At 35.6% G+C, this 115,628-nt stretch overlaps 4 protein-coding genes across 6 annotated transcripts; all 4 read right to left on the bottom strand.

Annotated features, from left to right (window-relative positions):
* Nucleotides 1–967: 967 nt before the first annotated feature.
* On the bottom strand, nucleotides 968–37,430 carry LOC123564021 (transcription factor A, mitochondrial-like). Of its 3 annotated transcripts, none has more exons than XM_045357274.2 (7): nucleotides 36,820–37,430; nucleotides 21,842–21,966; nucleotides 19,080–19,150; nucleotides 18,498–18,647; nucleotides 13,193–13,318; nucleotides 5,256–5,309; nucleotides 968–3,422 (listed from the first exon to the last, which is right to left on the bottom strand). In XM_045357274.2, exons 2-7 carry the CDS (start codon nucleotides 21,888–21,890, stop codon nucleotides 3,063–3,065), a joined length of 810 nt encoding a protein of 269 aa, XP_045213209.2. In that variant the 5' UTR covers nucleotides 21,891–21,966; nucleotides 36,820–37,430; the 3' UTR covers nucleotides 968–3,062. The 3 variants fall into 3 exon arrangements, with proteins under 3 accessions (XP_045213209.2, XP_045213206.2, XP_053392660.1); XM_045357271.2 differs by lacking the exon at nucleotides 36,820–37,430 and adding an exon at nucleotides 36,435–36,539; XM_053536685.1 differs by lacking the exon at nucleotides 36,820–37,430 and adding an exon at nucleotides 24,587–26,132.
* A 7,943-nt stretch (nucleotides 37,431–45,373) lies between these two features.
* LOC123564019 (uncharacterized) lies at nucleotides 45,374–57,793 on the bottom strand. Its single transcript, XM_053536684.1, has 3 exons — nucleotides 57,656–57,793; nucleotides 51,904–53,431; nucleotides 45,374–45,878 (listed from the first exon to the last, which is right to left on the bottom strand). The coding sequence occupies exons 2-3, from the start codon at nucleotides 53,404–53,406 to the stop codon at nucleotides 45,621–45,623; spliced, it is 1,761 nt and encodes a 586-aa protein (XP_053392659.1). The 5' UTR covers nucleotides 53,407–53,431; nucleotides 57,656–57,793; the 3' UTR covers nucleotides 45,374–45,620.
* Nucleotides 57,794–63,696: 5,903 nt separating this feature from the next.
* LOC123564018 (dynein axonemal assembly factor 5-like) lies at nucleotides 63,697–76,638 on the bottom strand. Its single transcript, XM_045357267.2, has 10 exons — nucleotides 75,977–76,638; nucleotides 72,153–72,395; nucleotides 70,976–71,062; nucleotides 70,506–70,738; nucleotides 69,738–69,947; nucleotides 69,207–69,359; nucleotides 67,959–68,127; nucleotides 66,598–66,896; nucleotides 64,908–65,256; nucleotides 63,697–64,135 (listed from the first exon to the last, which is right to left on the bottom strand). The coding sequence occupies exons 1-10, from the start codon at nucleotides 76,605–76,607 to the stop codon at nucleotides 63,993–63,995; spliced, it is 2,517 nt and encodes an 838-aa protein (XP_045213202.2). The 5' UTR covers nucleotides 76,608–76,638; the 3' UTR covers nucleotides 63,697–63,992.
* Nucleotides 76,639–94,906: 18,268 nt separating this feature from the next.
* LOC128549394 (uncharacterized) lies at nucleotides 94,907–96,635 on the bottom strand. The gene is made up of 2 exons (XM_053526033.1): nucleotides 96,459–96,635; nucleotides 94,907–96,293 (listed from the first exon to the last, which is right to left on the bottom strand). The coding sequence occupies exons 1-2, from the start codon at nucleotides 96,633–96,635 to the stop codon at nucleotides 95,790–95,792; spliced, it is 681 nt and encodes a 226-aa protein (XP_053382008.1). The 3' UTR covers nucleotides 94,907–95,789.
* Nucleotides 96,636–115,628: the final 18,993 nt, after the last annotated feature.

The raw sequence follows: 115,628 nt of genomic DNA, 5'->3' as shown, positions 1-115,628 counted from the left end.
TATAGTTGTTGAAGATATTTTGGAAGTTTGTATCAAATAAAACCATAAATGAAGTCTCTATATGGCTGCAAAAGCCAAAACAGCCAATTTTGGACCTTAAAGGGGCCATAACTCTTGAACCCAAGATGGAATCTGGCCAGTTCTAGAAAGGAAGCAAGATCTTGTGGTGATACAAGTTGTGTGCAAGTTTGGTTAAAATCAAAGCATAAATGAAGCTGCTATTATACAGACAAGGTCAAAATAGCTAATTTCGGCCCATTCAGGGGCCATAACTCTGGACCCCATTATGGGATCTGGCCGGTTCAAGAAAGGAAGCAAGATCTTATGGTGACACAAGTTTTGTGCAAGTTTGATTAAATTCAAATCATAAATGAAGCTGCTATTGTGCAGACAAGGTCAAAATAGCTAATTCTGGCCCTTTCAGGGGCCATAACTCTGGAACCCATAAAGGAATCTTGCCAGTTCAAGAAAGGAACCAAGATCTTATAGTGATACAAGTTGTGTGCAAGTTTGGCTAAAATAAAATCATAAATGAAGCTGCTATTGTGCAGACAAGGTCAAAATAGCTAATTCTGGCCCTTTCAGGGGCCATAACTCTGAAACCCATAATGGGATCTGGCTAGTTCAAGAAAGGAACCAAGATCTTATGGTGACACAAGTTTTGTGCAAGTTTAGATAAAATCAAATCATAAATGAAGCTGCTATTGTGCAGACAATGTCAAAATAGCTATTTTTGGCCCTTTCAGGGGCCATAACTCTGGAACCCATAACGGGATCTGGCCAGTTCAAGAAAGGAACCAAAATCTTATGGTGATACAAGTTGTGTGCAAGTTTGGTTAAAATAAAATCAATAATGAAACCACTATCGTGCAGACAAGAAATTGTTGCCGGACGCACGGACAGACGACGGATGGAGGGTGATCACAAAAGCTCACCTTGTCACTATGTGACAGGTGAGCTAATAAAAATACTAATACTACTCAACAAAGCAGAGGGGAAACTTAAAAACATGCAACAAAACAACAGTGCATTATATTTCATACAATTGGGACAACTGAAAGCAAAATAAAGACCAGAAACATTAAACCAATAATGTCCTAGCCTTGAAGCTGATTACTGGATAATCGAGGTAGCATGCAGTATACAACAGTTACAAACAAAGACAATAAGGTCTTCATCAGCCATATCCATGTATAGAGGATATGATTTGGTCCAAACTTAAAGTACATGGATCATCCTAGGTCAAAATGTTAGGGAGAAGTGACTTCTCCCTCCACAGAATTTAGGGAGAAGTTGAGGAATTTAAGGAGAAGAATCGGCATAGCATTCAGTTTTCTGCCTATATATATCCATTTTCTGTGGGTCTAGCTGTAACTTATAAACAGTAATTATTTAAGGAAATTGATTCTTGCATTATCATTTTCATGAATTTCTAAATAAAGTATAAACTTAGCTATGAAAAAGTTGCCCTTAAATTTTTATCCGAAATTCACATGTCCGAAACTCGTAAATTTAACAGGGGCACGATCAAAACGCCGTGAAAATTTTCATTCATGTTTCAATTCTCGTGCTTTTATAATGCCCGATTTTTGCATCAACTTGTTCAGATTTATACATTTAATTTATTTATTTATTATTTTTTTCAAAAATAATATCAAACTCGTAGATAATGGCGATCTTTTTACAACATTTTGTACGGCAGTTCTGACGTCCACGAAATCATTTTTTATATATACCACTGTTGAAGTAATCTTTAATAAAATGAAAGAATAATATACAATTGTTGCATAAGATCATGCTCTCGTTAAGTTTATCGGCTTTTTACACGCCGATTGAAAATTTTCAAAATGGCAGCGGCTTACAATATTATTGACACTGTGGAATATTAACGCTACGATTGGCTGAAGTTTGACAGGCGAGTAGGCAGGGTTGACTATGGATTTATCGATAATTTAATCTACAATATGCATCAAGTTTTACAACTTTAAGTAAACAGATAATAACTCGCTGAAAAAAACTCGGCGATTTGGATTTCGCCCGGAGGCGATAATTAGGCGAAGTGGCCGACTTTAAAGCGACAATATCGCTCAAATCCCCTTGTAGGATGATCCCTGAAGCATCAAAATAAAAGCATTTGAACTTTGTTTCTACTTTTTATGAGTCATAGCTGTTATGTGAAAATATTGCATTTGTTGTTCAGACAGTAACATATACCGGTACTTCTAACTTACACTGAAACAAACCAATATCCTCTTTTATTTTACACTTACGATTTTGTTACTTTCTCCTGAACAAAAACAAAATAATAACAAGGTTTCTTAACAAAAGCACAGTTCAAAACTCTAAGTAACACATGATTATTAAGAGCATCACGTGTGTGAAATTATTTATAAATCTGGCCAACAGTTTTTTAACAATATATTTTTTTTTGTTTTACATAAAGGAGAAAATGACACAATGCCCTCTGGCAATATTTTCTTTGGACAAATTGTGTCTGAATCATCTTGGTAGAAAGTCACCAAAAAACTGGGCCACCTGTTCTGACAAAGTACTTTCTGGAAGTGACCATGCCCTTGCTGTAATACTTAGCTTGTTTGGATTTGAACAATCCTTGTAAAGGGCCATCTAGAAAAATTTACTGTGAAAATATTTTAAAATTGGTCCAATATTGTCTTCAGGAGACTTTTCTTCTTATAGTTATGACATTGTTACATTCAGCTAACAGTATATAATTTTGAAAAGAGACCTTACCTTGAATTGTCATGCAAAATTTCATCAGATTCAATTAGGTAGTCGCAGAGGAGAATCAAATAACTGAAGAAAAAGTCATTTGGGGTCAGCTGACAGACACTGAATTGAGAGTGATAACAATAATACAACCTCTACATACATAAATATTCAATACTGGATGATTACACACACACTTGGTCATTTACCAAGAGCTGTCTCTTGTCAGACAGCACACCTATTTACCAACTGTTTGATACATACTGGCAGTGAAAAGCTTCATCTTCACATTCGTACCGTGTCGTTACTTCAACACCATTAAGGTCTCCGATATTTCATTCAGAGTCAGAGGAATAAAAATCCTTCTTTCCAAGCGTGCCACTTTCTTCAAAATGCACGTGTTTCTTTGGAGTAGATTGTTTCCTTGGAGCAGACTGTTTCTTTGGAGCAGATTTCCCTGCTTTTGTTTCCAGAGCCTTTGTTGATTTTACCCCTGATTTCTTTGAAACAGTTTTATTTGAAGACGCTGTTGCCTTAGCAGCTTCCTTGTCTGCTTTACGTACCTCGGTCTGATGTTTTTTCAGTGTCTTTTTCCTGATAAGTTTCTCCTTGCCCTCCTCTATCATGTTCTGTTCCCACTGAAGCATCTCAGCTTCATGAAGTTCCTGCTCCTCTGCAGCCCGCTTGTTGTAAATCTGAAAACAGGTCAAGAATACAATCATTCTATGCTGTAGTTTATCCATTCAGTATAAATGACCACTTTATTATCTATAACAAACATGCATAAACTATCATAATATATGCATATCACAGCAAATTACTTCTGACTTTTACAATACTATACTTGTATAGCAGACCAGTTGTCAATTTTCTAAATTTTGATTAATTCCAGGGCAGTAAGTTCAGAACAACAACTATTTAGCTGGTTATCAAACCTGACCTAGATAGTTCGCCCATAAACATTCTGAATAAGTTTAGTGAACACTGGATAATATTTATACACTTATCAAATAAAGATCAGACACTGTCAATTTTGCACTTATTTTATAGCTGAAAGGTGAAAGGGATTATCTGACTGGTTATCAAAACTGTGACAAAGTTTTGTAAACTGCATAAAAACTGCTTGTTAGAGAGCAAACACTGTCAATTTTTGCAATTTAGAGTAATTCAAGGGCCATAACAAGAGACACTTGGCAGATCCAGCTGGTTATCGAATATGGGCAAAATATTATGCCCATAAACATTGTGACCAACTTTTTTTACGCTCCTGAAATATCATGTGTTATGGGATCACCTGCAGTGGCAGGCTGTGTCCACAAAAGCTGTCCACTCTCTCTCTCTTAGCAGTTCTTATCTAATGTACTTCAATGGTTCTTTAAGAAATAGAAATGTTTTTGGGGTTGTGTTTGGGGTGCTTTGTGCTTCCTGGAAATCTACCTTTAGTTAACCTTATATTCTTTACGAACATAACCATGATTTATACAAAGATGAAAACAATTTAGTTTATTATCCTCCAAGACCATGAAATGTGTTTGAAGAGTCAACATCTGCATTCACAGCCTCAGCAATCTCAACTCAGGGCATTCAATTGTAGACAAAATACATAAATTAGATTTTTATTTAAAGCTTTTCAGTGAATTATAAATAAAATTTATATTTACACTGTTTCAAAGTATTTACATTTTCACTTGTGGATACACTACCCATGAAAATATTGCATTTTACCTGTCTAGTCTTCAAACTGATGAAAGACCATTTAACAGCACACTGCCATAAACAAATACCCTCTATATGCTGTTTTCTCATATTCTCAATGGGTTGTTTTATTCCCATTAACAGACTAACCATTTCAGTATTTGGGTGTAATTTTGTAGATGATTCAGTTGCTTTTCACATGGGGCCATGGGATGTTGGCTCAATGAAATGTTACTGAAAATTATCCCATTTGTTTTGATACAGTATTTGACCACTCCCAATCTCAGAAACGGACCACATCTTTCTCATATTCATCGTGCTTTTAAGCACAAACAACTTGTAGAATTTAAAACATTTGAATTACCATGGTGCAATTAAGATATATATTCTATAGTAAATGCATCAAGAGATATGACAATTAATAGCACAATAAACAATTTCTGGCAATTTTGCTTACCCTGCCAGAAAAAAAAAGGATTTTTTTGAAAATTCAGTAAAATGCCAATATTTTCATCCAGTTTGTGTACAAATCACTTGAAATTTCAGTGTGTCAGTTTTGTCCCATATCTGTCTAGAAAATAACATAATATCATTAGACAACTTTAATGCAAAAATGAAAATATGAGAAACCATGAGAATATGGGAGGGGGGATGACAGAATGGCCAATTTTGACCTTTTAGCTCAATTTATGACCTTGACCTTCGACCTACAGAGCCGGTTCAAGCACTGCACATCGTCTCATTGCTCCAGACACATCTCATGATGGACAGACGTATGCACCATCAAATAATATGTCCCGTTTTTAGAAAACGGGCGTATAAAAAGGAGATACCTCTTTCTCTGCTTCTGGCATGGCCTTCCAGCGTTGAGAACACTCTGACATATTCTGAAGTAAAAAACAAAAAGAAACTAGAATGTGTCTGTAGGATACAGGGTGTGCCCCCCACTGGTACATTTGTCACAATTAAGTGGCAATAATTCAAATGTTTGCAGTCTTAATGGGGTATCATCCTCAACAAACATTTTATGAAAAGGATTCATTATTCTAGGTGCTATTCTTTTTGAGCTATGAGCATCACAAACAAAAAATCCACTATTTTGGCTATTTCAAGGGCCATAACTCTGTGATAAGAGCTAAGATTCTCAAGAAAATGCCAAGTGTGCAAGGTCACATAACGATAAAGACTCCAACAAAGTTTCCTGAATTACATCAAATACTTTTTGAGCCAGGTATAATAATTAGGTGAAAAAGTGCATTTTTTTACTATTCAGGGCCATAACTTTAAAAATAAAGGGGGAGCCAGCCAAAAAATTAGAGGTGTGCAAGTTTATATCATGATAAAGACTTATGCGAGTTTTCAACCATTTATATTAAATACTTTTTGAGCTAGTGTGTCACAAGATGAAAATGTACATTTTTGACTATTTCAGGGGCCATAACTCTAAAAATAGGGGGCGGACCCAAATGAAAAATAGAGGTGCACAAGTTCATATCATGATTAAGACTCATGCAAGGTTTCATGAATCTATATCAAATACTTTTTGACTAGGCATGTCAGAAGGTGAAAATGTGCATTTTTGACTACTTCAGGGCCATAACTCTGAAAATGGGGGCAGACCCCAAATGAAAAATAGGAGGTGCGCAAGTTCATATCATGATTAAGACTCATGCAAGTTTCATGAATCTATATCAAATACTTTTGAGCTAGGCGTGTCACAAGGTGAAAATGTGTATTTTTGACCATTTCAGGGGCTATAACTCTAAAAGTTGGGGTGGAGCAAGATGAAAAATAGGAGGTGCGCAAGTTCATATCATGATTAAGACTCATGCAAGGTTTCATGAATCTATATCAAATACTTTTTGAGCTAGGCATGTCACAAGGTTAAAATGTGCATTTTCGACTATTTCAGGGGCCATAACTCTGAAAATAGAGGGCGGAGCCAGACGAAAAATAGGAAGTGCGCAAGTTCATATCATGATTAAGACTCATGCAAGGTTTCATGAATCTATATCAAATACTTTTTGAGCTAGGCGTGTCACAAGGTCAAAATGTGCATTTTTGACTATTTCAGGGGCCATAACTCTGAAAATAGAGGGCGGAGCCAGACGAAAAATAGGAGGTGCGCAAGTTCATATCATGATAAAGACTCATGCAAGGTTTGATCAATTTATATCAAATACTTTTCGAGCTAGGCGCGTTACGAACTTCGGATGGACGGACGGACGGACGGACGGATGGATGGACGGACGGACGCACGGACGGACGGTCGGACGGACAAGACCAAATCTATATGCCCCCACCACTCATGGGGGGGGGGCACAACAAACACAATGTAGTAATTCCATATTTAGAACAAGAGCTCGTAGAACACGAAATGCCCCCCACCAAAAATTGTCATAAAATAAAGATCAGTAATGCACTGCATTCTTTGAAACCGTCATCAGTGTTGTTTTCTTTTCTTATCACTGTATAATCAAGAAATGTTTTATTTTTGGACGAGCGTAGCGATGGAGAAAATAACTTGAGTTACCTACTGGAAACCGTTTAACTGATCCGGGTCACTGTAACCTTGATGTATGACCTATTGAAATGCCCCCCCTGATGCATTCAGTAATTGTACAAGGAACAGAAATTATTTGGTCACAGTGCACTGGATATTCGACATACTGACCTCAAATCACTAATTATGGGTAATTTACCAATCATAAGTAAACTCTGTATCAAATGTGATCTTAGAATAAAGTATTCTCCAGTTATTTGGCAAAAATTTTTTTTACTGTTCTGGGTCAATGTGGTTTTGACCTTTGACCTACTGACCTCAAAATCAATAGGGGTCATCTGCTGGTCATGACCAACCTTCCTATCAACTTTCAAAATTCTAGGCCCAAGTGTTCTTGAGTTATCATCCAGAAACCATTTAACTGTTCTGGGTCACTGTCACCTTGACCTCTGAACTCAAAATCAATAGGAGTCATCTACTGGTCATGATCAACATCCCTATTAAGTTTAGTGATCCTAGGCCCAAGCATTCTCAAGATATAGTCCGGAAACTGTTTAATTGTTCCGGGTTACTGTGTCCTTGACCTTTGACCTACCGACCTAAAAATCAATAAAGGTCATCTGCTGGTCCTGATCATCCTCCCTATCAACTTTCCTGATCATAGACCCAAGTGTTTTTAATTTCTTTATGATACTTCATTATGGGTCTTTAAAAGGTTCTTCATTTTTTATTATCGGGCCTTTAAAACTAAAAGAAATTCATAAACACGAATAAAACGTGTGGCGCAAAATTAGCTAGGAATGTGTAGGTATTGTTGTTTTAAATCAGTCGACGGGCGTTACTGACAGAAGAAAGTCGTTGGTGCGCTGAATTTTCATAAAATTTTGTAAAATTGAGGCCGGATATAAATACTTACAAAATGATGTCATAAGTTTTCTGGTTTGCCAATACTTTTCCCTATTTAGAAGTTCATATTTTGTGAAAGATAACTTTTTACTAAATTCCATAAATGTGGTTATTCTTAGTATTTTACAATATCTATTTGATGACATTTCATACACATAGTTGTTTAATACTATATGTTTATTATATATTAATTAATATAATTGTATGAATTCGTACCAAAAATTGTCATAAAATAAAGATCAGTAACGCACCGCATTCTTTGAAACCGTCATCAGTGTTATATAGTCAAGAAATGTTTTCTTTTTACGGACGAGCGTAGCGAGGGAGAAAATAACTTGAGTTATCTACTGGAAACCGTTTAACTGATCTGGGTCACTGTAACCTTGATGTATGACCTATTGAAATGCCCCCCTTGATGCATTCAGTAATTGCACAAGGAACAGAAATTATTTGGTCACAGTGCACTGGATGTTCGACATACTGACCTCAAATCACTAATTATGGGTCATTTACACATCATAAGTAAACTCTGTATCAAACGTGATCTTAGACCAAAGTATTCTCCAGCTATTTGGCAAAAAATTTGGAAAAGCTGCGTTCAATAAACGCTTGATGCCCCCGGTGCCATCCTTGTCGATACAAAGCAACCTAAGTCCAAAACGAGGTCAAGTTCAAGGTCAAACTGAGGTCAGGTGATGTCTGAAGATGAGGAATGGTCACAGATTACATCTGCATTAGTATCAAGTCATTCTAGTAAGGGGTATTGATGCTAGACGAAACGGTCCCATTTGGTTAACCAAGAGATGGCCCATATAAAGCAACCTAAGTCCAAAATGAGGTCAAGGTCAAACTGAGGTCAGGTGATGTCTGAAGATGAGGAATGGTCACAGGTTACATCTGCATTAGTATCAAGTCATTCTAGTAAGGGGTATTGATGCTAGACGAAATGGTCCCATTTGGTTAACCTCGTACGGACGAACAAACGAACGGACACCCATACGATTCATGTATCAGGTGGTCATTCCCTTGTCTGAAAACAATAGAATGACCACTTAAGGAACAAAAGAATTAAGTGGTTACGGAATGAATACAAAGGATTTCTATTGCCCTAGGTCACACCTCCTACCACCTAAGGTACCAATCGTGTGCTCGGACGAACAAACGGATGGACAGGACAATCACTATATGCCTCCCGCATCAGTAGATGCCGGGTGCATAAAAAAGTTCCACTGTTCTGGATCAATGTGATCTTGACCTTTGACCTATTGACCTCAAAATCAACAGGGTTCATCTGCTGGTCCTGACCATCCTCCCTATCAACTTTCATGATCCTAGGCCCAAGCGTTCTCGAGTTATCATCCAGAAACCGTTTAATTGTTCCGAGTCACTGTGACCTTGACCTTTACGCAACTGACCTCAAAATCTATAGGGGTCTGTAAACATCTGTCAGGATTCCGAGAAAATAAATGAAGATTTCTTTCAAGTTTAAAAGTACTTTTACTATATAGTAATATTCTGATATATTAACAACAGTGTTCCTTCATACAGTTGGATTACAAATACTTACAAACAGGAGTTGGTTGAATTTTATCAAAGTGAAACTGAAAGTTGGCGGTTGTTGCACTTTTGATGTGACGCTTTTGAAGGTCAAGACCGAAGTGCTAGCCAGGATTTCTTACCAGCTTTTATTAACTTGTGGATCTGAAATCCACCAATCAAAACATTAAAATCCAGAAATCCACCAATCAAATGATAGAAGGATTTCCGAGGCTGAAATCCAGAATTTTAGCAGCCACCATATTGAAATGCAGCACGAAAAATAAACTAGAGAGGTCACAAGGTTTTTCTATTATTTGACCTAATGACCTAGTTTTTGAAGGCACCTGACCCAGTTTCGAACTTGACCTAGATATCATCAAGGTGAACATTCTCACAAATTTTCATGAAGATCTCATGAAAAGTATGGCCTCTAGAGAGGTCACAAGGTTTTTCTATTATCTGACCTACTGACCTAGTTTTTGATGGCATGTGACCCAGTTTCGAACTTGACCTAGATATCATCAAGGTGAACATTCTCACCAATTTTCATGAAGATCTCCTGAACAGTATGGCCTCTAGAGAGGTCACAAGGTTTCTATTTTTAGACCTACTGACCAAGTTTTTTGACCGCACGTGACCAACTTTCGAACTTGACCTAGATATCATCAAGGTGAACATTCAGACCAACTTTCATGAAGATCCATTGAAAAATACGGCCTCTAGAGAGGTCACAAGGTTTTTCTATTTTTAGACCTACTGACCTAGTTTTTGACCGCACGTGACCCAGTTTCGAACCTGACCTAGGTATCATCAAGGTGAACATTCTGACCAATTTTCATGAAGATCCATTGAAAAATATGGCCTCTAGGGAGGTCACAAGGATTTTCTATTTTTAGACCTACTGACCTAGTTTTGGACTGCACGTGACCCAGTTTGGAACTTGAACTAGATATCATCAAGATGAACATTCTGACCAATTTTCATGAAGATCCATTGAAAAATATGGCCTCTAGGGAGGTCACAAGGTTTTTCTATTTTTAGACCTAATGACCTAGTTTTTGACTGCATGTGACCCACTTTCAAACTTAACCTAGATATCATCAAGGTGAACATTCTGACCAATTTTCATGAAGATCCATTGAAAAATATGGCTTCTAGAGAGGTCACTAGGTTTTTCTATTTTTAGATCTAATAACCTAGTTTTTGATCGCACGTGACCCACTTTCAAACTTGATCTAGATATCATCAAGGTGAACATTCAGACCAACTTTCATGAAGATCCATTGAAAAATATGGTCTCTAGAGAGGTCACAAGGTTTTTCTATTTTTAGACCTAATGACCTAGTTTTTGACCGCATGTGACCCAGTTTCGAACTTGACCTAGATATCATCAAGGTGAACATTCTCACCAATTTTCATGAAGATCCATTGAAAAATGTGGCCTCTAGGGAGGTCACAAAGATTTTCTATTTTAGACCTACTGACCTAGTTTTGGATCGCACTTGACCCAGTTTCGAACTTGACCTAGATATTATCAAGATGAACATTCTGACCAATTTTCATGAAGATCCATTGAAAAATATGGCCCCTAGGGAGGTCACATGGTTTTTCTATTTTTAGACCTACTGACCTAGTTTTTGACCACACTTGACCCAGTTTCGAACTTGACCTAGATATCATCAAGATGAACATTCTGACCAATTTTTATGAAGATCCATTCACAAGTATGGCCTCTAGAGAGGTCACAAGGTTTTTCTATTTTAAGACCTACTGACCTAGTTTTTGACGCATTTGACCCAGTTTCCAACTTGACCTAGATATCATCAAGATGAACATTCTGACCAATTTTTATGAAGATCCATTCACAAGTATGGCCTCTAGAAAGGTCACAAGGTTTTTCTATTTTTAGACCTACTGACCTAGTTTTTGACAGCTTTACCATATATCATCAGAGATTCGGTTCCATACGTGTTTTTAGACTCACCCAATAAAACGCTCTTCAAAAGGAGGTTAAAAAAGCAGGGCTCAAAATGTAAACACGTGACAGTTGACAAAATTGTCTGATTTTTGCCGATATTTTCAGGTTTTCAAGCTGGGAAAAAATGTTTGAAGCTCTACCTTGGTGTATATTACGCACCCCTTTGAGAAAATGAAAAAATCGTGAATAAACTGCGTAATTTATTCGAGTTTTTACGGTAACAGACCCTTACAGGTCATCTGCTGGTCATGATCAACCTCCCTATCAACTTTCATGATCCTAGGCCCAAGCGTTCTTGAGTTATCATCCGGAAACCAACTGGTCTATGGACCGACCAACATACTGACTGACCGACACAGACTGACCGACATACCGACTGACTGACCAATATCTGCAAAACAATATACCCCACCTTCTTCGAAGGGAGGCATAAATATCTTTCTACATACAGCTTTGGGAAAAAAATTGACATGGTGAAAAGGTATCAAAACTGGACTAAATGTACTAACTAAGAAAATAAAGTCATTCAAATACATGTAGTATTTGTATAATAGAACAATTGCCATTTTGTACAATGATTCCTTTCCAACAACATTAACCTACTTTTTGTAATCACACCAAAACAAGACTTGTCCTCTACTGACCTAATCAGGTCAGCCGCAACAAACACGCAAACATACTTGCGTCAGGTTTGTTTTGTTTTGTTTCAGCTGGGTTTAACTTCGCACAGACACAATTATAGGTCATATGGCAACTTTCCAGCTTTGATGGTGGAGGAAGACCCAAGGTGCCCTTCCGTGCATTATTTCATCATGAGCTGGCATTTGGGTAGAACCAAAGACCTTCCATAAGCCAGATGGATGGCTTCCTACTTGCCTCTGGGTAGGGGACATGCTGTCTACAGAAAAGTGCCGCTGTGGGCCTGTGATCAGGTAAGCATTGCTGTTTCTAGTGGATGGCATATTAATCATCAAATCTGGCTATAAAATATATAGGCAAGCAATTCATGATGGGAATTAACTGTGCTCCACTGACTTCTGACTTTTTATACTGTTATGAATATGATTCCATGCTTAGTTTGTCCACTGAGACCCAGCTTGACATTACTTGAGCTTTAATGAAACTCAAGATACCAAAGTGATGATGTTTTAAATATGTAAGAACTATATTTTTCAGAAATAGCGAAACATATTTATCCGAAGGAATCAAAACTTAACAAAGCTAATGCTAGTACCTTAGATTCTGAAGTGTCCATTTTGAACCTACATTTGACAACTGTTAATGGTATCCTTGAGACAAAAATAGATTTCAACTTGTGTCAATTACCTCCCCCTCCCCCCCAACCCCCTCCCACCCTTGACTGAGCTATGTCTCTCAAACAACATCATACAGTGTCTACATACATACATACATACATATCACCAAAGAGCTTGCTCAAAAGAGGGTTAAAATTATTGATTTAGATGAAGAAAAAAACCAGTTGTTACAACAGCGTTATTGCTATCACAAACTACGCAAGGCTTTCACTAAATTTTTACTTGATCGAACTTTCAAAGAAATATAACACAAACCTTAAACACTTAAACTTGGTCAAACACCCGTTTACCATGGGGATGCTGTGTATATACTACAGAAAATTAAATACAATGATTATTTTGGTCAAATATCTGGAAGTTTTGAAAATGAAAGAGGATAAATAACAAAAATTGTAAACCCAGATCTACAGAAAACACAAATTATAAATGCACATTCTTTTAAAATTTCAAACTGGATGTATATGAATTCATTAACAGAACCCTGATGAACAGCAATTAGAAATGTCATTATTTTCTATGACTTCTTACCCTTCTAACAGCTTCCAGCCGTTCAGTTGGGGACATAAACTGTAAATTGATGGCTTTAAGCTGATCAGAAACATACATGCTAAATGATGTTCCTTGTCTCCTAGGCATCTCATTCTGTCTTTGTAGCTGTAATGAACACAATAGATATAACAACAGCTATTTGTAAAAGTTAAAAACACATTATGTCCATCTGGTAGCCTGTCATTAACTGGGGCAACTATTCTCTACATTAAAACTATTCTGCTACCTTATGTTCAACCCCATCTGAGGTCCATATCCCAACCAAACTAGAGTTGTCACAGGAGTGACAAATTATACCCCCACAATATGGCCTTGTCACAGAACTAAGCCAATGTCACAGACGAACTTGCTTGCTTGACCTAAAAATCAATAGGGGTCATCTGCTGGTCATGATCAACCTCCCTATGAAGTTTCATTATCCTCGGCCCAAGCGTTCTCAAGTTATTGTGCGGGAACGGTTTAAATGCAAGGGGTCACTCTGACCTTTGACCTTTTGAAATCAAATTCAACAGGTGTCACCTGCTGGTCATGACCAACCTCCCTATTAAGTTTCGTGATCCTAGGCCTAACGTTCTGAAGTTATTGTCTGAAAACTGTTTAAATGTTCTGTGCACTGTGACCTTGACCGGTGACCTACTGACCTCAAAATCATTAGGGGTCATCTACTGGCCATGACATACCTCCCTATCAATTTTCATAATCCTAGGCCCAAGCATTCTCAAGTTATCATCCGGAAACCATTTAACCGTTTTGTGTCATTGTGACCTTGACCTTTGATCTACTAACCTCGAAGTCAAAACTGACCTGTATTTTATCATGAAACACCTGTGTACAAAAATTTATGATCATAGGCCCAAGCGTTCTAAAGTTATCATCCGAAAACCATTTAACTGTTCCGGGTCACTGTGACCTTGACCTACTGACCTCAAAGTTGAACTGACCTGTATTTCATGATGTTACACCTATGTACCAAAATTTATGATCCTAGGCCCAAGCATTCTCAAGTTACCATCCGGAAAACATTCAACTGTTCAGGGTCACTGTGACCTTGACCTTTGACCTTCTGACCTCAAAGTCGAACTTGACCTGTATTTTCTGATGTTACACCTAAGTACCAAAAATTATTTAAATCTGTCAAGCCTTTCGTGAGTTATTGTCCAGAAACCATGAAAACCAACGGACCGACAGACCGACCATCCTACTGACAAGCTCACTCCTATATAAAGTATAATAAACAGTAATTCATCTACAAATGTTATTTGGCTTAAAAACATGACTTTTGTTCTATTTGTTCTGGCAATTAGTCAGTCAATGAATATAGCAAACAGAAATCCCTAAATTTCTGAGACCCTGTTAACCGTTGCAAACTTGACCTTTGAGTCGGGGGTCATGGCGGTTCCATGTGACACATCGTCTTGTTTTGGTATATGTTTGTACCAAGTTATCTGAATATCAATTTGTGCACTGCAAAGTTATTGACCAGACAAAAAAAAATCCCTAAAAAAAAATGACCTTTACATGTGACAGTGACTTTTGAGCTAGGGGTCTAGTTGTTGCACATGACATACTGTTTCATTATGTGGAACAGTTGTACCAAATAATAATTAAATCCCTCAATTAATGGCTTAGTTATTGAGCAAACATGGAACAGACTTAGCTATTGAGCAGAAATGAAACAGACTTAGTTATGGAGCAGACATGAAAACAGACTTAGTTATGGAGCAGACATGAAAACAGACTTAGTTATGGAGCAGACATGAAACAGACTTATTTATGGAGCAGACATGAAACAGACTTATTTATGGAGCAGACATGAAACAGACTTAGTTAATATGGGGCAGACATGAAACAGACTTAGTTATGGAACAGACATGAAACAGACTCAGTTATGGAGCAGACATGAAACAGACTTAGTTATGGAGCAGACATGAAAACAGACTTAGTTATGGAGCAGACATGAAACAGACTTATTTATGGAGCAGACATGAAACAGACTTAGTTAATATGGGGCAGACATGAAACAGACTTAGTTATGGAGCAGACATGAAACAGACTTAGTTAATATGGGGCAGACATGAAACAGCCTTAGTTATGGAGCAGACATGAAAACAGACTTAGTTATGGGGCAGACATGAAACAGACTTAGTTATGGAGCAGACATGAAAACACTTAGTTATGGAGCAGACAAGAAACAGGCTTATTTATGGAGCAGACATAAAACAGACTTAGTTATGGGGCAGGCATGAAACAGACTTAATTAATATGGGGCAGACATGAAACAGACTTAGTTACGAAGCAGACATGAAACAGACTTAGATAATATGGGGCAGACATGAAACAGACTTAGTTACGAAGCAGACATGAAACAGACTTAGTTATGGGGCAGACTGAAACAGACTTAGTTATGGAGCAGACACGAAACTTAGTTATGGAGCAGACATGAAAAAGACTTAGTTAATATGGGGCAGACATGAAACTATTTAGGGTTATCTCCTTGACATGGGCAAATTATCCTATAAGTTTCATGTCTGTAGGTTTCTGCATTCTGCACTTGAACAAGAGGGCCATAATGGCCCTGTATCGCTCACCTGACCTATTGACCTAAAGATCATCAAGATTAACATTCTGACTAAGTTTCATGAAGATACAGTCATAAATGTGGCCTCTATAGTGTTAACAAGCTTTTCCTTTGATTTGACCTAGTGACCTAGTTTTTGATCCCACCTGACCCAGATTCAAACTTGACCTATAAATCATCAAGATTAACATTCTGATCAGGTTTCATTTAGATATGGTCATAAATGTGGCCTCTACAGTGTTATCTAGCTTTTCCTTTGATCTGACCTGGTGACCTAGCTTTTGATCCTACATGACCCAGATTCAAACTGGACCTTGAGATCATCAAGATTAACATTCTGACAAAGTCTCATGAAGATAAAGTCATAAATGTGACCTCTAGAGTGTTAACAAGCTTTTTCTTTGATTTGACCTGGTGACCTAGTTTTTGACCCCAGATGACCCAATATCAAACTTGTACAAGATTTTATTAAGGGTAACATTATGACCAAGTTTCATTAAGACTGGGCCAAAATTGTGACCTCTAGAGTGTTCATAAGCTTTTCCTTTGATTTGACCTGGTGACCTAGTTTTTGATCCCAGATTACCCAATACTGAACTTGTCCAATATTTTATTGAGGGTAATATTCTGACCAAATTTCATCAAGATTAGGCCAAAATTGTGACCTCTGGAGTGTTAACAGTCAAATTGTTGACGATGACGGACAACTGACGACACACACAGACAGGGCGATCACAAAAGCTCACCTTGAGCACTTCGTGCTCAGGTGAGCTAAAAATGATTGAAAACTCTCCTCAGTTTAAATTCCAAGCTAGGTTTCCTCTGGGTCAATTTCACTTTGTACCAACAAATTCGCCAATCAGAAAAAGTTTGGGCCAGTGGCTCCAAAGTTGGAGCCAATAGTCTGTAAGAGGCGACATACCACTTTTGACATACCACATAGATAGTTATTAAATTTTTTTTTCAATCATTTAGATACCATTTAACTGTGTCGGCGACATTACGAGCAATATTTCTTTTCATTGTTTTAAATTTGCTACAGACAACATTAACCAACGCATGCGCTATTATCTAATCAGCTGGGTAATTAAACTCGCCAGTTATTCCAATTATACAATTAATTTGTCCCCCAAAATGTCACTAACTACTCAAAACACTCATCTCAAGTGTCATACAGGTGAAATAAATAACACATCATGTATAACCAATCATGCACAACCTTTACATTGGATCGATTTCCGGTGCACAGTGTAAGAAATTTACTTCCGTGAGAAAGATCAGATCATTGAATTTTTTCGTTTTATTTTTTGTTGGTGCCACTGAAATTCGCCAATTGAAGATTTTTAGCGCTAGAATTTATTTTTTGTCTAATTTGGCGCCATTGGCAGCCAACAGTGGAAACACTGCCAAGTTTTGTGACTCAAGCATCCAGATAAAGGGTTCTTCAGGATTCTAGTAAATTGTAGGTAAGTAAACAAGAGGGTCCTATATCGCTCACCTGTTAATGTGACCTCTAGAGTGTTAACAAGCTTTTCCTTTGATATGAGGGAGTGACCTAGTTTTTGCATCCACATCACCCAAATTCAAACTTGGCCTTGGAATCATTAAGATAAACATTCTGACCAAGTTTAGGGTCATAAATGTGGCCTCTACAGTATTAACAAGCTTTTCCCTTGATTTGAGTGGTGATCTAGTTTTTGACCCCAAATAACCCAGTTTCCACCTTGGCCTAGGAATCATCAAGATAAACGTTCTGTCCAAGTTTCATGAAAATAGGGTCATAAATGTGGCTTCAAGTGTGTTAACAAGCTTTTCCTTTGACATGACCGGGTGACCTAGTTTTTGACCCCATATGACCCAGTTTTGAAAATAGCATAGGAATCATCAAGATAAACATTCTGACCAAGTTTCATGAAGATAGGGTCATAAATGTGGCCTCTAGGGTGTTAACAAGCTGTTCCTTTTATTTGACCTGGTGACCTAGTTTTTGACCCCACATGACCCACTTTCAAACTTGCCCTAGAGATCATCAAGATAAACATTCTGTGTAAGTTTGTATCAAATCAAAGCATAAACAAAACATCTGTACGGCTGAAAGGGCCAAATTAGAAAATTTTGACCCTTTCATGGGCAGTAACTCTAGAACCCATGATGGAATCTAACCAGTTTTCCAAAAGAACCAAGATCTTACTGTGACTTAACTTGTGTATAAGTGTGGATAAAATCTAATGTAAAATGTCACTTCTATTGTGTTCATAAGTTAAACATTAACAAATTTTGGCTCTTTCAGGGGTCAATCAGGGGCCGTAACTTCAGAACCTATAACTGGATCTGACAGATTCACCATGGAATCCAAGACCTATTGTTGTTAAAGATATTTTGCAAGTCTGTATCAAATCAAAGCATAAATGTAGGCATTATATGGCTGCAATAGCCAAAATAGCAAATTTGGGCCTTTAAGGGGCCATAACTCTGGAACCCATAATGGGATCTGGACAGTTTTCCAAATGTACCGAGATATTATGCCAATACAAGTTGTGTGCAAGTTTGATTAAAATCAATTGCAAAATGTGGTCTCTATCGTGTTCACAATAAATTGTGGACAGACAACACACAAAAGCACACCTTGAGCTAAAAAGTTGCCTTCTTGTAACAGTGCAAACTAAATTCTATTTAAAAATCATGAAAGTAAAACATAATTATCACCTTTGCTATTTTTCTTTTTTCTTTCTTTTCCCTCTGTTCCCTATGTTCTGCCTTGAGAGCATCCTTTTCCTCCGATGAAAGTGAACTTCGCCATTTCTCCATCTTCTCTCTATACTCCTCAAGGAGTTTCTCACTCTGTGCATTTAATTTCTGTCAATGTAATAATAATTGAATTTAGTCCATAAAATTCAAAATTTCTCATAATCAAAGTGCAGAAAACTCTTTCTTCAAAAATTTCAGTTCTTAATTGAGTTATGACCTTTTACCAGACAGTATTAATGTCCTGTCAAAAATTCACCTTTACCCAGTACCTGGACAAAATTCACTCCAAAAACCCAGTTATTTTTTGCATCTATCTTACAAAGTATCAGTACAAAATTCACAACAAACCCCTGTTATTCTAACATCTACCTTACAAAATATCTGAACAAAATCTACCCCAAAACCCCAGTCATTTTACACCAACTTTACCCAGTATCTGGACAAATTCACCCCAAACCCCAAGTCATAATACACCCACTTTACGGACGGACAGTGCGATTTTAATATGCCCACCTTCTGTCGCATAAAAAAGATTCATACCTGCTTCTCTTCTGGTGATAAATCTTTGTACTTCATGCTTGCCAGTTTAACCTTCTCTGTGATCTTTATATCTACAATTATAAACAAGAGCTGACCAAGTATAAACAAGAGCTGACCAAGTTTCATAGAGCCATAAATGTGGCCTCTACAGTCTTAACAAGCTTTTCATTTGATTTGAGTGATGACCCAGTTTTTGACCCCACATGACCCAGTTTAGAACTTGGCCTAGGAATCATCAAGATAAACATTCTGACCAAAGTTCCATGAAAATAAGGGTCATAAATGTGGCCTTAAGCTTTTCCTTTGATATGACCGTGTGACCTAGTTTTTTACCCCATATGACCCAGTTTTTAAACTGGCCTTGGAATCATCAAGATAAACATTCTGACTAAGTTTCATAAAGACAGGGTCATAAATGTGGCCTCAGGAGTGTTAACAACCTTTTCCTTTGCTATGACCGGGTGACCTAGTTTTTTACCCCATATGACCCAGTTTTGATATTGGCCTTAGAATCATCAAAATAAACACCCTGGCAAAGTTTCATGAAGACAGGGTCATAAATGTTGCCTCTAGGGTGTTAACAAGCTTTTCCTTTGATGTGACATAGTGACCTAGTTTTTGACCCCACATGACCCAGATTCTAATCTGACCTAGAGGTCACCAAGACAAACATTCTGACTAATTCTCATGAATTTCAAACCTAAAAACTGTGGACTCCAGAGTGTTAACAAGATTTCCCTTTGATCTGCCCTACTGACCTAGTTTTTGATCCCAAATGACCCAGTTTCAAACTTGACCTAGAAACCATCAAGACAAACATTCTGACCAAGTTTCAGAAAGATTGTTCACAACTATGGCCTCTAGGGTATCAACAAGGCAAATGAGGACGAACGATGGATGCCTGAAAATGACCGGTCTCAATAGCTCGACTTCAGCAACTCTACCTCAGGTGAGCTAAAACAAGAGCTGTCAGTGGACAGCGCGCTCGACTTTTCTCAGTGCTTGATAGTATAATATAAGCTAAAAGTAAAACTTTAACATTACAATAAGCATATTCTAAGTCGAAAAGGGGCCATAATTCAGTCAAAATGCTTGATAGAATTGCCTCCTCCTCTTTACAGACTGGGATCATGACCGTAAACAAGTATGCAAAATATGAAAGCAATATCTCAATGGACTTTGAAATTATTTGGGGTGGTACGCAAACTTTAACATTTATTCTAAGTCGAAAAGGGGCCATAATTCAGTCAAAGTGCTTCATAGAGTTGCCTCCTCCTGTTTACAGACTGGGGTCATGATGGTAAACAAGTATGCAAAATATCAAAGCAATATCTCAATGGACTTTGAAAATATTTGGGGTTGTACGCAAACTTTAACATTTATTCTAAGTCGAAAAGGGGCCATTATTCAGTCAAAATGCTTGATAGAGTTGCCTCCTCCTGTTTGCAGACTGGGGTCATGATGGTTAACAAGTATGCAAAATATGAAAGCAATATCTCAATGGACTTTGAAAATATCTGGGGTGGTACGCAAACTTTAACATTTATTCTAAGTCGAAAAGGGGCCATAATTCAGTCAAAATGCTTGATAGAGTTGCCTTCTCCTTTTTACAGACTGGGGTCATGATGGTAAACAAGCAATATCTCAATGGACTTTGAAAATATTTGGGATGGTACGCAAACTTTAATATTTTTGTGACGCTCATGCTCTCGCTAACGCCGACGCTGGGGCGAGTAGGATAGCTCCCCTATTCTTTGAATAGTCGAGCTAAAAATGCATTCAGTCATAAGGTTGTTTACACATGGAATACGCACCCTAAAAGTATAAATGAAGCACCAACACTCAACAGCTTCAAATCTAGGCTGAATAAACAGTCAGGCCAGTCAAAATTTATAACAAGGTGCTATAGCCCCTACCAGTAAAATGCAGTATTTATGACCCTATAGATTGAAAAGCTGTGCTAGGGAATTGTGTTTCTTTTTAAAATTTGATATTTTTAAATGTGAGGCCAGTCAAAATTCACAGCAAAGGTGCTAAAGTCCCTACTAGCAAATTACAGAACATATATATGCAATTATAGAGTGTGAAGACTGTGTTAGGGAATTATGTTTTTAATTTTTTTTTACAAATTTGGTATTTTTAAATGTCAATAATGATAATATAAAAAATAATGTGTCAGAATGTACATACCAATATTATGACAAAATGGAATAGAATTACTGTAAGGATATTCCAAAAATCTTATAAAAACAATAACTGATTAATGCCAAATGGGGAAAACAAATTACAAATGGGCCAAAGAAGCGACAACGCTTAGCATCTAAGGATGTTCGGCTTCTATTCTACATGAACTACATGTAGCATTGTTGAGCTATGAGTATGAACTAAACTGGGTCATTTATGTGGGCTATAGGTGATCTGGTTCGTACACACAGACAGACGGACGGAATCATAATTTAGAACAAAAAGGGAAATCTGCAACTAAATAGGGATTTATAGGGCCTTAATAAAAGCCTTCCAGTTCTGCATAGTTAGGGGACGTACATAAAGAAATGTACAGTAATAATAATGGCTAAACAAGCATTTGCAAGCATTTGTTCTGTGTTATAACATCAGCAATATCCATCAGAAAACACTGGTCCCCCCACCCCCAACATCTTTTGGCAACAACCAACCTGTTGGGATTAAACTAATTTGTTATCCCTCCATATAAATAGTTAAGATTCTTCAGGCCTTGGTGCAACATTATGAGCAAAGTATACCTGGATTGTTTTTATCTAGACTGCTCTTTATATTCTTGTAGTACAACATAAAATGTGTTGCAGGTTTCTTAGGCTTTTCATCTTGTCTTCGTCCACCAAAAAATCTTGGGAAGCAATAGTTGACACTGAAATGTTAAATTTTTGTAACATTAGTATATTTATAATTACTGAATTATGAGGGGGTGTGGAAACTACATTTTGCAATAATCATACATCATAGATGAAGCAGTTAGCAACAAGGAATATGCAAAAAAACATTTTCCTTTCCCTTGTATTTCGCCCAAATTCTTTTATTATTTCTGCTGACAATCTTTGTGGCCTGACACAGAAAAGTGTCTAGGTCCTTGAAAAGGGTTTGAAAGTATCGGAAGACATGTAGGCTAGCAAGTTTTTCTTCATGTCACATCAAAAGGACAAGAGGACCATGATGGTCCTGAATCGCTCACCTGTCCCAACATGACCCAGTTTTGAACTGAGTATGATGTCGTTTTTTCTATTATTTGACATAGTGACCTAGTTTTTGAGCTCATGTGACCCAGTTTTGAACCTGACCTAGATATTTATAATCAAGATAAAAATTCTGACCAATTTTCATGAAGATACATTGAAAAATATGGCCTCTAGAGGTCACAAGGTTTTTTATTATATGACCTACTGACCTAGTTATTGACAGCACATGACCCAGTTTCGAACTTGATCAAGGTGAACATTCTGACCAATTTTCATGAAGATCCATTGAAAAGTATGGCCTCTAGAGAGGTTACAAAGTTTTTCTATTTTTAGACCTACTGACCTATTTTTAGACTGCAGTTGACCCAGATTTTAACTTGAACTAGATATCATCAAGATGAACATTCTGACCAACTTTCATACAGATCCCATTGAAAATATGGCCTCTAGAGAGGTCACAAGGTTTTTTTTATTATTTAACATACTGACCTAGTTATTGATGACACGTGACCCACTATCAAACTTGACCTAGATATCATCAAGGTGAACATTCTGACCAACTTCTATGAAGATCCATTCACAAGTATGGCCTCTAGAGAGGTCACAAGGTTTTTCTATTTTTAGACCTACTGAGCTAGTTTTTGACCGCACGTGACCCAGTTTCAAACTTGACCTAGGTATCATCAAGATGAACCAACTTTCATACAGATCCCATGAAAAATATGGCCTCTAGAGAGGTCACAACGTTTTTCTATTATTTGACCTACTGACCTAGTTTTTGAAGGCACGTGACCCAGTTTCGAACTTGACCTAGATATCATCAAGGTGAACATTCTGACCAATTTTCATGAAGATCCATTGAAAAGTATGGCCTCTAGAGAGGTCACAAGGTTTTTCTATTTTCAGACCTACTGACCTAGTTTTTGACCACAACTGACCCAGTTTCAAAATTACCTAGATATCATCAAGGTGAACATTCAGACCAACTTTCATACAGATCCCTTGAAAAATATGGCCTCTAGAGAGGTCACAAGGTTTTTTTATTATTTGACCTACTGACCCAGTTATTGAAGGCACGTGACCCAGTTTCGAACTTGATCTAGATATCATCAAGGTAAACATTCTGACCAATTTTAATGAAGACCCATTCAAAAGTATGGCCTCTAGAGAGGTCACAAGGTTTTTCTATTTTTAGACCTACTGACCTAGTTTTTGACCGCAGCTGACCCAGTTTCGAAAATGATCTAGATATCATCAAGATGAACATTCGGACCAACTTTCATACAGATCCCATGAAAAATATGGCCTCTAGAGAGGTCACAAGGTTTTTTTATTATTTAACCTACTGACTTAGTTATTGAAGACACGTGACCCGCTTTCAAACTTGACCTAGATATCATCAAGGTGAACAATCTGTCCAATTTTTATGAAGATCCATTCACAAGTATGGCCTCTAGAGAGGTCACAAGGTTTTTCTATTTTTAGACCTACTGAGCTAGTTTTTGACCGCACGTGACCCAGTTTCAAACCTGATCTAGATATCATCAAGATGAACATTCAGACCAATTTTCATAAAGATCTCATGAAAAATATGGCCTCTAGAGAGGTCAGAAGGTTTCTCTATTATTTGACCTACTGACCTAGTTTTTGACGGCACGTGACCCAGTTTTGAAACTGACCTAGATATCACCAAGGTGAACATTCTGACCAATTTTCATGAAGATTTTGTGAAAAATATGGCCTCTAGAAAGGTCACAAGGTTTTTCTATTTTTAGACCTACTGACCTAGTTTTTGACCGCACGTGACCAAGTTTCGAACTTGACCTAGATATCATCAAGGTGAACATTCCGACCAATTTTCATAAAGACCCCATGAAAAATCTCTAGAGTGGTCACAAGCAAAAGTTTACGCATGGACGCACGCACGGACGACGGACGCTGCGCGATCACAAAAGCTCACCTTGTCACTTTGTGACAGGTGAGCTAAAAACAGATTAAAAATATATCACTGCAAAAGGTGAATCTGTAGCAATTTAGTTTATGAAATGACAGTGTAAGATTTCTGGCACGATTCCTGTTTCAGCAAGTATATAAATAAGCTGGCCGCATCTCTCAATCAGGGAAAATTACCTCAGTTGGGATATATGCACTAATCAGAGTAAAAAAAGAATAAACACAAAGTACAAAATCTTTTATATTTCTTTTTTTTTCCCATTTGAAATCAAAGTACTATCATCAGTATTTTTACTACATCTTCATTATATTCATTACAAACATGTCTATGTAAAATTTTACCAGTTTTATGCCATTTAAAATGTGTCCTCAAATTCTCCACCATACTTTTCATTACTCTGTTTCCATGTGTTGCACGAAGACTGTTGTCATTCACGCAATTTGTACACTATTTGACATCTTTTCATTCTTTTTTATTTAAAATGCAATGTCATTTCTCTCTTTTGTAATTGTTCCTGACGTAGCTGACAAGCAACTCATTTTGCCGCCTTGCAGAGTTTTATTAGGGATTCGCCCGGACCATTGTTTACTGAGTATACAGCGCTGTTTAACCTACCCAGGAAATTTTGTGTAAATGTGACATTTTTCGGTAAGCTTCTTTTGATATATCTGTTTGTGCCCTCAACTTTTTGAGAGTTCGAGTTGAGGCGGGTTTTTTGAAGCATACACTATCTTCACCAAGCTGAAACTCAATCCAGTCTAACATGGTGTCATGATTAGCTAGGCTTGTCAAACTAATTCTGCAGCTTTTTTAAAGAAAAGGGCTCCTAATAAGCCAGTTGTTCTTGGTTGACACTTACAGACCAGAGAATGTAAGCGGGAACCACATAGTTTGATTGTGTTGACCCAGTACTTAATCTTTTCAGTTATTTTTAGATCAAGTGAGAATCTGTTGCATAGATAATTCCTGTACGCTGCGTTATGACCAGGCATCATGCTTAAATTCTCGGGCAGTTATGCATTTGCTTTCGGTGATTTTCAGCAAGATGCCTCGTGTCAAACCGATGAAACAGCTCTGTGCTGGTGATTTTCTCATTGTACAGATCCAGTGCAGCCTGGTAAGCACTAGTTCAGAAATTTATTTCCAAGTTCATTTTCCATCCTTGTGCAGGTCTTCAAAACAGTGCCTCTCGTTGTCTTAATTCTGGCGGTGGCGGAGCATGGTCTGGATTTTATATCACATTCTTCCTTTTGTGTGGAATCCATGTTTTGAACATAACTTATTAACTGCCTCAGCGACTACTACATGTATTTGCTTTTTTAGATATTACATTTTCAGCAACAGTATAAGAAACTCGAGTCGCATGCTGAAATGGTGTCCGCCCCACACCACTGTTCAAGTTGGTGTTATACATGCCATCAGCCTGGACATTTATCTTGCATTTTGACTCGTTTCTATATTTGTTCAACTCTTTCAGTTCTTCCCTTATTCTCATGTCTTTTTTGTTTTCTTCTGTAACAACGTTATTTATTATTTTACATTTTCCTGTAAGCAGCTCCTAGAATGTTTCCACCCAGACATCTCTTTCTGAGGCTGGTAGTAGCTATTAAGGTTTGAGTCAGTGCCACATAGATTCCCCCTATTCACTGTTGCTGATTTTGGTCCACACTTGTTGGTGTTAATCTCTGTGTACAGCTTAAATCGCTTGGATTTGTAAGTACACTGCTGACATTTCAAGCACTCGCACCACCAAAAACCCCACTGTTGTAATGAAGCCAGATCAAATGTAGGGTGGCCTTGGCAGTCCAGTTTGTGCTGCAAGTGCTCTCTTGTGAGATAATTTACCACCTCCCACAACTTAGATGTATGTATCAGCTTGTAACAGTCAGTATTTCCCCTAAAAAATAGCACAGAAATGCTGTAAACTTAAAATGAAATCATTCTGAATATTGAAATATTATAAAAGTCAAATTCTATCCTCTTAGAGCATAACTTGTATATTCAATTTCCTATTTCAGTTGTCTCCCTTGAAGAAATAGACTGAACATTATGAGAAGATTCTAGACTGTCAAAGAAGTTTGAAATCATTAAATTTGTTCATTTTGATGTATCGGCTCGCTCGGCTGAAATTATAAGGCATATATGTGCTGCCCTTGTCAAAGTTTAAAGCATTTCATCAAAAATTTAAGTTTTTCTAAATAAATTAAAGGAAAACTTTAAAACTGAAGGATTTTTTTTTTTTAAATCATGTTAATAAGCATGTGACTTTTTTCACTTTTTACACCTTTTTACATGCAAACAAGTCTTACCTATATTGCCGAGACTGTTCAGTGAAGGTCATCTTGCTGCTGGCTACGTAAAACACAATTCACTGGCGGCAAATCTCGGCTTTCCATCTGATCTTGCACGCAGCCACAGCTGGTACTGGGTCTGTGTCAACAAGTTGCCTCCTTTTTGGTTCCAGTCTGACATATTCAACTTTCTCTGTAGTAGAATATTGACATCCTGTCCCTGATGAGAAAGAATGGCCTCTCTTAAATTTTGTCTTCCACTTTTTTTGTCACCATTTTTCATCTTTAATTCCAGTTTATCACAAATTCTTTAATAATAGAATAATTACTGAACCATTTTTTTTAAATACTACATGTATAAGAAATATATTTTGTACTTTCTGATCATCTAAGTAAAGTTTTGGTTCTGGTATGAATCATAGATAGGGTGACATATGTATATAATTATATGAGTCTGATAAAAGACTTTTCAGCAAGAACCTGCAGTGCAGCTAATTAGTTGTTAAAGGGGTCACTCATTGAGAAGGGTCAGTTTTTACAGAAATCACCATGCATGTGCAATTGAACTTTTTCTACATCATTCATCTGAGACCCTTACTTAATTGTTGCATTAATTGCTGGAGAACAGTATCAAACAAGAAGACCATGATGGTCCTGAACCGCTCACCTGTCCCCATATGACCCAGTTTTGAACTGAGTATGACGTCATTTTTTCTATTATTTGATATAGTGACCTAGTTTTTGAGCTCATGTGACCCAGTTTTGAACCTGACCTTGATATCATCAAGATGAACATTCAGACCAACTTTCATACAGATCCCATGAAAAATATGGCCTCTAGAGAGGTCACAAGGTTTTTTTTTTTATTATTTGACCTACTGACCTAGTTATTGACAGCAGTTGACCCAGTTTCAAACTTGACCTAAATATCATCAAGATGAACATTCAAACCAACTTTCATAAAGATCCCTTGAAAAATATGGCCTCTAGAGAGGTCATAAGGTTTTTTATTATTTGACCTACTGACCTAGTTTTGACGGCACTTGACCCACTTTCGAACTAGATATCATCAAGGTGAACATTCTGACCAATTTTTATGAAGATCCATTCACAAGTATGGCCTCTAGAGAGGTCACAAGGTTTTTCTATTTTTAAACCTACTGACCTAGTTTTTGACTGCACGTGACCCAGTTTCGAAACTGACCTAGATATTATCAAGATAAACATTCAGACTAACTTTCATACAGATCCCGTGAAAAATATGGCCTCTAGAGAGGTCACAAGGTTTTTCTATTATTTGACCTACTGACCTAGTTTTTGAAGGCACGTGACCCAGTTTCGAACCTGACCTACATATCTTAAAGATGAACATTCTGACCAATTTTCATGAAGATCTTGCGAAAAATATGGCCTCTAGAGAGGTCACAAGGTTTTTCTATTTTTAGACCTACTGACCTAGTTTTTGATCGCACGTGACCCAGTTTCGAACCTGACCTAGATATTATCAAGATGAACATTCAGACCAACTTTCATACAGATCCCATGAAAAATATGGCCTCTAGAGAGGTCACAAGGTTTTTCTATTATTTGACCTACTGACCTAGTTTTTGACAGCACATGACCCAGTTTCAAACTTGACCTAGATATCATCAAGTTGAACATTCTCACCAATTTTCATGAAGATCTTGTGTTAAATATGGCCTCTAGAGAGGTCACAAGGTTTTTCTTTTTTTAGACCTACTGACCTAGTTTTTGATGGCATGTGACCCAGTTTCGAACTTGACCTAGATATCATTAAGGTGAACATTCTGACCAATTTTCATAAAGACCCCATGAAAAATGTGACCTCTAGAGTGGTCACAAGCAAAAGTTTACACATGCACGCACGGACGGACGGACGCATGGACGCTGCGCGATCACAAAAGCTCACCTTGTCACTATGTGACAGGTGAGCTAAAAATGGATTTGCCACATTTTTGCCCTTTATTGTGTTGGTGGGGTGCAAACTATACCCCTGGACCACCAGGAAAATGTTAGATTGATGTTAAGTGTTGTGCATATACTGGAAACTTAGAAGTTAGAGTGGTTGGACGAATGCTCGGCGTATACCAATGTTCAGTGTAAATTTATACTCATTTAATCTTTATCCAAGCTAAGTATTTAGCATGTAGCTATCAGGCTTGGTTGAGAGGACTGTTATTTACAGAGTTGTTTATGCAGTAATAATTTAATACAACCTATTAAAATTTGCCATCTTCAGTGTAACTGAACACTACAGGAGCAAACTACAAACTGTGCATAAATAAATTAAGCAAGTTCTAATACATGTCTTATAGCAGACAGGCCACTGGGGACTCAGATCTGGTTCAAAATTAAAGAAAACACGTATTTTTATTTACAGTAGTTTATATTCATTAAATATTGTGATACATTTTATCATCATGAAAACAAAATCAGCTGTCTTTAGATCAGATAATGATATTGAAAGGTGGCTTTGGATTGGCTGAATGTTAAAAGTGTAGGGAAACCAGTAAGATATGAATTTCAATGAGACATTAGGTGTAGGCATAGGAAAAGAGATCAATATAATTGCACCTTTACTAATCCTACCAGGTGTTCTGTATTACAAAAGTGCTTCTATTGTGACAGTTTGATACAAGCAAAACTGTATTATCTGCACTATAAAATACTTACTGGTATTTCATTTTATTATCGGCTTGTTAAAAGTTAATTTTTACCATAAGTAAGCTGACAAAATCATAGGAACCAGTGGTTCAGGGGTAAATCAAACACATATTAATAAATCCTAAACGATTTTGTTGTGCAAAAATGTATAATATTGTGTCTTAAACCGTTTTCGTTTTCTACTCTATTGTGTAATTGCAAGGGAAGTAAACTAATAAATATCTCTGCTTTAAAGTACTAGCCCAAGGCAAGAGTTGACATTCTTTGCGGATCACAACTTTGAATTAAATATTAAAATTTCTGTTATTGATATTAGCAAAACTATCATACATTGCACATTTGTGAAATCATTTTTGTTAATTTCAAGGACTTGGAAATCAATTTCTAGACTTTATTTAACGTATTTCTATCAATGAAAATGTTAAGGTCTATCGCTATTAGGTGTTTGGATAAAATGGTATTGTTTAGTTTAAATCATAAAAATGTTGTCAAAATCAAGCAATACAATGTTTTCTGTGAAATACGGAATATTTAACGAGTGTTTAGCTATTAGTTCTGGTTTCCATAACTTAACTGACGTTATTTTCATATTCTGATAGTTGTGTCCATGAAGCTATGGCGAAACCCTATTTGGTTAACTAACTGACTCTCGCGAGAAACTGATGACATCATGCAAATCTTGGCACATGGCTATTTCTGAATTTCAGAATTGCATTTTCTTATATTTGATGAATTTAATTTACTTAAAAATGAAAGAATTTTTAACAAAGTTTATAAAATCATACCTTATAAAGTTTAAATTCATAAAAATTCCATAAATAATGATTCTTTACCTCTAGATTTGTTTTCAAAATGAAGAGTATTTATATCATGTGCCAAATACAATGGTACTAATAAACTTTGATAATGTGGCAGTTGAGTCCAATAAGTGCAGGGGTGTTCAAAGATAATCCGTCATAGATCAATTGTAAAGCAAATATTGGATTTACCTGTATTGGAAAATAAACAGTGTAGATTGTATTGAGGTCAACTGCCACATTATCAAAGTTTATTAGTAGGTAAAATATTGTAGACAGAGGTACCCACTGGAAACTTTTATGTATAACTCATTTTCAAATGGTGTTGCGTACTTCAAGGCAGATTAAAAGAAAAATGGATTAAAAAATATATTAAATCAAAAGGCGAGTCTGTGGCATCTGATTGATGAAATTATAGCATGACAGACAAAAACAGAGATACAAACAGCATGAACATCTCTGAAGCTGAATTGTTTTAGCTATCTAGCTGTATGCTTTACTTTGTAATTGTGATTTTAGAAAGGTATACACTAGATGGTATTTCAACACTAAATTTGACACATGATGGTGGGTAGTGATGTTTGAAGAAAAACTGAAAAAAAAAATGGATTGGATATGCCATTATAACAAGGAGATTTTTGTGTCTTACATATTATTCTATTGAAAACAAGAGGTGTCACAGGAGACAGCGCGCTCGACTATTTCCATGCTAGATAGTGAAACTCTGCAATTTGATGAAGCTGGAGGTGTCACTGGAGTGTTTAATGCTCCAATGTGGAAGAAGATATTGGATAATAGCTTGAGTCTGTGTCAAAAGTATTAAGTAATAAGAGAGATTAGGATCAAGTGTATCAAAACATTAAATAAGTGTAATTCTAAACAAAAAGGGGGCATAATTCATGAAATATTGGTGCAAGAGTTGTAGACCTTGTGTCATATGATGTGGGTGGTAAGATGGAACAAATATTTTAAGTTTGAATCAAATCCATTCATTAACAACTGAAATATAGTGAAAGTGCATCAAAACTTTAACCTGAAATTCTAAGTAAAAGGGGGAATAATTCATGAAATACTGATGCAAGAGTTATGGCCCTTGTGTCATATGATGTGAGTGATAATGCTGAACAAATATTTTAAGTCTGAATCAAATCAGTTTAGTAATAACTGAGACAGAGTGAAAGTGCATCAAATTCTAAGTAAAAAGGGGCATAATTCATTAAATATTGGTACCAGAGTTATGAACCTTGTGTCATATGATGTGGGAGATGATGTGAACAACTACTTTCCCTTTGAATCAAATCCATTTAGTAATTATAAATACGGTAATACCTGAGATAAAGTGAAAGTGCACCAAAACATTAACCTGAAATTCTAAGTAAAAAGGGGGGATAATTCATAAAATACTGGTGCAACAGTTATTGCCCCTGTGTCATATGATGTGAGTGATGATGTTGAACAACTATTTAAAGTTTGAATCAAATCCATTTAGTAATAACAGAGATAAAGTGAAAGTGCACCAAAACTTTAACCTGAAATTCTAAGTAAAAAGGGGGGATAATTCAAGAAATATTCCAGCCAGAGTTATGGCCTTTGTGCCATATGATGTGGGTGATGATAAGGAACAACTATTTTAAGTTTGAAGTAAATCCATCAAGTAATAACAAAGATAAAGAGAAAGAGCATCAAAACTTTAACCAAAGTGCGGACGCGGAGGGACGCTGACGCGGGTCGAGTAGGATAGCTCTCCATACTTCGTATACTCGAGCTAAAAATTATGGTTTGGGGGGTAATTTCTCAATTTTAAGGTGCATTTTGGGGTAGCTAAAAAAATTCAGCTCAGAGATGTTTATATGCTGTTACGGATCTCTGAGCTGAAATGAATCCCATACTGAAACCTAACCAGAAATCGTGCCAGAAGTCACACTCTGTCACGCTATAATTTCATCAAATGAAATGCAATGGACTCGCCTTTTACTTAAAAATATTTCTAATACAGTTTTCTTTTGATCACATAAAATAATCCATGGAACATAATTTGAACACCAGTTATGCACACAAGTTTCAAACTGGTACCCCCGTCTGCAATATCTTGTCCGCCATTGCAGTTGTCACCTGGTCAGGGTACTCTTTATTCTGAAAACCAATAGGCAGTACAGAATCATTATTTATTAACCTTTTCTGAGAACTTAACATTCTAAGGTATTTGTTTTATAATCTTATGGAAAATGGTTATGTTTATGATTAAATTAAATTCATAAATATGCAAAATATTAATCTTGGTTTTTAAAAATAACGTGCTCTGAGTTTTACATGACGTCATCAGTTTCTCATGACAGACTGTGCGAGATGTTGCGTATTGACACTGGTTAGTTAACCCAAAGAAGTATTAAATACACAGAATTGCAACAGGAGATAATCTCACTTAAGCTTTTGTCAGTACGTTATCTTATTGAAGCGTTTGCCGACTTGATCAATCGTGAGAGAATCAGAGATCAACAGACACTTTTAAAAGTATTACACTGCCGATAAGGCCGGCACGTAATAAACCGAATCAGGTCCAATTTTCAAATGACATCTGTTGATTTTTCAGACTTCCGATCATAAATTCATTCAAATACTAATAACATTAAAAAAAACACCATTATCATTATAAACAAACGATGTTATAGGAAGTTTTTCACAATACAAAATTTTTATCCTTCTGCTGTCTGTTTCATACACCCGTAAACAAGATCCCATTCAGTTCCCACGTGATGTTGGTGAGATTTACTCTATATGCCTTTCAAGTTGCCGATCTATTTATTTTCATAAAAGGTGTTTCGCCATTCTCGATATCGACATTATAGGATAAATCCCGTTTTCCTGTATAAGCCACCTAACCCATTCCAGGGGTGTAAAATTCCACTCGCCCACTCGCATTGGCGAGTTAAAGTCTGAGTAGGACGAGTGGATCTCGCTGTATACTCGACCGATCGGGCGAGTGGTTTTTTACGTCCTTACTTTACCAAAGTTCAGAAATTACATCTCCAAAACGTCAACAAACTTTGAGATGGTTCAGTTTTGAGATGGTTCAGTCGCTACCTGGATTGACTGGAATTTAGCCGCGAATCGTAAAGATATCAAAGCGCCATGCCGGTAATTTTCCATTCCACAAGCACGTGCGATCTATCGTAATATCTAATTTACATCGACACGTACACAAAAACCGTGCGTAGTGCATTCATTTTTTAACATTTTTGCTTCAATTTTTCAACACTCCTTGAAAAAAAATACAATATGAATTCTATAATGATTTTAATAAGATATCGACAGAAATGTAGGCAAAATCCTATAAAAACGGCTGAATTTTCATATAATCATTTGTAAAATTTCAAACAGCGCGATCTTAGTTACTTATTTCTTTCTAAAAGTAAATAAATGATGAATACTCTGGGCATAAAATTCAGACTTTTGACCAGAAAGTACAAAAAACAGAATAAAAAAATCTTGAATAATGAAAAAGCGGCAGCAATTACAATACATGGAGTAAAATCATTTCTGGCAAACAGATTTCTGTTAGTGCGACAGAATAGGTTACGTGACCTCGTGAACGTAAATGGAAACTCAGCAATTTTAAGAACCGAGGCTGTACGATCAGACAGTGATGTGTCACATGGCGCGAAAACATGACATAACGCCATGACAATCTCGAGCAAAAATACCGCTTCAAAAATGATCTCCACTTCAGATGTCAAGATACCGACACACTTCTTTTAGCTCTTTGAGGGGGTGTAAATTGATAATGAAAACAAGGTCAGTTACGTAGTTTATCAACTGAATAATTACTGAAAATCGTTAACGTCTTTTTTTTTCTCTCTTTCAACACGGGTGGATGGGCGATGATTATTGTGTCCAATGTTTTTAGACACTTTTCAAAATAAATATTTTTCAAGAAATAATACTCCTTTCATAAAAGTGACAGTATTAAAAGTGTCAATTATTAGGGTGAGTGGCTGTTCACTAAGGGCGAGTAGATATTACTGGCTACTAGTCCTGCAGGGCGAGTGGTGTGAAAAATATTTTTACACCCCTGCATTCCCGGTTTTATGGTGTCAGAGTGGGGTATTGGCTATTAAGCTATATAGCGGTAGTGTTTAAGATTATCCTTTTTTAAAGGTTAATTTTATCTTTTATCCTACACTGCTGCTATCGTGGCTCGATACCAAAGGTGTGAAATTATTCGCATTTTTCAAGGTTAACAAATTAATTTTGCAAAAATTTTGTTGACGAGGTCGTAAAATACTATTTTCATTGTGAGAAAGTAAGAACTTTCCTAAATTCTTATCTACTGGCAAAATAATCGCTGATATTGTACACGGTCTTTATACGGGAAAACCGAAGGTTTTTCCGTCTATAGATAATGTGTACGTGTATATATGTCAAAGTGAACCTATATACCGTTCAACTTGGGAATATGTTCTATACCTTCACCGGTTGTCCTGTCTATCCCATGATTCCCGGAACTGCTGCGCCACAGAGAATAATTTTCAGGACAACATTCGACAAAATAAAGTTTCTTACGAACAATCATAAGCAGGCAAATTATTCTTATTCTGTCGTATTCTAACGAGTTGAAAATTCACGGTATAAGATGGAATTGGTCTTATTCGGTTCTCTTTGTAATGTCTTTTTTTTTATGATTAAAGCGTCCCGCTTATAGTTTCCAATATTGAATAAAAATGTGCATTATAGTAGTGTTTGAAGAACAAAATCATCGCCAGTTTAATTTTTAATGTAGAAAAGCCAGTAATTACAAAAAATGCCAATGTAAAACAAATCCTGACACACTGGCGTAACAAAATTTATTTATATATACACATAATTTTATGCCGTTACATGTCACAGTCCATTATAGTCCAGTGGTTAGCATCCCTGCTTTGAGTGCGCGAGGTCCGGAGTTTGAATCCCCACATATGCCTTTTTTTTTTTTTTTTGCTATAAGCCCAGTTTGTTTGTCACAAATTTTGGAGCAGAAATCATTAATGTGTATTGTTTACCAATGTAAATTTTGAACAAAACTTGCGATTTAAATTCAAAGGCATGGAAGAGCATGTGTTGCTTATCTCCCTTTCACAGCCCGAGACTTTTATGAGTTTGGTAAACTAAATTGGGTTTTGACCAACAGAGTTTGTGTTCTTGATAAAATTCTGGTCAAGAACTTCTTAGAATGAATCTGAAATAAGAATTTATCATGTCAATGGTTGTTTGTCACTCTCCCACACAAGAGGTTTACCATAGCTAATTAGTAGGACAAAATTTGTCCTAAAAGATGTCATTTGACAATATAAATGACATTTAAAAGAATCACAATAGTCTGTGTTTAGGATAACAGGTTTATATAAGTTCAAAAGTTTATTTGTTGGAAGAAAATTAGATATCACATTAAAAATTTATATCACTATTTTTTAATATCCAGCCGATAAGAGACAATTTCTATTTAACTGGTTTCCATGATCATAACTAATATGATTAACCCAGGAACAACTGATACGTAGTATTAGACCTTCCTGGATTAACCGTATAACAGAAATATTTTAGTTATAATTAATTCTCCTCATCTTGTGCTGTAGAAGACGTATTTCTTTTTCTTGCATACCAGACGGGGATTTCCAGTATTTTTACCAGTGCTGGAAAATTCCATCTTACACCCCGGGGGGTGGTGTGTAAGATGACTCTCGGCAGTAAATGACGTAAAACGTACTAAAAACAGCGTTAATTAAGTTATGGTAGTCAGAACTAATTATAGTGTCATTTTGTATAATGAAAGCTTATGGGAAAACAATATAGCAGTGTCTGACCTTTTAGTGTGTTGTAACCAAGGTCAAATGTTATTATTTGCCGGCTTAGGATTGGCTGAAAAATGTGTAGGGAAACCCATAGCATTCAATTCAATGAGACTTCAGCTGATTGGTTAAAAATGCGAAATGTAATGTTTTCTGTGCATTTTGAAGTACTTTATAGCTGCCTGGCTATACATTTAACTCTGAAATTAGCAATTTAGTGAAGTAAGTACTTGTTGGAATTCACCACTAAATTCCATGCACAGTTGAGGGTGGTTGTCTTTGAATGGAAATAGAAAAAAAATGGATCGCGCATGCCAATGTAAAAATGTTATTTTTTGGTGTCTGGAAGGCTATTTGACAGGCTAAATGGCACCACATGTGTCAACAAAAGTTTTAAGGGGGTCCTACTGAGTCATTTCTTACAATGTAAGCCTATGGAAAAATTAATAGCAGTGTCTGACCCCAACCTGCTGTCAGTGTCGCGAAAACCGATTGCATAAAAACATAGTAGTTTATATTTTATAGTAAAACGTAACGGAATAGACGCAACATAAACAATGCATGAGCAATTTTCAATTGACATGAAGGACCTACCATTTACTATTAAGAATAAGAGATCTTCCACAAAAGTTTCTTGCAACGACCCCAGCAACTAGTCCCGCCATTTTGTTAAGTATAAATTCCGTGTCTTATCACGCATACGGTACATGTAAGATTAAGGTGATGAAAGGAGTCTTTGGGCCTGTGTTGAATTTCGATGTAAGACTAAAGTAAACATGAAGTTTGTAAATTCTTTATTTATAGAGGGTGGCTCATTTCGCTGATCAATGATAATCTTCCATGAGGTCCTCTCAAGAAGAAAACACATAGCATGGTCCCCCACGGTACCGGTGCACCAGGGTCACTCAAAATGACATTTTTGAAAGACCCTGGGTGCACTTAACGTAAATGTCAAACAATAAAACAAATTATAACTTACCTGAACAAAATTATATGTCTGCCTGGTCATTCACATGTATACATTCTTTTATTTAGTCCCAAAAAACATCTCCTAAACTTTGAACTGTGACCTCTGTTCGGCATACATACTCGAGCTAACCCGAGTCACCCTGGGTATTACTCGAGTATAACTCGTGTAACCCGGGCGATAGTAGTTGTGTCACCCGAATTCTACCCACCTCCTGAAGCTGGGAAAGGCGGTTGATCGTATCCGAATGCATTGACACTTTAAACATGGCGTCACTGGTAGACTTGTAAACTTTTGAGTGCAATTACTATCAAGGCTTTGTCTCAGATGATATTGACACATATCCCTTGAACAATTCCCTGTAAACACGAAGTCATCGGGCCAACGACGGAAAATCGTCAAAGGATAATCGTTGTTGGGCCACTGTTGGCCCAACAATGATAAATAAGTATTGTAAATACAGCAGTTGGGCCAACGTTGAACCAACTTTAAATTTCAGTCAAAGATATCTCTGCATTGGCCCAATACTGATTTCCAGGGAAAGACTTACACAGAGAAAACATCGTTGACCCAACGTTGGCCCATTAGAAGTAATAATGTAATAATTATATATTTTACAGGTCACTGTTTTATCACAAGTTCCTACAGGTAAACACGTTGTGTAGGTGTAACATGCAGTATTTGATTAATAATTAAATATTTTTCTGGACCAGTTCGTAATCTGATAGTTTGAGCTAATTAAACTTAATACTTATCTGCATATTTTGAACTATTTCAAGAATCTAATTTGTTAAAAAAATATTGAAGAAAAAAACTGCTATAACAAATATCTAGTTTTATACAATCATAAAATGTTTACAATAAATATGTTGAATATTCCAGAACATGAACTCTCGCTAACCCGAGTTATGTAAAAACATCCCAGAAAATATGGTTAATTTTACTCTCTAGGCGAGATTTCAAGCTGTATAGGCATGTGAAGTAAAGGAAACTATTATACATGTTAACAAAAACCCGGTCTACTAGCTATAAACTGTAAGTAGATGTTTTTGAATATTTTTTGATAAAGTTGTTGAATCTTATAGAGAATTTCTTTTTATAGCCTGTATGCATGTAGTATCTATGTGACTTGAACATATGTTGAATACTTTTATCTAAAACTGGCGGATGGCACTAGTGTTGATCGAGTATTTAATTCTGTAAATAAAATAACTTATATTCTCGTTAATTTTAACATATTTTTCCCGGTTAAATACAGACAAAAATAAATTTCATACAGTTTATGTCCAGAGGTTTATGTGCATCTGTATAGTTATTGTTATCAGTATGACGTAGATGGTTTAATCAACATTATGATTTTCGTTTTTTTTTTACATGATGCTGTTCAAGAGAGTAATAACTGAGCGTCTAGCACTGTGGGGCACAGAGGAAAAAGAAAAGATAGAAAGCTGCAACTTCATTGAGAAAAGAAAACAATCAGACAGAACTGGATATATAATGAGTTAAAATACAGACAGTAATTCATTTTAATAGGATTAAATCAGTGACTAAAAAAAGAAAAATAGATTTAAAAATGGATGGAATAAATAATTGACATGTTGTAGTGATGAAATATTCGGTTATATTTCTTCAGGAAACTTGCAAACAAACTCTAAATAAATGTTAGATTTCTTCTTGTTAAATGTTAAATAAAGTCACAATTATTTGAAAATAAAATGTGTACTAAATAATTTTAGTTTTAGTCTATTTTTTTTCAAATTCGTAATCGTTGGGATAGCGTTGGCATCCCTCTTTCGGCCAACAAAAAAATAGAGTTGGCCCAATGTAGGACCAATCATGATAGACGAAAAAATATATTGTTGGCCCAATGGAGGGCAAACGATAAGTATAGGATACCAGTAGTTGGCCCAATGGAGGGCCAACGATAAGTGTAGGATACCAGTCGTTGGGCCAACGGTGTACCAACCGTTGGGCCAACGTTGCGCCAATTAGCAAAATGGCGTTGGGCCAACGTTGGAAATCTTCGTTGTGCCAACGAAGAGTCTGCATTTGGCCCAACGTTGGGCCAACGCTTGTCTGCTATCTGAGAATTAACAACTCATTAGTATAAGCATAAATAAGATAAAAAGATTATGTTTGTATAAATACATTTTATAACATTTATCTTAAAATTTTACGGCTAACGGTCATTTGACTTTTCTAGGTCAGCCATACGCGTTATAACTTAAAAAATGACGTCACAATTTAAGAACATAAATAGAAGTTTTAGCAAAACATTGAGTGGTACAAGAACTTAGGTAACACCGACAGAAACTTCTTAATTAGTGTAGAAAACAACAGTTTCAGTTTATCTTTCTTGAAAGATAGTTCAACCATCAGTATAACACGTAAAGATAAATTGTTTTATGATTTCCAGACAAATAAATGACGTAAATGTCTAATATCTATATGCTGAAGTGAATTTTTTCAATATGTTCGTTTCCACCAAGTTTGGCATATAATGTATGTAAATGACAATGAAAACTGATAAAGTAGGTGAAAACGGTTACATACTGGTCAAAATGCAAGAAGAATTTAAATTTTCTTTATTATTTCAAAAGCGTTGCAACGGTTTACTTCTGCACAATATTTTTGGTTATTTATATGAATATCTTGCAAAAGTCTTATGTCAATGCATTTGTATACCACTAGTCACTTTCAGAGTTCTCACTTTTTACGGATTTTTGAGAGAAATCAATTTTCGCCTAAAACGTGTGGGTTATAAGCCATTTAACCTGATATTTCGAAATTCTTCAAAAGTTGTTCAGTGTACTTTTATAGATTAAGCAAAATGATTAGATTGATAACAAAAATAAGCAAAGTTTACGTTATGGAGACGTCGTTTACGTGGGCCGCTATGCGTACCGCTTACTTAAACAAATGGCCACAAAACAGATATTATGCAAGGTAACAATTCAACGACCCCCGTACAGTGACACAAATCTTTTGTAAGTTTACAATATTCTAATAACAAGAGTGACAAACTATCAAAATATACGTCCGTCACAGCAAATAATAATCTACTAATTGAGCAAACCAGTTATCAGTTTCCCAAATTCGACCCATTCAGGGGCCATAACACCATAACAACAAAAACTATTAATCTGGTAATCAAGCATTGCTAAAATATCTTCCCTTAATTAAACTTTCTGACTTATTTTTGTGAACATTGGATTAAGTTATAAAGTGGATCTGTCGCAATTTCAAATAATTCAAGGGCCATAACCCAAAAGCAAATGGGATTATTCGACTGGTTATCAAACTTGTCCGAGATACCATGCCGATTAATACATTTTGACCAAGTATGGTGAAAACTGGATAAGAACTACTTTTGCAAGTTTTAGTAATGCAAGGACCCTAACACCACAGCCTCGGGGACAATCAAGCTCGTTATCAAACTTGGCCGAGGTATTGTGCCAATAAACATTTTAAACGATTTGAGGAATATTGGATAAGACGTGCAGCAACTTTAGTGCAGCTGATTATATAACACGCCCTGTTTCATCGGTGTATAAAAATCAGGTTCGGGGAAAGTTAGAGCGGGCGAAGTCCTCCAGTGGTAGCAATGTCTGACTATGAAAACAAGGGTTGTGAGTTCCATTCCCCACTCCTCCCAGTGGTAGCAATGTCTGACTATGAAAACAGGGGTTATGAGTTCCAGTCCCCACTCCTCCAACTAAAATTACTCACCTTGAATATATGTATCATGAATGGGTACAAGAGAGTTTAGTATAAAAATGATAAAACGGATCGAATGCCTCCAGAGAATGCTTTACAAGGATGTTTCGGACTAAATACAACGTATAATGAAGATCAGCCGGAAAAAATAAAACGATTTCTATTTATTGTTTTAGCTTAAATGTCCCATTAGAGACACAAAGTAGACATGCAGCCAGACCTTCAAAACTAGGAAGGCACTTCTAGGGAGCTTCTGAATGCTCCCCTGAAATGTTTGCGAGGGTTCCCTATTCTGCAACTTTTTAGTGAAATTTATGTTATCATTTATTAAGCAGCAGATCAACCTGAAATAAAAAAAGTCTGTGTCCGATTATTTCAATAGGGAGTGTGCAAATCTGTGTTTCACAAGGTCGTGAGTTCAATTCCTGGGCGATGCATATGTTGAAAAAAAAATGCATTGAACTCATTCACCCTCCACCTCTGTTTCATATGGAATAGTTGGCAGTTACTTGTGGAGAACAAATTAGTACTAGGACAGAATCCTGGAATATCGATTAGGTTAACTGTCCAACGGTATAAGGTGAATAATACTGCCGAAAAAATTTCTCTCAACCAAAAAAAAAAAACAATACCATCATGATCTTAAGAGTTAACTTCCACGATAAAAAGGATGTGTGGTATATAGAAAAGAATAAAAAGGTATTGCAAGCGAAGCAGCAAACATATTATTATTGAAACCTCTTTTTCTTTGAATTTGAAGCCAGATTATATATTCTTTCAAACTGACGTTGGTTAGGAGTCTGTGGGATATGACAATTATTGGAATAGTTATTACCATCTACCTCTGCAATATGTAAATGAAACAATAATAAAGTCTTCATTTCCATTCAAAGAACTGTCAATGATGTCAATGATGAGGACCAATAAATGATGTTACATGTTCTGATCATTATGCTGTTTCGCAGATGTAAATTTATACGTCTTGCCATTTTAATGCGGCACAAAAATGTGACACCTGACAATTTTTAACACGATCCTTTGAAAACACAGAACGCAACCAAGCAAAATGATAGCAGACTCGGTTTGATCGAGCCTGTTCGTGGAAATTGTGGTTCTTAAAATGTACTGTTGTATTTTTGAAGCAATAATTTTCCGTTATAGCTTCTTTTTGTTGTTTTGCGATGCATGGCTCTTTGATTGTGTTTGGGGTGCTCTGTGCTTCCGGGAAATATAACCTTTACTTTTATCTCTTTTTGCTGTATACGTGCTTTCGTTCGTGCGTTACTGCGTGCGTCCATCCGATTTGTCGCACAATAATTTTAACAATCAATGAGCTATTTATTTTACAGTCTGCAGTAATGAGAGTCAGGTGCAGTCAAGAGCCCCTCTCTCAATGTTCAAGGTCAAGAAAATAGAACTGGAATGTAGAAATAATATAAGAATTTTTAACTGGTTAAAGGTGCAGATGGAAATATCTGGCTTAAACGCGTCTCTTTATCTATTTTGTCATTACTTTTCACGATCTGTCCAAATTATTTTTATCTCTCCATTCTTCATATGCATCGTTCTTGACGTATCTTGTCTGTAACATTATAATATGAAATTAGGCGCTGCCTATCTGACGGGAAAACCTAGTCATACAGAATCTTATTTCTGCATTCATTTTTCTTTTTGATATTTTCAGTTTTGACAGTAAGCCTAACGGTGTTATGAAAATTATGAACAAAGGCAATTTTTTTTAAATGTTTGGAATAAATGAACAGGATCAAATCATTTCTTCAAATGTGTCAAGACTAGAGTGACGACGGAAAAATCGCTGGGTGCACAGAATCTAGTCCCAAAATGCACCAGAGCCCACTAGTCTAGTATATACAGTCGGCGCTATGGGCCCCAACGATCATGCCTTTGCTGTCAATTCGTTTCTCTAATACAATTTTCTGATCCGGGAATGCAAAATTTCTTTTCAGTTCATGTACACGTAACAAATAGTTTTAAAAATACACATTAATCCTGTGTAACGTCACATTTAACCTCATGGTATCAGCGCATTTAGATTATGTGGGTGCAACATCAAGTCAGACGTGACAGTATTTATACTTAATAGCAAACTTAGAAAAAATCTTTTAAAATGTATCTTTGTAAAGAGAAAATGGACATCACAATTAATAAAAAAAAACAGTGTGAATTTAGTTGCTACCTAAAAGGCAGAGTTCTCTTGATAAACCAACAGTGCCCCATAAAAATAAAAAAAGTTGTGTTATCATTAATGGCAATACCTGGTATTACAGATTCTTTTTATGAAGTTTGATGTTCTATTAAGTTATTTACACAATGTCAATTGTTTGCATTAATGATGAATGTAATATAGCTTGTTATGATTCTTAGACTACAATAAAATTAAAACTCAATTTGGCATTTTTTTATTCTATTAAAGAATATAAGATTCTTTCACTGGTTGTAGGTGCAGATGGGAATATCCGGCCTCGAGGGAAACTCTAGTTCCGGTTTTGTTTTATCAGTTGCAGCGTAATGTCATGATTTTTTTGTTTGATAAAGTAATGTTTTTTTAATCGAGAAATATACTATCAGGAACAAAGAGGAACTTTTTTATTCTGTATTATGAAATAAAATATAAATTACTACATAAATCTTCTAAAAATGTAGTTCGTTTTACGTCATTTACTGCACGAGAGTCATCTTACACCCCCGGGGTGTAAGATGGAATTTTCCAGCACTGGTAAAAATACCGGAAATCCATGTCAAATGACATCTTTTAGGACAAATTTTGCCCCACTAATTAGCTATGGTAAACCTCTTGTGTGGGAGAATGACAAACAACCATTGACATGATAAATTCTTATTTCAAATTCATTCTAAGAAGTTCTTGACCAGAATTTTATCAAGAACACAAACTCTGTTGGTCAAAACCCAATTTAGTTTACCAAACTCATAAAAGTCTTGGGCTGTGAAAGGGAGATAAGCAACACATGCTCTTCCAAGCCTTTGAATTTGAATCGCAAGTTTTGTTCAAAATTTACATTGGTAAACAATACACATTAATGATTTCTGCTCCAAAATTTGTGACAAATAAACTGGGCTTATAGCACCAAAAAAAACCGCATATGTGGGGATTCAAACTCCGGACCTCGCGCACTCAAAGCAGGGATGCTAACCACTGGACTATAATGGACTATGACATGTAACGGCATAAAATTATGTGTATATAAATAAATTTTGATACGCCAGTGTGTCTGGATTTGTTTTACATTGGCATTTTTTGTAATTACTGGCTTTTCTACATTAAAACGGGACGCTTGAATCATCAAAAAAAAAAAAAACGTTACAAAGAGAACCGAATAAGACCGATTCCATCTAATACCGCGAATTTTCAACTCGTTAGAATACAACAGAATAAGAATAATTTGTCTGCTGATGATTGTTCGTAAGAAACTTTATTTTGTCGAATGTCGTCCTGAAAATTATTCTCCGCGGCGCAGCAGTTCCGGAAATCATGGGATAGACAGGACAACCGGTGAAGGTATAGAACATATTCCCAAGTTGAACGGTATATAGGTTCACTTTGACATATAATTATACACGTACACATTATCTATAGACGGAAAAACCTCCGGTTTTCCCGTATTACCATAAAACAATGAAACTGATGTGATTGTTAAAATTAAATAATTTTACTGTATTCATTTCGTAGAAAGGCACATTTCCTCCGGCTGTCTGAATATGTTTATAAAATTACGTGCTAGTACCTCGAATACTTCGATATAGATCTACCCAGGTTCTCGGTGGAAGCCACATTAACTTCCGCAAAAGGAGGAGGATTATCAGGATACGAGTTGTATGACCCAGGGAAGTGCCTACGTCTTTAGTATCTTGAACAATGAAATGGATCCTATCGCTAGGGTGACTATGTCTCAGACTAGCTGACAAACGAAGAAGAATGTCCTTTGTTAAAACGTATAGGTAGTGAGACCAAATATCTCATACATAAATTTTCCTCTGGCTACCTTGCCTAAATGATTCGTGTACCAATGATTCTTAAATGGTTTTAATTATGAGCTCTATAATTTCAGGGATCAAAGGCTTCAAGTGTGTCTGTATAAGTACAGAGATAGGTTTCTTCTATGTTAGCATATACTATATACATGTCACACATATTTTGGAACCTAGGGCAATAATTTGAATAATTAAGACAGAAATTACAAATCTGATATCACACACCAAATATCAAGGCTCTAGCTATTATTGATTCAGAGAAGAAGATTTTTTATGTTTCTTATATAAAAGCCTATAGTAAGTACATGTCAGACACAGGGGCATGGCCATTTTTTACGTTAGGGTAATAATTTGGACATGTATAGTAGAGAGTCAAATCCTAATATCGCATGCCAAATATCAAAGCTCTAGAGAAAAAGATTTTTAAAGACTGATAGCTAAAAACCTATTTTCAACCAAAAAGACCCTTATGACCAATGAACCGGAACCATTTGGGGAATTTTGAAAGAGGGTTACCCAGAGAACATTTGAATGTGTAAAGTTTCATCAAAATCCATTCAGTGGTTTTGGAGGAGATACTGTTTAAAGAAATTGTTGATGAAAAGTAACCACGCCCTCTGGTGGCCATGTTTTGTTGATGAATCAGAAAAATTTGAACAATATTTGTAGAAGGTTACAAAAGATCCATTTTAAAATCAGACTTGCAGTTTCACACAAGAGGATTTTTAAAGTTTCCACTAAATACATATTGGGAAAAGTGAAAAAAAAAACAACAATGACATTCAGGACAGAAATGCTTCGTTTTCTCAGTAAAACTTTTTTTATTTAACTTAATTCTGATGTTTGCGCTCAGCCATCAGTATAAATGAAATGACTAGAACTAAGTGAAAATATGTATTAGTCTGGTATAATATAAATAAAAATCTTCATCGTAAATTCCGTAATATAGGCGCATCTCTTTCTAGTAGTACAATGACACAGTCGGCCGCAACGACGACTAATATGCTCCACTGAGCATTTTCTGGAGCAATGGCCATCAAGACGTGTTGTTGAGCATAGTTTATAAATGTATCTCTATGTTCATATCAATTATATGCTGCTGTACGATCCCGGATTTTTGTGAGTCTCACCTTTCTCTCATTAAGTACAACCAATTTGCTTCGAAGTATAGTTTCTCCATGTTCCAGGTTTCTAATATATCTGACAGCTTTGTTTAAGATGTCTTTTTTCGCTGCTCTTTCATTTGATTCAAGTTCTGGAATTACGTCCCTTAACTGCCTGAAAGACTCAGCCATATATTTTCTTCTCGCTCGCTCTAAAATATTATGATGGCGCAATCTCTCCTGAAGAAATAAAACAATAAGAATTGTCTTAAGGTAATCCTAAGAGGGAAAATAATCTCATTGTAAAAAGAAAATAACATCAGAAAAGATTACACAACATTCTAAGACATTGCTATTAAAGACTTTAACTGCTAAAAGTTGAAAAATCACGACATAACACACCAATAACCGTGAGCATGCGTTAATTTAGGGTACCACCCTGTATTTAGAAAGACATACATGTCGAACGTTAACTCCAAAAATATAATCTAGAGGGCCATGAAGGGCCTGTATCGCTCACCTGACTTACCGGACTAAAAATCATCAAGATTAACATTCCGACCAAGTTTCAGTAAGATATGGTCATAAATGTGGCCTCTAGAGTGTTAACTAGTTTTCCTTTAATTTGACATAGTGACCTAGGTTTTGACCTCTCATAACCAAGATTTGAACTTGGCCTAAAGATCATCAAGATTAACATTCTGACCAAGTTTCATGAAGATACAGTCACAAATGTGGCTTCTAGACTGTTAACAAGCTTTACTTTCGATTTGACCTGGTGACCTAGTTTTAAACCCCACTTGACCCAGATCTAACGTTGACCTAAAGATCATCATGATTAACATTCTGACCAAGTTTTATGAAGATACAGTCATGAATGTGGCCTCTAGAATGATAACAAGCTTTTCCTTTTATTTGACCTGGTGACCTAGTTTTTGTCCCCACCTGAGGCAGGTTTAAATGTGACCTACAAATCATCAAGATTAACATTCTGACCTAGTTTCATTAAGATACAGACATAAATGTGGCTTATAGAGTGTTAACTAGCTTTACATTTAATTTGACCTGGTGACCTACTTTTTCACCCCCACATGACCCAGATTCAAACTTGGCCTAAAAATAATCAAGATTAACATTCTGACCATGTTTCACTAAGATACAGTCATAAATTTGACCTCTAGACTGTTAACAAGCTTTACCTTTGATTTGACCGGGTGACCTAGTTTTTGACCCCACATGACCAAGATTCGGATCTGATCTAGAAGCCATCAAGACAAACAATCTGATTAAATCCCATGAGCTTCAAATTTAAAATTATGTCTCTAGATTGTTAACACGCTTTACCTTTGATTTGACCTGGTGACCTAGTCTTTGACCTCACCTGACCCAGATTAAAGATCTGACCTAAAGATCTTCAACTTAATCAAGGTTAACATTCTGACCAAGTTGCATGAAGATAAAGTCATAAATGTGGCCTCATCAGTGTTAACAAGCTTTTCCTTTGATTTGACCTGATGACCTAGTTTTTGATCCCAGATGACCCAATATCAAACTCGTTCAAGATTTTATTGAGGGTAACATTCTGACCAAGTTTCATTAAGATTGGGCCAAAATTGTCACAATGTGACCCCTAGAGTGTTAACAAGCTTTTCCTTTGATTTGACCTGGAGACTTAGTTTTTGACTCCAAATAACCCAATATCAAAGTTGTCCAAGATTTTATTAAGGGTAACAGTCTCACCAAGTTTCATTAAGATTGGGCTAAAATTGTGACCTCCAGAGTGTTAACAGTCAAATTGTTGACGACGGACGACGGACACAGGGCGATCACAAAAGCTCACCTTGAGCACTTTGTGCTCAGGTGAGCTAAAAAAGGTTTCAATATAATCTAATTATAGTAAAACAATATGACATTGTTTCAAACCCAAGGGTCCCTAGTGGTGGTGAACAATTTGCCAAGTTACATCAAAATCCCTCCATGCATGAAGATATGCTTCGGACAAAGTAATTCATGCATGTGACCTTTGGCCTCTAAGTGTGAACTTGACCTTAGACCTAGGGACATGGTTCTTGCGCATGACACTCCATCTCATGGTGGTGAACATTTGTGCAAAGTAATATTACAATCCCTTTAAGGATTGTTGAGTTATAGACTGGACAGGAAAAAAGGCCTTTTGGTTTTGACTTCCAATTGTGACTTTGACTTTGCAGCTAAGGGCCCGGGTTTTGCGCATGGCATTGTCTCATCCAGGGGAACATGTGTGTCAACTGAAATTTAAATCCTGTTTTACATTACAAAGTTATATACCGGACAGGAAAAAAATCATATTGACCTTTGATCTCAAAGTGTGACCTTTACCTTTAAGGTAGGGTTCTGGGTGTTGCGCATGAACGTCGTCTCATCATGGAGAATAATTATACTAAGTACTATTGTAATCCCTTGATGGATGACAGAGTTCTAGACAGGACAGGAAAAAAACCCTACTGGCCCTTGACCTCCAATTGTGACAATGAACTTTGAGCTAGGGGCCCGGGTGTTGCGCACGACACGTCGTCTCAACATGGGGAACATGTGTGCCAAGTAGTATTTAAATCCCTTCATGTGCACAGTCATGGACCAGACAGGAAAAAGCCCTCATTGTGACCTTGGCCTTTGAGCCAGTGGGCCGGGATTTGCGCACGACACATCATCTCATCATGGGGAACATTTGTGCCAGTGATATTAAAATCCCTTAATGAATGACAGAGTTATGGACCGGACACGAAACAGACCCTGTTCATGCAATGTTAATATTTGACTGCAAAGTGTGACCTTGAACGATGAGCTAGGGGTCTTAAAGTTGTGCATGACACATCGTCTTATTATGAAGTACATTTGGGCCAAGAAATATTAAAATCCTTTAATGGATGGCAGATTATAGACAGGCCAGGAAAAAGCCATGTTGACCTTTGACCTCCAATCTTCATGACTAAACGGTACCAAAGAAAAATAATGCACTAATGCTGTATTCAATTTAGATGCACGTGAAATACGGAACTACAGTACCAGAATTACCCCCATTCTACAATATGATCTATCATTTGTGACTGAAAAATGGACATATAGATAGACGAACAGACGAATAAACGGACAAAATAAAATGATCTGTTTATTCTACTTATGGATAGTTATCAAGATAACGAAGAGGAAGTGTCACATTCACTGTTTCTGCTTTAATTGTCCCTAACTCTGGTGTTTTTCTGTGCTTTCTAATGAACATTTATATACCTAATTGATAGTCAGTCAAAATCTGCATAAGAATAACTAAACTTTGAAAATTTCATCCTGGCAGTTCCAAAGACAGAAGCAAAAATCATGCAGAAACAAGAAACGTGGAAATTCCACACAAAAAATACAGGTTTTCAATTGCATCACGCCAACAGGTTCTTTAAAACGGTCATATTCTATTACACATATATATTTTTTATTATAATAATGACAACATTGTTATCTACTTTTACCATTTTTAGTTATCTAATGGCATTAAAATTGCCTTTTTGTCACAAAAAGAAAAGAAAAAGAAAAAAAATGGATCTCAGTGCGTGGCTCTGGGGCTGTGTTTTTGGTGCTCTGTGTTTCCGAGAAATCTACCCTTACCTATTATCTTTCGAACCGACACCCTTCCATTCCAAAGCACAAAAATCTTTTTTTTTTATTTCAAATATGACCCCATCTTTCTATTTTTAGCTACAACGACCTTGACCCTGATCCAAGTGATCTCAAATACATTCCCAACCTGTTGTGTTTGATGAAAGCTATCTACACACCAAGTATAATGACAATAAGTGTACCCAAACTAAAGATATTGAGTGGGTGTAATTTTTTCTATTTTTAGTAATAGTCACCCCAAATATCATTCAAACCTAACTTTTCAAATAAGCTTGTTGTACACAAAGTTTGGTATGTCCAAACTAAAATTATAAAGCGAAAACCACCCTTGGCCGAGGAAAGTTTATTAAACAAGAGGACCATGATGGTCCTGAATCGCTCACCTATCCCCACATGACCCAGTGTTTAACTGAGTATGACGTCGTTATTTCTATTATTTGACATAGTGACCTAGTTTTTGAGCACATGTGACCTAGATATCATCAAGATAAAAAATTCTGACCAATTTTCATGAAGATCCATTGAAAAATATGGCCTCTAGAGAGGTCACAAGGTTTTTCTATTATTTGACCTAATGACCTAGTTTTTGAAGGCACGTGACCCACTTTTAAACTTGACCTAGATATCATCAAGGTGAACATTCTCACCAATTTTCATGAAGATCTCGTGAAAAATATGGCCTCTAGAGAGGTCACAAGATTTTTCTATTTTTCGACCTACTGACCTAGTTTTTGACCGCACATGACCCAGTTATGAACCTGACCTAGATATCATCAAGCTGAACATTCTCACCAATTTTCATGAAGATCCGTTGAGAAATATGGCCTCTAGAGAGGTCACAAGGTTTTTTCTATTTTTAGACCTACTGACCTAGTTTTTGACCCCACGTGACCCAGTTTCGAACCTGACTTAGATATGATCAAGGTGAACATTCTGACCAATATTCATGAAGATCTCATGAAAAATATGGCCTCTAGAGAGGTCACAAGGTTTTTCTATTTTTAGACCTACTGACCTAGTTTTTGAACCCACGTGACCCAGTTTCGAACTTGACCTAGACATCATCAAGGTGAACATTCTGACCAATTTTCATGAAGATCTTATGAAATATATGGCCTCTAGAGAGGTCACAAGGTTTTTCTATTTTTAGACCTACTGACCTAGTTTTTAATGGCACGTGACCCAGTTTCGAACTTGACCTAGATATCATCAAGATGAACATTCTGACCAACTTTCATAAAGATCCCATGAAAAATGTGACCTCTAGAGTGGTCACAAGCAAAAGTTTACGGACGCACGGACGGACGACGGACGACGGACACCGCGCGATCACAAAAGCTCACCTTGTCACTTTGTGACAGGTGAGCTAAAAATCTAAGTCCACACAAAAATCCTTACCAGGTAGAGATAGGTCGAAATACATCTCAAATTTGGATGTAACATGCATGTTGTACTACAGAAAAGTGGTCTTCACTTTCTCTACGGTCAGTAATAAAAAAGTTACATATAAGCTATTTATAGTAACAACATAGGCTAGTAATTCTAAAACTAGGGACCTGGTTCTGGCGCATGACATTCTGTCTCATGATGGTACTTACATCAAAATCGCTCCATACATGAATAAGAAATGCTCAGGACAAAGTCATTCTTGTATGTGACCTTTGGTCTCTAAGTGTGACCTTGATCTTAGACCTAGGGACCTAGTTGCTGCATATTCTCCATACTGTCTTATATATCCATGCCCAGTGTGACCTTAAACTAGGGGCCCGAGATTCACCTCATGTCGTCTCGTTCTGGGGAGCATTTCTGTTAAATAATAATAGTATTAAAATCCCATGATGAATGGCAGTTAAAGGCCAGACACGGAAGTGCTGACGGACTGACAGAATGACGGACAGTACAATGGTCCTGGTGGACTAATAAAAATGAATGGGTTATTCAAGGATAAATTTATTTATTTTCGTTTCAGTTACATGTTACTTTTTGATATAGTTTCCTTATTAGGAAATGTTTCTATATATATGAACATTTTACGGCTCGATTGCTTGCAGCTTGATATAAAAGCCGCTGCGCACGGGCTTTACGTTATTCGAGGTCTAACGGACATAGTGACAACAAGATTACAATCCCTCCCACCCTGCATGTTTCTAACGTATGTTATAACAAAACACTATTCACTCTGTGTTAGTTTTCTAGTGTCTAACTTTTTTTTATATATTTCAGATAGTAACGATTTTCTGTCGTTATCCGCCGATTGACAATGTAAAAATTCAGAAAGTTTTCTGTATTCGTGGATGTGAGATGTTGGTTCAAAAGACAGTTAATATTGCAACACTAGTGTTCTTTAGTTGCAACCAGTGTTTTCTTTATCGATGTTATAAGTCCTTAGACACTCTAATAAGCCATATTATAAAATGGCAATCATTTTTTTTTTGTTTGGAACCAGGGTGTGTTTGAGTATGAATGAAAAATGAAATAAAACTATGCCTGTTTCACCACTCTTATTCAGTCGTTTGTTTTATTTATTTTACCGTTTACTATAAATGGTAAAAGATTAAATTAAATAATTTATATTTGGCTGAATAAAATGAAAGAAAATATAACTGAAAATATTTACCTCGGTAGATAGTACAGTATCGGAGGCAATAGTTGTAGCAGCTTTTTCACCTAGATTTTTAATCAACATTCGCGTTGAAGGTTTATCTGTTGAGGCCCTGGAAGACGATATAGTCTGTAAAGAACTAACAGCCCGTTCCGTTATTATTCCTTGAAAAGCAGATATCGAAGCACGTTTTTCCTTGTTTTGTGTACTTGTGCGGACTGCATTGCATAGACTTCGTGTACTTGTGCGGACTGTACTGCATGGACTTCGTGTACTTGTGCGGACTGTACTGCATGGACTTCGTGTACTTGTGCGGACTGTACTGCATGGACTTCGTGTACTTGTGCGGACTGTACTGCATGGACTTCGTGTACTTGTGCGGACTGTACTACATGGACTTCGTGTACTTGTGCGGACTGCACTGCATGGACTTGAGTATGGATGATCAAAAGCAATAATCTCCGGATCGACTATGAACACAGGACCATCCCAATCATTTTCAACATCAACCTCGCTATCACTAGACTCAATATTCCTCTCTGTTTTTATTATGCTCACATCATTTTCTACATCCATTTCAATAATTTCTGTTTTAACCACTGGCTTTATTGCAATACCAACATTATTTTCAGGTAATGTTTCGTTATGCCTTGGTACAATACGAATAAACGTATCAATAATTTCTTCACTTTTCACCTGATCAAATGAACAGTTTTTTATTGAGGTAGTCGAACTTAAGAAATCAAAATCATTTTCGATTGTTTCTTTAAAATATTCATCAATCGGTTCCGACTTTATAACGGCACTTACCCATGGTTTTGCTGTGGTCTCGTTTGACTCTATTGTGGACAAACCAAGCGCACTTTTAGTGAAATTGTAAGTATTATTTTGAAAGGCTTCATCATTTACAAATTCAAGTTTGATATTTTCGGACAAAGCAAGACCATGATTTAAAATTCCGTTTGACATATCATTATAACTAAATCTAGGTAGGCTAGAGCTATAATGATCTCCATTAAATTCCACCTGACTCCTCTTCAGGCGTTTCCGTTTTGGAAAACAACCTATGTTTACAGTAGGCCTTCCTTTCTTATCGTACTTAGAAACTTTCTTCTTCACCCAACTTTGAGACTTTGGTTTATTTATGAATTTATAATCAAACAATACAAACTCATCTGAATTATAGATGCAGTTTGCGCGTCTCCTCCGTGGAGATGATCTAAACTTGTTTGGTTTTATCTGAACCCTATCCTCCACGGTGGTATTCACAGTGGATAATGTTTTTGTAATTAAGTGATCACATCTAACCAGTCTGACATAAGGATTTAGAAGTTTGTTATCTCTACACTCTGTTGGAGTGACCGATGGTAAATTAACCTCAATTTCTTCGTAATCCGAGTCGGACGGACAAGAGCTGAGATCAGATAATTCAGTATCATCTGAATCTAAGTCGTTGCATTCTACAATAATCTCCTCCTGCCCGCATGTTATAACCATTCGTCTCTTTTGTTCATCCATATCTTTTGTCTTCTTTTCACCAATTCTAAAACAAGAACATAACAATAAAAGCGACATCGATATTTTAATAATAGATAAACTTTTAAACTTTACAGATTTTATTGATATATCTGGAGGTATCTGTGACACTGAACTGTGACCTTCTGATCCCAAAGGCAACAAGTATCATCTACTGAATACTGCAAACATCCTAAGTCTGACTTATACTGTTGGCCAAGACTTTCATTGTTACTGAGCTGAAACCATTTTCAGCTAATTTACAAAACAAGATGAGCCATCTAAGGCCTGCAGACTGATTGCAACAAAAAACAGGTATTGACTACTCAGTGTTACATGTGAAGAAGTCCAAAATGTAGTTCCATGTTGTTGGTGAAATCTGGTATAAAGAGTCATATAAGGATGTGACAGTTATATTTCTGGCTTAGTTTTATTGCTTATTGTACTGAGAAAAGATCTAAACCATTTTCATTGTGAATTTCCAGATATAAGTTTTATTCTTTGAGAAAATGTCTACATACGCGTAATTGCTAAACGGCTAATTTCATGGGAGCATTTTTAGAGGGTGATGTTTCTCAGAACAGATTATTTTTCTTATATGTAACATAACATGTCAATATTTTTCTATTTTAGATAAGAAGACATGACATAATAAATGACCATATATGTTTTTCGTATCAATGAAATGCTCTAAAGTACTGAAAATGAGGTCTGAATATTTCATTGTATATATGAAATAAAGAAGGAACTGAATTGGTAGAATGTAACCTGTGACTAAAAACAGATTATTACAGACTCCGGTATATACCGGATTCAAGCGATTTGAATTACTAGGCTAAGTATCTTTAATATGGTGGCATATTTCTGCCACGAGATAGCTAGGTCACAGTAGCTATCGCAATAATTAAAAGAATTATCGTGATAAAGCGGGGTTTTCTGAAAAGATTATCTCAATTATGGTGGCATATTTCTGGCACAAGATACCGGTAGCTAGGTAGATATCGCGATAATTAAAAGATAGGCAGTGATAAAGCGAAATATTCTGAAAAGATTATCTCAGTAGGCGAAAATTTTCTACAAATATTATTGTGGTAATTTACACTATTATCTCGATACTTTTTGCGTAAGTGCCCACAACTGCCATTTATTAGCTAGAAAAGAAATCTTGATAGAGCTATTTTGAACTTTTCTGAAAAGATTCCTGGAAACATTTTTGACCATAGATCTATATCTCGATTTTTTTTTCTTTTTTTTTTTTTGCATTTAGTGCCAAGAACTGCCATTTTGATATCTATAAATAGCACCCTACTGAATCGATGGAACACTTGTGAACCCCTGTAATTTAACATTGAACTTACCACCATCGTGCAGTAGATACTGTAGACTGCGAACTTAAAAGTCTGGCGTCAATAACTGATTGACATCACCGTGTTCTATTTATAACTATCTAGCAACTGTGACGTTGCAGTAACGGAATTTTGCGCTTAAAAGTTTTCAGAATACTATGGTGGCATATTTCTGCCACGAGATAGCTAGTAACTATCACGATAATAATGTAAACTTTCCAGGAAATGTGAGTTTTTTTCTGAAAAAAAAAAGGAATATCCGCAATAAATAATATTTTGTGAAAATATTTTAGCGCAAAATTTCGCGTTAATGCTCGAAACTGCCAAGAGATGCTTGTAGCTATCACGATAATATTCTAAACTTTCAAGAAAGTTGTGCAATTTTCTGAAAATATTATCGCAATTATTTATTTTTTCCTGATATTTTTATTGTTTTCTGAAAACTTTTAAGCGCAAATTTCCCTTACTGCAACGTCACAGCTGCAAGTTAGCTATGAATAGAACACGATGATGCCAATTAGTTATACAGTATACAGTATCCATGATATGGCGGTAAGTTCACTGTTAAATTAGAGGAGTTCAACAGAGTTCCATCGATTCACCATGCTCCATGTCCACAAACATTTTTCTGTCTCGGCTAAGTTTTAGACTGAAATTTTGATATAGCAAATTTTACTAGAACTTCAAGATTAAATTCCAGTTAAGACTGAACGTTATTGCTGAATAGTGACCTGAAAAGAGTTATTAATTTAATATTTTAAATATACAGCTACAACCCCATGTGGTTCAGGACACAACTTCTTTGTCAAAAGAATTAGAACCACAAATGTACTGCAATCGATTAAATAACTTTTCATTTTTAATATGAAATAAGGCACTGCCTCAATCAGGAATCGATCCGACTTCAGCTCATCCCATAACATTTGAAAAGAACTGTCTTATGACGACCCGGACCGAAGAAAACAATAAGTATCTAATTCGGTATTTCGCATGTTACCGTAGCGGGATCGATCCCGATTTTCGTCGCTTCGCGCAGGATCAGTTCCCTATCAATTCAAAGGTAGACGCTTATTAGGCACGAGGAAAAAGCGTATTCTTCCAAAAAAAATCCGAAGTCAGACGCTCTGTGCACGTGCCGGAAGTACACATTTTTAAATTCGATAGTATATATCTCATTCGGTATATCGCATGTTACCGTAGAGGGATCGATCCCGATTTTCATCGCTTCGCGACGAAAATCGGTAGGATCGATAACACAACAGAACATTCACGTTTTCACATTTAAGTACTAATTAAACTCAACAGAACTATTTCTATTAAAGGTTTGTTTCATTTTTATAGAGATTGGGTAAAGTGTGCTGAAATATCCATGTACAGTGTGGAAAGTAACTGCGATTTAAAACAATACAAATTGCGTCTAAAATCTCGAATCAAAGAGGAAATCAGACGTTGTGAGGTTACGTGCACAACTGGCACTGCTACAAGGACTTCAGGCAAATGTTTTATAAATAAGTTTGCTTCTATGGTTCTAAAAAAACCCTTTTGTTAAAATGATAAAATCTTCGTGTGTATATGTCTTTGACAGGCAGTTTCTAGTTAATACGGATCACAAGTTCGCAATTTCCCATGCATACATCTTGTAGCTACGTGTGAAGACTATGTCAGCTTAATATCATAAAAAAAGAACGTTTCTACCCAATTTAAGTTGAATTTTGCAACTTTTGACATGATAAAACGTAACAGATCTACCTTGGGAAAAAAGAAACTGAAATAGAATCTACAGCTAACAAAAATATTTTCGGTGCTCAAGAAAGCTACTCTGTGCAATTTCAGGAACTTCACTCAAACTGTTACAAAATGTACACAATCAAGACATTTATCGTAATCAAACGATTCTTTACTCTTGATCAAACCCTAGTACAGCCCCTTTGGTATGATAGTTCATTTAACTGCTGTAAAACTGACAAAATCAAAATACAGTTACCCGTTATAGAAGATTAGACTATGATGTAATTTGCCCCTGTCGATAAGAGTGGAGCTTTCCCTTTCCCAAGAATACACAATGGTTTATATATCTCGTTCTAACGCTTTTCAATACTCTTAAATGTTACAGCTTTAAATGCCTCGTGACATTGTTACAAATGGCGTGAAGCTACGGATGGGAGGCAACTTCTCTATCAAAAGTTACTTCCGCACCGTTCTGCTGTACGTTGAATCCGATAAAATATTTCAAGTTCAGGCAAAACGAAATGTCTAAAAAGCTAATAAGACGACTTGCCTAGTACTTAGCAGATAAAGATACAGAACAAATGCAAAGATAATGTTAATATGTTACAAATACGGAAATTGATAATAGACATTTTAATGGGCTGTTTAGGTCACGACTAATTTTTGTAAAAGTACTGATAAATAACATAGCATTATGACGTATTTTTCATGTCGAAAAGTGAAGATGTTTTTTTTTTAGAAAGATAACCAAGGTTTTGGTGACGTATAACGTTAAAATTAAAACGTACTCATGTGAAACCATCTTTGACAAACAGTACCTAGTAGACTACAGACGGATCACAAATAAGCTACTTGCCTTACATATTGTACTTATGTGTGAAGACTGGAAGTTTTAATATCATAAAAACACCATTTCTGTCCAACTAAAGTTACATTTTGCAATTTCATGTATGATAAAAGGGTAATGCCTTGGAAAATAGAAAAGCAAATGCAATTATAACCACTGCTCCAAAAAGCCACAACTTCAGGAACTTCATTCCAACTGTTAGAAAAAGAACACAACCGGGACATTTATCGTTATCACACGGCACTTTACTCTGGATCAAACCCTATAACCTTTGGCGAGTAGATCTAATTATTAAATTGGAGTAAAACTGACAAAATAGAAATACTGTTACCCGTTGTAAACATCCGAGAAGATTATGATGTTTGCCTTTATCGGTAAGAGTTGACCTAGAATAAACAATGGTTTTATATATCTCGTTCTAACGCTTCACAATACTTTTAAATGTTACAGTTTTAAATGCCTCGTGACATTGTTACAAATGGCGTGTAGCTAAGGATGGGAGACAACTTCTCCAGTAGAAGTTACTTTCGCACTGTTCTGTTGTATAAAATATTCCGAGTTCAGGCAAAACGAAATGTCTAAATTCTTAGTTCTTAGGAAATAAAGATAACAGAACAAGTTCAAAGATAATCTAAATATGTCATTAAAAATGAAAAATAAACTAGAAATTGAAAGTTATTTATTTTGAGTGAAATACGTTAAAACAAACGCAAACAGGAACCGATAAAATCCAAATGTCAAATTTCAATGCATCCCGACAGTATCCGCTTGCCTTCTAGTCACTTCCTAACTGTAGGAAATACACAAAATTTATATAATACTTTTCTAATTAACAATACCCGGTAGTGTAACAGCCGTTGGCTTTTAATTCATGGTGAATGTGCTACAAATGGTGTATGATATTATCGGGGCGTAACTCTATAAGGTCACGCCTATTTTATTTAATTTTTTATTCTATATGCCGTCTAATTATGGGGAACATTTGTGCCAAGTAATATCAAAATCCGTTGAGGAATGACAGAGTTACGGACTTGGCACGAAATTGCGGACTGACGGAATGACGGATACAATAGCGATAACGAAATATAGAATAAAAATAATGACTTTTACCATAAGAATATCGAACATACAGTAAGAATAACGACACATAGAATAACAATGGTAAGACTTAGAATATGAATGACACGACATTGAATAACACTAAAGATACAATAACAATAACGAAATATAAAAGGACAATAATGACTTTTACCATAAGAATATCGAACATACAATAAAAATAACGACATAATACAGTACCAATAGCAAAATTCAGAATATGAATGACACGACACTGAATAACAATAACAGACATACAATAATAATAAAATAGATTATATAATTAAGCAACGTCTGACATGCCATAGTTACAGGCATCAAGCATTTTTGGGTACTAGTATCTGTTTCATTAAAAGTGATATAATTCAAGAATGGGTCTATTTATTAAAAAAAAACTGTGATACACCTTTTTGAACAAGCTTCAAAGGGACAGCCGTTTTTTATGCAATTTCCTTTATAAACAAAGGAATTGAATCACATCAAACATTTCACCAAGTTGTGAATTTCTGTTCTGAGAAAAGAAGAAAATGTAGTATATGAAATAAATCCATAGGCCCCACCTTCATCAAAGCATGAACTTCCCTTGTTTTTCTGCCAACGAATCAGACTACTTGTAATTCATTTTTCCATTCCATGTATTAATAAGTCGACAATTTGAACATATTGATACTTATTCACAATTAATAAGACCTCTCCACCGAGACAGCCAGGCAAAATCGGTTATTTACCTTGTGAAAATCACCCATATAATTTCGGTTACATCAAAGCAATATATAACTCCAAATAACGCTCCCTCTAGAATTATAATTCATGAAATCAAATGCTAAGCATTACAATAGCCTAGCTGTTCTTTTCAGAAGGGTGTTATTGTAAACACGTGTCAATTAAATTATCCTGGAATTTCATCAAATAAGGGTTTTATATTTGAACTTTTAAATTCATTTTTTGGCATCTGATAGAGGAACGTATGGTGAATTCATATGAAATAAAATAAAAATTGTCCAAAAAAGTTCAATTCACCCCTTAAGAGTACCCTTAAATAGCAGCGTTTATTACCGGCGCCGAAAATAATACGTCATCTAAAATTAGTATTTTAGTATGTTCATTACTGTAGTTCATTATTTTATACTGACTGTTAATTAAAAGTCTTGCATTAGTTATATAGTTCGGACAGGTAAAAAACCCACACATATCGGCTCATTTTATTTCTTTCTATATTTTGTCCTGATTAACATTCGAGTTGCCATAAGTACCAAAGGTGGCAGCAACGTACCTAGGATACAGTATGGGTCCTTGAGCCATACACACTTAAATATATTACAATTATAACGTTTTCTTAGAAAAAAAAATGCAAAATGTCATTTTGAATTTTTTTGGCTCGTGACAATGAGCCACTCTAATAGCTCATAATGACTTTTTTGGCATTTTTCTAAACATTATAATTGTAATATATTTAAGTGTATCTGGCTCATGGACCCATACTGTATCCTAGGTACGTTACTGCCACCTGTTTTAAGTACTTATATTTTTCAAAGACAATATCATTATGACGTATTTGTCATGCACCATTTTCTCGTAAAAAGTTTGAAGAAGTGTTTTAGAAGTATTACGAAGGTTTGGGTGACGTATAACGCTATGACGTTTTATTCGTTAAAACTATCAAAGGTTTTTGATTTTTTCTTATACTTGGAAAGTAACTCTCACCGTAAGCCGAACTTGAAAATTCCTTCATTGTCTTAAACTAAATTAGACCTGTCGGACAGAAATAACAAAAGAACAGCCTATACATTTTTGGAAAGGTCAATTAAATCTTTAAACAGATTTAAAAAACTGAAGTTTGAAATTACAAAATATATATGTCACTACAGGAATAAAATGTCTCACTAACCATCAATTTTTGAGAAGTTTTATACACTACACTATTCCCTGTTAGACGGAGAAAAACGGCGATTATGCCATGGGATTATAATTGTCCTCTGTCATCGCATAGTTAAAGGCATAAAATTAACTTGAAGACCGACATCAAAATTCTGTGCAAGCAAGGAATACGGTATCACGCTAAAGAACCAGGGAGGCTTCCCCCACTAACATTAACAATCTTCTGGAGGACTCGCCCATAAGAGTTACCGATGGTTAGGGCCTACATATAAACAAAAAAGCCTTGTAAAAAATCATGACCGACAAGACTATTAAGGATTTTATAGGACTGCTTGCAGACAGGGTTGGGAAAACACCTGCCTTACTCAGGCAGATATGTTAGAAAATTTGGGGACATCCGTGGCCGAATGGTTAAGGTCGCCGACTTTGAATCACTTGCCCCTCATCGATGTGGGTTCGAGCCTCACTCGGGGTGTTGCATTCTTCATGAGAGGAAGCCATCCATGTGAGGAAGCCATCCAGCTGGCTTATGGAATGTCGGTGGTTCTACCCAAGTGCCCGCTCGTGATGAAATAATGCATGGAGGAGCATCTGGGAGTCTCCCTCCACCATCAAAGCTGGAAAGTCGCCATATGGCCTATATAACTGTATCGGTGCTACGTTAAACCAAACAAAATAACATAAATAAATAAATGTTAGAAAATTTCTTTTGCCTGGTGTTATTATCAAAGATATTGTAAACTGAATATCGCTCATACACCCTGACATTTTAATATGACGTCAAATTATGGCAACAATATGCGCGCGTGTAGCTAACTTAAAGGCGATCTCCTACATGGACAACCTTGTCTTCCCGCGAGGTAGACTCTCTAGTGATCTACCTGTTCGTAGTCGTAAGGCCTTAGATCAGTTATATTTGTTTAGAGGTTTAACGGTTAGCCCCATATCTTAAGTAACACAAAAAATAAAAAGAAATGGGTTGTTCCACATGAAAATTGATCAACAGATACATGAATAGTCTACACAGCAATAGCCAGTTCGCTGATATATACAAGCTGAATTCCGGAAAAGGTGCCAGATTTTCAGACAGACCAAACTCACAATTTCCAAAGAACCGTTTCATATCTTCGTTTTGATACATTTGTAATGTCTCTGTGATGAAATTTCACATAACTTTTGTGGAACGAAGTTTTCAGCAATTGTTTATTTTTATTTCTTTACAAATGGCGTTAATTTTTAAAGGGACAGCTTTTTGAGAATATTCCAAGTACCCAGTCGTACAGTTCAGGTAGATTGTTTGTAAAGAAGTTGTTTGTTTGCCAAATATTTCTGTGTTTTAATGATATACTTAGTACTCCTAAACCTTAAGGCTCTTACAACAAATGTACAGATTTATATACTTTCTACATACAGATCAAGCTTGTAATGAAGATACAGACACCTGAAAATGTTAGGGAATGAAGTTTTACCATCAACAACTTTACTCCTCAACGTCATAGGAGATTCTGGCAAACCTTATTATAAGCCACGTAGAAAGGGTACATCACCATCAAGGTAAGTGTAGAAGTTAATGTAATCTGTCATATATTTTTGCACTAACTTGATATCATTGCAGTCTGAAATTGTGAAGGACCGTCAGAGGAGGTAACCAGAGGCACATATTAGAACTATTATAGATCCATAATTAGTGGATACTCAAGACATGTATAAAAACAGAAGTAATGCTGTCTGCATGGTTAAGCCTCATTCAACTTAAACTCTAAGGCTTATTATATCGGAAGTCATAGGGAACGTTTAATATATTGTCAAGACAAGTTAAAGACAGCGATAGTCTTTAGTTGAAGTTGTTCTTAAAAGTGTTCCAAGTTAAATTAGTTATTGTGGAACTTTTGCTATAATACCGGTCTTTAATAAAAAAAAACTTTATTACAGCAACTACAGTCAGACATGGAATTTGCGAGAGCAGCTGTATGATTAATAGCCAGTCCATTGAAACACCACAATTCTCCAAAAGCACTGTTGAGTATGTCTTTAAACTGAAGAGCATACCTATTAATTATATCAATTAGCCAGTCTTTCAAACTAAACTACATAGGCTGTTCAACATGCTAGACGAAATTCCAACAAGCTCACTTACAAGCCTTAGTCTTATTCTCATTCAGTTGCAACTGTATTTTTACTCTATTTTATGCTAAAAGGCACATTTTGTGACTAGACATATTTATACTTGCTTTTTATAAGATGTTTTACCAACATATTTGTTGTACTGGGTTTATTTTTAGTGCGATTTCATTATGGTGTATTTCCATAGACCCACTGATATTCAACAACCAGCTATGCATAGATTTACTTTCACCGGCTATACACAAATTAATATCACGGAGTCCAACATGCTCTCTGTCCAGCTTATTTTGCGAATCGATAGCTGTATATAAAGGTCTGTGCCTGGAGACATGTACCACAACATACTGTATTAGATTTGGTCACAGTTGGGGATTAAACAGTGTATGCAAGTAAACACTTACTGTCCTATTTTTGATTATTGTTTTCTCATAAAATTGTCAAATGTTTTAATTAACATAGTAGAAAGTATTACTGACTCTGTAGTTTTTATTACCTCACTCTATGGCTTTAACAGTATTATACTGCAATAGTATAGCAATGCTCTTTTATGCATAACTTCTATTTGGAATGCTCCTTTATCTGTTTTAATATAAAAATTAGTCTTATGGAACAATAAATGAAAAATATGTAGGCACCACAATGTTTGGCAAAACAATTTCAGTATGTTGCATCACTATCATTTGCAATAATAAGACAATATTTTTTCTCTGAGATATAAATACACATTTAATCCTGTATCAATTTTATATTACATTCATAAACAATAAAGACACATTTGGCAGTGATTCATTAGCACATATTTCTTGTATTAAGAAATCTATACTGACATTCCATTTTTCTACAATGGTTTACCACATTTACAAATTCATCTATAATTCAAACTTGTATCTTTCAATACAAAATCTCACACCATTTACTCCTACAGTAAATGAAAAAGAAGACCATCATGGCCCTAAATCGTCCACCTGAGTTTCACAGCTGAAACAAGTAATAATTTTTAAGAGGGTCATTCAAGAAACATCCACATCAAATTACTTTAAAAAACTGGCGATTCAGAGAATATTTTCAAAACTTTTCATGAAGCCATAAATGGAAATATTTTTGGAAATAATTCAGAGTGGCTTGAACAACTATGGTAGAGGTTACCCATGGGGCATTTATTTGGGTCTCTTTGCATTAGAATAATTTGATAAATCTTTGTAGGTCACCCAAAAAACTGTTCTGTGAAACCATTTTGAAATTGGAAAAACTTTTTGATGGAGATGAATTTAAAAAAGATATTTTTCTGGCCCATATTATGTGCAGCCAAACAGATTCATCTGAACAAGTTTTGAAAAGGACCAACCAAGGAACATCTACTACGTCAAGTTTAATAAACTTCCGTCACATGGTCTCAGGGAGAGATCTTGACAGGAGAAACTGTGAACAGACCTCAGACACATGACATGGACAGAGAGTGATCACAACAGCTCACCTTGGACACATTGTGCTCTGGTGAGCTAAACAGACAGATCTAGTTACAGTATGATAATTAAATGGTCAATGATTCCAGTAACAGACAGTATGTGCTACGACTGTGTTTCAGTTGACAGTTTCTGTAAATATGACACAAGATCTTCACAATATTTCTTTGATCTATGTTTATGTTTAGTTGTTTCCACCTCTTGTATCAGCATCCCTGGCAGCAGACTACCTGCTTTCTTCAGAACACCTGAAATTAAATAGACAGAATTCCATTTCATTTTATTTTTACTGATGCAGCAGAAATTAATTAAACTTCATTTTTGTTTTTGTCAAATGACTTCATATGTTTAACAAAAGATTATATCTAACCTGAAAGAAACTGTAAGAAGGTGCTGATGCAAAAGTAGAACACATATTCAAAAGGCATATGCTTCAAAGAAGCACATCACAAGAGTATAATTCTGATACAGATACATACACAAAACTTATTTAAATCCAGTGTTACATATTTTGAAAACATCAGCCATGTACAGCTATTGGCCGACATGAATAACAGAGTACATTTATAATGTAATAAAAGTGTACCAATTAAACAGAAAAATTAAAGCACCAGCACATCACAGTAATACACACAAATATGGTTAAACCTGAAACACATCTCTTAACCTTGGAACTGACGTAAGAACTATTCAAAAGCAAAGATAGGTTAAAACACTGATATGAAAAAGAACTTTTTTAGAAAATTCTAACCAAAATGTTAGTAAAAGTTATGGTTCTTCACATACTTACTAAATGATGATACACAAGTGTGCAAAGTTTCAAAGCTATATTATAACTTTTGTAGTTTTGTAGAGAAATGGGACCCAAACAAAAATCTTGACCATCACTGATGCCAGCGTTTAAGATGAAAATATGTCATACATATCTCTAACAAATCAAATGAGCAAAAAAAATCAGTATTTACTTTTACGTTTATTTTTTGTTTCTCTTTGGAAAATATTATAATAATCAAACAGTACCTAATATTGCCTCCTGTATTTTCTCATCAGGGTCATCTAGATGGACTAGCAAACCTTTATACATTGCTTCAAGATGAGCTCTATAAAGCTGAACATCATAAGCCTGTTCAAAACTGTCAAGATATGCCAAAAAGGTCTTAGCTACAGTCAGTCTGATCTCGTCACTACTGTCATCAAGCCTTTTCAACAATTCTAGGTACATGTTGTGCAGACGATCCTGGTTGATGTTCGCACCAGCAAGGTCAAAAGTACGGGTCATGACTCTGCAGGCAACAAGCCTGGTTCCCTTATTGTCGTCATCCATACATGCCAACATCTGGGTGATAACGTTATCTAGCACAGGTTCCAACTGTAAAAAGGAAAACATAATTATTCCTAGTCAAATTTCAGTCTTAATAGATTTCAGCATTGAATTTCCAGTTCATAATATGCTGTATTTTCACAAGCAGTACTGAGTAGGTCTGCTAAAAATGTTTTGGCTTTCTTAAAATTAACATTTTATCCAATACTAATTACTTAAAAACTTAATCATCAGGTTGTTTCTTTCTTTAATAAAGAACACATAGAACTATAACAAGAGCTGTCACAGGAGACAGCGCGCTCGACTATTTCGATGCTGGATAGTGAAACAGGGCACATCTGAGGAAGCTGGAGCTGTCACTAGAGTGTTTAATGACTCCAATAAGAATGAAGATATTGGACAATAGCTTGATTCTGTGTCAAAAGTATTAAGTAATAAGAGAGATAAAGAACATTAAATAAGTATAATTCTAAGCAAAAAGTGGGATACTTCATGACATATTGGTGCAAGAGTGATTTCTGCACCTTGTGTCATATGATGTGGGTCATGATATGGAATAACAACTTCAAGTTTGAATCAAATCCATTTAGTAATAACAGATATAGTGAAAATGCATCAAAACGTCTAAGTAAAAGGGAGGCATGCTAGTAATTCATGAAATATTGGTACCAGAGTTATGGACCTTAAGTCATATGATGTGAGTGGTAAGGTTGAACAACTATTTTAAGTTTGAATCAAATCCATTTAGTGATAACTGAGATAGAGTGAAAGCGCACCAAAACTTAAACATGAAATTCTAAGTTAAACTTGGGGGTGGGGGTGGGGGGGGGGGATAATTCATGAAACAAGAGGGCCAAGATGGCCCTAGGTCGCTCACCTGAGAAACACACTATAACAGTGTAAACATGTTTGACCTGGTGATTTCATGAAAAAAAATATTCTGACCAATTATCATTAAAATTGGAGCAAAAATCTTGAGTATAAATAAGTATTTTCTTTGATTTGACATAGTGACCTTATTTTTGACCCCAGATGACCCATATTAGAACCTTGTGGACCTTGTGTCATATGTGAGTGATGATGTTGAATAACTATTTTAAGTCTGAATCAAATCCAGTTAGTAATAACTGAGAGATAAGAGTGAAAGTGCATCAAAACTTTAACCTGAAATTCTAAGTAAAAGGGGGGATAATTCATGAAATATTGGTGTGAGAGTTATGGCCCGTGTGCCATATGATTATGTGTGATGATGGGGAATAACCATTTTAAGTTTGAAACAAAGCCATCATGTAATTACAGAGATAAAGTGAAAGTGCATCAAAACTTTAACCAAAGGACAGCTCTCCATACTTCGTATAGTCAAGCTGAAAATTACATTTCACATTTTACCTTTTCCTTAGTAAGAACTCCACTCTGTAGAAGTGCCCAAGCACAAGATACAGCTGTTGTTCTGATTGCACTGGCCACACGACCTGCCTTCCACACACAGTTTGGCAGAATCATATTCTTCACAACAATTTCTGCAAATTCTGCAAATTTATCGCCAGAATCCACTGTGTCCTTGCAATTCATCATAAGGTGTGACAGAAGGGAGAAAAATTTTAGCCGAACTTCTGGATCTTTGTCTGGGTCAAAGTTAGCAGTCAATATCGGCATTACATCTTCCAGCAAGTCACCAACCACTGGGCCTAGAAATACAGAAAATGTTGAATTACCTGGGTAGTGCTGTAACAATATTAAGCAAACAGAATTTAAAACACCTAATGGTACATTAAATTGAAGCTATTACTAAAGGTGACAAATACCCCTAGATGCAGTTGTGATACAGGGAAAATAAAATGTTGTGTTCAAGTCCAATGACCTCAAGTGTGGACTTGCCTTCAGACCTAGTCTCCTGGGTTGTACATTCTGCATGTTGTCTTGATGAGGTCAACAACTGATGTTAGTTTTATAAAAATGCTATGAAGTAGACACAAAGTTTAACTGTTTGATCTCTGACCACTGTAACACTGACCTTTGGTCCTAATGTCCTGGTGTGTGCACTTTGCATGTTGTCTGGATGAGGTTAACAATGGATGCTTTAATGGTTTAGAAGATATGGAGTGGACACAAATTTTTTACTTCAAAGTGTGATCTTGACTTTGGACTTTGTGACCTTGGACATAATATATTATACTTGACACCATGCTGATATGATAAACAACTGATACTATTCATTCAGTTTAGACAATATTGAGTGGACATGAAGTTAACCATTTGAACTTTGACCTTCAAACCTGACCTTGACTTTGGACCTAGTGGCTGAGATTGTGCAATCTGTATATCTTGATGAGGTTAATAATTGATGCTAATTTTATGAACAGTTTCCCACCAGTTTAGAACATATGCAGCGAAAACAAACTTAGCAATCTGACAAATGATGCTAGTTATATTTAGCAATTAAGAAGTTATGTAGCTGACACTAAAGATGGAATAATCAGTGGACATGTGTGACTCAAATATGGCCCCCATATACTTTGTATCTCAGATATAATGATGTAAAATCAATAAATGACTGCAAAAAAAAGTCTTCCCCCTGGAATCAATGCTAATACTTTTCATTCAGCTGACCAGAAATGATAATATTATTCTTTGTGGCATCTGGAAAGAACCCAAAAAAGCTCACATATATATCCTTGTCCAGCGAAAAAACACTAATTGCAAATGGCTACTTTTAAAAATTAACAGCTACACTAATTAGACTGACATACCTGCTTCTAGAATGAGAACATCAAAGATAAGTCTTTCTACAGAATGTATTGTCCACACTTTGTAAGTGTCCTGGAAACTGTCAAGGAGTGGCTTCGTATGGCTATGGTACAGCTGTTTTCTGTTAACAAGTCCCTCGAGACCAGCTAATTTGTCTAACAACTCAAACACCTGAAAACAGAAAACACATCACTGTATCACAATTTAAAGTGTACAAAATTTCATTAGCTTGGACAACAAAGCAACTCTGTATCAAAATATTTTTCCCTTTAAATCAGGGACTGCTTTAAAATCATTTATCATGGGTATGGAATTTCTTGGTTTTGGCCAAAATGGCTACTGAGGTATTTTGTGGTGACATGAATTTTTGGATTTAAACTTCTGAAGACAAGATGAATAGGAAGTTAATTTGTTCATTTGGATCTAATTCCATGGAATGATGCAACCATGAAATACACAACCAATAATACTTTTACAGAATTCATTCTACTAATGTGTGTGTGAATATGAAGACAAAGAACTGAGATTTGGTACTTTTTAAAATGCATGATTTTCCTGTTCAACTGAACACACTTTGATCTATGAAAACATAATCTGATGCTTTAAAGTAGATCTGCACTTCCAGATCAATTCCTTTCCTAAACTGTAGATTTTCATTTAACCATGTTTTTTCAAAACTTCATACTTAGAAAATTAGGCAAATAAAGAAGGTAGGGTCATATGCTTGATTTTTTTTGCTAGACTGATCTGAAAAATTAGGACTTAACATAAGTTTTCTTAATACGAGTCAATAGGAAAATCACAATTTAAATGACATTTTCATGAATACTTTTTTCTCAACAATGTAGATTTTGACAAACTTCCAACAGTCATAAATAAACATAATTGTATGGTCTATCATATGGTGAAATAAAATTTACAGGTCTGTGTACTAGTTTTTTAGATATCTGCCTACGAATAAAGAGATCCGCACATTTCAAGCCGAATTTAAGATATAATTTGGAAATATATAGTATGTCAAAAATCTTTAAATTATCTTTATAATGACAGTAATGTTGCCGTTTTTCTAAATTTATTCTTGTTTTACCATTAATTAAAAAAAAAAGATTTTTGTTTATGTAAGCCGATTCTCGACTTTATTGTATGTTATCCAGAAAAGTGATGTTAAGCCATTTATTCCGTATTATCTAATATGCAGAACTACCTTAAACCATTTCAAAAGTCTTTTTTTTCCCAGAAAAGTTAATTACCTTATCTTTGATAAGCTCCCCTTGTTGTATAGCTAATACTGTGTGTAGTAGACTGAACACAGACTGGGTGGACTGTGATGACTCGGCAATGTCCGTACCTGATACTGTCAGGAGGGATTCTAAACATGACAACAGTTGCACCTGTACTGGAACCTACAGTAGAGACATTGAGATTTTTACCTGTTTGAAAAAAGAGAGCTTTCTTGTATATTTTTCAGACTACCTTTTCAAAACTAGACACTACCATTACTGAGTTCCAGAGTTCTTCTTTTATGTACAATTATTATAAACATTGTAACTTTCAAAAAAAATTAATACAATGTCAATGCATGCAATTTTAAGCATCCAGTCCACTTGTTTTGGTTTTTATAGCATTAGAAAAAAATCATAAAACTTCATTTCACTTTTAAACTGTTTTATATAAATCAATTTCAAAATAATAAGTGATGAGTGAACAATATTTGATAACAGACATTAGGTCTGGCATGTTAAGATTTTTAAAAAGCTAATGAAAACTTTCAGGGAACGAACCTGAACACTCTGGCAGACATCTGGTATATTAAGTGTATCAAGGATTTTCTGTAAGTAAGGTTTCAGATTTTCCTTTGCAGTTCCACGTATCACTGAAGACAGTACCATGATTGATGTGTAATGTTGACTGTTTTGAACACTTTTCAAGATCAGCTTACTCCAAACTTCAACTTCAACAAAGTAGCCAATTAACTCTGCCGCTCTCTGAATCTGGAAAAAAAATCAACAGGTGAAAACAATATATGGGCATCTCTCAATATAATATGACCATGCGGAGGTAGTATGTGTGAAAATAAAACAGAAACATTTCTGACATCCTGCTGATTTGCATAAGTCTGATTTTGAAACTGCAGAATTCTTTTTTATTTCATACAGTCATCTAAACAGGTATGCCATAACTTCTTGCATTCAATACTACATGTTATACACATTCACAAAATGTTTTATTTTGTGTATGTTCTTTACAGTTCTAAGTGACTGACCGACAAAAACTGCAGTGCTGGTTGTTAAACTAAACTTGTCCAGATTAATGTTAATACAATGTTGGTTCTATAATGAACAATTTACCAAATTTTCTAAACAAATCAGATACATTCTCAGTTGGTCCTCAGTAACCTATAGAATACCAAAGTTAGAAACCAAAATTTTAACATTTTGAAATGTTTTCAGATTAGCTACATAAGAACTGTTATCATTTAATATGCAAATTTCATACATACCATGATGGCAAGTAAAACAAACAGAAATCATGTGTCATAAATGGCTTACATCTTTGACAACTGACTGCTCCTCATCAGCACATGCCTTGTACATGCCCGATGTGAGAAGTTCCATGTGCTGTGTAATGTACTCCTCACAGTTCAGCAACAGATAGTACAAGAGACCAGCTGATTTCTTCCTTGTATCAGCCACCCAGTCAACCACATCTCGCATCAAACCAGGCAGTATTCTCGAGACATGACGCATCATCAAGGTACGACATCCCAGATTTGGACGTTCCACTGCAATACAAGCTATTTTTTAATTTTTCTACAAAAATTAATACAGCTCCTTGATATTTTATACATACATTGAAATGAAATCATTGTTTCATTCCAAATCAATAACAGGTGATTACAATTACTGTATTCAATTACACCAAGCCTGTTCATAACTGTTGAACTACTTGGTTACTTAACTACACATTGTCCAACTACACATGTTAAAAGCAGAACTTCAAAGCAATTATTATTGCTCACCTCCTGGAGGGTAATGTGAAGGGTCTCCTTTTCCAAAATCCATCTTGTCTTTCAAATCATCTTCATTTTCATTTGCAAATTTTAATCCTGTTTGAATAACAACAACATTCATGAAATGTTCCTGCATAAAAAAAGCTGAGAAATAAAAGTAAAATTCTTGAATGTCTGTTAAGTTCAAAATACAAAGAATAAGGTAACAGATATATATTGTGTATGCTTGTCATGACTTCTTTGATTATTCTAAAACATTCCATAGAATGAAGAAACAAGAGGGTCATGACGACCCTATATCGCTCACCTGTTAAACCTGGCCTTGGAATCATCAAGATAAACATTCTGACCAAGTTTCATGAAGATAGGGTCAAAAATGTGGCCTCTACAGTGTTAACAAGCTTTTCCTTTGATTTGACTGGGTGACCTAGTTTTTGACCCTGGCCCACATGACCCAGTTTCAATCTTGGCATGGGAATCATCAAGATAAACATTCTGACCAAGTTTCATGAAGATAGGGTCATAAATATGGTCTTTAGAGTGTTCACAAGTTTTTCCTTTGATCTGAGCGGGTGACCTAGATTTTGACCCTATATGACCCAGTTTAAAACTTGGCCTAAGAATCATCAAGATAAACATTCTGACCGAATTTCATGAAGATAGGATCATAAAAGTCGCCTCTAGGGTGTTGAGCTTTTCTTATGATTTGACCTAATGACCTAGTTTTTGCTCAGAAGTGAGAACTATCAAGTAAATTATGAATACTAACTTCTTATCTCTTTACATAAATTGTATGTAAAATCCCGATATATGTGGTCAGTTTTTAAATTTGAGCATTTATGTAGTATACTTTACTAATATAGTAATAAATAAGTATTACTGTATTTTTTTGAAAAGATAAAACTATAAGCTTTTCATGAAAAAAACAACAAGAAACAAAGTCAAAATGACGGTTTAAGAAGTAGCATTCTTCTTTAGACCATTAGCTTTACTCCATATTCAATGTTGGTAACACTCGGTTTAACTCGTAACACTTTGGATATCTACCGGTACATATCTCGAAACTTTCTGTAAGATAAATGCTTCTTCTGTGGTAAGTTCTATTCTAGTGCTTACTTGTGACTTTAATTGACAGGCAAAATTTCTATCAAACTTTAAAAGTTTTTTATAGAGGAAATTTTCTCACCAACGTCATGCCAGAGAGAGTCAGCTGTTTCTTTGATATCTGGTTGTTCATCAGAAAGACCAGTTAGAAGTAGAGGAATAAGTTTGTTCCAGAATGAATAGCGATCACACATATCCAACATCCAGTTACCAGTCACCTTGATGACTGCCATTCTGACCGCAGGAGTCTGATCAAAAAGTCGTTGAGCCAAGTGTGACACTACTGTTTCCACTGGTTTATTGCTACCATACTGTATCACATCTCCTGTGAAATAAGCCTTATTATTTTCCAAGACTACTAATAATACATGCAACTAAAACTGACACAAAAAAATAAAAATATATAATGGACCTCTGTTAATTTTACACTACAGTAAACCTCACTTATAAGGAACTCGGATATATGGAACACTCGGTTATAAGGAACAGTTTTCAATTCCCCGATCGAATTCCTTCTTTATTCAATGTAAAAATCCTCGGTTATAGGGAACTCGGTTATAAGGAACACTTTTTCCAGTCCCAAAGTACGAAATTCAATGGAACACTCCCCGGTTATAGCAGACAGACATAAAGAATGAAAATTATTGAAACCGGAAATAAACAGGAGAATCGCTGATGACGTCAGAGTAACTTCGACACTTTCACGTGCTTTCATGTACATGCATAAACACAATTATTTCATTTCTATGATCTTTAGTTTGTTAATTCACGGATACAATAAAAAGAAAATATGTAATATCATCATTTACCAAGTAGTAGGAGCTACATATATGAGGTATTTCATGTAAACAATAGTAAATGAAAATCAGTTACGGTTACAGTCACATTCACCAAACCTTGGATTTTAATATTGGTCATTATTAGTCTAGTTTTGTCACGATGGAAATATCCTAAATAAATGTGTTAATTACGCGTGATTATCAATGGCAAACAGTCCAGTTTACCAAATTTCTAATTGTAAAAAATATAGCAGGTGCTAAAATGGACAATAGCAAAACTATATAAAATAATTTACACTTTAATGCATGGTGCTGTTGTCCAGTGTGTGAAAAATAAAATTTTGAACATTTATTTTATATTAGTATTGATGCCTCTTCACATAACATGCTGTCGAGGAAGTTAAGGGGAGTATAGTCATTATGTAGCGCTCTTTACAAAAGAAGATAGAAATAACCGACAAAAAATAAACAAAATTACGGTCATTCTTACAGACGTACATATTGGCTTAGTTAAGGTTTAACGCAGTGTTTCAACACTATTTCAGTCATACACATGCAGGCACTCCACCTTACCATCTCTCCAGGAAAGGACCGCTACTAGATTCGCAACTTTCTCACATAAAAATTCATGGTCGGCCCAGAGTGTGAACACATAGCCCTTTTCAAACGTCAGTCAAATAGTGTTCGCTATACAAATTGTGTTCTTTATACATACCTCGGTTAAAAGGAACTAGTTCGCTATACGGATATAAGGAACCTCGGTTATAAGGAACTATTTTTAGAGGTCCCAAGCTGTTCCTTATAAGCGAGGATTACTGTAGTTAAAAATTACAGTGAACATTTACCAGTGACTTTATGTTCTATAAGCTCCAACTTTGAATTTTCACTTGTCACATAATGGTTGTACAGTGGAAACCCCCAAAACTGGATCTTCCTATAACCAGAATCCACAGAAATTCAGACATTTCTGTTGGTCCCGAATTTCCCCCTTCTATTTTTATAAGAAATATATAAATCGAATCTTCCGGCTTCCGGAAACCTGACAAAAATCTGCAGAAATTTAGTTATTTTAAACGTATTTTCATCTTTAAAAAAAAACTGACCTAATTTCCTAGGCCTCAGGTCAAACTGTTTTCAGTAACAGTGTATTGCAAGGAGTTTTCGAAGCCGTGTCACACATCCTGTGTATTGTGTACATGTCAGACGGTGCAGCGTTAGAAATGTGCAAATGTGTCTGACAACAGTGAAATTGCAAGTTAATGATGGGTTTAATTTATGCCGAAGGTAATTTGTCGTTGATTAATTTCACCGAAGGTTATTATACAATTTGACTATGAAAGAATAGATAACAGTAATTTACCAAATTAATTAACGGTTTAGTTTGATAGTTTTAAATAAAAACAATCAAATTAAACATGCAAAGGTGATAATTAAATGAAAATTATGCACAAAAAGGCTCAATCACTCAATAAGCTACAAAACTTTTTTTCAATTCAGCATATTATTGTTGGCAAATAATTAATTAAAGAATGATTGGCGACACCCCAGAAACATTAAACAATTACAACAGATTAATTAACCAAATAAGTTTATTTTTGTTTGCAGTGGATGTTTAGTAAGTGATAAAATTTCAAAGACTGCATTGTCATTAGTGATTAGCGATTTCGTGAGTCAATATTCAAAGGATGTGCCACACTTGCCTCTATGATTCTGGACAGTTTCTTCAAAAGGAATTAGAAAAGAAAACTTGAGAGTTAAATTGAGTAATGAATATGCTCAATTTATTAGTTAGACATTGTTGTGTAACTTGTTGTTCACCGTCTCTTATTTCTTGTGTTTATTGAGCTTTTAATATTCATGAATATATTTATGTTATTTTTTATATGAAAACATGGTAACAGTTGTTGTAAAATAAAAAAATTAGAAGTGTCACTGTTTTTATAAATAAATAAACATGGTATGGTTAGAAAAAATAGACTTGTTGTTTCACAGTTGAGCAATATTCATAAAATATTACAAAGGTAACAAATATTTAACTACATGTTCCCTTGTATATACAGAAAAAAACTGTCATTCATAGTGTACCAATTAAAGGACAATGCCTGTATGATATAGCAGAAAACATCAGCAGCTACATAAACGTCTCTTACAGTACAAATCAAGGATATCTTCTGATTCTTCCCCAAACCGGAATCCTCTGAAAACCGGAATTTTTTGTCAGTCACAAGCTTGTCCTGTTTTAGGGGTTTCAACCTGTACTTCCAGCTTAACATATAACACTTACATTCATTCATTCAACCATTTAAAAAAGGAATTGTCAGTAAACAGAAGAAAATCAAATATTCTAAGACCCATAACTCTGCTATAAACTTAAATACAACATAAGTTATTACTCACTAAACCTGCACCTCTCAAGATCATTTGCATACACATTCTAGAATATGAATAGTTTTTCATTTTCTTTCGAGTATCAAATAGTTGTGCTGCAACAAATAGAATAAAGCGTTGCTGTCCTCCAACAGCTCTTGTTTTAACAGCCTTGTCAATTGAATGAATACTACTACTAAAGTCAAAAATGGGGCATAATTTTGTAAAATTGCAAAACAGGGTTATGGAACATGTCAAATGCATGTCAGCTCATGACAATGAACAAATGTGTGAAGTTTCAATCCATTCCCATTAGTGGGTACTAAGCTTACATACAAAAACTTAATCAAAAACTGCTACGTCAAAAAAGGGGAATAATTTCGTAAAAATGCAAAGTAGAGTTATGGAACCTGTGAACTGCATGTCAGATCATTGCAGTGAACAAGTGTGTGAAGTGGGTACTGAGATACCAGCTTACAAGTTACATAAAAATACATACAAAACATTAACCAAAAATTTCTAAGTTGAAAAAGGGGCATAATTTTGTAAAAAAGCAAAATAGAGTTATGGAACCTGTGCACTGTAAGTCAGTTTATCACAGTGAGTAAGTGTGTGAACATTAGTGGTTACTGAGATACCAGCTTACATACAAAAACTTAACCAAATTGGGATGCAGACATGTGTGAGTCCAATAGCTCTACCTATTTGAACAGTCGAGCCAAAAATCTTATTATCCTCAACCTACAGTCATATTACTTACCTATTGTATAAACTACAATGGTTCTAACTTTAGAGTGTTGATGAGATACAGATTGCAATAATGGTTTGATAAGAGATTCTGACTGCGCATGGAAATGTTCTGGAATGGCTTTTGCCAAAATGGATGTACACTGACAAGCTAACTTTTTGACTTCTGCATATGGGTCTATGATAGTACGCTGCAATATCTTTATGATATCATCCAAATAGATAGCAAGATTCTTCCCAGAACATTCTAGAATTTCCTTAAGAAATTCAACTGAAAGTAACCGCAATTCTTCCGACGGCTCAGTAATGTCTGGCTGACCAAGTCTTTGAACTAGAACTGGCATGACATACGGTAGATACTCTTCTGGCGTGTCTACCCTTTTTAAGAAACCTCGTATTATGTCTAAAGACAGTTCTCTGCATTTTTCAGCCGGATCCGAAAACTCCTTCAACAATGGTTTTAACAATTCGTTCAGTACTGGCTTGACTTCTGGAGTATTGAGTGGTGGTTTTCTAGAAACCGTGTCTTTGCGAATATTTTCTAAAGCTTTTCTGCGTGCAATTTTGTTTTCTTCCCCTAACGTATTTAAATGACGTGCCAATCCTTGCACGACCGCATTGGAATTTTGGTCAACGGCAGCCATGTTTGTTTGTCGCAACGCCTCGTTTTGAAACTAGACTGGTATCAAAATTTTGTCATCTCTGAATTGGCTGTGACTAAATACAGAGTTGGTGCACCCGTGATATATTACAGACTCCGGTATATACCGGATTAACTAAATTTGAACAAAAATACCTTAAATGTTTATATTTTGTAACCATGGTGATTCTTACCCTAACCTTTAGTCAGTATATTATGCACATTATACACTAAATGCGTGCGGACATGCAAAAAAATGAGTATTTTTGCCGTGCGTTCCATTTGATAATAATTCCGCGCTTGCGCAGAACGGCTGCACCAACTCTGCAATGAGAAACATTCCTCTGAATTTACATAAAACATCATATTGATCACCAGTCAGTAAAATGCGTGCTTGATTCTTTTTAATTGTCCCGGGTATTTAATCGAAGGCTAGACATTTCGGATTAACCTTTAGCCTGCTGGCGGCAAGTGATTCTGCCTTTGCGACCAGTGCAGACCAACCAGATGTGGTCCTAGGAAATGTATCATGGCTAAAACCTAAAATAAAAAACTCTGAAGTTTTCCCTCCTGATTCTGAAGTTTTCCCGTCTGATTATGATGTTTTACTGGTTCTGATGATAAACCCGAACAGATGATAAAGTCGACCACCTTGGAATTATTCGATTGCAATAGGTTATTTATATAATGCACACACCATCTAATAGCAACCACTTACAACACCAACTGGTGTAAACAAAAACAAAATTGGTAAATATTCTGCATAAATAAATGACTTGCATTTACCTGTATAACAAAATATTTATCCAAAATTACTATAGGGAAGAGGGTGTTTTTTTTACGCATGCTCACTGTCAACACTGTTTAAAAACGTAAGTTCGGGTGTGGGGGTTTATACTCCGTTGATAAAATACACTTCAGTTCCAATTTTCAATGTTAGTTTATTATGAGATTTTGTCTAGTGATGGAAATAAAGTCATCAAAATTATAATTCTCTCATTCCTCTGGTCAAGTCACTTATAATTATAACTGTAAAATATTTCATTTCTTGTTTCTATGATCTGTCATTTTCAAAGTCCGAGCCAAAAGTAAAGAATCACCTCCAAAGTTCTGACCTAGGTTTATATACAAAAGCATGTACCCTCCCATATTTGGAGTGTATCATAGTAATTAAAGACAAAGATTACCCCTAATATTTATGAGGATAACCGTTGACTGATGGTACCATCCCAAATACAAAGCCACCTCTAACTCTAACAACCAGACATGTTTACGATGGTACATGATGACAACATACCCTGATAAAATGATACAAAATGATACACACTCCAGTCCCAAGCAATTTATGAGAGTAACTGGTGAATGACAACTCAAGTAGCAGAGGCCAAAGTTTCTCATCAGTAGAATCAATTAATAAATCAGCTTTAATAAGACTGCTAAATTTACAACACTCCCCCACCCTTAGCTTCTTAATTGTCCCCAATTAAGTTTAAACATTAAAATATAAGTGACTACTGAGCCAGCCTCTTGCTTTCAAATACTATGGAGAAGAGTAATAATAATAATAATAATAATAACTTTATTTTAAGAAGGTGACATATTAAGAGTACATAGTATACATACAACTTATTTCCAATATGGCCTTCTACATAAATGTTAAAACACAGTATCTACAACAATAAGAGTATCAGTAGCACAATTTTAACGACAAACACACTTTAAAAACAAACTCGATTTGAAATGATTTTACCAGGAGAATAAATCAGTGTAATTCATTATGCATACATGTACATTCATCCATCAATATCATAAAGTTTAAAAGCTACCTTATACGACATAAAATGCATGATAATTGATGAAGATTTGAGAAACAAAATGAATGAATAAATAAATAAAAATCTCAGTATTAGTAACGTTGTTCTTGTAATAAATAATCCTTAATTTTTCGTTTAAACGTTAACAGATTATCTTGAAGTTTGATGTTTGATGGAATGGAATTCCATAAATGTGTGGCTTTGTATGAGAATGTTTGTTTCAAGTAGTTTGTTCGGGGCTTTAACAAAGAAAGATCTTTACGAGTCGAGGAACGAAGATTATATCTATCGTTATGAGCAAAAGATAATAATTCAGACATATATTTTGGTACAAGGTTATGGTCACATTTAAAAACCAGTACTGCCATGTGGTAATTGCATCTGTTTTCAAAAGTGAGCAGATTCAGAGTTTTAAACAAGCTACCTGCAATACGATTTTTTGTTATTACACGAATTGCCCTCTTTTGTATATTTATATTTTATCAGTATCTGATTTACAGGCAAGCCCCCATTACAGTACTGCAATAGTCCATGGTTGATATAATATATGCATTATAATATAACATCTTCATTTCATCGGTCAAAAAGTACGAAATTCTTTTTAAAAGTGCAACCTTTGAGTTAAGTTTATTCACAACATTGCGAACTTGTGCATGCCACGTTATATTATTATCTATACAGATTCCAAGAATATTTTGACTTGTTACATTTTCAATTATCGTTCCATTGATAAACAGTTCAAGATTCCTTGCTTGTTTCGTTTTATAATTTGTACTTAGAAGCATACATTTTGTTTTTTCCGGATGTAATGACATATTATTAATTTTGCACCATGTGTTAATGAGGCTAAGATTACTTTGAAGCTCTTGCTCTATAACTGAAATGTCAGTGTCGGATTTATGCACAGTGGAATCGTCAGCATACATGTCAATATTAATAGTGTCTGAAATAAGTGTCATATCATTTATATTAATATAAATAGTAAGGGTCCTAAAATCGAGCCTTGTGGAACTCCAGACTTTACAAACAGTTTTTTAGAATATAAATTTCTAATTTTAACTAGCTGAGTTCTTTTCGACAGATATGATTCAAATAATTTCAGTGAGTTATCTGTAAGAATATGAATACCTGAACTACAATATCATTGAAATTGCTCCTCAGTATAAATGATTAAGTGTCATGAATACAGTCAAACATGCTATACTCTTTGTTTTAATAAAACTCAGGATTATAGTTCAGAAGAACTACGTGACTAAATACTTCTCAAAGTAGTATACATGTAAAATGACTATTATACTAATGTGTGTATGAAACATTAAAAGCGTAAAAAAATTCACAAACTGTCCTAGTAGAACACATGTAATAATAAAATCCAGTGTTGAATTCAATTCATCTAATAAGGTGAATATATTTTTGTAAGCACTTTCACACAATGTTTATTTCTCTTACACTAAGTACTGTTGCCTTTATTTATTTATTTTAACATTAACACAGTATGATGATAGAAATAGGCACAATTTTGATTAATTTCATTGATATGGTAGTCGTCTTTACCATTTACTAATGTAAGTCCTGGTGCCTTTAATTTATTTAAATTAATTTGAAAAAAGGAATAGGCACAATGTCTAATTTATATGGCTTAGGTAGTCGTCTCTACCAAAGTTTTGAGTCCTGTGTGCCAAGAATATCTAATTTGTACAACAAATGATTTTAATAAATGGCACAAATTTCCATATCTGAAAATGAAACCCACAAATAAATCCATTTGAATACACCAATGCCGAATGGGATTATTATTACCAATGCAGCCACTAATTAAATCCATACAAAGAATAATAAATCCATTTGAATACACTTAGGCTGAATGGGATTATTATTACCAATGCAGCCACTAATTAAATCCATACAAAGAATAATGAAATGAATAAGTACACACTTATAATCCAGGATGAATATTAGTTAACACTTTAAATCCAGAAGGAATATGAACTTAATCCAAAAAATTAACACTTTTAATATTTATAACTATTGTGTACCATGTTGGTATGGTCTGTATTGGGTCCTGTTCCTTGAACTTCTCCTCACTTGTTGACTGGTACTGCCCAGGCAGGATTTGGAAGTTTGCTGGTATCCTTTCATTTTTACTTTATGATTATTTTCCTCAGACTTAACCATGTTTGACTGCCAATGGGTCATATTATTTCCATGAAAAGGTTTCAATCTGTTATGATGCACTATAATGTACCGATTTCCGGATTCTGTCTCATTAAGTGGCCCCATTATGTCAGTTTGTATACGATCCATAGGACGGCCAACTGTGTACTCCATTAATGGTACTCTCGGTATGTTTTTCGGCCTTTTTCGGAATGCACACTTTTCACAACTTTTAATATGCAACTGGACGTATTCCTTCATTTTATACCAGTGAAATTTGAGTCGTACTTTGGAATATGTCTTTGAAATTCCTAAATGTGCTCCTGTAATTGAATCATGACAAGATATCAAAATTTCCTTACATAGTACTCTAGGCACTATCAACAAAAGCCGATGGTCCTTTGCACTGACAATGTACTTTTTAAATAACACTCCATCAATCAGAGTCAACAGGTCATAATTTAGCCAATAATTCCGCACACTTGGTGAATTCCCAGCTACCGTATCTCTCAGGGTCGTCTGTTTTCTTCAAGCCACTGTATCACAATTCCTAAATCTGGGTCTGCTCTCTGTAATTTGGCCATTTTGACAGGTGAACAATTAACTGTGTTAAACTGTTTGAGACAACCTAAGTTAGATGTTTGCGCTGCATCCTCGGATAATGCAACATGTTCATCCAGTATAGAATTTACGTCCTTGTTCAACACCTCCTCGTTATTGTCACCAAAGCTGAAGCTATTTCCACTTTGTACACCATTTAAATCCAGACTATTATGGAATCGAAGTCGTTGTACGCGATTTCGGAAGTACTTCCCAGTCTGTTTTAATCCATGGAAAAGTGTATTGAAACAACCTATCAACTTCATGATTTGCAGCTGCATGAGCACAAAAATACTGCTCCATAACCCACTATTTTGAGCCTTCACTCGTAATATGACTGGCCTATTCTGATTCCCCATATTAAAGTTTTTATCGAATAATGGAACAACGTCATTGAAATGTGCAAAATCTGACCAGGAATCGTGTTTCTTCAAACAAGTCTGACACCTCTTACATGGTAAACTTTCAAGTATTGTATTCCCATCATAGCACTGACACTCCTCTGGTTCACATGGAATTCTGGACAGGCTATCAGCATTGATATGCTTTTTCCCACTACGATGTTCGATTTTAAAGTTATACTGTGACAAAACCTCTAGCCAACGTGCCATTTGATCAGTAGGTGACTTAAACGACATTAACCACCTTAAACTGAACAGTCAGTCCTTAATAAAAATTCTCTACCTAACAGAAGTGTCTAAACTGGGTTATAAATGTCACTACGCCCAACAGTTCTCTTCTTGTGGCACAATAACGTCGCTGTGTTTTGTCAAATGATTTACTCGCAAACATAATTGGTTTTTCAACATAATCCTGAGCTATATCTGACCATTGCATTTGCGACAAGCAACCCCCGCACGAGAAATTGCTACTATCAGTATCCACTATGAATAAGCCTTCCTCTTTTGGATATGCTAACACTTCTTCGCCTGTCAATGCAGATTTTAAATCCATAAAAGCACTATTCTGTTCAGGTCCCCAGATAAACGCTCGACCGGCCTCTGTTAAGCGATTAAGTGGTGACGCCCTAGCACTAAATCCCTTGATAAAACGTCTGTAATAACTACAAAAACTTAAAAAACTTCTGAGTTCGGTTAAATTCCGCGGCACTGGCCACTCTTTCACAGCTTTAACTTTCTCTTCTGAAGGACGTATTCCAGAACTGTCAATTGTGTGACCCAATATATTTATGCGCCTTTGGAGTAGATTGCACTTACTCGGTTTTAATTTCAAGTTGTTTTTCTCCAATCTGGTTAAAATTTCATCTAACCTAAACAATGCCTGATCAAAAGTTTCGGCAAAAGTACAAATATCATCCATGTAAATAATCATTGTCCGCCATTGTAAGTTCTTAAACACTAATTCCATACACCGCTGAAATGTATGTGGAGCACCTGTAAGGCCCTGTGGCATAGTAACATATTGATACAGACCGCCCCTGCTGGTGCCAAATGCAGGCTTTTCACGATCTCTCTCATCTAATTCTATTTGGTAAAATCCTGACAAAAGATCTAATGAACTGTAATAATTATTTCCTCCCAAACTTTCTAAACAACTGTCAATTCTTGGCAGTGGATAGGCACATTTTTTACTTAAATCATTTAAACCTCTATAATCGACAACGACACGCACTCCTCCCTGTGGGTCCTTTTTCCTTACGAAGCATAAAGGTGCAGACCATGGACTCTTACTTTCTTCAATTATTCCCATTTCAAGTTGTTGTTGAATAATTTTTTCTTCTTGGCATTCGAACGCTTTTGGCACCCGTCTAGGTGGTATTTTAACAGGTCGAACATTTTCTGCCACTTCAATTGTATGTCGCACTAATGAAGTACGCCCTAAATCTGTGGAGGAACTTTAAAAAGCATCTTTATGTTTCTCCAATAGACACTTCAATGCTTCTTTTTGTGACTCATTGAGATTTTCTGAGGATCTATGGTACAGGTCCTTTAATCCATTGCTCCATGTAGTCATGTCATACTTAATGTCATTTTCACTTGTTTTGATATTATTGCCCAATATTTCACAGTCATTTAACCCTTTACTCCATAGATACTCCTTTTAACGCATCTATGCATTACTCCATACATACTCCTTTTAACGCATCTATGCATTACTCCATAGATACTCCTTTTATCGCATTCTACTACACTGATAGTTTAAATGCAAAATACCAATAAAATATATTGGCAATGAAGCCCACAAAAGCATATTTGTGAAGTTTAAACTGTTAATAAAAGATCAGTTTCAGAAAAACTTGTGGTTATAATTGTAATTTATTGATAATTATCACTTTTAATTCTGAAAATCACGCTGACTTTATATATATTAGGACAGCTATTGATGGATGGAAAAGTACATAGGTGGCCCAAAAACAAGTTATTATTTGCATTCTATCATTCAACTATGGCAAATTATGTAAAAGTGAGACAAAATATTGGTGTAATAAAAGGTGTGGTTACCATAACAACTATTAAAATCCATAGATCACTTGTCCACATAATGGAATTTATGCTAATTGACCTGGACCCCTTGGAAGCCTGTTTATTGTGCACAGCTGTCAAAACAAGGCAATTAGGGTGTTGTTTGCATCATTATTTTATGATGTGGATCAACAAATTTTATAGAAAGTGTCTTTGATCAGTGCTTCTTATCAAAACATTATGTAATTAATTAATTTTATGATCTATGAAGTTCTGTAAGTTTGGTAGGGGTGTAGATTTTAATGATTAATTAAATGGGTTTGCTTATTTTGAAAATCACTTAATATAGACCTTTCTAGTCTTTCATTTACTTTCAATTAATAAAATTGTGCATTTGTAACAGTAAAAATATTTCTTTTCTGTTGATCTGTCACATGCATAAAACAGCTAAATTATAATAATATTCTAAGGTCTTAGGTTTGCAGCTTTTTATTGTGAAAAATATTTATCACAAAATTATGAAAAATATACCATCAGAAAGGAAATTTAATTCTAAAAATAAATTATGTTGGACACTAAATGGTTAAAACAAGTATTCATAGACTAATTTTCATCTGAGTAACACAGGTATAAATTTTGCATTTTTCTGCAATAACCTGTATGGAAACAGTGTACAGATAATGCTACTGAGTGTATTGGGTATCAATAATCAATACTATTGTATCTGTATGGAGTAAAGGGTTAAATCAACATTTTCTCTCAATAAATCCTCCTGTTTAGTTTCATGTAAATATCCCAATAATGACCCCTTCGATAATTTCACTTTTCGGTTAGAGGTGTTAACTAGTCTAATGGGAATTGAATCACCCTGAATTCTCTTTGGAGCAATAAGCACACTTCCCATCAAAACATTGTTAGCCGGTTGTTTATTCTCTGAAGGGTAAATGATGCCCAATGATGAAGTAATTGCACCAGAATTTATAGCCTCACCAGGCATTATTGTTTCTGAATTTGCTGGAATTGTTACTCTTGACCTTGTGGTCACTCTGACAGCCCTCGAGGGAACTTTTTCAACTAGAGTTCTACATATTTTCCCATTCAATTTTAATCCCTTTTTAGCACTAAGTTGGTAATCATTTTCATACAAGAAGTCTAATCCAATTAGTCCATCTTCATGAATAGGTGCAATTAATACAGTGCAATTAAAAGTTTGACCCGATGCACTAAATGAAAATTCACATTGTCCATCTATGGCTAATAAACCATCATCCGCAACTTCAAGACGTATTGAAGGGTCAACTTTACACAACTCAGGTCGCACATCCTCTGGTATTCTTTGATATAATGCAGTAGAAAAAATCGTAGTACAGGCACCAGTATCTATGACTAAGTTCGCACGCACAGTTTGAAAAATATTTACAGGCAATATAATGGAAACACCATCTGTATTAGCACCCCTACACTTAATAGTCTTAAATTCAACTTCATTGTTATTGACCAAGTCTGTGCCGTTAGGCTTGGTCGAAGCTAGTTGTTTTCCGACTTGTTACCTTCCTGAAGGTTTGCCTTACACTCGTCCGCATAGTGAGCAAACTGCTGGCATCTAAAACACTGCACATCTTTTCTTGAGCGCTGATTTACTTTACGATCCGAGGCTGATCTACTACTTTTAACATTCAACTGGTTCGCGAGATGATCAATCTTTTTGCCTATGTTGGATTTCAGATCCCTACCAAATTCTTGCAGTCTTGCTTCTGTTACATAAGGTTCCCTGCCCATGTCAATGTTCCTAATTCTCGCCCCTCTCACGTCATTTCTGATGCTTGAATAGTTGTCAAGCAATTTTCTTGCCTGATCGATAGTTTTTGGGTCCTGCATCCCAATGAACAAAGCCGCCTGAGAATCCTGAAGTCCCTTAAGAAAGTGCCGAAGGTTTATCGTTTCCCTCGTCTCGTTGTTTGCTGTGGGGTAACCTTTTATTACCAGCCTCTTAACCTCTGCCACATATTCAGCCAATGATTCTTTTTCCCTGTTGTATTTCCGGTTTTCTAACTCAGTCAGATAGGAGGAAGTGGAGCGCTTTTCCTGAAATCGCGTTGCCATACATGATTTTATCTTTGCATAACTTGACAATTCGTCAGCTCCCAGCTGCTTGAAAGCGTATTCCGCAGCATCATCGCGTAAACTATTCTTAAGGCGGAACAAACATTCACTATTGTCCCACTTGCATGCATCAACCATAGCTTCAAATTGGTGAATGAAACTCTCCCAGGATGATTTGCCATCAAAGATAATTTGCCTTGGTAGAGGAACCTCGTATTTATCATGGCCTCTCATCTGTTGATTTTGCTGCCTTGATGTATTGCTGTTTTCATTCGAAGCTGTGTCCCTTTCATTAACTAAATTTCTTATCTGATTGTCCTTTTCCATAGAAATGTCATTGATTCGTTGTTGGTAACTGCGTACTAATTCATCTCTTTGTAAAGTACTTTCCTGTTCATTCTTGCATAGTCTCTCACTTAAGGTCAAGTTATCAACTTCTGCCGATTTAAGTTTTTGTCTCAAAAGTTCAACTTCAGCTAATAATTGTTCATGACTATCATCATCTTCAATTGTGACAGAATCTTTTTCTTGTTGCTTTTTAGGTCCCATGATTGTCACTCAATTGTCACCACAAATATATTAAATAGAAATATATGTCCAAATTTCTGATAAGCACGTGTGTAAGTCCATTTCCGTCGCCGCCACCAGTGTTTAAAAACGTAAGTTCGGGTGTGGGGGTTTATACTCCGTTGATAAAATACACTTCAGTTCCAATTTTCAATGTTAGTTTATTATGAAATTTTGTCTAGTGATGGAAATAAAGTCATCAAAATTATAATTCTCTCATTCCTCTGGTCTAAAGTCACTTATAATTATAACTGTAAAATATTTCATTTCTTGTTTCTATGATCTGTCATTTTCAAAGTCCGAGCCAAAAGTAAAGAATCACCTCCAAAGTTCTGACCTAGGTTTATATACAAAAGCATGTATCCTCCCATATTTGGAGTGTATCATAGTAATGAAAGACAAAGATTACCCCTAATATTTATGAGGATAACCGTTGACTGATGGTACCATCCCAAATACAAAGCCACCTCTAACTCTAACAACCAGACATGTTTACGATGGTACATGATGATAACATACCCTGATAAAATGATACAAAATGATACACACTCCAGTCCCAAGCAATTTATGAGGGTAACTGGTGAATGACAACTCAAGTAGCAGAGGCCAAAGTTTCTCATCAGTAGAATCAATTAATAAATCAGCTTTAATAAGACTGCTAAATTTACAACAACACATAAAGGCATGACATTGGGTCACTTTTCATTATTTGATCCGGGATGGCTGTTGCAGCATTTTTGGGAAAGTTTCAATATGATACTATGAGGAAAAATTTGTAAATGACAAAGTGGTCGAATTTATCATCAGTCAACGTTCGTACAGTCCCCATTTTACATACCCCTTTTAGGGCCTCACTTCATGTGAGTTTGCTTACTAAATATAAATTTGAATTATGTTAAGTTTTAAGCAAATGTTAAGCTTTATTTTGATACCAACCATTGATAACAATTTGCAGGAATAAAAAAGCTACACGTAAAAAAACCTCATTTTCTGTCCGGGTTTATCATCAGTACAGGAACAATAGAAAAGGCAGAACAGGAGGTGGTGTTTTCATTTTGGTATCTAAAAAGTTTAAAAGTTTCTCTCCAACAGAATTAAAAAAGAAAAAGTGGAAACTCCACAGGTCGCTCAACACAACAAAAACGAAAATGTTGCAGGCTCGGTTTGATTGAGCCTGTTCATGGACGGTAGTGGAAATGCATGCTACCGTCCACGCCCTCTAGCCCCGGGTTGAGCAGAACTCAACATTTACACATGCTAAAAGTACAAAAAACTATATAGAGACATCCGCAGATGTGTTCATACGGCGGTGCACATGAAACCTTCAATGCTACACTAGTGTTTAATTCCATGAAAAGCGGCGTATGGTACCGAGTTAAAATAATGGGTTTGTCCTAAACGAGAAAACAATGAGCAGAACTAAACAAACTGGAATTTCGAAAGGGGATCTGAGGTTATGGAGCCTGCATATCACAGGAACTACCAAAAGACAAAATTAAAAAGCAGGCACCATGTCCAAGGGGTGATTAAACAATACCCAAAGCTATGAAAGCGGGAGTATTGGAACCACCCAGGCCGAAATGTTCATGCTGAGAAACTAAACAGTACCAGTAACACGAAAGTCTGATTCTGAAATTATATGGGCAAATATCAAACTGAAAGGCAAAAAGGACTTGCTTATTTGTAGAGCATACAGGCCAGACAAAGATTTCAAGTGCATAGATGAACTTGAACCTACACTCTCCCTTACCGACCAAATAAATAGCACAACCATGATATTGGTGGGAACCTAAATCTAGGTGATATAAACTGGGAGTCAAAAACTGTAAATACAGGTGCCCACCATCTAGAAGAATGTAATAAACTTTTAGATTTTGTAGATTCTTACTATCTCACACAATTGGTACATGAACCAACTAGAATCGCAGACACTTCTAGTAATTGCCTTGATATTATACTATTGTCCAATCCCACTTTGGCGGAAACAGTGAAAGTCATTCCTGGTTTTAGTGACCATTGCATACCATTTGTTGACCTTTTATCATCAGCAAGAAATTATCTAAAAAGTAAGTATAAAATGTTATTACCGGTATTTGATATTTTAAAGCAAATTGGTCAGAAATTTAAAAAGATTTAGTAAACTTTGTCACCCTAAACCACCCTTAAAACTTAGGTGTTCAAGAATTGTGGCATAGCTTTCAACAGAAATTAGATGGGCTAGTATCTAGTCATGTAACCAGCAAAATTGTCTCAGGCAGACATCATCTTCAATGGTTGAACTCTGAAATTAAAAAGCTAATGAAAAAACGTGATAGACTCTATAGTAAAATAAAGAAAAATAAAAATGTCTAGTTGTTTTCTTAGCTTAAAAAGATTAAAACTCTTATCCAAAAGAAAACACGTAATGCATACTGAGACTACATGGATAATATTGTTTGTAGTTCAGAAGAACATAAACATGGCACAACCAAACGTTTCTGGGGTTTTATCAAAAGTTTTAAAAAATGACTCTAGTGGTGTTGCTCCTCTGATAGAAAATGCTGTCTTGAAATCTAGTGCCAAGGATAAGTCAGAAATTTTAAATAGACGGTTTTCTTCAGTATTTACAAATGACCCAAGTCCTAGCTTACCAAATTTTGGTCCTAGCCCATTTGCTAGCATGCCCGGAATAAAAGTAACTGAAAAAGGTGTTAAGAAATTGCTTGGAAATTTAAACCTGTACGAAGCAGCAGGTACAGACCAAATCAAACCTAGAATTTTAAAAGAATGTGCAAATGAAATAGCTCCACTTTTTACAATATTGTTCAATAAATCTCTTGATAGTGGTACTGTTCCCTCAGATTGGTCTAAGGCTTATGTAAAACCAATCTTTAAAAAAGGTGAAAAGTTTCAAGCTTCCATTTATAGACCAGTCCCATTGACATGTAGAGCTTGCAAACTATCAGAACACATTGTGGTCAGTAATATCTTGTATCGCTTAGACAAATTTAACATCCTGGTGGACAACCAGCATGGTTTTCGTGCCCGGCGGTCTTGCGAGACTCAACTTGTGGGTTTTATTCATGACTTAGGTAAATCAGTACAGCGAAAAAAAACAAAGACAAATATCAAACAGGGAATGCCACGCACCAAAAACGCAGCCTCCCCAAAACAAAACCTACAGCACGCAGACGTGCACACCACCCGCACACACACACATACACGTGCACACACACAAAGCCAAAACACCACAAACACACAAACACATACACGCGCACACACAAAGCCAACACAGGACAAAACGAACAAACAAAGGAACACAGTGGGGCACCGCCTTGGAACGGTCAGTGGCAAAAACACCACTGGGGAGCTTAAACCGGTTTATGGTGCGCACCCAACCTCACTCTTACCCCCACCATGTTCCAAAGACACGGGACAGTGTAAATAAAAGTAATCCCCTCCAGGTGAATCTCTAACACACGTAATGGAAACAAAAAGGCATGGCATGTAAAACACAAAAATGCTCGTGTATAAATATATAAAAAGCAAACCTTTAGAACTAAAAACGTATGTACTCAATGCCTTTTCAGAAGACAGAGCAACAAGAGAAACACCCTTAAGGGCCCGACGAAACAGGCCAGAAGACAGATATCAAAACAGTTCAGTCCTGGTAGGATTTAAAAAAAATGCTTATCATAGAGTCCTCCCCCTCTTCCCTCAGACACAATCAAAGAGGAAAGCGTAGTGTCCAACTGTAAACGGGTTGAACACTAAACATGCGGTATGTCTCAAAACAGTTGGGTCGTAACCTCTTTTAATAAAACGTTTTATAATTTTACCAAATACATTTGGAAAATTACCATGACCCAAGATCTTACAAAGTTTGTAAACCACATCCCCATAAAAAAAACGGGTTTAGAAATACATTCTCGCAGAAGTGTCTTCAAATTACTATTGAATTTTAAAACTAAATCAGAATTACGATAGTAAAATTTAGCAAAATATTTACGCAATTTGTAATAATGGTAGCCTTGCTGAAGAAGTTTACCTGTAATATATTGATTACGTTCATTGTAATGCTTGACATGACTACACGCTCTGACAAACCGAATTAATTGAGAAATATATACCCCGTAAGAAGTAGCCTGAGGTATATCCCATCCAAATGGGGAAAATTTACAATACTAAAATTAAATCATCCCTCTTGTCATAAATTTTGGGTATGTATAATATTGTCATAAATAGAGAGATGTAAATCTAAAAATGAGCATCAGTATCTGAATTGTTAGCATTAATTACTGAAGCTCCCTAGGATAAACAGTACCACAATTGACCAAAAAAACGGATTATCCATATTAAGAATATCATCCAGATAGGTGATGTATTATTAAATGCAGTTATGATATCTGCCTGCGTATCTGGAGAAAGGCTCAACATAAAGTCTCTTTCATAACAATATAAAAACAAATCTGCGACAAGGGGTGCACAATTTGTTCCATGGGAATACCAACTACTTGTCTAAAAACTGCATTCCCCAAACATGATGTAAATGTTGTTCAATAAAAGGAAAGGGCTTTACAAACTTCGTCCAGGTCCACATTGTATAATGTTTAATAATATTGCTAGTAAAAAAAGCTTTATCAAATTGTAAGCGAGAAATGTAGCATTCTCTCTGGCAAAAGTCTTTTGAATTAGGGCAGTTAGTTTGTCATTTATTAAGTTATGTGGGTAACGTGGTATACAAAGTAGAAAATCGTATGTACTGACTGTAGATACCTTGTAATTATTAATTTTAAACTTATCCAGGATTTCGCCAGAATTTTTAATCGACCAAAATAAGTGTTTACCAGAGTTTTCGTATACTTTATCGCAGTATCTTTCCACGTGGGCTTTCACAGCAGTTAGACATGATGTTAATAGTTTTGAAATATTTGTAGTTGTACAAGAGCTTGAATTAGCGATGAAGCGAGCTTTATATGGTTGTTTATGCAATTAAGGAATCCAGTACATGGTTGGTAGTTTAATTTGTTGATCGTCTATACGAACTTTTAAATTAGAAACTTCAGTGATGTGATCAGTGACCAAATTATTTTCAACAGAAGGACTCAATATATACGTTTTAGTGCTATTTATTTGTAAAACATTAATATAATGAAGCCAAGTTGATGTTGCCATCATGGACTTTAGTAAAGCATTTGATGTAGTTCACCATGGCCGGCTATTATTAGAATTAGATCATTATGGCATCAGTGGCTCTGCACATTCCTGGATCAAAGCTATCATAGGACAAAGAACACAAAGGGTGGTGGTAGATGGGGCGTGGGGCTTGTCTCCTGTTATATCAGGGGTCGGTCCTGGGACCTCTACTATTCCTGCTCTACATAAATGACCTACCGGGTTCTGTAACTTCCAATGTGCGTCTTTTTGCAGATGACTGTGTTATCTATAGAACTATTAATTCACAGGCAGACTCAGCTCAGCTGCAATGGGACCTTAACAGTATGTCATTATGGGAGCAGAAATGGAAGATGTCCTTTAACGTGAGCAAATGTCATATCATGCATGTTTCTAGATCCAGAAAACCAGTGAATACTGTCTATACCTTACATGATCAGCCTCTGTCTGTTGTCAGTCAAGCTACTTACCTAGGTGTAGAAGTAACGTGTAACTTATATTGGTCCCCATCATATAAACAAAATATCTAGTAAAGCATGTCAAAGTCTTGGTTTCTTAAAACGTAGTATACATTCTGCTAAGAGTAGTACGAAGACAACTGCCTATAACACCATTGTTAGACCAACTTTAGGGTATTGTTACAATGTTTGGGATCCATATCATCAGAAGGATATTGATAAATTAGAAAACATTCAGAGGCAAGCTGCGAGATTTGTAGTAAATAATTATAGCAAGACCCCGGGCACAGTCATAAATATCCTAACAAATTTAAGTTGGAATTCCCTCCAATCCAGAAGGAAATATAGTAGGTTGGTTTTATTTTATAAAATGGTTCATAATCATGTTGATGTCGATCATAAACCATATCTCGCTCCAATCACAAGACAATCTAGACATTACCATCACTTAGCTCTGCAAATACCTTCTACCACAGTTGATTACAAAAAATATTCATTCTTCCCCAGAACTGTGGTAGAGTGGAACATATTACCATCTCATGTAGTCAGTGCTGAAACAATCCTCGGATTCAAATCAGCACCGGCTGCATCGATGTTCCAACCATAATTATTATATATACTTGCTTTTATCCTGTTTTAAACTCTGCTAATATTTTTCTTTTCCTGTACAACAGCTTATGTATGTATATGTTTTACATTTATGGCTATAAGGTGTTAGGTTTTGCACCTTTTTTCATCACCAACTGTCAGGGAGTACTAGGTGGACGAGTAGTTTGGGAAACCTGATAGTCTTTCACTTTTTAATCCCCCACGCATGGATAAAATGTATCAAGAATTGAACAAGGCCATTATCGTAAAAGAAGGAGAAGACCAAGATCAGCCTGCAAGTCCGTGCAAGCTGATCATGGTCTGCACTGTTCGCTATTCAGTCAGTAAATTTTCAGTGAACACCCCTTTGAATAATAAGTGGTACTGCCCAAATTGAATGACGGAACAGTCCATTTTAGAAATTTAGCACGGTAAAGGTTAATAATTTTATTAATAAATAATATTGTTTAAAGTTAAGCAATATCTAATGACATTTATCGCTTTTCATATATTCTTTTAGATATTTATGTAGGGAACAAACAAACCCATTAGTAATACATAGAGTTAGATTCCTATTAAAATGTGTGTTTTATGGATTTGTATATTTTTCATAATAACCCCCTTTGAATATGAAATTATTTAAAAAGCTGAGTATTTCTTTTTATTTCAATATATTTTCTATTTTTACATTAACATTTGATAGATATCTAGATATTTCAGCTAGCTTCTCAATTCGTTTATTCCCATTTATCTTGGTTGCGCAATCAAGATAGGCAAAGGGAGGTAATAATATTTTTTTCAAACCTGCATTTCTTATGAATTTCAGCTAACTATATAGTTTTTTAAGCAATTCTTTAACGAATATACTACAACAGACATTGTTTTTACATGATTCTTTAGGCAAAATGTGTTTATCAAATTTATACTTAGGCCTATAGAAAGAATTGTTTGTTTCCGATAGCATGCTAAAAAATTAGGGTAGGTAGGTCGGAATTTTTTTTATTAAGTTGGACTTTTCGGTAATTATTTTTGTATCAAAAATGAATACAAATAAAGGGGTTATGCCTTTAGAGCATTAGTAAGTTGATTTCTAACATCACTGACCATGTTTAAAGCATAAAAAGTGCAGTTTTGCAACTTTTTGTTAAAAACATTTAGGGTCGGGCCAAGAATTTAGGATAGGTCAGGATACTGGAAACAAACAATTTTTAGGCCTTATGCTTAGAAAACGCTAACTTGGTTGAACAACCAGAATAGGAAAATCAAGTTTTAAATACATCCCCAGTGAAAAACTAAATTGTATTAAGCGCTGAGTGAACACATGTAAGTGTAAATGATCAGATATTAAAGTTTCGATCAAATCCGTTACTTGACCAAAATTTGATTTAACAACCTTTTTAATCTGATGCGTCAAGTTGGAAACAGGCTGATTCGGACCATGGCTGATTCGGACCAGGCTGATTCGGACCAAATATTTGGCTGATTCGGACCAAATAATCTGGCTGATTCGGACCACATACTTTGAAATAATAGTACATAATTGTGCATATATTTTGGCTGATTCGGACCACGTATTTTAAAAATAACAGTAGATAATGAGCATATTTGTTGGCCGATTCGGACCACATACTTTGAAATAATAGTACATAATTGTGCATATATTTTGGCTGATTCGGACCACGTATTTTAAAAATAACAGTAGATAATGAGCATATTTGTTGGCCGATTCGGACCACATACTTTGAAATAATAAGAGTACATAATGTACATATATTTTGGCTGATTCGGACCACGTAATAAGAGTAGATAATAAGCATATTTGTTGGCCGATTCGGACCACATACTTTGAAATAAAGTAAATAATGTGCATATATTTTGGCTGATTCGGACCACGTAATAAGAGTAGATAATAAGCATATTTGTTGGCCAATTCGGACCACATACTTTGAAATAAGAGTACATAATGTGCATATATTTTGGCTGATTCGGACCACGTAATAAGAGCAGGTAATAAGCATATTTGTTGGCCGATTCGGACCATATACTTTGAAACAATGTAAATAATGTGCATATTTTAACTTTGAAATAAAGTAAATAATGTGCATATATTTTGGCTGATTCGGACCACGTAATAAGAGTAGATAATAAGCATATTTGTTGGCCAATTCGGACCACATACTTTGAAATAAGAGTACATAATGTGCATATATTTTGGCTGATTCGGACCACGTAATAAGAGTAGGTAATAAGCATATTTGTTGGCCGATTCGGACCACATACTTTGAAACAATGTAAATAATGTGCATATTTTAACTTTGAAAGAAAGTAAATAATGTGCATATATTTTGGCTGATTCGGACCACGTAATAAGAGTAGGTAATAAGCATATTTGTCGGCCGATTCGGACCATTTGGATTTTTTTATCTTGGATCACAACTCACTAGATCGTTAAGCGAAGAAAAGAAAAAGGTTTATTTCAATCAATTTTATTTTTATTTATTATTATTTACATAACAATCATAACGGATCACATTTTAAACGATTCATGGAACTGTATAATATCAACATATGTACCATGGAACAAAATTTTAAAGAAATTAAATTTACATAAAAACATTAATGAATACATCTAAACAACGAAATCGAAACTTTTAGATATATCAAGTTATATGTAATTATGAAATCATGAAACAGCAATCATATTTACAAAGACTAAGACAAGATTTTTATCATTTATGAATATCTAAACAACGAAATCGAGTTTAGAAATGTCAATTAAATGCAACCATGAGATGATTACCTGAAACGGAACAATCATATATTATTTACAAACACATAGAACAAGAATATTTACACGAAACGTTTATGAAATGACAGACAGACCTTTATTTTCTATCAATGGACACATAACATGATATACAAATACAAATTCACGATATAATATATACAAACTAAGTGGTTTGAGAATTATTATATTATAAACATATATACATAAACACTGCCTTTTCCTGAAAATGTATATTGACCCTTTTTTGTTCTCTGTACGGGGGAAATCAAAATGTGTCTCTAGCAATTAAACATTGAATGATTTAGTGTACAAAAGCAATTATGAAATGAACTAGAACAGAACACAGAGCAATATTTTTTTCAAACACATAGAACAAGAATATACAATATATTTACATAAAACATTTATGAATTTATCTAAATATTTACAAACACAAACACAACAAAATCACTGACTTTGTTCAGTCACATCCCTCGTTCAGTAACAAAATCACAGTTCACTTTGTTCACAGTCACAGCCCTTTGGGGATTAATTTAACTAGATTGGAAGCGCCAGATCGCCAATGTGCTTCAGGATGTATCCTGCTTTCACTGTCTTTTCTCCGTATTTCGTCCAAAGGTCGTTGAGGTGTTTCATTTTCGCGTCCTGTTGTTTTCGTTGGTGGCGTCGAAGCTTCCCCTCCTTGATTAGTTTTAGTTGCGTAGGTACATTGCTGACTTCTGTGTAAAGCAGGGTGATCAACAAGTACAACGGCAGCCCACTCTTCATTGCACGTCGGTTGATTCTATTGTGCCATCCTTCCACGTCATTGTTTGTCCGTATGCTGCGCCCGTAGACCGATATGGATGGAAGTGGCCACATTGTGTTGGTGATCCAAGTTTCTCTGACATAATTAAAGTACGCTGTGAGACGGACGGCGGAAGCGTCGACCTTTTCGTTCAGTTTCTGGAAGGCATCGGCGATGTCGTCGGCTGGCAGGAACGGCAGAGCGAAGACTTTTCGTAGGAGATTATAAACGCTGCCATTCTGCTCGTACTCGTGCTGTAAATACAGAAAAAAATGATTATTTAAGAACAAACAAAGAAAAACGTTATAACTTGAATTTATTTAACAGATACTATGTAATGAACATATTATTATTATTTGAATTTTAATCTATTCAGATAATATTTAATATTTAATATTATAGATTTTTAACTTGCTTACCGTGAGCCCTTTTTTCTGGACCTGCTTGTACAGCGCCTGTTTGAAGTGGAAGGAGCAACCATGTATGACAGGGTCGTCAAACACACTGCGAAGTCCCTTCCAGAGACCCTTCTCAAAGTCGACGACGAACGACGACACTTTTGGAGGTGATGGTAATGAGTGTGTAAATGATGTCATAAACACACAAAATGGCAGCCTCCATGATCAGCAGTTTTCCTGAATTTCAAACTGCTATATCTTTTTCAATAGTGGTCCGATTTTAAAAATACTTTCAACGTTATGAAAGGCTTGAGGATGGCTTTCATATACAATCAATGTGTTGTCAGGCTTTCCTAGTCCTTTAATAAGTTAGATTTATTAGGGAAATCGATCGTGTCTGCTTTTTATGTGGATTAGTTGTTATGTGTCTATCATATTTTTCATTTTTTCTTTTCTTTTTTCTTTTTGCAACATTTCAATTTTGTTAATGTTGAGTTTAGTGTAGTTCATGTAGAATCGAAGCCTGAACATCATCTAGATGCTAGGCGTTGCCTCTTCTTTGGGCCCATTTGTATTTTGTTTTCCCAATTTGGCATTAATCAGTTTTTTATGAGATTGTTGGAATATCCTTAATTCTATTCCATTTTGACATAATATTGTGTTTACTTTGGCTCAAGGCTTGAATTGTTTTTGTGTGTTCCCCCCTTGTACTAGTATTTGTTCTGACAACGAGCATGTTAGTGGAAGTTTTGCCAAAGTTCGTGCCTAAGTAGGATGACCAGACTTAAGATGAGTCTATCTGAGGCCTGACAAGAGTTTTGTATGTTGTTCCTGTAATCCTTTTGTTTTTTAGTTTGGATGTTAGCTTTTTTGAAACATTGTGTTCTGTTTATTGTTGTGCAGATTTTGTTAATATGCGTGTCAAAGAGAGGTCATTCGAAAGGTCTACAGCAAGATATTTTGCATTTATTTGTTTCATGGATCAGGCCATGCAGTATGTAATCATGTTGTACTGGATGTTTATTTCGAGAAATATTAAGGACCTGGTATTTACTAGGATTGAATAACATTACTCATCCATACTCCCATTTTTCGAACGGTACACTGTAATATGGTAACACAGACAAAGCTGATATTTTTAATATAAACCAGTTTCAATCTGTTTTCACTCTACTAAATTTATCTTCTCACTCAGACAGAGCATTCCTTGGCATAGTACAGTAAATGGTATTTCTTGTATAGTATGATTTAACATTCACGTTTTTTTTTTAAAATTAAGTTATGTACGATGAACAGATGTGAAATATTCCCGAGTATGATGATTTCTAAATATTAACAATACAGTAACTGTAGCTTATTATTTTTCACTTATGCCTGTTCCCTATTAAATCTAGATAATTATTTTTACTTCTTGTTTCAAACAAACAGACATTAGTGAACGCATTATGATTCACTACGTTTGATCAAAGAATCAATGAATAAATATTGATAAATTCTTTGGTTTGATAGAACATCGCGATCCACTATGTCTAACAAAATACTGTTCAGATTTACTTTTCGTTCCCTTTATCATTTCATAAATTATCATGTTTAAGATTCCTTTAAAGTACACAAAAATTAGTCTGATATTTTTTTTTAAAGATATGTTTCTAAATGTCTACTGTCTCGCATTTACTATCTCAACAAAAGACCTCTTAGCTCTGATTTCCTATGTATTGAGAAAAAAGGGTCACGATTAGCCCCTGGTCTGAACACTCGCAACATGTTTTTTGTGCCGACTGCGACGACAACGATATTGCTGTGCTATTTCGTGTGAGAGTACAAATATGGAGGACAGGGTTCAATTTGACCAAGTAAATATCTGTACTTCGCTAGAATACTTTGAATGTATTTTATACGTTGTGAATTTAGATAAAGTAACGATAATTTCTGCATGGGGCAAAGTTTCAGCATACTTAAAAGCACCCGATCTAAAAAAACAACGGCAGTACTGGTTCGGAACCAGTAGCCGGATAGCTCAGACTCGGAGATCTCTATCTATGTTTATGTTGAGCGCAAATAACCAATCTGCGCTATTTACCAAACGCGCAGCGCATATAACAAATTTTTGTACGTTGGTTATATGCGCAACGATTTACCAATCGTTGCGCAGGATAAATTTAATCTGTGCGATTTACCAAATGCGCAGCGCAAATAACAAATGTAACTTTATATATCAGAAATTTGCATTTCGTGTTTGATAAATCATGCAGTTGGTCAATTTATTAATAAATATAGATGTCAAATGCTGAATATCTTGGTGTTTAAATTATGTGTCATAAATTTGTTTCTACATCAGTAAATTCACGGCAGTCGGCCACCAGGTTTCAATACCTCCGATCTTATATAAGATGCAATAAAACCCAAACATGCGTGAAGGTGTGATTTCCTCCAGCTTGCACACGTCGTCCTCTGGTATTTTTATAATTTTCTACTTCACCCGAGCACACACTTAGCAAAATATCGTTTTTATTATATTGAAATATCATGAAATTTCACAATAATATTCTTTTTACCAACGGGAGCATATCTCTCAACATGTCTAAGATAAAAGATGAAATAAAAAAGTCACAGAATTAAAAGAAAATTCTTACAGATCTTATTTATATTATTATTATTATTTTATAGTATAAAATCGATAGAATAAAGAGTAGGCCTAATTTTCATCAAAACGTAAACGAAATTTTATATTTTGTAGCTGCACAAGATATGTGTTCGGTGCCCTGCACAAAATGAAAATCTGGAAATTACTCTGATAATTTAAATATCTTTTATAAATCATATTAACTTTTACTTAGATTTACGATTACAGACTAAAACTATAGTTTTTTACAAATCTAAATGGATCTATAATGTTACACCTGTAACTTGCGTGGGAGGTCGGTCCTGCGCTAATAGCAAAGTTTGAAATTACACTGTATTTCAAATATATTTCATTCATAAAACATACTATTTATGTAACTTTTAAATGAATACTGTAAAAGAATGATTAGAAAAAGAGTGATTTCTGTCATAACGAGAACGAAATGTTACATTTTTTATCCACGCAAGATGTGTGTCTGCGCTAATAATAAATCTGGAAATTACTCTGATAACTTGAATATCTTTTATAAATCATATTAACTTTTACTTTGATTTACGATTACAGACTAAAACTATAGTTTTTTACAATTCTTAATGGATCTATAATGTTACACCTGTAACTTGCGTGGGAGGTCGGTTCTGCGCATATAGCAAAGTTTGAAATTACACTGTATTTCAAATATATTTCATTCATAAAACATACTATTTATGTAACTTTCAAATGAATACTGTGAAAAAATGATTAGAAAAAGAGTGATTGCTGTCATAACGAGAACGAAATATTACATTTTTTATCTGCGCAAGATGTGTGTCTGCGCTAATAATAAATCTGGAAATTACTCTGATAATTTAATATCTTTTATAAATCATATTAACTTTTACTTAGATTTACGATTACAGACTAAAACTATAGTTTTTTTTACAAATCTAAATTGATCTATAATGTTACACCTGTAACTTGCGTGGGAGGTCGGTCCTGCGCTAATAGCAAAGTTTGAAATTACACTGTATTTCAGATATATTTCATTCATAAAACATACTATTTATATAACTTTCAAATGAATACTGTAAAAAAATGAATAGAAAAAGAGTGATTTCTGTCATAACCGCGCGGGTTACAGAATTAAAATTACATTTGTCTTTGCAAAAGCTACAACTTTAGTCTGTAACCATAAAACAAAATTAAATTTAGCATGGTTTATGAATGATATCCAAGTTATCAGGATTATTTCCAGATTTTTTATTAGCGCAGGGCCGATATCCCTCGCAGGATACAGATGATTCAAAATATTCATTTGGCAAAAGCTACAATTTCAGCCTGTAATCACAAAACAATGATAAAGTTAGCATGGTTTATGAAAGATACCCAAGTTATCAGGATTATTTCCAGATTTTTTATTAGCGCAGGGCAAACACATCTTGTGCAGATAACAAATGTAATATTTCGTTCTCGTTATGACGGAAATCACGCTTCTTTCTATTTTTTTCTACTCCCAAAACATTTTTATGAAGTTACATAAATAGTATCTTTTAGAATTGTAATATGTTTGAAATATCGGCGTCAGTTCATAATTTGCTATTAGCGCAGGAACAACATCCTGCGCAGGCTACGGATGAAACATTATATTCAGATTTTTAAAAGCTACATTTTTAGATTGTAATCGAAAAACGAAGTAAAAGTTAAAATGGTTTATAAAAGATATTCAAGTTATTGGAGTAATTTTCAGAGTTCTATTAACGCAGGACACACATCTTGCGCACCTACAAAATGTAAAATTTCGTTCACATTTTGACGAGACTTATTAGTTATTCTACCTGTCTCACTATAAAACATTAATAAATGATATAAGTATAAAAGATCTGAAAGAATCGTCTTTTAATTCTACTTATTTTTGTTTTGTTTTTAATCTTGGCCGTGTCAAGAGATACGCTCACGTTGGTAAAAAAGAATTGCGCTTTTTCAATATGATGAAAAAAGGGATATGGTGAATTGTGGTAAGTGTGTGGCAATTCAGTCTTTTATGTAAGTCTCCTTTATGTTCTATATCCGGTATAAAATGACTGCGTGTGATCGAATGAAATAAAAATACTTTAGTTATAAAAAGAATAGAGAGGACGATGTGGCTATCTGAAGGAAATCACACCTTCACGCATGTTTAAGCTTTATTGCATATTGTATCATACTGCAGATATTGAAACCTGGTGACTGACTCCCATGAACTTACTGATGTTGAAATAAATTTATGACACATTTTTAAAACCTAGATTTGCAGTATCAGTCTGTAATTGTTAAACAATGTAAAAGTTAGCATGGTTTATGGCAGTTATTCATATTATCAGAGTAATTTCCAGATTTTCTATTAGCGCAGGACACATCTTGCGCAGCAACAAAATTTCGTTCACGTTCTGGCGAAAATTACTCTTTTGTACTACAAAACATTAAAAAATATCAATACGATCTGTAAGAAATGATCAATATATATTTGAAATATCGGTGTCATTTCAGGATTTGATATTAGCGCGGGATCGACATCCCGCACAGGCTACGGCGTTTAAAAGTTAAAAAAAATAAATGAAAAAACTTGTGTTATTAAATATACTTTGGATATTTTGTATCATTTTGAAGTTTTTTAACACTTATGACAAATGACTCTTAATACCGTCGTCAACAGAAATTTTTAGTCCATAAACTACCAGGGACGTGAGCATCTCATTGAAATTACCGCATAAATACGCTCATTTACTTTAAAAACTGTTTTTCTTGTTCTTTACAAATTAAGCACAGTCAATTCACACATTTACGCGTGCCTGATCACCGTCAGTTTTAAAATCAAACTGTTTTATGTAGGCCTACAAGTCTAACCCTCTAATGATATTCAATTTTACCGGGAGATATCATCCATATGTTAAAAGCGCAGACTCATTTACCAAACGCGCAAGACAGTTACCCTGCGCATATAAGAAATATATAAGGTTGCCCGATTTACAAATCGTTGCGCAGATAACAAATTGGTTATTTGCGCTGCGCGATTTACCAAATGCGCAGATTGGCTATATGCGCGTAACATTTATATGCTGTTACGGATCTCTGAGCTGAAACGAATCCCGTACTGGAACCTAACCAGGAATGGTGCCAGAAAATCTGTCACGCAATAATTTCATCAAATGAAATGCAGTGGGTTCACCTTTTACTTCAAAATATTAAAGTATCCTGGGAAAGAATAAATCCTGGGTTAACTGGGTTAAATCCTGGTTAACTCAACAGCAAGGCTGTTGGAAGTGACCTATAAACCTAAATCACTACAATATTTCTAATCCATTTTTCTTTTGATCTGGCATAAAATAATCCATGCAACATAATTTGAACACAAGTTTCAAATTGGTATCGCTGTCTGCAATATTTTGTCTGCCATTGATCAGGGTTAAACATGTTTATGATTAAATTAAATTCACAAATAGGTGAAATATTGATCTTGATTTTCAAAAAAAACTACGTGCTCTGAACTGTTGCATGACGTCATCAGTTGCTCACGAGAGACTGTGCAAGATGTTGCGGTTTGAGACTGGTTAGTTGACCAAATGGGGATTCGCCGTAACTTAATGGACGCGACCATCAGAAAATAAAAACAGCGTCAGTTAAGTTATGGTAGCTAGAACTAGTAGCCGGACAATTTTTCATATTTCGGCTCCATAAATTGTTCAGCTCAACCACGAAATTAAGTCCCAACGAGCAAATTTTGTCCACAGTAATGTAAATTGTACTCAGTGGCGCCAAAAAAGACACCATAGCCATCCCGTCTTGTCCGTAGTTGTGTGCATGCGGCAGTACTAACCTGCAGCTTTTGTGTAGTTTATGGAGGCTCCATCAGCGTTTAAACATAAACTTACTGGACCAGTCCTCGCCCAGAAAAGGCGTTATAACTGCAATATTTTTGTTGTAATACTGTAAAGCAACTTCTTTGCGTCGTTAGTTCTACCCAGGCATTGCCCCATTCAAATGACCCAATTTAAAGTAAACGCATACATCCAGGACTTTGAAATCAGGCGTTACACCACTATACTGTTTTCATTGTTTTTCCAGGTGGACAGGACCAGTGCTCGCCCAGTGGAAACCTATCAATACTTGTACCATTACGTTATACAAACACACTTAAAGCCTTATACATAGGTGAGCGCTTTAGGGTCAATGACCCTCTTGTTGAAAATATTTATTTTAAGTCATGTTTCTTCTCGGTCACTTTTGATTTCACTTTCACTTTTATTTTCGTCTGCTGTCGACCTAGAACGGAACCGGAAACTCTTCAAAAATTAGGACAGAAAGTGGGACACAAAGGGTAGAAAAAATAAACAACACGTGATAAAAGTTTGCATCTTTATTACACAATCTGGCATTAAATTAAAAAGTGGGCGAGCATGTGCCTGGGCGAGCATAGGTCTAGTGACTCTAGGTATGCGTCGGAACAAAACCGACTATTTCATTAAGACATTTACCCGTTTGACGTAGAGGCACATGCCAACCACACTTTGCTGTGGCTGTTATATGATTTTTTCTGCCCTGCTCTGCAATGTTTATATTTACTGACATGTAGTAAACTACTACTATTTTGGAACTATTAGATATTATAAATTAATTGCCTGATTTGCATCCGATGCATTATTACCCAATTTACATAACATGTTTCTCGGCAGAAAATACCACATGCACAAGTTCAACAGCTTGTAATTTTAGATGCAGACGCGCATTCAACAACAGGCATGTACGGAACATAAAATCAGTAAATCTATAACAGTTTTTTTTTTAATTTGCAATAAAAAAACTAGTTCTTTAAACGATCAAGTGATGAACTTTATATTTGTTTCAATTATGAATGCTAATTGTGCAAGACTGTATCCCAGATGCTACAGTTTTGACACTTTTTAATTGACGCCGACTTTTCTTATTGAATATTTCACAGTTTCATTAAGTTTTGCAAATTAGGGGTCGTATAAATTATAATTATAGATAACGCGGTCAACAGTTAATTGGCACATGATCACTTGCTAATCTCCTGCGGCGTAGATTGCAAATTCAGTAACCATGGTAGCGCTGTTTGACACGTGTAGGTTTCACATGTTAGAACAAAATGATATACTAGATCTATTCCTGTGGAAATCATGAAAAACATTTTTTTGATTGAAAATCCATGAATTTACGTCCCCATGAAACAGCCATTTTGGCCAAAACTATGAAATTTCATGCAGACAAAATTGAATGATTTCGCAGTAATTGCATCAGAATGTCCAAATTTTGCATTGATTTGAATATTTTTTATACTTGAAATGACCGAACCATACATGTCGGTGTTTGAAATATATTTTGTATCCATCCATTGGGGAAACAAAGTGAGTCAGTTATTGTCACATTAACTTTGACTGACAGGTGAAATAGCTTCTGACATGCTAGCTCTTCTGTGTAATCAGTAAGCTACGCATTCAACATTTTTTTACGTGCCCCGGGGGATCATGGTTGGAATATTTTGGTGTCCTTTTCCAAAAAGTATGCTTACAAATACGCAGAATTAAACATTTCCAAGAACCCTGACACCGATGTCATGACAGCGCCCATGTAACAAGTTTTAAAAGTGAAACGTGCAGTTTTTAGTTGTATTTTTAAACTGTGGCAGTTTATTCAAGGTGTTTCCAAACCTCCCATCAAAGCTGTGCCTGTAGGAAGTTATTTACACAGGTTATTAGCAGTTACTATGATGTGTTCATAAACAGCTCTTTCATTAGAGCTTACCGGTATTATAGTGACCTGTTGATATTTCACACTATACCTAACAGTTGTTGTGTTCATGAAGTTTACTTAAAAGAGACTGTCACTAATTTTACTACTGTATGTTCCTTTTTATATAACTTTAAAAAAAGAGTACTGATTTTCATTTTAGATAGCATAATAAAATTCCTTGTCTTAAATTATGCAATGGTGGTTTGACCGGCTTATATATGTCATTATTATAATCCAGTATTTATCCTCCCAATTATACCATTCAAATAGCTGGGCAACCAAGTTTCAATCTGGTCTACCAAAATTTTCAGTCTAGGAGCCCAGCTGGCTACCAAGTTCAAAAGTTAATCTGAAACACTGCAAACCAGTAGCCGGACAAATATTTTGATGATGTTTTGCTGTTATTTTGATATCGAAATAAGTAATTAAATTATTTTTATGCCCCCGAAAGGAGGCATATAGTTTTTGAACCGTCTGTCGGTCTGTCAGTCTGTCAGCAATTTTCGTGTCCGGTCCATATCTTTGTCATCCATGGATGGATTTTCAAATAACTTGGCATGAATGTGTACCACAGTAAGACGACGTGTTGCGCGCAAGACCCAGGGCCGTAGCTCAAAGGTCAAGGTCACACTTAGACGTTAAAGGTCATTTTTCATGATAGTGCATTCGTGTCCGGTCCATATCTTTGTCATCCATGGATGGATTTTCAAATAACTTGGCATGAATGTGTACCACAGTAAGACGACATGTCGCGCGCAAGACCCAGGTCTGTAGCTCAAAGGTCAAGGTCACACTTAGACGTAAAAGGTCATATTTCATGATAGTGCATTGATGGGCATGTCCGGTCCATATCTTTGTCATTCATGCATGGATTTTAAAATTATTGGGCATGAATGTGTACCACAGTAAGACAACGTGTCGCGCGCAAGACCCAGGTCCGTAGGTCAAAGGTCCTAAACTCTAACATCAGCCATAACTATTCATTCAAAGTGCCATTGGGGGCATGTGTCATCCTATGGAGACAGCTCTTGTTACACATTTCTTTATCAATAATCTCTCCAATAATTCACATGAAAGATAATCTGCTTTTCAATAGCAGCTATGAAAGTAAATAGAAGCTGACTATAAAAAAATCGAATTTCTTCTAACACGAATTCTTGATGATTCCAATAGATATAGAATAAAATAAGTGCAAAAATCGACAGCCCTGCATTTTATGTAACTATTAACATGAAATTAAAAGTAGCACATGTTATCAGCAGACAATCAATATGTAGTTTAATTATTTCTGCCCCACTTGATACCCCGACAAGTGTAAACTACTGCGCAATGCTATCTTCATGTCCCGTTGAGACAGATAGTTGTTTTGTAAACACAGGTGAGATATCATCATAAAACCTAACATTATACAGTCTTGTAATATAGTGGTTTGTTGTAGACATGAAGAACAAACTTCCAAATGATCCAGATGAAACAATGTCGTGAATAACGCCGAAATAAAGTGGTTATTACATGTGTCTGGTAACTGGTCCTGTCCGAATACTGGTTCCCAAGCTCTAGATTGAATTTATTGAAATTCTTTAAAATCAACGAATGTTGAGGGATTGTAGCATGTCTGTGACACTGGAGGTTTGACGGTAGTCAGCCTTAATCTCAACAAACTGCCCGTCTCTGAACACCCTCTATCTGGTCTATGAGTGTTTGGGTATAGGATGATCACACTTCAGATGGACTTGAGGGGTTCAGATTTGACCTTTATGTTTCTGCGCAGAAATGCTAATGTTTGATTTGCCTTCTTTGCTGACCTTTTGATATGGCCGTCCCATGACAGGTTATTTGATAAATCCACGCTAAGGTATTTGGCCAAGGTGACTGATTCGAGTAGGACTCCAAGGACTTTGGCTGAATTATGGCCCCTTTTAACTTAAAATCTTGGTTAAGTTTTTTAGTACCAGTTCATATTTTGTGAAAATTGTTTGACATAATGGCTTTGAAACATTTATCACTTGTTTATTACAACAGTCTCTATCTGTATGCAAAGTACATAACTTTGTCAAGTATTTTGGCTGAATTATGGCTCTTTTGGACTTGGAAATTGGTACAATTTTCGTACAAGTCCACGTTTTGTCAAAATTATTTGACATGTGGCTTTGAAACTTTGAACAATTGTTATCCCCCGCCGATGAAATTGGTAGGGGGGTATTGAAATGGCGTTGTCCGTCCTTTCATGTGTTCGTCCGCAGCCATTTCTCAGTAACTAGCTGGTAAAATTTCATGAAACTTGAAATAAATATGAACCAACATACTTCGATGATGTCTGTCTTTCTTTTTTTTCAATTGGTCCATTTTCCTTAGAGTTATTGCCCTTTAATTGTTTGAAAATCTACAGATTTGTACATAACAAACCAACCCATAGAATTTCATAAAACTTCTTTCATTCTTTTCCATGAACATTTATTATAAACATGTGAAGTTGTGTACCCACACCTGGTCACACCCCTTCCCCCCCCCCCCCCCCCCCCCCCCCCCCCCCCCCCCCCCCCAAAAAAAAAATAAATAAATAAATTCTTTTTGTGATCACCCTTCGTTCGTCGTCAGTGCGTCCGTCGGTCAGATCTCCTAATGGGTTCCAGAGTTATATCCCCTGAAAGGGCCAAAATTAACTATTTTGACCTTGTCTGTACAATAGCACCTTCATTTATGATTTGATTTTAACCAAACTTGCACACAACTTGTATCACCACAAGATCTTGGTTCCTTTCTTGAACTGGCCACATTCCATCATGGGTTCCAGAGTTATGGCCCCTTAAAGGTTAGAGACCACCAATTGTTTTCCCATAGACTTACATTGTAACATTATGGCGTGTACGGCCTTCCATACATCGAAACATGTATATCTAATTACAAGTTTTTCAAGAACTATCTTAGTTCTACCAAAATATCGGACGAAAAACATATGAATAGTGATACTTTATTTAAGTAATTTTCGTGTGAATGAGATGACCCCCTGTTTGCATCATTGACATGGCGGGAGAAATTCGTTTGATAAAACTTTTTTTCAATACACATAAAATGTAGCAAATTTTGTCAAAATGTATAATAAAATACTGTAAATGCACTGAAAAAATATCAATTTTGAAAAAATAATCACTTCCTGGGTTTGTTTACATGACTGACCAATCAGAACGCACAGACGTTACCTTATTCCCAGGTATACACTTACCTCATTCCCAGTAAGTTCCCTGTACTTTTTTGAATTGGTGGCGTCTGACGTAAAGGTCCAAAATTGGCTATTTTGGCTTTTGCAGCCATGTAGAGACTTCATTTATGGTTTTATTTGATACAAACTTCCAAAATATCTTCAACAACAATAAATCTTGGATTCCATGACAAATCAGATCCATTCGTAGTTTCCAGAGTTACTTTATATCTGATTACCGCCCCTGATTGTAGTCAAAATGGATTTATATCAGTAAGTACTTATAGGACTTATTTGAAATTTCATTATAATGATTATTGTCATTTGTTGGACTGAGCCAATCAGGGTAGATAACATCAAATTACCTCCCTTTATTTCAAATTAAAATGGGTATATCTCCGTAACTAATGAAGATACTGATCTGAAATTTCATTTATGTCAACAGATTTATTTGGCAGATCCTTCTTTTGTTCACTTACAATAATTTTCTTTTTAATTACTTTCCTTTTACATTACTATAAATAGCTTATTTTTAGTAACTTTTTTATTATTGGCCATAGGGAAAAACTGAGACCACTTTTCTGTGGTACAACATGGATGGTACCTCCAATTTTTAGGTGTATTTTGACATATCTGTAAGAATTTTGTTTTTCTTTTTGGTTTCTTCGTCAGTCTGTCCGTCAACAATTTCTTGTCTGCACGATAGTGGTTTCATTTATGATCTTATTTTAACCAAATTGCACACAAGTTGTATCACCATAAGATCTCGGTTCCTTTCTTGAACTGGCCAGATCCCATTATGGGTTCCAGAGTTATGGCTCCTGAAGGGCCAAAATTAGCTATTTTGACCTTGTCTGCACAATAGCAGCTTTATTTATGATTTGATTTTTACCAAACTTGCACACAACTTGTATCACCATAAGATCTTGGTTCCTTTCTTGAACTGGCCAAATTCCATTATTGGTTCCAGAGTTATGGCCCCTGAAAGGTCCAAAATTAGCTATTTTGACCTTGTCTGCACAATAGCAGCTTCATTTATGATTTGATTTTAACCAAACTTGCTCACAACTTGTATTACCATAAGATCTTGGTTCCTTTTTTAAACCAGCCAGATCCCTTAATGGGTTTTAGAGTTATGGACCCTGAAAGGGCCAAAGTTAGCTATTTTGACCTTGTCTGCACAATAGCAGCTTCATATATGCTTTGACTTTAACCAATCTTGCACACAACTTGTATCACCACAAGATATTGGTTCCTTTCTTGAACTGGCCAGATTCCATTATGGGTTCCGGAGTTATGGCCCCTGATAGGGCCAGAATTAGCTATTTTGACCTTGTCTGCACAATAGCAGCCTCATTTATGATTTGAATTTAATCAAACTTGCACAAAACTTGTGTAAACATAAGATCTTGGTTCCTTTCTTGACTGGCCAGATCCCATAATGGGTTCAAGAGTTATGGCCCCTGAAAGGGCCAAAATGAGCTATTTTGTTATCAAAATGGATTTATATCAGTAAGTACTTTTAGGACTCATTTGAAATTTCATTATTGCCTTTAGTTGGACTGAGACAATCAGGAAAGATAACTATGGACTGGTTTTATGTTAAATTACCTCCCTTTATTTCAAATTAAAATGGGTATATCTCCATAACTAATGAAGATACTGACTGGAAATTACATTTATGCTATCAGATTGACTTGGACAGTCAGTGAAGATACATATTGACTTAATTTATGATAAATTACCTCCCTTTATTTTTTATGTAAATGAATATACCTAGCAGCTTCTAATGAGATTGGTTTGAAATGTTATTTATGTCTTCCATGGTAAGAAATAGTCATGTTAGATAACTATTGATTGAACGTTTATCAATATGAATACTTTTCATATATATTGTTAATTACCTCCCCTGATTTCAATAAAAATGGATTTATCTCAGAAAGTATTTATAGGACTCATTTGAAATTTCATTATTGTCATTAGTTGGACTGAAACAATAAGGGTAGAAAACTATGGACTGATTTTATGTCAAATTACCTCCCTTTATTTCAGATTAAAATGGATGTATCTCGGTAACCAATGAAGGTTCTGATTTGAAGTGTCATTTATGCCATCAGATTGTCTCGGACAATCAGGGTAGATAACTTTTGACTGAATTTATGACAAATTACCTCCCTTTATTTCATGTAAATGAATATACCTTGGCAGAATCTAATGAGATTGGTTTTAAATGTTATTTAAGTCTTCCAGGGTAAGAAATAGTCATGCTAGTACAAAAATGCAGCATTTGAGCGTAGGATACTCAAACTTAATATTGAAATTGTCCCTGACTAGTATGTGACCCATAGGTCAAAAGGGACTGTTACAACAAAATGTTTATCCTGATAATATTTTATGTGTAAGCCTATGTGATCCTTGTCAAAACTTGATCTTATCATTTAGAGCAATGGTACTCAGGTGAGCGATATAGGGCCATCATGGCCCTCTTGTTTAATTTTCCATCAATATTTATTATCAACATTAATGGTCATTGACAATAATTGATGTTTTGTACCCTCACCCGGTCGCCCCCCCCCCCCCCCCCCCCCCCCACACCCCAACCAAAAAATAGCATTCATTTTCTGTTAAATTGATTTTGACTAATGAAATTATTTGCTTCTTAGTAACATCCTTAACAATATAGCGCCGCAGAACAGAGAGTGAAACAGCTCCAAAGATGAGGATAACCTAAGACATATCCAATATTATGTATGCCTCTTTAAAAAGAAGCAACATATAAAGTCTCAAGGCGTTAAAGACTACACACTAAACGTGCAGCGATAGTATGATATCAAATCAAAATCATTGAATTCATGCAGAGTGACCCAGAGACAGCAAATAACACAAAAATATAAGATGTAACAGGTGATACTCTTGGATCCACGAGCTTCGTACTCTCAACCCAGTAGGAATCAATATTTCCGGAATACTCAGCCATTTCATTTATTTTTTTCACTTGTGGGAATGGATTGAAACTTCACACACTTATTCACTGTGATAAACTGACTTTTATTGCACAGGGTCCATAACTCTATTTTGCTTCTTTTTTTTAGCTCACCTGTCACTTCGTGACAAGGTGAGCTATTGTGACGCTTGATGTCCATCGTCCGTCGTACGTCGTGCGTCAACAATTTGTAAAAAAATCTTCTTCTTGAAAACCACGGGGCAGAATTACACCAAACTTCACAGGAATGATCCTTGGGTGGCCCCCTTTCAAAATTGTTCAAAGAATTGAATTCCGTGGAGAACTCTGGTTGCCGTGGCAACCGAAAGGAAAAACTTTAAAAATCTTCTTCTCAAAAACCAGAAGCCCTAGAGCTTAGATATTTGGTGTGAAGCATTGCCTAGTGGACCTCTACCAATTTTGTTCAAATCATGACCCCGGGGTCAAAATTGACCCCGCCCCAGGGGTCACTTGATTTTACATAGGAAAATCTTAAAAAATCTTCTTCTCAAAAAGCAGAAGCCCTAGAGCTTAGATATTTGACATGTAGCATTGCCTAGTGGACCTCTACTAAAATTGTTCAAATCATGACCTCCGGGTCAAAATTGACCCCGCCCCAGGGGTCACTTGATTTTACATATGAAAATCTTCAAAAAATTTCTAAAAATAAACCAGAAGGCCTAGAGCTTAGATATTTGACATGTAGCATTGCCTAGTGGACCTCTACAAAATTTGTTAAAATCATGACCCCCAGGGTCAAAATTGACCCCGCCCCAGGGGTCACTTGATTTTACATCGGAAAATCTTAAAAACTCTTCTTCTCAAAAAGCATAAGCCCTGGAGCTTAGATATTTGACATGTAGCATTGCCTAGTGGACCTCTACTAAAATTGTTAAAATCATGACCCCGTGGTCAAAATTGACCCCGTCCAGGGGTCACTTGATTTTACACATGAAAATCTTCAAAAAAAATTTCTAAAAATAAACCAGAAGGCCTAGAGCTTAGATATTTCACATGTAGCATTGCCTAGTGGACCTCTACTAAATTTGTTCAAATCATGACCCCAGGGTCAAAATTGACCCCGCCCTAGGGGTCACTTGATTTTACATATGAAAATCTTCAAAAAAATTCTAAAAATAAACCAGAAGGCCTAGAGCTTAGATATTTCACTTGTAGCATGGCCTAGTGGACCTCTACAACATTTGTTCAAATCATGACCCCCAGGGTCAAAATTGACCCCGCCCCAGGGGTCACTTGATTTTACATATGAAAATCTTCAAAAAATTTCTAAAAATAAACCAGAAGGCCTAGGTCTTAGATATTTGATGTGTAGCATTGCCTAGTAGACTTCTACCAAATTTGTTCAAATCATGACTCCATGGGGTTACTTGATTGTACATAGAAAAATCTTCAAAATTTTCTATAAAAAACCCCAGAAGGCCTAGAGCTTAGATATTTGACATGTAGCATTGCCTAGTGGACCTCTACAAAATTTGTTCAAATCTTGACCCCCCCAGGGTCAGATTGACCCAGCTCCAGGGTTACTTGATTGTGCATAGGGAAATCTTCATAAATTTGCTAAAAATAAACCGGAAGGCCTAGATCTTAAAGCTTTAGCTAAGAAATTTGTTCAAGCAAGCAACTCTAATCAGATGAGCGATATAGGGCCATCATTGCCCTCTTGTTTACAAAATTATGCCCCTGTTTTGACTTAGAAAGTTTTGGTTAATGTTTGGTATGTAAGCTGGTATCTCAGTACCCACTAATGGGAATGAATTGAAACTTCACACACTTGTTCACTGTCATGATCTGACATGCACTGTGTAGGTTCCATAACTCTACTTTGATTTTTTTTTAAATTATGCCCCTTTTTTGACTTGTATTCCTTGTATTCATTCAGTTGACAAGGCTGTTGAATAGTCGAGCATTGCTGTCCTCTGACAACTCCTGTTTACATAGAAATTAGTTTAGTTTGGTACATTGTATACCATTCTATATTTTGTCTAAACTGTTTGATACATGGCTTTGAAACTTTGAACACTTCCTTACCATCAATCATGGTCACACATTGCCATATAGTGCAAGACTTATCCAAATCCACAAATACAGGTACATTGTTTGTCTTACAATTTTTTCTTCTTTTGTCTGAAAATCTCTGGTAATATTTTGACCTCATACTTCCATCAATTCTTCGAATAGTTGAGCGCGCTGTCAACGCTTGTTGTGTTTCTAGTATCCCACTCCTCGGAGAATGGAAAGTTAAAAAAGTTCTGTTTTGTCTTTATTTGTGTGTGTGTGTTTGTGTGTTTCTTAGTGTCTTAATATCCTCTTTCTTTAAAAAAAAAGGAACAGGATGAGATAAGGCTTTCTCCCAGACTGTGCTCATCTTCTGTGTGAGCTCCTTTGTCTGCTGACCACTCTTATTCAGAAGCATATTTTTATTTTATATTTTAGATTAGAAGACTAGTTAAGTACAAAAAAATGCTGATGATGAACTGTGAAGAACTGTAAAAGGTCAGCGGCCACTTCTCGTTTTTTGAGAGTAATGGACAGTTACATTCTGATGGTAATTGTGACTGGTGACCAGGAAGATGCTATTGAAAACTTGTTCCAGTGTAAAGGCTGGAAGTATGAAAAAGCTGGTAAGGAATAGATTGATAAATAGTGGCTTCATCTAACATACATTACTGTATGATTGTTTCTTATTGTCAGAAATTTGTCATTGATTACTTAAGTCCAAAATTAAAGGCTAGGGTGGAGCTTTCTTATAACAAAGTCAGATATTACAGACTCTTAGACAGTACATAGTAAAAATAATCCATCAAGAGAGTCCTTTAGTTCATTATAGTATCATGCACATAAATTGACTGCATCGTATAGCAAAAAATCTTTCATAAAAAGTAATTTCTATTGTCCCAAGAAACTATTTTCAGTGTATTTTACAAAGTTTTAAAACTCAGTTTAGAATTTCTCAATCATGTGATAAACAGGTTGGATATATGTGAAGCAAAAACTGTCAATACTATTTCATATGAAAATGAAATATCTATGCATTTTATATCTCATCTTCACACCTAAAGAAATTAATTTGATATTACTGTCACACAAATTTTCTTTCGTTTTAATAATAAGTCAGATAATTTTGTAACAGTTTTATAGATCTGGACAAATATTGGACCGATATAAGATGAGTGGTTTTAGTTGTGTCGGGGTGAACTGAGATTTAAAATATATTTTAGTGATAAGACTGCTCACTTTGAAAAATGTGTATATAAACCATCAGTGAAAAATAATTGTGTCACAGAAGTCTAAGCTCCAGTGAATAAAAAGCCATTTGCTAGACAAATAGAAACTAAAAACTTTCTTAGTTTCCTCTGTTTTGTATTTAGAAATAAAACTACATCTAATGACACATACTTGGTATTCTTTCAAAGAAAATACACGTTAAAACAAACACATAAAACAAAATTTCTTGTTTGGATACAACGATGCAACAATGCAAATCAGTTACAGAACTTTTAAAGATCGCCTTACTAAAAATACCATACCTTTAAACTTTTTCTCATGATTCATATGATGGATTTTTAGCTCACAGGTGAGTTATCGTGATCGCTCGATGTCCGGCGTCTGTCTGTCTGTGTGTCGTCTGTCAACATTTAGCTTGTGTATGCAATAGAGGCTGTATTTTTCAACTGATCTTCATGAAACTTGGTCAGAATGATAACCTTGGTGAAATCTAGGCCAGTTTCGAGAATTAGTCATCTGGGGTCAAAAACTAGGTCACTAGGTCAAATCAAAGAAAAACCTTGTGTATGCCATAGAGGCTGTATTTTTGGTCGGAATTATTATCTTGATGAAATCTAGGCCAAGTTCGAAAATGGGTCATCTGGGATCAAAAACTAGGTCACTAGGTCAAATCAAAGAAAAACCTTGTGTATGCGATAGAGGCTGTATTTTTCAAGTGATCTTCATGAAATTTTGTCAGAATGATAACCTTGATGCAAACTAGGCCAATTTGAAAATGAGTCACTAGGTCAAATCAAAGAAAAACGTTGTGTATGCGATAGAGGCTGTATTTTTCAATTGATCTTCATGAATTTTGGTCAGAATGATTGCCTTGATGAAGTCTATGTCAAGTTTGAATATAGGTCATCTGGGGTCAAAAACTAGGTCACTAGGTCAAATCAAAGAAAAACCTTATGTATGCAAAAGGGGCTGCATTATACACCAGGTCTTCATGGAATTTGATCAGAATGATTGTCTGGATGAAATCTAGGTTGAGTTGGAATATGGGTCATCTAGGGTCAAAAACTAGGTCACCCGGTCAAATTAAAGAAAAACCTTGTGTACGCAATAGGGGCTGCATTTTACACTGGATATTCATAAAATTTAGTCGGAATGATTGCCTTGATGGAATCTAGGTCAAGTTAGAATATGGGTCATATGTGATCAAAAACTAGGTCTCTAGGTCAAATCAAGGAAAAACCTTGTGTATGCGATAGAGACTGTATTTTTCAATTGATCTTCATGAAATTTGGTCAGAATGATAGCCTTGATGAAATTAAGGTCAAATTTGAATGTGGGTCATCTGGTGTCAAAAACTAGGTTGCTAGGACAAAT

Source organism: Mercenaria mercenaria, chromosome 2 (assembly GCF_021730395.1).
Source record: "Mercenaria mercenaria strain notata chromosome 2, MADL_Memer_1, whole genome shotgun sequence".
Taxonomy (NCBI): domain Eukaryota; kingdom Metazoa; phylum Mollusca; class Bivalvia; order Venerida; family Veneridae; genus Mercenaria; species Mercenaria mercenaria.
Note: the sequence above shows the minus strand (reverse complement) of the source record. Positions and strands in the feature narration are given on the sequence as shown.

Excerpts from the sequence above, each read along its gene's own strand:
- LOC123564021 (XM_045357271.2), bottom strand. The coding sequence starts at position 36,505 with ATGGCGGGACTAGTTGCTGGGGTCGTTGCAAGAAACTTTTGTGGAAGA. Across the intron at positions 21,967-36,434 it reads CTTATTCTTAATAGTAAATG|TGTCAACTATTGCTTCCCAA; the intron begins GTAGGTCCTTCA and ends TTAACATTTCAG. Across the intron at positions 19,151-21,841 it reads TCTAGATAAAAACAATCCAG|ATATAAAGATCACAGAGAAG; the intron begins GTATACTTTGCT and ends TTATAATTGTAG.
- LOC123564019 (XM_053536684.1), bottom strand. The coding sequence starts at position 53,406 with ATGGATGAACAAAAGAGACGAATGGTTATAACATGCGGGCAGGAGGAG. Across the intron at positions 45,879-51,903 it reads ATACTGTACTATCTACCGAG|GAGAGATTGCGCCATCATAA; the intron begins GTAAATATTTTC and ends TTATTTCTTCAG.
- LOC123564018 (XM_045357267.2), bottom strand. The coding sequence starts at position 76,607 with ATGGCTGCCGTTGACCAAAATTCCAATGCGGTCGTGCAAGGATTGGCA. Across the intron at positions 69,948-70,505 it reads AGCAGTCAGTTGTCAAAGAT|ATTCAGAGAGCGGCAGAGTT; the intron begins GTAAGCCATTTA and ends TTTTTTTTCCAG. Across the intron at positions 64,136-64,907 it reads AATACAGGAGGCAATATTAG|GTGTTCTGAAGAAAGCAGGT; the intron begins GTACTGTTTGAT and ends ATTTAATTTCAG.
- LOC128549394 (XM_053526033.1), bottom strand. The coding sequence starts at position 96,635 with ATGACATCATTTACACACTCATTACCATCACCTCCAAAAGTGTCGTCG. Across the intron at positions 96,294-96,458 it reads TCCAGAAAAAAGGGCTCACG|CACGAGTACGAGCAGAATGG; the intron begins GTAAGCAAGTTA and ends CTGTATTTACAG.